Below are 122,977 nucleotides of genomic sequence, written 5' to 3' on the forward strand. Positions count from 1 at the left end.
AGGTCTCCTCTCAGACTTCAGTGCTCCAACCAAAAAATCCTGGTATATCATCATGTAACAGACTGTCTAACCCAGGCAGCATTCCGGTAAATCTCTGTTCAATCTCTAGTGCAGTCACATCCATCCTATAATTTGGTTACCAGAACTGCATGTAGTTCTCTTTTTGTGACTTAACCAGCATTTTAGATAATTCCAGCATAACCTCCTTGTTCTTTTATTCTATGCTTTCACTAATAAAGTCAAGTATTTTACAGGTCCTTGACAAGACCACACTTGGAGTATTGAGTGCAGTTTTGGTATCCCTATCTTAGGAATGTTTACCAAACAGATTTCTAGGATAGCAGGACTGATATATGAGGAGGCATTGGATCAGTTAGGACTATTGCCAGGGTTGGAGGGTTTGAGTTATATGGAAAGACTGTATAGGCTGGAGCTGTTTTCCCTGGAGCATCAGAAGCTGAGGGGTAACCTTATAGAAGTTTATAAAATCATGAGGGTGAATAAACAAAGTCTTTTCCTTGGGGTGTGGGAGTCCTAAACTAGAGGGTATAGGTTTAAGGTGAGATTTAAAAGGAACCGAATGGACAACTTTTTTTCATGCAGAGGGTGGTGCATGTATGGAATGAATTGCCAGAGGAAGTGGTGGAAGCTGGTACAATTTCAACAGTTAAAAAGCATCTGGATGGATACATGAATAGGAAGGATTTAGAGGGATAGGGGCCAAATGCTGGCAAATGGGACTAGATGAATTTAGGATATCAGCTCGGCATGGCAGAGTTGGACTGAAGTATTTGTTTTCATGCTGTACAGCTCTAGGACTGTATGACTCTACATTCACTGGAGGTTAGAAGAATGAGATGGATTTCATAGAAACCCATATTATTCTAATAGAACAAGATAGGGGAAATGCAGGAAGGATGTTACTGATAACTGGGGAACCAAGAGCTTGGGGTCACAGTCTAAGTGTATGGGATAAGTCACTTAGGACCGAAATGAGGAGAAAGGTCTTTGCCTCGATAATGCTGGGTAGGTGGAATTCACAACCACAGAAAATAATGTCGCCTAAAATATCAAATGTTGTTAAGAAGGAGTTAGATATACTTCTTAGAGCTAAAGGGATCAAAGATTATAGGGAGAAAGTAGGAACATGGTACTGAATTGAATGACTAGCCATAATCATGTTAAATGGTGGAGCAGGCTCATAGGACTGAATGGCCTACTCCTGCTACTACTTTCTATCTTTCTATTCCACATGCCTTCTTAACCAACATATTTACTTGCTGTGCTACCTTCAGGGATCAGTGATATGCACATTGAAATCCCTTACATCTTCAGTACTTTCCAGGGTTCTATCATTCACATTGTAATCGTACATCTCAAATGCCCTCCTCAAGTGCATTAACTCATATCATTCTGGGTTGAATTTCATCTGGCATTGCTCTGCCCATTGATACTGTTCTGCAGTTTACAGTTATTGTCCTCATTATTTATCACTAGTTTTTATGACATCTTCAAACTTCCTGATCAGACCCCTTACATTTAAGTCCAAATTATTGACGTATACTACAATAGCAACAGCCCCAGTACTGAGCACGGTGGCACCCCATTGGAAACAACCTTCCAATCATGGAAATATCAACTTTTGCTTCCTGCCACTCAACTAAGTTTGGATCTAACATTCCGGTTTGTCTTGGATTCCATGGAATCTCAGTTTCTTGACCATTCTGCTGTGAGGGACCTTATCAAAAGCCATGTAGAACATGACAAATGCATTATCCTCATCAATGTGCCTGTGTCCTCATAAATTTGTTCAAATTTGTCAAATATGATTTTTCCTTAACAATCTATGCTGACTATTCATGATTCATCTGTGTCTCTCCAAATGCAGATATCTTTCATCCCTCGGAGTTTTATTAACTTTTCCACCACCGGTGTAAGACTAACTGGCCTGTAATTTCCTGGTCTATCCCTTCCGCTCTTTTTAAATAATGGGACAACATTTACAGTCATCCAATTCAGGGTAGGGTGGACAGATTTTTTTTTTGGCTCTCAGGAAATCAAGAGTTATGGGGAGCAGATACAAAAATGGAGTTGAAGCCAAAGATCAGCCATGATTTTATTGAATGGTAGCTCAGTCTCAATGGGTCATACAGTCTCCTCCTGCACCTATTTCTTGTTTTCTTGTGATGTATCAAGAGAGTAACAGTAAAATTAAATAATGACAGATAATATTCACGACCAGGCTGACAGCTTTCAAAATTCGCATATGCATATAAGTTGTTTTAGTTGGAGTTTTAATAAACAAACATCATTTCAGTTTGGTTCCAATGAGACAATTAACTGACAGATCTTAACAATGAAAAAGCTGCAATGCCTGTTTTAGATAACCAGATTTAATCCAAATGTTGCAATTCAGACATTCCTTCTGATGCATGCCTGTTTTACATGTCTGTTTGATTTTCTTCCATCGGTGAAATCAGTGGTATTAGTGGTCAAGGAAATGTTTTGCAAATGAGCTTTTACAGGGTAAGTGGACCATCTGGTATTTTCCTCAGTCATGCAGACCACACAGGCCCTAGCTTCTAACCTCAAAATTAGCTCCATTTAATACATTTCAGCTTTAACTAGAGATGTTTAAAATATCAGTTCCCCACTGCTATCTAGTGACTCCCGACTGGAAAGCTTGTGCAAGTCAGATAAGAAAAAGAGTGTAATTTGTTGTCACACTTGCCCATTGCACGCCCAGGTAAATGAAAAGAATTATGCCAATTATTTCAAAAGGTGTTTGGTCAATCTTCCAGAAACTGCCAGATTTCAACAGAAATTGCAGAGATTCAATTTAAATAGCTGTTTACAAGTGATTGTTTATCCTGTCTCCTGGAACTGATTTCAATAATTGTCCACTCCTGACATTACTGACTGAACTGTGATTATTAGCTCTATCCCTCACTCCATTTTTGAACAAACATATAATGTTAGCAGTCATCCAATCCTCTAGCAACCCATCTGTATCCAATGAGATCTGGAAAATGATGATCACAACATCTGCTATTTCCTCCCTGCCTGCTTTTAACAGTCTACAGTATGTTTCAACCAACCCCAATGGTTTATTCAAGGCTACTAACCCTGAATATTTCCCCTCTCCCTTTGTTTATCAAATCAATATATCCATTCCTTAACTCGAATGCCTTCATTGTCTCCTTCATTGTGAATGCAATGTATTCATTAAAGATCATGTCCACACCTTCTGCCTCTACACATGGGATACCTTTATTTAAAATCTTTTATGAGTCTTTCTCTTTCCTTTGCTTATCAACTTATTCTTAATGAATTGAGAATTGAGTTTTGGGTTCTGCTTGCTTTCAATTGCCAATATTCTTTCCTGCCTCTCCCTCTATTTAACCTTTTGATTTTATCCCTGCACCTTCTACACTCCTTCAAGCTTTTGCAAGTGTTGACATAAGCATTCCTTTTCTGCCTTCTCTTATACTTTAAGCCACTTGACATCCAGGGATGCTTTAGATTTGGCTGTCCCACCCTTTCTCTTCCTGTGAACATGTTTACTCTGACCCTTTGAATCCTCTTTGAATTCATCCTATTGTCCAAACATTGATTTAACTACAAGTTGCTGTTTCCAGTTTACCTTTCCTTAATTACTCCTCGCTTTAGCAAAACAAAGGTGGGAAGAGAAATTGAGAGATCCAACAACATGCTGACTATCATGACATAAGGTTTGTTTCGTAACTACCAGGGCAAAGACTAAGGACCTTTTGCTCATAGGATGGTGACTCGCTTCCCAAGGATGACAATACATATGACTCATACATATAGAGTGGAGTTTTGAATAATTACCAGAACGACAATTGACATCCTTAGAACTGTATCCACTATGATACAGTGACTTCAGAAGAGAAGACAAAATCTTGCTGGGATAAACAAGCTCTCGAGATTTCAAAGTCTGCTGGAAAAAAATGAAACCAATGCAGCTAAATCAGCAGTCAGGTAATGAACAGAGCAGCTATTCACTCAGAGAAATAAGCTGTCAGCTCTCATCTGAAGAAGTCAGTCCCACACGCCTGTTAGTGAAGTGATGATGTCAGTTTAATTCCTTGATCCATTATCCACCAAAAAATTGATGTGTAGTTTCTGACAACTGCATGCAGCACGCCAAGCTTGAAGTCAAGATTCATCAATATTTCATCATGTTTTCTGTGCTAAAAAGTTATCAATGTCTGCCGAATTCTGCCGAACCACGTCTGCACAGAAAGTATTTTAAAAGTCAGTTTAACTTGTTGAAAAACATCAAAAATGCAGAAAAAAAAATCTCTTCAGGTTTGACATCAATATACTATAATACTAATGGTCAAATCAATCCTGTTGCAAGCTGTTGGCAATACATGTACTGTGATGTGCAGTTTCATTTTGTGTTTGCATTTTCTTAATACCTGTTTTGATATTCTTTTCCTTGGGAAATGTATGTGGAAGCCAGGTCAAAGAATGAGCAGGCTCATTTATGACAACATGAACATACAAACATACCATTAGAAATGGGTGATTTGGCCCCTTGAGCCTGTTCCATCATTTAATTAGATCATGGCTGAAAGTTTTTAAAATCCCACATACTCATCTGCACCTGATAACTTTTGTTCCTTTTGCCTAACATGAAGCATCGGAGGTTGAGGAGTGACCTTTTAAAGGTTTATAAGGTCATGAGGGCTATGGATAGGGTGAATAGAACAAAGTCTTTCTCCCAGGGTGGGGAGTCCAAAATTAAAGAACATAGGCTTAAGGTGAGAGAGGAAAAATATAAAAGAGACCTAAGGGAAAGGTTTTTCAGGCAGAGAGTGGTGCCTGTATGGAATGAGCTGCCAGAGGAAGTGATGGAGGCTGGACAATTACAACATTTTAAAGGTATCTGGATGGGTACATAGTTAGGAAGGATTTTGAGGAATTTTTATCGGCCAAATGCTGGTAAATGGGACTGGATTAATTTATGATATCTGGTTAACATAGACGAGTTGGACTGAAGAGTCTGTTTCTGTGCTGTACAACTCTATGACTCTAATCTATCTTCAACTCCCTTGAAGGATTCATTGACCCCACTTTCTAAGATAGCATTCCAAAGCTGCACAAACACTGAGAGAGAAGAAATCCTCATATCCATCTTAAAATTCTCTTCAATCTCTCATGGTTCAGTGAATAACATATTGTCATGAATGCAAAATTGTTTAGCTAATAGCAAACAGAATAGACTTTTCTTTTTGTCAAGACGCAATGAATGGCATGTCACAAGTATCGGCAATGGGGTCTCACTTTTTTACAATTTACCTAAATAACTTGGATGAAGGGACTGAAGGTATGGTTGCTAAATAATGCTGATGATGTAGATAAAAAATTATGTTGTGAAGAGGATGACAAGGAGGCCACAAAGATGTACAGATAGGCTTACATAAGTAAGTAAAGATCTGGGCATGAAATATAGTGTAGAAAATGTGAAATTATCAATTTTAGCAGGCAGAATAAAAGATGAATTTAATCTAAACAGTGAAAGATTGTAGAGCTGTCAGATGTAGAGGGATCTGGGGATCCTCGTCCATGATTCTCAAGAATTTTGGATGCTGGCTCAGCAAGTAATTCTGAAAGCTAATGGAATGCTATTGTTTATAGTTTCTGTTACACAGAGTCCTCGTAAAATTACATATGGAGTATCACCTGCAGTATTAGTTTTCCCAGACTGATACCTGGAATGGGTGGGTTATGTTACGAGGAAAAGTTGATCAGACTATGCTTGTAGATCCTGGAGTTTAGAAAATAAGATTCTGGATTAGTGGTGCTGGAAGGCACTGAGGAAGCAGATGTGGCTGTAGTAGCAAGCTTGTTTTTGGACATGGTTGAAGAGCTTCAGGGCATTGTAGTTTCTAAACTCTAATGAATATAATGCCAGGATCCTCAGCCATTCATCGTATATTAGGCCTACCATTCCAGGGATCATCAGTGTGAATCTCCACTGGACACACTCAAGTGCTAGTATTCCTGAGGTGTGGGGCCCAAAATTGGACACAGTATTTTAAATGGGGCCTAACTAGAGCTTTATAAAGTCTCAGTAGCACATTGCTGCTTTTATATTCCAACCCTCTTGAGATAAACGACAATATTACATTTGCTTTCTTAACCACGGACTCAACCTGCAAGTCAACATTTAGAGAATCCTTGACTAGCACTCCCAGATCCTTTTGTACGTTTGCTTAATGAATTTTCTCAACTGTTTAGAAAATAATCCATGCCTGTATTCTTTTTTCCAAAATGCAAGACCTCGCAACTGCTCACGTTGAAATTTATCATCCATTTCCTGGACCACTCTCCTAAACTGTCTAAGTCTTTCTGCAGCCTCCCCGCCTCCTCAGAACTACCTGCCTGTCTGCCTAACTTCATACCATCGGCAAACTTCACCAGGATACCCCTAGTCCCTTCATCCAGATCACTAATATATAAAGTAGACAGCTGCGGCCCCAACACTGAACCCTGTGAGACACCACTTGTCACTAGCAGCCATTCTGAAAAAGAACCTTTTATCAAAACTCTCTGCCTTCTGTCAGACAACCAATCCTCAGTCCATGCCAGTAGCTCACCTCGAACACCATGGGCCTTCACCTTACTCAGCAGCCTCCCGTGAGGCACCTTATCAATGGCCTTTTGGAAGTCTAGGTAGATAACATCCACTGGGTTTGCCTGGTTTAACCTACTTGTTACCTCTTCAAAGAAACCTAACAGGTTTGTCAGGCATGACCTCCCCTTACTAAATCCATGCTGACTTGTTCTAATCCGATACTGCACTTCCAAGCATTTAGGAATCTTATCCTTAACAATGGATTCTAGAAGTTTACCTACACCTGAGGTTAGGCTAACCAGCCTGTAATTTTCCATCTTCTTTCTTGATCCTTTCTTGACCAAGAGGGTTACAACAGCGAATTTCCAATCATCTGGGACTTTCTCTGACTCCAGTGATTTTTGAAAGATCACAACAAATGCCTGTGCTATTTCTTCAGCCACATCCCTCAGAACTCTAGGATGTAGCCCATCGGGGCCAGGAGATATATCAATTTTTAGACCTTTTAGCTTTTCTAGTGCTTTCTCTTTTGTAATGGCAGCCATACTCAACTCTGCCACCTGACTATCCTTAATTGTTGGGATATTACTCGTCTTCCACTGTGAAGACTGACACAAAGTATTTATTAAGTTCTTCAGCTATTTCCTTATCACTAGCCTTCCTGCCTCAATTTGGTGTGGCCCAATTTCTACTTTTGCCTCTTGTTTGTTTCTTATGTATTGAAAGAAACTTTTACTATCATTTCTAATATTACTGGCGAGCTTAGCTTCATATTTGATCCTCTCCTTCCTTATTTCTCTCTCTGTTATCCTCTCTTTGTTTTTGTAGCCTTCCCAATCTTCTGATTTCCTAGTGCTCTTGGCCACTTTATATGCTCTCTCTTTTTCTTTGATACATTTCCTGACTTTCTTTGTCAGCCATGGCTGTCTCGTCCCCTCCAGATAATCTTTCTTTTATTTGGGATGAACCGCTGCACTGTGTCCTCAATTACACGCAGAAACTCCTGCCATTATTGATCTACCGTCTTCCCCATTAGGCTCTGCTTCCAGTCGATGTTCGTCAGTTCCTCTCTCATGCCCCTGTAATTTAACACCATTACATCCGATTTTGCCTTCTCTCTTTCAGACTGCAGACTGAACTCTACCATATTATGATCACTGCCTCTGAAGTGTTCCCTTATTTTAAGATCTTTTATAAAGTCTGGCTTATTCCCTGAGGAACTTAACTTACAGATGGAGCCTGATGTAGTTTGCTTCTCTCCCAAATTACAGCTCAGATCTACTCCTTTACTGCCCAAGCATGACTATCTGTAACACAAACTGACTTTTTTCTAGCACTCTTTTCCCCAAGTCTAACCGCTTTTCCATCTCAGAGTTCAGCAACCCAATTTCCAATTTCCACAAACCTGTGCTGACACTTTTCAGCTGTTTACTGACTAGCTGTTCCTTCCTTAAAAATGAATGCACTGAAAATAGAAAAAAATTTTATTGCAGAATGCTCTCTTTTCCTTTCTACCTGGATTCTTTTCACTGTTGGTCTCTTGGTGCTGAGTGTCAGAGTGTCAGTGCTCACTGCAGCTACCATATTGTAATCATGATGGTAAGTTCTGAGTACACTCGCTAAAATGGTGCCACCAATCCTTCATCCAGTGTTAGTCCAGGGGCTTTTCAAGCACTGGAGAAAGATGAACCTCAAATAAGTTTTGGCAGAAGAGGCTCTTGTCCTTGATAGTAAAATTAGGTTTATTACATCTTAGTATCTACAGATGGGTTTCATTTTACTGATAGTAGATTGGGGGGAAGAGGTCATAACTGCCCAAGACTCCCCAATGCTCCACCCAGTGGCTGTGTTGCATATCAACGTATGCAGTGCTTCTTATGGATTAACCCTTTCTTATCCATTATCTTATACAACAGGTATAACATCTCAATTCTCACATCATTCCAGTAGTATTTTTTGGTTTTTCTAATGCCTCCATGTTCTTTTTATAACACGTGCAGCAGAACTATTCACAGTATTTCAATTCTGGGCTAACTGGTGCCCTATAAAAAGTCCTGTATTTAACTGGAATTAAACACAGTATTAACTATAGCCCCAAGTTGATGTCACCCAGAATTTGAAATTTTACTTCATGTTCTCCAAATCCAACTAATTTATGTAAATTGTGAACAATAGTGAACACGGCGTTAATCCTTTTTGAACACTATTTCTCATCATTTGCCATTTTACCATTAAGCCTTACTTTCAGTAATTGCCATGCAATGATTGTGAAGCTAAGAATTGTGCCTCCAGCTCAATGACAATCAGGCCCTAAGCCAAAACTCAGTACCTCTCATTCCAATGTATTCAGACACTGAAAATGATCAGTGAAAAACACTCCAAGTAATGAATGCATGAGAAATGTTTCTACAAAATTAGTGCAATTTTGCAGAAAATTGTTAGCAATTTCTAAAGAACAATATTGGTTTATTTTCCAAATCAACTTGTTCAGCGATGTTATTACACATTACTGGAGCAGGTGAGACTTGAACCCAGACCCTCTGGATCACACCAAGGACACTATGACTGCCCCACATGAAACACTACTGTAGAAAGAAGTGATTATACTTTCTGAATGGAATTTTTGGACCAAAATATTTAATTTGGTTTGATTCCTCATTGCTCTTCTGGGTCATTGTATCATTTGGTGCCTCACACTTGTTGTCAAGACACATGGTGCTCCAGATGTGAAAACTGATATGTGGTCATTGCAGGTTATAGTTACTGGTGTACCACACAGACAGAAATGTCCCCATCATTTCAACATATTTTGATCTTCACCAAATATTCTATGCTACTATTCAAATGTTTTTAATCATTGATCCTGAATGTACAGTATATTTATTATTGGAAACAAACAGCTTATTCTTATGTCCCCTCAATTTTCCACATTATTTCCCTGAAGGGCTGGTTATAGTTTCCCATCACTCATGTGAAATACAATACAATGAATAATTCAGTTGTGACTACAAGCATTATTGAACCTATTCACTTGATAGTCAAACTTTCCAGCAGGAGTCACTGGATAGCAATTATAAATTTTACTCTCCAGGGTTCATTTGTAATGCAGCAATTGTTAGTGCTCAAACCAATCAGAAATTTCAGAACTCAACACTTCTGAAAATCAAACCTACAACATTACTGGTTCCAAGTTTATATGAAGTCACTTAACGATTTTTACTTTATTCATTCATGAGTTATGAATGTCAACTAATGAGGCCTATATTTATTACCTATCTCTAAAGTGGAGGTGATGGGTTGCACACTGTTTGGGCTTAAGTCACCCAGATTTATACTTGATGAGGAATTCCAGGATTTTTGCTGATATATGGTTCTGAGGGAAACCTGCACATGGTGTTGTTCCTGTGCACCTCCTGTCCTTGTCTTTCTAGGTGGTTGAATCACAGGCTTGGAAGGTCAATTCAGACATTATGTGAACTCATTTGTGATAATGTCAAGTTATTGTATAAAACAAAACAGATATGTTTCAGATATCTTATCGGCATTGTGATGTAGTACAAAGCCAGTTTGGACTTTGTTGAGTGAACAAAGAAACCTTGAAGTGCAGGTTCATAGCTCCTTGACAGTAGAGTCGCAGTGGATAGGATAGTGAAGAAGGCATTGGCTATGCTTTCCTTTGTTGATCAGAGTATTGAGTACAGGGGTTGGAAGGTCATGTTGCGGCTGCACAGAACATTGGCTAGGCCACTGTTGGAATAATGCATGCAATTCTGATCTCCTTCCTATCAGAAAGATGTTGTGAAACTTGAAAGGGTTCAAAAAAGATTTACACAGATGTTGCCAGGGTTGGAGGATTTGTGCTATAGGGAGAGGTTCAACAGGCTGGGGCTGTTTTCCCTGGAGCTTCAGAGGCTGTGGGGTGACCTTATAGAGGTTTATAAAATCATGAGGGGCATGGATAGGATAAGTAGACACAGTCTTTTCCCTGGGGTGGGGGAGTCCAGAACTAGAGGGCATAGGTTTAGGGTGAGAGGGGAAAGATATAAAAAGGACCTAAGGGGAAACTTTTTCATGCAGAGGGTGGTACATGTGTGGAATGAGCTACGAGAGGAAGTGGTGGAGGCTAATACAATTGCAACATTTAAAAGGCATTTGGATGGGTATATGAATAGGAAGGGTTTGGAGGGAAATTGGCAGGGTGCTTGCAAGTGGGACTAGATTGATTTGAGCTATCTGGTCGGCATAAACGAGTTGGACCAAAGGGTCTGTTTCTGTGTTGTACATCTCTATGATTCTATGACTTTATGTACTGATTTCAGTGTCGCTTGCTAAGTAGTGATCCTATTGAAGGTTAAAAATCACGCAACGCCAGGTTATAGTCCAACACGTTTATTTGGAAGCACTAGCTTTCAGAGTACTGCTTTTTCATCAGGTGATTGTGGAGAATAAGATTGTAAGACACAGAATTTATAGCAAAAGTTTACAGTGTGATGCAACTGAAAGTTCAGGATAACAAAGAGAGAAGGTCAGGTCTGAAGTTGTCCATATTATTTTTGTAGGGCCTGAGCAGCTCCGGTTTAGCTTCCAAACCTATGCTTGAACTGGTTTATAGGAACAGCTACCCTCCTTCCAATTAGTCCAGTACTAAAATGGAAATTAAATAGATAAGATCCTGATTTACAATTTAAATGCACAGTGATTGTTTCATGTACAACTGGCAGTGAACTAACAACCACCATTGATGGGACCATGATCTTATGGTCTTCATCTACCTATTCCACCATGAGGCCAGTACTGCCCCTTCAAAGTCAAATTTGGCAAGTTATAATTTCAGTTACATCCCACTGTAAACTTTGTTATAAATTCTGTGTCTTACAATCTTATTCTCCACAATCACCGGATGAAGGAGCAGCGCTCCGAAAGCTAGTGCTTCCAAATAAACTTGTTGGACTATAACCTGGTTTTGTGTGATTTTTAACTTTGTAAACACCAGTCCAACATCAGCTTCTGCAAATCATGACTCCTATTGAAAGTATGTGTGTGTTTTGATGTCACTTCTAATATAGCATTGTGGACACTGATAATGCAATGTTTAACGATGTACATCTACTTAAAGTATTGAGTAATTATATTAGAGGTTTGGCATCACCCCATGAACTGTTCAGAAAAAACACAGATGTACAGGAAGAACACTGGAAGGGAGAAATACTAAAAGATTACTAAGAACATATTCAGTTTGAAACTTTGCTAATATTGATGAATGAAAGAATGCCTCGTTTTTAAAAAAAATATACAAACAGCACCCCCTAAAGGTCATACAGACTTCTATTTAAGCAACACAAAAGAAGCAATTTTAATTTGCCAAATTTGACTGTGAAGGGGTAGTACTAAAAATGTGTTGCTGGAAAAGCGCAGCAGGTCAGGCAGCATCCAAGGAGCAGGAGAATCGACGTTTCGGGCATGAGCCCTTCTTCAGGACTCATGCCCGAAACGTCAATTCTCCTGCTCCTTGGATGCTGCCTGACCTGCTGCGCTTTTCCAGCAACACATTTTCAGCTCTGGTCTCAAGCATCTGCAGTCCTCACTTTCTCCTCCAAGGGGTAGTACTAGCCTCAAGGTGGGATAGATAGACAAAGACCATAAGATCATGGTCCCATCAATGGTGATTGTGAGTTCACTGCCAGTTGTACATGGAACTATCACTCTGCATTTAAATTGTAAATCAGGATCTTATCTATTTAATTTCCACTTTAGTACTGGACTAATTGGAAGGGGGGGTAGCTGTTCCTATAAACCAGTTCAAGCGTAGGTTTGGAAGCTAATAGAGAGCTGCTCAGGCCCTACAAAAATAATATGGACAACTTCAGCCCTGACCTTCTTTCTTTGTAATCCTAAACTCTTCCCCTCCCATACTTACCTTGCTATCTAATATTGGGCTTCTGAGCCACCCAATATCACCTTTTATTTTGTGAGATATGAATGTTACTGGTAAGGTAAGCATTTCTTGTCCATTGAATTGCCTTTAACTGAATGACTGACTAGGCTATTTCAGAGGGAAGTTGAGGGTAAACCACATTCCTGTGATCTGCAGATACATGGCAGATTTTCCTGCTGAAGACATTAGTGAACCAGATGGATTTTTACAAGGAACAACAGTTTTATAGTCAGCATTACTAGGGCTAACCTTCAATTAGATTTATTAATTGAATTTAAATTGCAGCAGATGCAATGCTTGGATTTTGACAGTTTAGAATCTGCACTACTAGCCCAGCAATGTTGTCACTATCTCCCCCAATATTGGGCTGGTCTCTGACCCTGAATAGGGGGCAGCACATGCTCCATCCAAAATTGAACAGCTACATCACAGGGTTGTAATTTTCTACTTCTGTGTACAGTAAGCAATATTAAATTAGCCATTATTTACAAGCTGTTTTGAACTTGGACATTTTGTCATTTGGATTTGTAAATATTATGCAATATTTATTTATTGCATAAATATCAATGTCTGTGACACCTCTCATTTCCAGACTACAGGTTGACCAATTTTATGGCAGAAACAGGAACAATACAATTATTTAGGACAGAGAAGGGCCCAAAAGGAGTTATCACATATAGCCGTAAAAAGACTTATTATATTTGATGTTTTTAATATGTTTGTTTGATAAACTTGTCACTTTATTAATCTGTCTGATTTTATAGTCCTGCAGCTAGGATTAAAAGTTCAGAGCCTTATTCCTGGCTGCTTGCTTCTGGAATCACTGGAAACACTTGGGTATGTTTTGCCCCCTCATATTGTAAGATATAGTACATGCCTTTTTTCAGTCTACAGTAAATAATACAAGAAATAAACAAAATTTGCATCCATATCCAATAAATGTACATGCCTTTTTTTTTGGCGGACATGAATCATTTAGGAATATCTTCACAGGAGTTTAGAAGAATGAAGGGAAAATCTCCTAGAAACCTATAAAATTCTAACAGGACCAAATAGGGTCAATATAGGAAATGTTGCTGATAACTTGAGAGTTCAGACCAAGGGTCACAGTCGAAGGATACAGGATATGAAATGCCATCTAGGATTGAGATGAGGAGAAATTTTTTCACCTCATCATGTTGCGGCTCTACAGGACATTGATAAGGCCACTTTTGGCATACTGTATTCAGTTCTGGACTCACTGCTATAGGAGGGATGTTGTGAAACTTGAAAGCGTTCAGAAAAGATTTACAAGGATGTTGCCGGGACTGGAGGGTTTGAGCTACAGAGAGAGGCTGAATAAGCTGGGGCTGTTGTCCCTGGAGTGTCAGAGGCTGAGGGGTGACCTTATCGAAATTTATAAAATCAAGAGGGGCACGTGTAGGTTAAATAGCCAAGGTCTCTTCCCTGGAGTGGGTAAGTCCAAAACTACAAGACATAGTTTTAAGGTGAGAGGGGAAAGGTTTAAAAGGGATTTATGGGTCAAGGTTTTCATGAAGAGGGTGATGCATGTGTGGAATGAGCTGCCAGAGGAAGTAGTGGAGGCTGGTACATTTACAACATTTAAAAGGCATCTGGATGGGCACATGAATAGGAAGGGTTTAGAGAGATATAGGCCAAATGGTGGCAAATTGGAAAAGATTAATTTTGGATATTGGGTTGGCATGGACAAGTTGAATTGAAGGGTCTGTTTCCATGCTGTACAGCCCTATGACTCTATCTATGACTCAGTGAAGGAGTTAGATATAATTCTTGGGGCTAAAGTCTACGTGGTGAAAGCTGGAACAGGATACTGAATCGGTGAATCATTCATGATCACTTTGAATGAAAGAGTGGGCTCAAAAGGTTGAGTGACCTACTCCTGTTCTTATTTTCAATGTGCCAATGTATATTGCTCATATGTTACAATTTCTACGCGAAATTGATTACATTCCAAAAAATAGCATTTCTTTGGCTTCTTTGTCATATCGTTAAGATCATCAAAGGCATTGCACAGATGTAAATTCATCATTAAGCTAACTCAGCATCAAATAGAATTAGACTTGCACATATCAAGCCGGGGCGGTGGGGCGATTTGAGAAGTGAGTGAAACTGGTGGAGCACAAGCCTTGATAGGAGCTGGGTACAGTGGCAGAGTTAGAGTGAATGTGTGAGGTATCTGATAGAAGATAATGGCATTTATACTGGCAAAGCTGTCCCTTCAGTGCTTGAGATTCCTCCAGATGACCCAGGCAGCTTTAACCCAAATGGTAACCTAGGACCAGTTTGGCATGGTCTGCCATCACAGCCTCAAGTGCAGGAAGGAGGAGGGAGTCCCACCTGTGCACCATCACATTCAGTGGGGCTTCCTGGTCGCTGACCATGAAGTAGGGCTTCCCCCCTGTCCATTATGTCTGGAGCAAATGTCAGGAACTGTGGAGGGCGTCTGTTGTCTGACAGTGCTTGTTCAGGTGCACAATGGTTTTTAAAAATAGTGTCTGCACCAGGGTTGCCAGACAATTTCGGGATATCTGGTGAGTAGCAAGTTTTTCCAGGAACACTGCATGGTAAGATAGAGTGGAAATTGGTTGTTAAAAAGATATCTTCTTACAGAATGTGGCAGCAGCAAATCAGCCTGTAAATAGGCAATTAAGAAATACTCATCAACAGGAAATAAAATGAACATCTATAAAGTCCTTGTGGCTGTTGAACCAGTATACTTTCCATGGATATCATTGTTGCCACACAGTTTGCAACACCAGACTCTTGTCCTGTTATCCACAGGGGGTTGTGACCATCAATATCCTTTGAGATTCAACAGCATTACCTTAACATTCAATGGTACTCTATGGCAAATAATACAATACATGACCCCTTAAAGCCCTTCCACCTTCTGAAAGGGACAAGACAGGAGTTTGATGGAATATTCTCCATTTAACACTCAAGAAGCTCAATACTATTCAAGTCAAAGCAGTTTTATTGATTGGCCATCTATCCACCATCATAAACATACACCCCCTACCTTGGCTGGAATATATTCCAGATAATTCTGTTCTGAGGCAATATTTTGAGCAAAGACATCTCAAACTCACAGATTTAGTTGTACTAAAGTCCTCAACACTTGATATACTTCAGAGGCAAGACCAGGCTCACTTGAATGTCACAAAGTAACATGCCAGATTGTGGAATTGTATTCGATGGCCAGAGCTCTTCAAATAATTAGAAGACATAATATTCAATTGCATCATGTCTCCTATACACCAATAACAGTAAAGTGAAACGCTGATAGCATTATCATTTCTGTCCAGACCCGAGAACATCTCAGAATGAATCTTTTTGAGCTTAGAGGGAAAATGAAGAATACATTTTCACTGCAAATGGAATTCCAGATCTCATCATTTTGAACAATAGCCCACGCATTGCTAATGAATACTTCAAGATTTCACTGAATCTTCTTGGGTTGTCCATTCGACGAACTCACTGGGATACTCATGAGCTGATAGTGAGGCTGAAAGGAGTATGCAGACAATAAAGGCTTTATTTAAAAAGGAAAATGACATTAACCTGGCACTTCTAAGTAATTATGCCACCCCACTCCAGACTCTGTTCAAGTTTTTGATTGGAAGCTGCCTGCAGGCTTAATTCTCAACTCTTTTGCATTCACTTCGACCACATCACATAGCAGCAACATTAGGTAAAGTGAGGAAGAGGGAGGATGAGTACTGTTGCTGTTGAATGTAAAATTACAATAAATGCCAGAGAGTACACAAATTTTGGACCTTCAAGGTGAGCAGTCAAAATGGATTCATAATTAAAATCATCAATACCAGGTCCTGGAGAAAACACATCTGCAATCCAAGCTTTTGAAGACAAAAAATGGATTACTGCAAAGATATTCTAATCCAGCAGAGTCAGCATGGATTCATAAAGGGAATTTATATTTGAGGAAGTCTCGACCAGTGTAGACAGAGGGGAACCATTAGATGTGTTGCGTTTGGACTTCCAGATGGTATTCAACAAGGTTGTCTTGAGGAGATTCTTCAAGGAAGTAGCAGAATACGATGCTCCTGCTGGAGCTCCCCTGCTCTGCCTAATATTTTTCTTTCTTTTTCCTTTTTTTCCCTCTTTTTCCTTCTTCTCTCCCCTCACCTGAGGTGAATATGGATGTAGTGGCAAGCGCCTGCAGCAATTCCCTGGAGCAGCAAATTCCAAAACACTGCAACCAGAAAGGCCTGAAGCAGTGCGTTGGTTATGAGTGCTGGAACATTGCAAGCAGTGAGCCCTGGAGCAGGATGTGGGCTACAAGCCCTGGAACACTCCAAGCTGCAAGCCTACTGCGAGCAGCGAGCCCCGGAACAGTGTGATCAGTGGGTCCCGGACCAACGTGTGGGCTACAATTCCTGGTACACTGGGAGCAGTGAGCCCTGGAGCAGTGTGGGCTACAATTCCTGGTACACAGGGAGCAATGAGCCTGGAGCAGTGTGTGGGCTACAATTCCAGGTACACTGCAAGCTGTGAGCACTGGAACAGCATTTGGACAACAATTCCTGGTAAACTGAGAACAGTGAGCCCTGGAGCAGCGTGTGGGCTACAATTCTTGGTACAATGCGAGCAGTGAGCCCTGGTACAGTGCGTGGGCTACAATTCCTGGTACACTGCGAGCAGTGAGCTCTAATAAAGTACGTGGGCTACAATTCCTGGTACACTGAGAGCAGTGAGCCCTGGAGCAGTGTGTGGGCTACAATTCCAGGTACACTGTGAGCAGTGAGCCCTGGAGCAGTGTGTGGGCTACAATTCCTGGTACACTGCGAGCAGTGAGCACTGGAGCAGCATGTGGGCTACAATTCCTGATACTTTGCCAGCTGAGGGCACGGGAACAGCATTTGGGCTACACTTCCAGGTACACTGCGAGCAGTGAGCCCTGATAGAGTGCGTGGGCCACAAATCCTGGTACACTGAGAGCAGTGAGTACTGGAACAGTGTTTGGGCTACAATTCATGGTACAATATGAGCAGTGAGCCCTGGAGCAGTGTGTGGGCTACAATTCCTGGTACACTGAGAGCAGTGAGCCCTGGACCAGTGTGTGGGCTACAATTCCTGGTACACTGAGAACAGTGAGCCCTGGAACAGCGTGTGGGCTACAATTCCTGTTACTCTGCGAGTAGTGAGCCCTGGTGCAGCTTGTCGGCTACAATTCCTGGTACACTGTGAGCGGTGAGTCCTGGAGCAGTGTGTGGTCTACAATTCCTGGTACACTGCAAATTGTGAGAACTGGAACAGCATTTGGGCTACAATTCCTGGTACATTGGGAGCACTGATCCCTGAAACAGCGTGTGGGCTACAATTCCTGTTACACTGGGAGCAGTGAGCCCTGGAGCAGTGTGTGGGCTACAATTCCTGGTATACTGCAAGCAGTGAGCCCTCATATAGTGCGTGGGCTACAATTCCTGGTACACTGCGAGCAGTGAGCCCTGGAACAGCATGTGGGCTACAATTCCTGGTACACTGTGAGCAGTGAGCCCTGGAGCAGCATGTGGGCTACAATTCTTGGTACAATGTGAGAATTGAGCCCTTCAGCAGCGTATGGGCTACAATTCCTGGTATACTGCAAGCAGTGAGCCCTGGAGCACCGAGCCCTGGAGCAGCTTGTGGGCTACAATTCCTGGTACACTGACAACAGTGAGCCCTGATACAGTTCGTGGGCTACAATTCCTGGTCAACTGAGAACAGTTAGCCCTGGAGCAGGGTGTGGGCTACAATTCTTGGTACACTGCGAGCAGTGAGTCCTGGTACAGTGCGTGGGCTACAATTCCTGGTCAACTGAGAACAGTTAGCCCTGGAGCAGGGTGTGGGCTACAATTCTTGGTACACTGCGAGCAGTGAGCCCTGGTACAGTGCGTGGGCTACAATTCCTGGTACACTGTGAGTAGTGAGCCCTGGAGCAGCGTATGGGCTACAATTCCTGATACACTGCCAGCTGTGGGCATGGGAACAGCATTTGGTCGACAATTCCAGGTGCACTGTGATCAGTGAGCCCTGGAGCAGTGTGTTGGCTACAATTCCTGGTACACGATGAGCAGTTGAGCCCTGATACAGTGCGTGGGCCACAATTCCTGATACACTGAGAGCAGTGAGCACTGGAACAGTGCATGGGCTACAATTCCTGGTACACTGCTCGCAGTGAGCCCTGGAGCAGCTTGTGGGCTACAATTCCTGGTACACTGTGAGGAGTGAGCACTGGAAGAGTGGGTGGGCTACAATTCCTGTTAACACTGCGAGCAGTGAGCCCTGGTGCAGCTTATCAGCTACAATTCCTGGTACACTGCGAGCAGTGAGTCCTGGAGCAGTGTGTGGTCTACAATTCCTGGTACACTGCAAATTATGAGCACTGGAACAGCATTTGGGCGACAATTCCTGGTACACTGCAAGCAGTGAGCCTTGATACAGTGCGTGGGCTATAATTCCTGGTACACTGGGAGCAGTGAGCCCAGGGGCAGCGTGTGGGCTACAGTTCCTGGTACAGTGAGAGCAATGTGCCTGGAGCAGTATTTGGGCTACATTCCCTGGTACACTATGAGCAGTGAGCGTGGAGCAGCGTGTGGGCTACAATTCCTGTTATACTGTGAGCAGCGAGCCCTGGAGCAGTGTGTGGCCTACAATTCCTGGTATACTGCGAGCAGTGAGCCCTGATACATTACTTGGGCTACAATTCCTAGTACACTGCAAGCAGTGAGCCATGGAACAGTGTGTGGGTCTACAATTCCTGGTACACTGCGAGTATTGAGACCTGGAGCAGTGTGTGGGCTACAATTCCTGGTACACTGCGAGCATTGAGACCTGGAGCATCATGTCGTCTACAATTCCTGGTATACTGCGAGCAGTGAGCCCTGATACATTACTTGGGCTACAATTCCTAGTACATTGCAAGCAGTGAGCCATGGAACAGTGTGTGGGTCTAAAATTCCTGGTACACTGCGAGCATTGAGACCTGGAGCAGCGTGTGGGCTACAATTCCTGGTACACTGCGAGCAGTGAGCCCTGGAGCAGTGTGTGGGCTACAATTCTTGTTACACTGCGAGCATTGAGCCCTGGAGCAGTATGTGGGCTACAATTTTTGTTACACTGAGAGCATTGAGCCCTGGAGCAGCATGTGGGCTACAATTCCTGGTACACTGAGAGCAGTGAGCCCTTCAGCAGCGTATGGGCTACAATTCCTGGTATACTGGTAGCATTGAACTCTGGAACAATGCTTGGGCTACAATTCCTGGTACAATGTGAGCAGTGAGCCCTTCAGCAGCGTATGGGCTACAATTCCTGGTATATTGCAAGCAGTGAGCCCTGGAGCAGCTTATGGGCTACAATTCCCGGTACACTGACAACAGTGAGCTCTGGAACAGCATGTGGGCTACAATTCCTGGTACACTGACAACAGTGAGCTCTGATACAGTTCGTGGGCTACAACTTCTGGTCAACTGAGAACAGTTAGCCCTGGAACAGCGTATGGGCTACAATTCTAGGTACACTGTGAGCAGTGAGCCCTGGTACAGTGCGTGGGCTACAATTCCTGGTACTCTGCGAGTAGTGAGCACTGGAGCAGCGTGTGGGCTACAATTCCTGGTACACTGGGAGCAGTGAGCACTGGAGTAGTGTGTGGGCTACAAATCCTGGTACACTGCGAACATTGAGCCCTGGAACAGTGTGGGGGTACAATTCCTGATACACTAGCAGCTATGGGCACAGGAACAGGATTTGGGCTACAATTCCTGGTACACTGAGAGCAGTGATCCCTGGAGCAGTGTTTGGGCTACAATTCCTGGTACACTGAGAACCAGTGAGCCCTGGAACAGCGTGTGGGCTCCAATTCCTGGTACACTGTGAGCAGTGAGCCCTGGAACAGCATGTGGGCTACAATTCCTGGTACACTGTGAGCAGTGAGCCCTGGAGCAGCATGTGGGCTACAATTCTTGGTACAATGTGAGAATTGAGACCTTCAGCAGCGTATGGGCTACAATTCCTGGTATACTGCAAGCAGTGAGCCCTGGAGCAGCGAGCCCTGGAGCAGCTTGTGGGCTACAATTCCTGGTCAACTGAGAACAGTTAGCCCTGGAGCAGGGTGTGGGCTACAATTCTTGGTACACTGCGAGCAGTGAGTCCTGGTACAGTGCGTGGGCTACAATTCCTGGTCAACTGAGAACAGTTAGCCCTGGAGCAGGGTGTGGGCTACAATTCTTGGTACACTGCGAGCAGTGAGTCCTGGTACAGTGCGTGGGCTACAATTCCTGGTCAACTGAGAACAGTTAGCCCTGGAGCAGGGTGTGGGCTACAATTCTTGGTACACTGCGAGCAGTGAGCCCTGGTACAGTGCGTGGGCTACAATTCCTGGTACACTGTGAGTAGTGAGCCCTGGAGCAGCGTATGGGCTACAATTCCTGATACACTGCCAGCTGTGGGCATGGGAACAGCATTTGGTCGACAATTCCAGGTGCACTGTGATCAGTGAGCCCTGGAGCAGTGTGTTGGCTACAATTCCTGGTACACGATGAGCAGTTGAGCCCTGATACAGTGCGTGGGCCACAATTCCTGATACACTGAGAGCAGTGAGCACTGGAACAGTGCATGGGCTACAATTCCTGGTACACTGCTCGCAGTGAGCCCTGGAGCAGCTTGTGGGCTACAATTCCTGGTACACTGTGAGGAGTGAGCACTGGAAGAGTGGGTGGGCTACAATTCCTGTTAACACTGCGAGCAGTGAGCCCTGGTGCAGCTTATCAGCTACAATTCCTGGTACACTGCGAGCAGTGAGTCCTGGAGCAGTGTGTGGTCTACAATTCCTGGTACACTGCAAATTATGAGCACTGGAACAGCATTTGGGCGACAATTCCTGGTACACTGCAAGCAGTGAGCCTTGTTACAGTGCGTGGGCTATAATTCCTGGTACACTGGGAGCAGTGAGCCCAGGGGCAGCGTGTGGGCTACAGTTCCTGGTACAGTGAGAGCAATGTGCCTGGAGCAGTATTTGGGCTACATTCCCTGGTACACTATGAGCAGTGAGCGTGGAGCAGCGTGTGGGCTACAATTCCTGTTATACTGTGAGCAGCGAGCCCTGGAGCAGTGTGTGGCCTACAATTCCTGGTATACTGCGAGCAGTGAGCCCTGATACATTACTTGGGCTACAATTCCTAGTACACTGCAAGCAGTGAGCCATGGAACAGTGTGTGGGTCTACAATTCCTGGTACACTGCGAGTATTGAGACCTGGAGCAGTATGTGGGCTACAATTCCTGGTACACTGCGAGCATTGAGACCTGGAGCATCATGTCGTCTACAATTCCTGGTATACTGCGAGCAGTGAGCCCTGATACATTACTTGGGCTACAATTCCTAGTACATTGCAAGCAGTGAGCCATGGAACAGTGTGTGGGTCTAAAATTCCTGGTACACTGCGAGCATTGAGACCTGGAGCAGCGTGTGGGCTACAATTCCTGGTACACTGCGAGCAGTGAGCCCTGGAGCAGTGTGTGGGCTACAATTCTTGTTACACTGCGAGCATTGAGCCCTGGAGCAGCATGTGGGCTACAATTTTTGTTACACTGAGAGCATTGAGCCCTGGAGCAGCATGTGGGCTACAATTCCTGGTACACTGAGAGCAGTGAGCCCTTCAGCAGCGTATGGGCTACAATTCCTGGTATACTGGTAGCATTGAACTCTGGAACAATGCTTGGGCTACAATTCCTGGTACAATGTGAGCAGTGAGCCCTTCAGCAGCGTATGGGCTACAATTCCTGGTATACTGCAAGCAGTGAGCCCTGGAGCAGCTTATGGGCTACAATTCCTGGTACACTGACAACAGTGAGCTCTGGAACAGCATGTGGGCTACAATTCCTGGTACACTGACAACAGTGAGCCCTGATACAGTTCGTGGGCTACAACTTCTGGTCAACTGAGAACAGTTAGCCCTGGAGCAGCGTATGGGCTACAATTCTAGGTACACTGTGAGCAGTGAGCCCTGGTACAGTGCGTGGGCTACAATTCCTGGTACTCTGCGAGTAGTGAGCACTGGAGCAGCGTGTGGGCTACAATTCCTGGTACACTGGGAGCAGTGAGCACTGGAGCAGTGTGTGGGCTACAAATCCTGGTACACTGCGAACATTGAGCCCTGGAACAGTGTGGGGGTACAATTCCTGATACACTAGCAGCTATGGGCACAGGAACAGCATTTGGGCTACAATTCCTGGTACACTGAGAGCAGTGATCCCTGGAGCAGTGTTTGGGCTACAATTCCTGGTACACTGAGAACCAGTGAGCCCTGGAACAGCATGTGGGCTCCAATTCCTGGTACACTGTGAGCAGTGAGCCCTGGAACAGCATGTGGGCTACAATTCCTGGTACACTGTGAGCAGTGAGCCCTGGAGCAGCATGTGGGCTACAATTCTTGGTACAATGTGAGAATTGAGCCCTTCAGCAGCGTATGGGCTACAATTCCTGGTATACTGCAAGCAGTGAGCCCTGGAGCAGCGAGCCCTGGAGCAGCTTGTGGGCTACAATTCCTGGTACACTGACAACAGTGAGCCCTGATACAGTTCGTGGGCTACAATTCCTGGTCAACTGAGAACAGTTAGCCCTGGAGCAGGGTGTGGGCTACAATTCTTGGTACACTGCGAGCAGTGAGTCCTGGTACAGTGCGTGGGCTACAATTCCTGGTCAACTGAGAACAGTTAGCCCTGGAGCAGGGTGTGGGCTACAATTCTTGGTACACTGCGAGCAGTGAGCCCTGGTACAGTGCGTGGGCTACAATTCCTGGTACACTGTGAGTAGTGAGCCCTGGAGCAGCGTATGGGCTACAATTCCTGATACACTGCCAGCTGTGGGCATGGGAACAGCATTTGGTCGACAATTCCAGGTGCACTGTGATCAGTGAGCCCTGGAGCAGTGTGTTGGCTACAATTCCTGGTACACGATGAGCAGTTGAGCCCTGATACAGTGCGTGGGCCACAATTCCTGATACACTGAGAGCAGTGAGCACTGGAACAGTGCATGGGCTACAATTCCTGGTACACTGCTCGCAGTGAGCCCTGGAGCAGCTTGTGGGCTACAATTCCTGGTACACTGTGAGGAGTGAGCGCTGGAAGAGTGGGTGGGCTACAATTCCTGTTAACACTGCGAGCAGTGAGCCCTGGTGCAGCTTATCAGCTACAATTCCTGGTACACTGCGAGCAGTGAGTCCTGGAGCAGTGTGTGGTCTACAATTCCTGGTACACTGCAAATTATGAGCACTGGAACAGCATTTGGGCGACAATTCCTGGTACACTGCAAGCAGTGAGCCTTGATACAGTGCGTGGGCTATAATTCCTGGTACACTGGGAGCAGTGAGCCCAGGGGCAGCGTGTGGGCTACAGTTCCTGGTACAGTGAGAGCAATGTGCCTGGAGCAGTATTTGGGCTACATTCCCTGGTACACTATGAGCAGTGAGCGTGGAGCAGCGTGTGGGCTACAATTCCTGTTATACTGTGAGCAGCGAGCCCTGGAGCAGTGTGTGGCCTACAATTCCTGGTATACTGCGAGCAGTGAGCCCTGATACATTACTTGGGCTACAATTCCTAGTACACTGCAAGCAGTGAGCCATGGAACAGTGTGTGGGTCTACAATTCCTGGTACACTGCGAGTATTGAGACCTGGAGCAGTGTGTGGGCTACAATTCCTGGTACACTGCGAGCATTGAGACCTGGAGCATCATGTCGTCTACAATTCCTGGTATACTGCGAGCAGTGAGCCCTGATACATTACTTGGGCTACAATTCCTAGTACATTGCAAGCAGTGAGCCATGGAACAGTGTGTGGGTCTAAAATTCCTGGTACACTGCGAGCATTGAGACCTGGAGCAGCGTGTGGGCTACAATTCCTGGTACACTGCGAGCAGTGAGCCCTGGAGCAGTGTGTGGGCTACAATTCTTGTTACACTGCGAGCATTGAGCCCTGGAGCAGCATGTGGGCTACAATTTTTGTTACACTGAGAGCATTGAGCCCTGGAGCAGCATGTGGGCTACAATTCCTGGTACACTGAGAGCAGTGAGCCCTTCAGCAGCGTATGGGCTACAATTCCTGGTATACTGGTAGCATTGAACTCTGGAACAATGCTTGGGCTACAATTCCTGGTACAATGTGAGCAGTGAGCCCTTCAGCAGCGTATGGGCTACAATTCCTGGTATACTGCAAGCAGTGAGCCCTGGAGCAGCTTATGGGCTACAATTCCCGGTACACTGACAACAGTGAGCTCTGGAACAGCATGTGGGCTACAATTCCTGGTACACTGACAACAGTGAGCCCTGATACAGTTCGTGGGCTACAACTTCTGGTCAACTGAGAACAGTTAGCCCTGGAGCAGCGTATGGGCTACAATTCTAGGTACACTGTGAGCAGTGAGCCCTGGTACAGTGCGTGGGCTACAATTCCTGGTACTCTGCGAGTAGTGAGCACTGGAGCAGCGTGTGGGCTACAATTCCTGGTACACTGGGAGCAGTGAGCACTGGAGCAGTGTGTGGGCTACAAATCCTGGTACACTGCGAACATTGAGCCCTGGAACAGTGTGGGGGTACAATTCCTGATACACTAGCAGCTATGGGCACAGGAACAGCATTTGGGCTACAATTCCTGGTACACTGAGAGCAGTGATCCCTGGAGCAGTGTTTGGGCTACAATTCCTGGTACACTGAGAACCAGTGAGCCCTGGAACAGCGTGTGGGCTCCAATTCCTGGTACACTGTGAGCAGTGAGCACTGGAGCAGTATCTGGGCTACAATTCCTGGTACACTGAGAACAGTGAATCTGGAGTAGCGTGTGGGCTACAATTCCTGGTGCACTGTGCGGAGTGAGCCCTGGAGCTGCTTGTGGGCTACAATTCCTGGTGCACTGTGCGGAGTGAGCCCTGGAGCTGCTTGTGGGCTACAATTCCTGGTGCACTGTGCGGAGTGAGCCCTGGAGCTGCTTGTGGGCTACAATTCCTGGTGCACTGTGCGGAGTGAGCCCTGGAGCAGTGTGTGGGCTACAATTCTTGGTGCACTGCGAGCAGTGAGTCCTGGAGCAGCGTTTGGGCTACAATTCCTGGTACAATTCCTGATGCACTGTGAGCATTGAGCTCTGGAACAGCATGTGGACTGCAATTCCTGGTACGCTGTGAGCAGTGAGCACTAACGCAGTGTGTGGGCTACAATTCCTGGTACACTGTGTGCAATGAGCTCTGGAACAGTGCGTGGGCTACAATTCCTGGTGCACTGCGAGCAGTGAGCCTGGAGCAGCGTGTGGGCTACAATTCCTGGTGCACTGCGAGCAGTGAGCCTGGAGCAGCGCGTGGGCTACAATTCCTGGTACACTGCGAGCTGTGAGTCTGGATCAGCCTGTGGGCTACAATTCTTGGTACACTGCGAGCAGTGAGCCCTGTCGCCGCGTGTGGGCTATGAGCCGCTGCACACCATGTTGGATCAGTTGATCCACACCACAGGTCCACACTGACCCTCCAAAGATCTACCCACCCAGACCCATTCCCCTACACCTAACACTACGGGCAATTTAGTATGGTCAATTCACCTAACCTGCATATCTTTGGATTGTGGGAGGAAACTGGAGCACGCAGACATAGGGAGAATGTGCAAACTCCACACAGACAGTTGCCTGAGACAGAAATTGAACCCAGGTGCCTGGCGATTTGAGGCAGCCATGCTAACCACTGAGCCACTGTGCTGCCCCACGGTTTATGAATTGGAATAAAGGAAGTGAATGTATTGTAGCCAAATTTGCAGATGACACTAAAATAGGTGAAAAGTCTGATTTTGAGAAGGATACAAACAGTTTACAGAGAGATAGTCATAGGTTCAGTAAATGGGGAAATGGTTGGCAAATGGAGTATAATGTGGAAATATGCAAAGTTGTTCATTTTGGACCAGAGGACAAAAGAACAGAATATTTAAATGGAGAAAAACCGCTACAACACAAAGGGATTTGGGGTTACTTGTGCACGAAACACAGAAGGTCAGCACACAGGGTGCCAGCAGGCAATTAGGAAGGCTGATGGAATGTTGGATCTTATTTCAAGAGGGTTGGCATATGCGGAGGGAGGTTTTGCTGCAATTGTTGCTACAATTGCGGATGAGACTACGTCTGGAGGACTGTAAGTAGTTTTGGTTCCTTTTTTTAAGGAAAGATATTATTTAATTCGAAGAAGTTCAGATAAGGTTCACTAGGATGATCCCCAGTGTAGAGAGATTGTCTGATGAGCCAAGGCTAAACAGGTTCAGACTCTATTCACTGGAGTGTAAAACAATGAGAGATATTTTGCTTGAAATATGCAGGATTCCTCAGGAACTTGACAGAACAAAGGCTGATCAAATGTTTCCTCTCATTGGAGAGTATATGGCCAGAGGGCATTATTTCGGAATAAAGAGGCGCCAATTGAAGACTGAGGTGAGGAAAAATTTCTTCTCTGAGTATTGAGAATCTTTGGAACGGCTTGGATGCAAAGTTCTTGTATATATTTATGGCTGAGATAGGTAGATTCTTGATCAGTGGGGTAATCAAGGGTTGAGGGGAAAGGGTAGGAAATCAGATGTGAGTCATGTTGGATCAGCCATGATCCTACTGAATGGCAAAGTAGGCTTGAGAGGCTGAATAGGCTACTCCCGTTCCTATATCTTATGGTTTGATGGTCGAAAGAATCAGAGAAGTGCATTAGTTTCTACAATGAGGCAACTTTCCATAGCATTGACCAATTCATTAACACATCTAGAAGATAAGCTAAATGGTGAACAGGTATCACCTAATGATTTTCATTCTGCCCAACGGAATTCAAGAGAATGCTTGGAAAAATCAAATTCTAAATCTTTTCTGAGAGCTGAGAATACAATTGGCTATAATTGGTGAAACTGCCACGGTGTTTATCTCTGTGAACTAGAGATCAGCTTAGAGACTTGGTGGGACATGTATACTAAGAGCATAAAAACTTAAGAACTAGGAGCAAGAGTAGGTCATCTGGCCCTTTGAGCCCACTCTGTCATTCAATAAGATCATGGCTGATCTTTTTTAGCCTCAGCTCCACATACCCTCTCACAGTAACCCTTAATTCCTTTACTGTTCAAAAAACTATCTTAGCTTTAAACCATTCAATGAGGAAGCCTCAACTACTTCACTGGGCAGGGAATTCCTTAAATTCACAACCCTCTGGGTGAAGAAGTTCCTTCTCAATTCAGTCCTAAATCTGCTCCCCCTAATTTTGAGGCTGTGCCCTCTTGTCTTAGTTTCACCTGCCAGTGGAAACATCCTCTCTACTTCTATCTTATCTACTCTCTTCATAATTTCATATGTTTCTATAAAATCTCCCTCATTCTTCCAAATTCCATTGAATATAATCCCGGTCTACTTGGTCTCTCCTCATAAGCCAACCCCCTCAACTCTGGAAATAACCTAATGAACCTCGTGTGCACCCCATCTAGTGCCAGTACATCCTTTCTCAAGTAAAGATATGTAAATATTATGATGTGATGTAATGGATAGAATTAAAGACTAAAGGGAGGGGAGTGGAAAAGGTTGATGTCAATATGTAAATAAAATAGGTTACATCATCATTGGGAAGAGATGTATGATCATGTGGCTATGAGGAGATGGATCTCTCTTGCAGCCTTATGGCAGAAATGAAGTCTTGATCTGTCTATATTAGTATTTACTCCAGTTAAATGAAAAGATAATATTTCAACTCTTCTTCAAATGACTCCTGCAAATTTACCAAGCTGTCTCCTGGATCCAATCATAGTATGTAAGTGTCATTTGATAGCATTGTCAGTGACATCTTCAACTGCTTTGCTAATCAACAAGGTTAAACTGATGGGGCAATAGTTGACCAGATGAGATTTATTCTGTTTTCTGTGGACAGGACATATGTGTACAATTTCTATCTTGTTTGATAGATGGCAGTGTAGCTGAAATGGAACAGCTTGGCAGAGGGACAGCGAGTTCTGCCTGACAAGTTTTCCAAACTGCAGCTGAGATGTCAGTGCCTATAGCCTTTGCTGCACTTTGGTGTTTCCTTCTATTATGCGGAGTGAACTGAATTTGTTGAACAATCCTATGGTGGTGACTCAGGGAGAGGCTAAAGTGAATTGTCCAGTTTTCACTTCTGGTTGAGATAGTTCCAAATGTTGCAGCCTTGTCAACTGCACTTGCTATACAGTTCTATGTGCTGGGTTCTATCATTAATAAGGATGGGGATGTTAATAAAACCCCTTTTGTGCTCCCTTGTTATTTAGTTGTCAACCACCATTCATTACTGTTTGTGTCATAGATGCAGAAGCATAAAGAAAGATGTTTGAGAGACACAAGATTGTATCTGGTTCTTTTTGAGTAGGATGTTAAGGATCATTTGGCAAGGGCAGAAGAGGAACTGATAGAGAGAAACAAAACCCAGCAGGCTTACAATTTGTTCCTGTTCTGACAATTTGTCTGATCTCTGCACAGATGCTGAGTGTTTTAAACTGACTTTACGCACTGTTAGTATATCAATTAATGGACCAAATCCTTGGAGCAGTGGCAATCAGTTAGATTGCCATCCCTCCTTTTTGACTATCTTGCCCAGCAGATCTGCATTTATGGCCTGACCATCCAATTTAGTTCTTGAACAGAGAATCTCTGCAAATAAATCAGTTTTCTTGTTTCTTTTAAAGTCATAGAGTCATGGAGATGTACAGCACAGAAACAGACCCTTCGGTCCAAGTCGTCCATACTAACCAGATATCCCAACCCAATCTAGTTCCACCTGCCAGTACTCAGTCCATATCCCTCCAAACCCTTCCTATTCATATACTCATCCAGATGTCTTTTAAAAGTTGCAATCGTACTAGCATCCACCATTTTCTCTGGCAGCTCATTCCACACACGTACCACTCTCTGTGTGAAAAAGTTACCCATTAGGTCTCTTTTATATCTTTTTTCTCTCACCCTAAACCTATGTCCTCTAGTTCTGAACTCCCCCACCCCAGGGAAGAGACTTTGTCTACTTATCCTATCCATGCCCCTCATGACTTTATAAACCTCTATAAGGTCACCCCTCAGCCTGCGACGCTCCAGGGAAAACAGCCCCAGCCTATTCAACCTAAATCTCAAATGTTCCAACCCTGGCAACATCCTTGTAAATCTTTTCTGAACTCTTTCAAGTTTCATAACATCCTTCCAATAGGAAGGAGACCAGAATTGCACGCAATATTCCAAAAGTGGCCTAACCAATGTCCGGTACAGCCACAACATGACCTCCCAACTCCTGTACCCAATACTCTGACCAATAAAGGAATGCCTTCTTCACTATCCTATCTGCCTGGCACTCCACTTTCAAGGAACTATGAATCTGCACTCCAAGGTCTCTTTGTTCAGCAATACTTCCTAGGACCTTACCATTAAGTGTAGAAGTCCTGCTAAACTTTGTTTTCCTAAAATGCAGCACCTCACATTTATCTGAATTAAACTCCATCTGCCACTTATCGGCCCATTGGCCAATTTGATCAAGATCCTGTTGTGATCTGAGGTAACCTTCTTCACTGTCCACTACACCTCCAATTTTGGTGTCATCTGCAAACTTACTAACTGTATCTCTTATGCTCACAACCAAATTATTTATATAAATGATGAAATGTAGTGGACCCATCACTGATCCTTGTGGCCCTCCACTAGTCACAGGCTTCCAGTCTGAAAAACAACCCTCCACCACCACCCTCTGTCTTCTACATTTGAACCAGTTCTGTATCCAAGTGGCTAGTTCTCCCTGTATTCCATGAGATCTAATCTTGCTAACCAGTCTCCCATGGGGAACATTGTCAAATGCCTTACTGAAGTCCGTATAGATCATGTCCACCGCTATGCCCTCATTCATCCTCTTTGTACTTGTTCAAAAAACTCAATCAAGTTTGTGAGACATGATTTCCCATGCACAAAGTTATGTTGAGTATCCCTAATCAATCCTTGCCTTCAAAATACATGTACACCCTGTCCCTCAGGATTCCTCTAACAACTTGCTCACCACCAACGTCAGGTCCATTAGTCTATAGTTCCCTGGCTTGTCCTTACCACCCTTCTTAAACAGTGGCACCACATGAGCCAACCTCCATTCTTTTGGCATCTTCCCTTTTACTTTGTGTGTCTTTGTTTAGTGTTAGGTATTTAGAAGAGTAGATATTTTTATTTTCATTTGGAAATAATTTTTAACTTTGCATCTTTGCCCAATATGTTTGATTTTCACAATAAATCAATAATTTTGTTTATTAAGCAAACTTGGCTAATGGATCTGTTTTAATTGAAACTTAATGTAGATAGTGCATATTATTTTCCATGTGGATAACTAGGTAAAACATTTAAATTTGTTTTCTGACCTCTGGAGAAGTGGAAGTAAAGGGACACACTGCAGTCCTCCCATTTCAATGAAAACATAAAAGTGGAGGCTGTAATGGGCTAACTCAAAGCTGGAAATGTACAATTAGACTTTTCTGGAGAAGGAAGATCCTGAATGATTTATAAAGTTTAACCAAGGTTAGGCTAACAGGATTGACAGAAAATTTAGAATGAAAAGTACAAGCTAGGTAAACAGATATAATTGCAATAATAGCTTTGCATTCGACTTTGGAGAAGAACAGGGCCATCTAAAGCGTGAATTAATTGAGTTAGGTGGAATTCAGTTGCAGATTTAGCTTGAGTACCTAAAAAAAAGAGAAAACTTTCCAGAGAGATTAAAAAAAAGTGAATTTAAAGATTTAGACTTAGAATTGCAGATAGGGGAGAAGGAAAGTAAAGAGAATTGAGAAAAGAAAAAGAATAAAGGCAGGAGAAAGCAATGAATAAAGAATAGGAATACTGGTTAAGAAAGCTGGAAGAGAAAAAGTAGGGCACTTCCAGGAACCTTCTGATGGAAAGGACATGAATTCAACGAAGATCCGATAGAAAAATATTTAAATTTGAGCAAGCCCTTTGGAGATTCAATGAAAGGGCCCTAGAGGCGTTTTTCATTTATTTAAAATGTTAGTTTAATAGATAAACGGCTCAAAAGAAAACTGAATATTGCTTGTGCAAAACAGTCTAATGGGAAGCATTCATGAGTTTTATATCTTATTCCTGAAGACACTTCTACAGATTATGAGGTGGCGGAAAAATCTATTCTCAGTGCGTATGAGTTGCCCCTGATGCTTACAGGCAGAAATTTTGGAACCTCTGGAAACAAACAACCTAAACAGATCTATGTAGAATTTGAGACAGTAAAACAAAATAATGTTGAATGTTGACATTAAAGGTGGAGACTAAGTATGAGAACCTTATGGAAATAATTCTCCTGAAGGAATTTAAAATCTCACTCCTTCTTTCTATTAACACAGAAAGGTGGCAACAAGACGGGCAACTAAAATGACAAATAATTACAATCTTGTCCAGAGTCCAAACCCTTTCTCTGTCACCCCCAAAAATCCAACAAGGATGGAAGGTGAAAGGTTAAAAGGAAGGCATGTGGCAGGGGATGAGAGGAGACAGCTGGGAATGACCTGAGATCTCCTTCCCAGTCCAGTAAAAGAATATGCTGAGGCTGACAGTGATGTCCAAGAGCCGAAGTATTTCAATTGCCACCTTTGTGTAGATTTCCAGAAGTTGCTGGCTAGATGTTCCCACCTTGGGCAACTGTCTATGTGGAGTTTGCACATTCTCCCCAAGTCTACGTGGGTTTCCTCTGGGTGCTCTGGTTTCCTCCCACAATCTGAAGATGTGTAGGTCTGATGCATTGGCCGTGCTAACTTGCCCACAGCATTAGGTGCATTAGTCAGGGGTAAATATAGGGTAGGGGAATGGGTCTGGGTGGGTTACTCTTCAGAGGGTTGGTGTGGACTTGTTGGGCTGGAGGGTCTGTTTTCATGCTGTAGAGAATCTAATCTAACTTAAATCCCTGATTGTGTCTATGACAGACCAAGATGTAGCTCTGACTGCAGCTGAAGGCCAAGTACAAACATTGATAAGAGTGTTGGGGAGGTGAAACATATTTAAGAGCTGTGAGGAATTCTTGGCCAAAGGCAAGTTAACTCATTATTACACAAGTGAGGCAGGTAAACCTGTGGTTTTACGAAGGGATACTGGAGACACTCAAATTCTTCTGGTGAGGAAAGGCATAAGCCTGCCACTGGAATGCACGTTTGACTGACAAGGTTTTAGTAAATGGTATTGGCAGAGAGTATCTACATGTACTGGGGTTAGTTGGCTCTGTTGGCTGGTTTGTGATGTAGAAATAATGCCAACTGTGTGGGTTCAATTCCAGCACTGGCTGACGTTACCATGAAGGACTGTCCTTCTCTACTCACCTGAGGTGTGGTGACTCTCAGGTTAAACCACTGTCAGTTGTCCCTCTCTAATGAGACAGCAGTCCTATAGTCTGGGAAGACAATGATGACTTTATATGTGTAACTTTGTATTGTGTGCAATTAAAGTGTGACCTAAGATGTCAGACAGTAGGCTTAGATGTTGTTCATTGCTTGCCAGTAAACAGAGTGAAGGTAGTGGCTTTTCCAGTCATCATGGTGAGGCCAGTGAGAGAGAGTAGCATGGAAAAAGGTTTGAAGGACTTTTCATTCATGTGTAGTGATTCGAAAAATGGCTAAGCAGTTTCCATTCTCAGAGTTTGGACTCACACCACAAAATGATTTTGATATCTGAAACTATCATTAAGGATTTGGATAATCCAAAGGAAACATTCATAAAGTTTTCTCTGATTGAAGCCAGATCCAAAGTTAAGTACAGTAGTACAATGAGCTCAAACAAAAATAAAGAACAGGAGGTGCTGAAGAAATTCAGCAGGTCTGACAGCATCTGTGGAGAAGGAAACAGAGTTAATGTTTTGTGTTCACTATGAGTCTTCTTTGGTTCATGGATCACTGGACTATATGGGGTTATCAAAAGAATGATAAAGTAAATTATTTCATTGACACCTAGACCTCCAGAAAAAGAATTGCTTGTCACATCAATATGTTGAAAAATACCATCACTGGAGGAGGATAAAGAAGCACAGGCATGTCAGGAAGCAAGTGCAGTGCAGGATGAAACAGATAGGGAGAATGAAGCAGAACGAGGCCTAGATTATACCCAAATTGAATTCCATCTATCCACTTCGTGAACACTGAACAGAGGCTAGACATCTGCTTTCATATTTGGAGGCAGACAATAAGACCACTCACAAAATTTAAAAGAGTCCGTAGGACATTTCAGAATGTACAATCTTAGCTGTACATGATGTGAAGATAGGAGAATTCTCTCATATGATATTGTATCCTCATCACTTAGGTCCAGTGAAACAGGATTAAATGAAAACACAAATTCTATACATGGTGGAAAGCGACCTAATAAACCCAGCTGGAGACCTCACGTCATGTTAGTCCCTAAGCCTGATGATTCATCTGGATTCAGCACAGACGATAGAAAGGTCAATGCAATAACAAAAGCAGACTCTCCCTTTGAAGACTAATTTGGTAGGCTTGGCAGTGCCCTATTTATTACCAATATAGATTTGTTAAAGAGATATTGGCAGGTTTCTTTAACAATCTGAGCGAAAGAAATGTCAGACTTTGGCACTCCATACAGTCAACTGATCAGTAATAAACCTGCCTAAAGTGAGTTTGCAAAAGTGCAGGTAACCTACTTGGCACAAGGACAACTGTTGCCAAGAACAACAAAAGCAGTTACTCCAGTGTAGTTCTTTACCCTAAAACTAAATGATACATTCTGTTTTTTTTGGGGCGGGCGGGAATGTGGTGAGGTGTGTGCTTCCTACCACAGGTTTGTTTCTCCTTGTTCACTCAAAGTCACCTGCCTGGGCTCTATGACTAGCAGAGATCGAGTTTTTGTTTAAGCAGCTGTTTAGAGGGAGTTGAGTTCATGTGCAACTTGGTGAAGCACAAAAGCTTCCCAGCTAAGCTCTACTGTTTCAGAGAAAAACAAAATGTTTAACTGAGCTTGTTTCCACATTTCCTGAATGACTGAGTCTGCACGGATCCCAGCCACAAACATATGCCTGGTGATCATATGAAATAGGAACAGGAGGTCATTCTGTCTGCTCTGCCCTTCAACAGGATCATGATAGATATGACAGACCTCACCTCCACTTTACCCATAACTCTTGATTTCCCAACAAATCAAGAATCCATCTACTTCAGACTTAAATATACACAAGGACTCTGCGTCCACAGCTCTTTGTGACAAAGAATTCCAAAGACTCACAACCTTTTGAGAGAAGGAATTCCTCTTCATCTTAGTCATAATTTGGCATCCCTTAAATTGGTGACCTGACCAGCATATCAGAATACCATACTGACAGTCATTGTACATTCAACATTCAACACACACTGGCCCAATCTTTTCCCCCCCAAAGTGAATCTCTACAGAGAAACCCATTTTCATGTTTTCTTCAGCTGGTGTGAGAGTTGGGTATTTTGAAGGGTATATATCTATATTTTCATGTTTAACTTTGTGATAATTAGCTTTACATCTTTGCTGAAAAAATCTTGTTTTCATAATAAATCAATAATTTCATTGCTTATGAAGTAAGCCTCATTGATTAATCTTTTTATTCTAAACCTAGTAGAGAAAATGTGAATAATTGGTCATTTCAGGAACTGGGTAATACTTAAGTTGTACCTGTGGAGTATTGGGACTGTAGGGATATAGTGCAGCACCCAGATGGTGATAGGCTAGTCTGATGGTGGCAGATGGGGTTGTCCAGTGTTGGGGGGGGGGTTGGGTTGAATGTCAGGATCAGTGCTGGTGGGGGGTGGAGGAGGTTTGAATGTTAGAAAGCATGGGGGAGGTAATTGGGGACTGGTTGGTAATGAAAGCATGGTGTGGGGTGACATGGTGTGGGGTGATTGGCATCTGATGAGAAGAGTGATTGGAGTCCAGTGGGTAATTGAGATCTGGTTGGTGGTGGGGGGAGTGGGTGATTGTGATCTGGCTGGTGATGGGAATGGAGGAGAGTATAAGGATCCAGTTGATAATTGGGAGGTATAGGGGCCCAGTTGGTGATGGGAGGTTTTAGGGGTTTAATTGATAATGGGCAGGTGGAGTTTAGAGGTATCCAGTTGGTGCTGTGCTGTTAGAAGAATCCAGCTGGTGATGTTGGGGAGGGGTTTAGAGGAATCCAGATGGGTGATACAGGAGTCTGTATGGTGATGGAGGGGGAGGTGTTCAGAGGGATCAATTGGTGATGGGGGATAAAGGGGTGCAGTTGGTAATGGTGGGTGTGTGTGTTTAGAGGGATTGAGTTAGTAATGAGAGGATACAGGGGTGCAGTTAGTAATGTGGAGTCGAGGTGGTGGATGGGGCTGAAGGATGTAATTGGTGATGGGGACATATAGGAGCGCAGTTGGTGATGTGAGAGTTATTAGGGTCCAGTTGATGAAGTAGGTTATAGGGGTCCAGAAGGTGATGGATCATTTATGATGGGGACATATCGGGGTCCAGTTGGTGATGGGGTCTGGGATTTGAGGGATCCAGTTTGTGATGGGGTTTGGGGATTGAGCGATCCAGGTAGTACTGGGTGCATGTAGGGGTCCAGATGGTGATAGGGGAAGGGGGTTGGGTGTTATGAGTCCAGTTGTAATGTGGGGGTATAGAGATCCCGATGGTGATCGGGCCATTGTCTCTCCGGGGAAAAAGTCAGGACTGTCACTGTTCTGACACCGGAAAATCGGCGCTTAACGTCCAAAAAAGCAGCGAAGACAGACATTGACCGGGGCCTGGCTCTGACCGGGGGGGGCAGGCTAGGCCAAGCCGGGTCCTCGGCTCTCATTTCCGGCTCCACGCGCTGCCTCCTCCGGGTAAAGTTCCGGCGAGAGAAGCGGCTGGAGAAATGTCCCGGCAATTAACAGCGTAAGTGGCGGGCGTTGAGTGAGCGTTTTGTGTCCGGTTGGGCCTCAGGCCTCAGGCCCCAGGCCCCGGGCCCGGGTAATGCGGTTTCCCCACCCTCCCCGGAGCGGTCACGCGGACTGTAAATTTGATCAAAACATCCGATTTGGATTTTACAATATCCGAGCAACACAGTCACTGATGTAACCTGCTTTAATCGGATTTAACTCTGAAACATCAATATATTAGTGCCACTTTTTCCACTGTAATCTCTCCCGGGCCCAACAGCTGTGGTTCACTTTGGAAAGGAGAGCAGAAGAATAGAATATAGTTAAATGGAGAGAAACTGGAAGCCATAACACTGAAGGGACTTTGGGTGACTTGAGCACAGAAAGCTAGCACACAGCTGCACCTGGTACTCAGGAAGGTTTGATGGAATGTGACTGTTATTTCAAAGGGTTTGGTGTAAAAGTGTAGGGCACTCTTACTGTAACTGTACAAGGCAAAGTGAGGACTGCAGATGCTGGAGTCTAGATTAGAGTGGTGCTAGAAAAGCACAGCAGGGCATCTGAGGAGCAGGAAAATCGACGTTTCGGGCAAAATCCCTTCATCAGGACGATAACTGTATAAGGTCTTGTGTAGACTACATCTGGAGTACTGAGAGGAGTTTGAGTCCCCATATTTCAGGAGAATGTAATTTTGTTGGAGACAGTCAAAGAAGGTTCGCTGGGATGATCTCTGGTTTTGGAGGCATTGTCTTATGAGCAAAGATTAAACTGTTTGGGGCTGTACTCACTGGTATTTAGAATGATGAGATGTGATCTGATGGTAATATATAGAATTCTTAAGGGGACTGAGAGGATTTTCCACCTCACGGGAGAGTCTCAAACTAGAGGGAATAGTCTCAGAATTAAAGAGTCAAAAAGGTCAGGCAGCATCCGAGGAGCAGGAGAGCTAACATTTTGGGAATTAGCCCTTCATCAGGAATGGAAGAGGAAGGGGACTGAGAGATAAATGGGGAGGAGGGGTGGAAGGTAGCTGGGAAGGTGATACCTCTCGGCCTCCTTCCCCTCGCCCCATTGCTGATGAAGGGCTAATGGTCAAAATGTCGACTCTCTTGCTCCTCAGATGCTGATTGACCTGCTGTGCTTTTCCAGCATCACACTTTTCAACTCTGATCTCCAGCATCTAGTGTCCTCACTTTCTTTCTGAATTAAAGGGTGCCAGTTTAAGAGTGAGATATGCAATATCTTCTCTCTCTCTCTCTCTCATGGTTAAGAGTCTTTGGGACTCCTTGCCACAGAGAACTGTGGTGGCAGTCCATGTATATATTAATGGCTGAGACAGATTCTTGATTAGCGGGGAAATTAAGGGTTATGAGGAAAATGGATGTGAGGAATGTCAGATCAGCAATGATTCTAGTGAATCTTTTCACAGGATGTGAGCATCACTGGCTAGAGTAGCATTTATTGCCCAGAGGGCAGTTAAGAGCCAACCACATCACCTTGGGACTGCAGTCACATGTAGACCAGACCAGATGAAGATGGTAGATTTCCTTCCCTAAAGGACATTAGTGACATAGATGGGTTTTTCCTGACAATTGGCAATGATTTCATGGTCATTGTTAGACTCTGATTTCTTTGATTATTGGTGAATTCAAATCCTACCTGTTGCAATGGTGGGATTTGAACCCAGGTCCCTGGGTCATTACCTTGGTCTTTAGATTAACAGTTCAATGATAGTACCTCAAGTCCATTGTTCCCCAAATGGTGGAGCAGGCTTCAGGGGCAGAATGACTTACTCCTGTTGTATTTTTTTTACAGTATACAACCTGGATTTTAAAATTTATTTTGTGCAAAGTATTTCTGAGTGCATCCCTCACCCATGGGCATTTCTTTCAAAGTCTATTTGTTAAATGTAAACTCAAATTTTTTTTATTCCAGTTGTGACCTTTATATTTTGGACTACTGTTACAATTATATAATATACATTATATAATCCGTGATTATAGAGTTATACAGCATGGAATCAGAACTTTTGGCCCAACCAGTCCATTTATTACTATAATCCAAAACTAAATTAGTCCCACCTGTCTGTGTCAGAGATGTAGAACAGGACATCATTCAACCATTCGTGCTTGTGCTGGCTCGTTTAGCGTTTTCCAATTAATCAGATTGCCCTGCTTTCTTTCCCCTTGGCCTGTTTTGTTTTTCCCATCATTTATTTACCCAATTCCTTTTTCAGAAGTACCATTCGGTGTTTCAATTATTCTTTCAGGCAGTGCATCTCAGATCACAACTCTATGCAAAATAAAGATCTATCCATCTTTTTCTTTCAGTCTCCTTAAATATGTTTCCATTCTTTTTCATCCCTGTTTCATTGGAAACAGCTTCTACTTATCTAGACTTTAATAGCCATTCATGATTTTCCTGTACTTTTGATATCTCAGTTTAACCGTATCTGCTCTGAGAACCTCAGTTTCCCCCCCTATCTCATTACATAACTAAAGTACCATTCTAGTGAACAACTATTGTGACTTCTCTGAGGCTTTGATATCTGTTCTGAAGAATGGTGTCCTGAATTGAACACAGCATTCCAGCTAAGGCCTTACAATACAAGTTGGCAAACTTCCTTGTTTTTATATTCTGTTCCTCAACAAATAAAGACATGAGGATCTGAAACTCTGAATACAGTGTGAGATAACTAATTGTTGTCAGGAATAACCATTTAACACATGCTCTTACTGACTTAAGTGGCAACAAAATGGCTTCTGGATGCAAATAATATAACAAAATGGCTTCTAGGCTGCAAATTGACAATTCTGCTAAAAGCTGCATAAAATGGCTTTTAACCCTGTTATAGCTGCATTATAGACTAATCACAGTCTGCCTCAACAGAGATTAGCAGACAATGCTACCTTTACAGCATAGAAATAACTAGACTAGATAAGATGTTATTGGCCATCCGAACTGACTGTCAGATGCAGGTGCAAAAACTCGGTTAGTGAGGTAAGGGTGGCTTAAGTGTTGGAAAACAAAGTTGGTTCCCAGGAAACATTGTTTGGCCGAGTAGCTGTCAGTTAAGCTTATTTTGTAAGTTTATTGGTACTTGTCTGAATGTACAATACGTTTATAGCCTGTACCTTTCTTTACGAAAAGTATAAAATGTTTTAAGCCATGTGTGCAGCTCCTCCTGAGGAACACGGAAGTGTATAACCTCTGTGTTTCTGGATGATCTGTGGCCAGCCGTATGAAGAAAATAAGGTATAAAGTCTTAGAACCAGACTGATTGTACGTGCTTATTGACTGATCATGGAACCTTCCCCCCCCCCAAACACACACACACACACACACACACACACACACACACACACACGTGACTGCAGTTTGGCACGGATGGATTGTGTAAGAACCTTGAGTCCTCCACTATTGAGTTTAGAGGAATCGGCTAGCCAGACATGAGTATTTTATCCATTTGGTTTCCTCTCATTCAAGTCATGGTTGAGTCCAGCTCGAGAAGGATCGGCTTTGGTAAGAATGTCTTCAGAAAAGATTAAAGAGGGGTCGGGGACCACAGGGGGTCCAGATCTTCAGCCAAGGATGCTATATTTTAGCAAGCTTCTTAGCTTATCCTGTCATTTTCAAGGATTTGTGTACCTCTATACCCAGGCCTCTGCCTAAACATACATTAGGATTGTACCCTTTAGTTCATATTCTATTCTCATTCTTTTAACCAAAATGTATCATTTCCCAGTTCCCTGTTTTAAATTTCTTCTGTATTTTGTCTGCTCATTTCATCTGTTTGTGTCTTCCCAAAGTTTGTTTCATTCCTTCTTGTTGTTTATACTACTCAAAGTCTTGTATCATCTCCATATTTTGAAATTATACCCTGTAATGTCAGGTGCAGGTGATTAGTATATATTAAAAAGTGGCCATAACACTGAACCATGTGAAATACCATTGGAAACTTCTGTTGCATCTGAAAATTGCCACAATTTGGCAAATCCCTACAGTGTGGAAGCAGGCCCTTTCGGCCCACTAATACAACACCAACCATCTAGGCTTTAACAACTCCATGTGGGGCATAGATTTTATGCTAACTATCTTTATGATATTCCTCTTGCTATTGTCAACTTAATGCAACCATTGTTAATGTTGCATTGTAGGGGCTGTCCCCAAAGTGAGCTATGTTTTTAAAAAAAAGTGAAACTAATTTAAGATATGACTGTTAGAGTTCCCAGGAACTGAGGCTCGATTTAAAGGCAGACTTTTAATTTAAAAAAAGTATGTTTCTAGTCTTCAAAAAAAACCTTAGCACTTAATTTGTGCATTCAGTGGCTAATCATTTACAATGAATTGCATAGATCCTTATTGTGGACCAAAGTCTAAAATATTCTATAAACTAGCAGCTGATTTGTGAGCAATTAATTGCAGCATTTTCAGTGATCATTATAGAATATATATGGAAGGCATGTCAGAAGAAATTCATACCGGCAAGTAATGGCAGCAACTAGTTAATTCCTTTCACAAAGAAGCTACTATTTTATGTTTGTTATTGCTGATGAAATACACATTTTGTCGAAGCTTTTTATCTTGCCCTCATCAGGACAGTTCAGAAGAAATACTAATATGTAGGGAAGGCAGTATTTATGATGTATTCCTGATGAAGGGCTTTTGCCCGAAACGTCGATTTTCCTGCTCCTCGGATGCTGCCTGACCTGCTGTGCTTTTCCAGCACCACTCTAATCTAGAATCTGGTTTCCAGCATCTGCAGTCCTTGTTTTTACCTAAGACAGTATTTATACTGTATAAGAGCAGATTGCTGACTGCTTGGCAAGTGGATACCAATTCGTAAAGGTATTGCCATGGAAAATACACCTTTTAATAATGACTGATAATTAATGACCAAGCTTTGTTTGATTTTAAAATCAGCTGGGTTGGCCTGATTGGTCAAGGCATTGCCCTGAGAAATGAATCAGAGAATGGCTGTTCTCTATTTTGTCGATCTGAACAAGGCGCAGTATTTGTACGTGCCCTTTTATGTCTACAAAGAACAGGGCTCTGTGTATTAATGTGTGTAGCTTCCAGTATATTAGATATTATCATATTAGATTAGATATTATATTAGATATTAGTATATTATTCCTGTTGTGGGCGGCACAGTGGCACAGTGGTTAGCACTGCTGCCTTGCAGCACCAGAGACCCGGGTTCAATTCCCGCCTCAGGTGATTGACTATGTGGAGTTTGAACGTTCTCCCCGTGTCTGCGTGGGTTTCCTCCGGGTGCTCCGGTTTCCTCCCACAGTCCAAAGATGTGCAGGTCAGGTGAATTGGCCATGCTGAATTGCCCGTAATGTTAGGTAAGGGGTAAATGTAGGGGCATAGGTGGGTTGTGCTTTGGCGGGTCGGTGTGGACTTGTTGGGTCGAAGGGTTGTTTCCACACTGTAATCTAATCTAATATATGCAAGAATGCTTTTTAAGCCCATTTGACAATCCTAATTTGGTTGTCAGTGTGACTCTTCACATGCTCAGGATTATTTTGCAAATATTTTCCAATTGTGGAATCACATCTAATATTGAACATTGTGTTGAAATTTGCAAGTGTGGGTTGGTTGTGTATAGTTAGCACCTTGTTTCTTGTGAACAAGAGATATGCTTTTTGATATGATCCATCAGTTTTTGGGATGTGACGCCTATGTATTTAGCATTTTACTGTCACTGAAATAGATATACTGCATGACTCAGTTGTATGATAGGCAGAGTGTCTTTTTGACCTGATAGTAGCTTTCTGTTAGTGGCAAACTTGGCTTGTGTTGCTATAGTATAGTACCAGTGAGAAACATCTAATTCGATCTGTTGCTCAAACATTTTGAGATGCCTTATCCTACAGGGTAATCTGAGTTTGACAGCAATTTTCAGAACTCATTGTCATGGTCTTTGCCTTATTCATGAGAATGCGCTTATATGGCAAAAAAAAGAGATCTGATTGTGGTAGCTATTATCCCACAGGATGGCGTTTCAGGCTTGCACAATTAACTTGCAAGCTTAGCAGCTTAGGCAGTTGGGCTCCGGGCTAATGAAAGCAAGTATGCCTAGTGGATTGTGTTGCCATGGGATCCCTGCTGTGCCCAGCTCTCTCAATCATCTTCTCCATGGTATCCATGACCTTGATGGAATGACACTTCAGCTTCCTATTCTTCATATATTTCTGCTGTGCAGATGGTACATATATACTTGAATTTGCAGCTACATGTGATAATTTCCTTACATGTCTTAATGGGCATTCTGCACTCAAATTAATCTTTAAATGGAGCAGTTAATTGACCTCCCTTTCCTTGATATTCCAGTTAAGAAATCGGCTAGATGGTTCCTTACTACTGGTTTTCTGCTCCAAACTTACCACCACGAGTTAATGTACACTTTGAGATTTCTACACTGTCATGCACTGTAAAATTGGCCTTATTGCTAATCTTGGTAAATAAGATCCAAGCCATTTGTTCACTGCAAATTTAATCAAAGCTTGGCAGTTAATCCTCATCATCACTAACTCTATATTCTCTATGTGGTGTCTACCAAAGTTCACTCGCCAGCCAATTCCTCTCGTACATGTTTCTTTTTCCTTTGCATTGCTACTGTTTTTCAAATTGTCCTGATGAGTGCAGGATGAAAACATCAACTAAATATGTCTTTTTTTCAGGAATACTCAAATTGTGTATGACCAGATGACTATTTGTGTGTTTGTTATTTTGGAAAGGTTTTTTTTAATTGGGTGAAAAATAATTTTTAGTGATGTTTATTCTGTATTAATTGCTTCCTGCCTTAAATCTTACAGTTTCTCACTGAGTAATTAAACACAAAAATCATTCTTTCAACAGCAGATTGCAAAAGGTCAGAGCTGTACAGCATGGAAACAGACCCTTCGGTCCAATCCGTCCTTGCCGACTGGATATTCTAAATTAATTTAGTGCCATTTGGCCCATATCCCTGTAAATCCTTCCTATCATGTACCCATCAAGATGCCTTTTAAATGATGTAATTGTACCAGCCTCCACCAATTCCTTTGTCAGTTCATTCCATACATGCATCACCCTCTGTCTGAAAAAGTTGCCCCTTCGGTCCTTTTCAATTCTTTCCCCTCTCACCTCAAACCTATGCCATCTAGTTTTGTGCTCTGCTTCCCTGGGAAAAGGACCATTTGGGGGATAACCTGCAGTGAAACCATAAACATGAAAAGCCTGCTTAAAATAGCATACTGCATTGGAAACATTACTTGTAATAGATTGATTATGTTTGTAAATTTAATGAATTGAGAATAAACATATTGTTTATTAAAGTGTTTTTGCTTGTTACTAGTCCCAAATGGGTTGCTGGTTGGCTGTGTTCAAGGCTAAACATCAGCTTCATATTCCAAGAATACCTGACAAGACAGCAGAAAATGTGCACCTACAACAAAAGAAAACATCCTAATTGTATTCATGCTCAGAGAACATTATGGGCAGATCGCACCTGTCTCAGGAGACCAATTCTTAGGAAAGGAATTGCGTGGAAGAATGCACTTTGCTTACCTCTCTGTTTAACATACAGCAGTTTTATACGAACTTACCTTACAAAATCATATCCTGTTTTAAATGGAAGTATTCAGCCAATTCACCGACATGTTTTTGAATTTAACTTGCGCAACAGTATGGCCTGTGGTGAAAGGTAAGGTTTTGTTTTGTTACAGATGGGCTTTATTGGAAGTAGAAACAGTAGACTTGGTGAATCCACCACAACACTGAAACCATAAGGACCTTAAGATTATATGGTTATTTGAACAGTGGCAAATTAGCTGATCTTAAGTAAAGCAACAATGGCTGGACTATGCTTTGTTTTACAGTTTTAGAAAGCCACTTCTAATTTTTAGATATTTATTGCTGCCAGACATTTATTGTAAAGTAGGAAACCTTGCATTGCTGATTTTGTAGACACTTATATTTCATCTTAGAATTTATACAAATAACCACATCTATCAGTGCCTGTGCATTTTTACCTCAAATTTGGGCTTTCATCTTTCTAGCTTTCTCAATTTAAACAAAGTCACTGTGTGTAGGAAGAGCATAAGACCATAAGGTGGATGAGCAGAAGTAGGCCATTTAGCCTATTGAGTCTACTCTGCAAATCACTGAGATCATGGTTGATCTGATAACCCTCAACTCTACTTTCCCCTTTTTTTCCCCCATAACCCTTGATTCCCTTACTGATTAAAGATCTGAGACTTGAACATCCTTAATAACCCAACTGGAACAGCCATCTGTGATAGAGTTTGACAGATTCAGTAAGATCTGAGAATGACATATCACATCATCTTTATCTTAAATATGCAACCCTTTACTGTGAAGTTATGCTGGTCCCCAAAGGAAAACAACTTTTTCATATCTACCTTGTCAAGTCCCCTAAAAATATATTGTTTCAATAAGGTCACCTCTCATTCTTCTATATTCCAATAAGTACAGTCCCAGCCAACTTCTCCTCATATGACAGTCCGTTCACATCCTGTATCAACCTAGTGAACCTTCTCTGGTTTGCCTCCAATGCCTGCCAGAAGGCACCCAAAACTGTTCACTGTATTCCAGCTCTGATCTGACTAGTGCCTTGAATAGTTTTAACAAAACCTTCCTACTTTATACTCCATTCCCCTGTAAAACAAAGGCCTACATTCCATTTGCTTTGTCTATTACCCATTGAATTTGGATGTTATCTTTTTGTGATCCTTGGATGTGGACCCCCAAATCCTTTAGTTGTATCGCTTTCTGCAGTCTTTCTCCATTTCAATAATATTCAATTTCTCTCTTCTGTCTGACAAGTGCATAGCCTCATTTATCTACATTATCTTTTATCTGCCAAGTTTTTTGCCTATTTGCTTCATCTGTCTCTTCAGACTCTGTGTGTTCTTTACCATTTGCCCAGAATGAAGAAAATTAGCAAAGGACAAATCAGTCCATTTGATGTAAATATATAGATACTTGTGCAGTGAATATATTGTTTGTCAGTTTGGAAATTACTGTTCTAAATGGTAAAACGTTTTCTCAGTTTTTAAACTAACCAGTTAATTTTATAGTGTTGATCAGATGATGTAGTCTCTGCTGTCTTTGAATCTCCTGTTTGCTTTTCTTCTTCACTTTGCTATAATCATCTCTTTGTTCCTCCTTCTTTCAGATGGGAGTGAAGTAGAATTGTATGATGTGGCACTGAAAGGGACCTTGGTGGCTACAGGGCTCCATATGGATTTGGGATTTGTAAGAAAGATATGTTCAGTGGGTCTCTTTCAATCCCCTCTTCACCCCTCTCAAATAACTCACACTCCTCCCAACCTTCACATCAGTGCTCCCTACCCTTGTTCTTCCAATAACATATTATATTCGACTGTCTCATGATACCTTCAAAAGGTTCACATTGCGCTGTGGAAAATTGTGCACTTGCATACTTTGTGAAATGCCCTCCCAGTGAAAAAAAAAGGCGATGCCCAAATAAGTCCAATAAATATGAGCAAACAGGGCAGAATGATTTCATTCCTGAATGCCCGAAACGTCGATTCTCCTTCTCCTTTGATGCTGCCTGACCTGTTGCTCTTTTTCAGCAACACATTTTTAAGCTAAAGAATGATTTCACTATCAGTGCTGGCAGAGGTACTGCGCGTACATATTTTGCACCATAGTGAGAGTTTTTTCAGGATGTCAGCAGACATTCTTGATACATTTTGTCCCTCTACTACATCTTGTTGCCATCACCACCCCAACGTTTTCCTTTAAGTTACTTTTCAAGCTTATACTTTATCCAGCCTTTATCTAACTTCTTAAAGTTTATGGAACACAACACAAAAGCATGGCAGACATGTTTTTCGTCCTCAGAATAACATAACTTCTCTTCAAATAAAAATTACAGTAATAAAACTTGTCAAGTATCTCCTTTCTTCCTAATTTTAGATGTATGGATATTAAAGCTAAACAATCGTATACCAATTGTAGAATTCATTGAGAAGTACTGATTCATCCTTTGAAATTTGGTACATCTCACACTGCAAATGCATTTTCCAACTCAGCTAACAGAGCTCAGGATAAAAATATCAAATCCAAACCCTTGACTTTGGGAGAGGCAGTAAAAACTGGATTGAAGGCATTAAAAGATATTTAAAATAATTCAATAAATTAAATCTAACCATATAATAAAACCTGTAGTTTAAGATTTCATTTTGTTCAAACCCTCATGTTAAACCCTTAAATTTTTCAATTCCTGAATTAATGGCAGATGAATATAGATTGCACAAGCATATACACTACCATAAAATAACAAAGATTGTGACTCACAACATGACATCTCAAACATTTTATATTATGGATTATGGTACTATCTATCATTGATAGAAAATTAGCTACCAATGCATAAACATATAATAAATGCATCTTTAATTTAATTTAAAACTAATAGATAGGTATTTCAGACAAGTTATAACACAATTCTGAAGCAAGTGAGGTGTGAAGCAAGATCTTCTGGTCCAGATGAAAGGAAAATACCACTGAAATACAAGCCTCTTTAAACTAGTAGATATACTTTGACTCAATCACTCAGGCTTAATAAAATCAGGATCATATTCTTGATGACTTTAAAATTTACTCTTATCAGGGACACTGACATAGAAAATGTTAAAAATCACACAACACCAGGTTACAGTCCAGTAGATTTATTTGGAAGCATTAGCTTTTGGTGTGCTGCTCCTTCATCAGGTAGCTAGTGGAATAGGATCATAAGTCACAGATACATTCTATGTTCTATGATCCTACTCCATTAGCTATCTGACGAAGGAGCAGCACACCGAAAGCTAGTGCTTCCAAATAAACCTGTTGCACTATAATTTGGTGTTGTGATTTTTAACTTTATCCACCCCAGTCCAACACTGGCACCTCCACATCATCATAGAAAATGACAACCTTCCAAATTTAATTTTTAAATGTGATAATATTCTTATTGTATTAAATCTAGTTTATGAACTGAAGACTTCTGTGATCATGCAAAGAATAATATGTTTTCAGTTGATTTAGCCATTGAGACTATTTGAGGCCAAGTAGCATTTGTACTGAAATTATTCCAAACTTTTCAGGTAATATCGTCTGCACATTGGTGTAGACCATTTTCTTGTTAGGGAGGGATAATGTACAACACATAAGAGACAAACTACTCTAACAATTGTGATGTGATGATGTTCACAATGCTGTTTTTGATTATTTCTACTTCAGTGCAGTATATGTGGACCCACATGGGCCTTCCTTCCTTGTTTTGCCTTCCAAACAGTAGGGTAAGCTTTTAAATGTCATAACCTAAAAATGTTTTATTATTCTCATATTCCTCTTCCTCTTCAAGAAAAAGACGAAATCTTCTTTTGCCTTTGTCATTCACTGGTTAAGTTTTTAAATTTAATTTCAAGTTTTGAAAAAATTTAGACATGGACTATCGGTTGAAATGGCTCAAATTTACCTCTCCTCAAAAAGGATGACTTGAGCACCTACAAGATTTAGGTGATGTTTTTCTGCTTGCAGAAGGCAGGATTGGCTTTATCCTTCCTGTGTGATCAATCCATGCCCCCTGTGTCAAAACAAGTCTGGCTTCAAGTCAATGCACTAGTGCCAAAACATTCACGGGTCACCTAACTTGGTTGTACCCTTAGGAGTGGATAGCGAACATGGACTAGTTTTTACTTCTGTAGTCCAAGGGCTTTAAAGCCAGTAATAAGATCACCATATTTGGAGTAGGTGATGGAATCAAATCTGGGGCCATCAATGGAAGATTCTCAAGGCTGTAGGAAATGAAGACTCAAGTTTGTTGATTTATTTTCGCAAACAGTTTATATCCTTAAATCCATATCAGTTTTTCTCCTCTTTTCTCTCCTTTTTCTGAAGGTTCAATTCCAAGGTTGCCTGAAATATATTCCAGAATTTAAACCGTGAATGTTGGCAAGCTGTCTAAGTGGAGTGGCATAACAGTATAATTTTATTTGTTCCCAATATTCAGTAACTGCATTTAGAAAATGGATCAAAATCCACTGTGATCATTCTTTTTCCTGTCTCCAACTTGCTGCTGCATTCCCAGCTGCCCATCTCCCTTCTATTTTGTTTTTTAGCATCAAGTCTGATGTAAAGAGATTTTTGATTGAATTTCTGTATTATTAATGTTTCTGAAAAAAACAGGTATTTGGAACTGATGGAGCAGGTAACCAAGGGTGGAGGTGATAAAGCAATTTTGAGGCACACCCAGAGGAATAAAAAACTCCTGGTCCGAGACCGTTTACAATTACTTCTGGACAAAGGGGAGATCCTGGAGCTGTCTCCTTTTGCTGGCCTGGGAATGCCATATGGAGATATTCCTGCTGCAGGCTGCATAACTGGTATTAATATTCTGATCTACTTTATTTCAAAAAGAATATTGTAACTATCAGTCTGAAATCTCTTTTCCTGGAAGAAATTTTGTTCTGGGATTTTAAAACTTTATTTTCTCCACAAATATCATTTGGAGTTGCTGACTTCTGGCTTGGTCATAAATATTTTTCTGACATTATTTAGGATATCCAGCACTGAAATTTGCCATTTGAGAAATCCGCTGTTCCTATGCTCCATTTGAGCCTCCTCCCATCCTTGCCAGTTTAATTATATGTTTGTAATCATCTGTTTTCTTTGCTTTCATGCGCTTGTTGAGCTTCCCTTAAATGTACCTATGCTATTCATTGCAACCTGTTGTAGTGATTTCCATATTCTTATCTTTCAACATAAAGAGATGTCTTCTGAATTCTCTGTTGAATGTCTTGGTGACTGTCATATATTGATGATCTCTAGTTATGCTCTTCCCCACAAGAGAAATATTCTGTTATTTCTCTGTGTATTCTATCAAAAGTTTAATTATTTTCAATATCTTATTAGGTCAACCCTCTGCCTATTTTTTTTTAAACAGCAAGACCCAATCTGTCGCTCCTTTCCTGAAATACATACTTAGGCATTTCTGGTATAGAACATTACAGCGCAATACAGGCCCTTCGGCCCTCGATGTTTCCACAGGTCAGCGTAACAATCTGAAGCCTATATTTCCTACATTAATCCGTTTTCATCCATATATTTATCCAATGACCAATTTAATGCCCTTAAAGTTGGCGAGTCTACTAAAGTTGCAGGCAGTGCGTTCCATGCCTCTACTACTCTCTGAGTAAAGAAACTATCTCTGATGTCTGTCCTATACCTATTACTCCTCAATTTAAAGCTATGTCCCCTTGTGCTAGCCATCACGATCCAAGGAAAAAGGCTCTCACTGTCCGCCCTATCTAACCCTCTGATTATCTTGAATGTCTCAATCGAGTCACCTCTCATCCTTCTCTCTAATGAAAACAGCCTCCAGTCCATCAGCCTTTCTTCATAAGACCTTCCTTGCATACCAGGCAACATCCTAGTAAATAACGTCTGCACCCTTTCCAAAGCTTCCACATCCTTCCTATAATGTGGTGACCGGAACTGTACGCAATACTCCAAGTGCGCTCGCACCAGAGTTTTGTACAGCTGCAGCATGACCTTTTGGTCCCGAAACTCAATCCCACTACTAATAAACCACCTGACGAAGGAGCAGTGCTCCAAAAGCTAGTGCTTTCAATTAAACCTGTTGGACTATAACATGGTGTTGTGTGATTTCTAACTTTCTACCAATAAAAGCTAACATACCGCATGCCTTCTAAACAACCCTTTTACCCTGTGTGGTGACTTTCAGGGATCTGTGTACATGAACACCGAGGATTTCTCTGCTCATCTACACTCCTAAGAATCTTACCATTAGCTGAGTACTTTTTATTCCTGTTGCTCCTTCCAAAGTGAATCACGTCACACTTCTCCACATTAAACTCCATTTGCCACCTCTCAGTCCAGCTCTGCAGCTTATCTCTGTCCCTCTGTAACCTGCAATATCCTTCAGCACTATCCACAACTCCACCAATCTTAGCGTCATCCGCAAATTTACTAACCCATCCTTCTAAGCCCTCATCAATGTCTTTTATAAAAATGACAAAACAGCAGTGGACCCAAAACAGATCCTTCTGGTCTGGTACAGCACTAGTGACTGAACTCCAGGATGAACATTTCCCATCAACCACCATCCTCTGTCTTCTTTCAGCTAGCCAATTTCTGATCCAAACCACTAAATCGATTTTAATCCCATGCCTCCATATTTTGTGCAATAGCCTACTGTGGGGAAACTTATCAAACACCTTACTGAAATCCATATAAACCACATTAACAGCTTTACCCTCATCCACCCTTTTGGTCACCATCTCAAAGAACTCAAGGTTTGTGAGGCACAACTACCCTTCACAAAACCGTGTTGACAATCCCTAATCAACTTATTCCTTTAGATGATTATAAATCCTATCTCTTGTAACCTTTTCCAACACTGTACCCACTATCAAAGTAAGGCTCACTGGTCTACAATTACCAGGGTTGTCTCTACTCCCCTTCTTGAATAAGTGGACAACATTTACTTTCCTCCAGTCTTTTGGTACTATTTCTGTGGACAATGACAACATAAAGATCAAAGCCAAAGGCTCTGCAATCTCCTCCCTGGCTTCCCAGAGAATCGTAGTATAAATCCCATCTGGCCCAGGGGACTTCTCTATTTCCACATTTTCCAGAATTGCTAAAACCTCCTCCGTTTGAACCTCAATCCCATCTAGTCTAGTAGCCTGTACCTCCATATTCTCCTATACAACTTTGTCTTTTGCCAGTGAATACTGATGAAAAATATTGATTTGGTGCTTCCCCTATCTCCTTGGCCTCCATGCACAATTTCCCACTGCTTTCCTTGATTGGCCCTAATCTTTCTCTAGTCATTCATTTATTCCTGAGATACCTATAGAAAGCTTTACGGTTTTCCTTGATCCTATCCACCAACAACTTCTCATGTCCTCATCTGGTTGTTCTTAGCTCTCTCTTTCGGTCTTTCCTGGCTAACTTGTAACTCTCAAGCACCCTAACTGAGCCATCACATCTCACCATAAGCCTACTGCTTCCTCTTGATAAGAGATTCAACTTCTTTAGTAAACCACGGCTCCCTTGCTCGGACCACTTCCTCCCTGCCTGACAGGTACATACTTATCAAGGACATGCAGTTGCTGTTCCTTGAATAAGCTCCACATTTCAATTGTGCCCATCCCCTGCAGTTTCCTTCACCATCCTTAATCTTGCCAAATTGCATTATAATTGCCTTTCCCCCAGCAATAACGCTTACCCTGTGGTATATACCTATCCCTTTCCATTGCTGAAGTAAACACAACTGTATTGAGATTGCTATCACCAAAGTGCTCACCTACCTCCAAATCTAACACCTAGCCTTGTTCATTACCCAGTACCAAATCTAATGTGGCCTTGCCCCTTGTTGGCTTGTCTACATACTGTGTCAGGAAACCATCCTGCACACATTGGACAAAAACTGACCCATCTAAAGTACTTGAACTATAGTATTTCAATCAATATTTGGAAAGTTAAAGTCCCCCATAACAACTGCCTTGTTACTCTCACTCCTATCTAGAATTATCTTTGCTATCCTATCCTCTACATCTATGGAACTATTCGGAGGCCTTTAGAATACTCCCACCAGGGTGACCTCCCTTTCCTGTTTCTAACCTCAGCCCATACTACCTCAGTAGACGAGTCATCATCAAACGTCCTTTCTGCAACCGAAATACTGTCTTTGACTAACAGTGCCATACCATCCCCTCTTTTACAATTTTCTCTGTTCTTACTGAAACATCTAAATCCTGGAACCTGCAACAACCATTCCTGTCCCTGCTCTATACATGTCTCCAAAATGGCCACAACATCGAAGTTCCAGGTACCAACCCATGCTGCAAGTTCACCCACCTTATTCTGGATGTACCTGGCGTTGAAGTAGACACCCTTCAAACCACCTTCCTGCTTGCAGATGCACTCTTGCAACCTTGAAACCTAATTTCTGACATCACTACTCTCAACCTCCTGAACACTGAAACTACAATTTAGGTTCCCATCCCCTTGCTGAATTACTTTAAACTTTCCTGAAAAGCATTAGCAAATGGCCCCCCTAGGATATTAGGCCCCCTCTGGTTCAGGTGTAGACCATCCTGGTTGTAGAGGTCCCACCTACCCCAGAATGAGTCCCAATTATCCAGGTATCTGAAACCCTCCCTCTTGCACTATCCCTGTAGCCACGTGTTCAACTCCTCTCTCTCATTATTCCTCGCCTCGCTAGCAGGTGGCACAGGCCACAAACCAGAGATAACAACTTTTTTTTTTAGCTCTAAACTTCCATTCTAGCTCCCTGAATTTCTGCCTTAAATCCCCATCCCCATCCCTTTTCCTACCTATGTCGTTAGTGCCTATGTGGACCACGACTTGGGGCTGCTCCCCCTGCCTCTCAAGGATCTTGGAAACGTGATCCAAGACATCACAAACCCTGGCACCTGGGAGGCAACACACCAATGGTGAGTCTCTCTCGTTCCCACAGAACCTCCCATCTGTCCCCCTAACTATGGAGTCCCCAGTGACCAATGCTCTGCTCATCTACCCACTTCCCTTCTGTGCAACAGGGACCGACTCTGTGCTAGAGACCTGTACCCCATGGCCTACCCCTGGTAAGTCGACCCCTACAACAGTATCCAAAACGGTACATTTGTTATTGAGGGGAACGGCCATAGGGGTTCCCTGCACTGCCTGCTGGTTCCCTTTCCGTCCCTGCGTTTTTCTTGTACCTGAGGTGTGACTACCTCCCTGTAACTCCTCTCATTAACCCCTTTTCTTCCCGAATGGTCCAAAGTTCATCCAGATCCAGCTTCAGTTCCCTAATGTGGTTTTTGAGGACCTGGGGTTGGGTATACTTCCCATAGATGAAGTCAGCAGGGACACTAGTGGTGACCCTTACCTCCCACATTCTGCAGGTGGAACATTCAATTGTCCTAACTGCCATCCCCACTGTTCTAAACTCCCAAAGAGACTGTAGAAAAATAAAGAACCTTGTTTTTTGGTTAGAGGAGAAGGATGAGTAGGAAATACTATCTAAGTACTGTTTCAGGTAATGCAACCGTCCAAATATATTACTTCACTTACTCAGCAGTCCCCTGTCTGCTCCTGCTCAGCATGTGCTCTGCCTATTCACAAGGTAAGTTTTTAAATCAGTGATTCACCTCCCTGTCAACCCCCTGGTCGACACTCCTGCTCTTCCTGCTGCTGAAACAAAAATGGAGAGCCCCGACGTTCAAGGTAAGTTTTTAAATCGGTGATTCACATTCCCGTCAGCCCCCAGTCGACTCGCCCGCTCTTTTTGGTACCTTCTCCACTGCATCTGTATCATTTTATAAAGTGGAAACCAGAACTGTATGTAATGCTCTAACCAAGGTTTGATACAGGTTTAACATTTACTGCCTACTTTTCAGTGTTATTCCTTTTGCAATAAAGCATAGTGCTCTATTTTGATGTTATGACCTTGCTAACCTGCGCTGAAAATTTTATTAATTGATGCATTTGTGCTTCATTCCTCGACCCACCTTCTAATTAACTGACAAATTCTTCCTCCCCAAAATGTACTACCTCATTTATTTGTGTTAAACTTGCTTTGTCAATTTTTTTGCCTATTCTGCAAATTTATTCATCATAGGATCATACAATACAAGAGAAGACCTTCAGCCCCTCGAGTCTGCATCCACAAAAATGACTAAATCTACACTTGTCCCATTTTGCAATACTTGGCCCACAGCCAAATGTTATGATATTTCAAGTGTTCATCTAAAAGTTTCTTCCCTCAACTGCCCTCCTAAGCACTGCATTCCAGATTCCCACCATCTTCTGGGTGAAAAATCTTTTCCTCAAATCCCCTCGAAACCTCCTGCCTTTTACTTTAAAATTATATCCCCTTGTTATTGATCCTTCAACTAAGGGGAACAGCTCCTTTCTATCAACCCTGTTCATGCCCCTCATAACCTTATAATCCATCATCAGGCTCCCCCCTCAGCCTTTTCTGCTACACTATTAACGTGTCCTATTGACCGCAGGGATCTGTGGATCCCAAAGCACCCCAAGATCCCCTGTTTCTCTGAGTTTTCTAGTATTCTGCCATTCATTGAGTATTCTCTTGTCTTGTTACTTTTTCCAAAGTGCATTACGCTTATTAGGGTTAACTTACCTGCCACTGATCTGCCCATCTGACTATTTGTCTCTATCCTCCTGTAACCTGAGACTTTTTTCCTCAAACCAAACTTGATGTCATCTGCAAACTTTCTTATCATCCTCCTCACATTTCCTTCTATATCTTTTTATATATAAGACAAATAGTAAAGAGCCCAGCACTGATCCCTGTGGTATCCCCCTGGATACTGGACTCCAGTCACACAAACAGTGTTCTCCTACCACTCTGTGCCTACAATCACTGATCCAACTTTAGGTCCAACTAGCCAAGTTATCCTGGGTCCCATATGCATTTATCAGTATCATCAGTCATTGTCACATCATTATCAATGTGAGATGTTGTCCAAGGCTTTGGGGCAATCATATAAACTACATCAACTGCAGTACCCTCCTCTACACACGTGGTCACTTCCTCAAAAAATCAAATTTGTTAGGCATGACCTCCCTCTGACAAAGCCATTTAACTATTCGTGATCAAATCTTGCCTCTCCAAGTGGAAAGTAATTCTCTCCTTTGGAATTTTCAGCAATAGTTTTCCTGCCATTGATGTGAAAATTATTCGTGTTTAATTCTCTAGTTCATCTCTCCCACCCTTCTTGAAATGTGGAACCAGTCCTCTGGCACCTCCCCTCTGTCCAGAAAGGAATCAAAAATTTGAGTCAGAGCCTCCATCATCTCCCACAGCAGTCTGGGTACAACTCATTTGGACCTGGGGACTTTTCCATTTTCAAGCCTGCCAAAACCTCCAACACTTCCTCACCCCCTATACCAAACTGCTCAAGAACCTTACAGTCCCTGTTCCTGAATTCTGTACCTACATCCTCATCTGGAATGAGGTAGCTGTGAAGTTCTCATTTAATACCAAACCATTGTCCTCTGGCTTCATGCACAATCAAACACCCCATCTTCTCCACCACAAAGATCACTCACTTGCATCTCTGTTAGAGCATTCGTTGATGCCCCTGCATTGCTGCTGGAACTCTCATTTCTGCTCTTGTTCATTCCAGGTTCAGTTATGTTACTTTGGCAGGGGCTTCCCACTTGCACTCCCAGACCACCAATAGCCTCTCCCCACATCAGTAAATCCAACTCATTCAAAATCCTGCTCATTCATTACACATCATCCTTGCTGATTGAAATTGATTTTCAGTCTCCAATACCTGTAAGTTAAAATTCTTATCCTAAGTTTTAGTTCATTTCATGCTTTCAAACCTCACAAAAGTAACATTTCAATCCAAAAATCTTTGTAAACCCTTGAGTTTTTCCAACTCTCGTCTATTGTATAAAACCTCCTTTCTCTGACCTCACTATTGCTGAGTGCACTTTGATCTGCCTCACTGTTTTACTTTGTAAGGCCCAACTCTTTGGTCACATTTCTAGTCATTCATCCTAATGTTAAGGCTCTTTGTTGTATGATTACACCTTCTTAAACTTTACCATGTTAATGGCCTCATATGAAATTTTGTTCCTGTTAAGTCATGTAATTCAGCTATTGAGGACAATAAGTCGTAACGCTGTCATTTTGTCCTGCCTACTTTGCTGTTCTTGTTTATTACTGTGTAATAGTGTGTTTTTCTTGCAGTTCTGGCTTGAAGAGGTTATTGAGTCTTGATGGTGTAGTCATCGAGATGTATAGCACAGAAACAGACTCTTCGGTCCATCTCGTTGTTACCGACCAGATATCCTAAATAAATCCAGACCCATTTGTCGGCATTTGGTCCATATTCCTATAAACTCTTCCTACTCATATACCCACCCAGATGCCTTTTAAATGTTGTAATTGTATCAGTCTCTACCACTTCCTCGGGCACTTCATTCCACATATGCACCACCCTCTGCATGAAAAGTTGCTTACTAGGTCCCTTTGATTTCTTTTCCTCTCACCTTAAACCTATGCCCTCTAGTTTTGGACTTCCCCCACCCTGGGAAAAGACCTTCCCTTTTCACACTATCCATGCCTGTCTTGATTTTATAAACCTCCAAACAGTCACCCCTCAGCCTCAGATACTCCAGGGAAAGGGCCTATTCAGCCTCTCATTATAGCCCAAACCCTCCAACCCTGGCAACATCCTTGTAAACTTGAAAGGGCTCAGAAAAGATTTAACAACATGCTTCTTATAGCAATGAGGCCAGAATTGAATGCAGTATTCCAAAAGTGGCCGAACCAATGTCCTGTATAGCCACAACATGACTTCCCAACTCCTATACTCAATGCACTGACCACTAAAGGCAAGCATAGTAACTGCCTTCTTCACTACCATGTCTACTTGCAATTCCACTTTCAAGGAACTATGAATCAGCACTCCAAGGTCTCTTTGTTCTGCAGCACTCCCCAGGACTTTACCATTAAGTATATAATCCTGCTCTGATTTGCCCTACCAAAATGTTGCATCTCACATTTATCTAAATTAAAGTCCATCTGCCAGACCTTGGCCCATCTGATCAAGCCCTATTATATTCTGAGATAACCTTCTTCACTGTCCACAACACCATAATTTTAGTTTCATCTGCAAATTTACGAACCATACATGGTCTGAAGTCACACAACACCAGATTATAGTCCAACAGGTTTATTTGAAATCACAAGCTTTCGGAGCGCTGCTCCTTCATCAGATGAAGTGAAAAAAAACAGACAAGCACATAAATTATAGACAGAGATCAAGAGATGGTACAAATGGTGTGACTGAGTGTCGACAGGCCAAATAACAAGTCTCTGCAGGTGTCAAAAATGTCATATCTTGGGTTCTTGTCATACTACATGCTCTGTATTTATAAAATCTTCTTTACTGTCTTGTTTTGACACCATTACCTTGGTAACTTGTTATGATCTCTACCTTAATTAGTTTGAACAGTTTTGGATTACTTGATACTTTGGTTAGACTCTCAGCATGAGACTCCTATACCTATCATGTTTGTCCAAGCCATTTGTTTTGTCCCCAGCACTATTTTGTTTTTTAGCAATTATCTCTCTGCCTCAATTAATTGGATTATAGGTCATTTCTTCACTTGCTATTAAGCTGGTGACACTTTCCTCACCCAGTCTGACACTTTTGATCACCTGCAGAGACTTGTTATTCGCCTGTGATTTCAAATAAATATGTTGGGCTATAACCTGTTGTTGTGTGACATCTGACCTAGTCCTCCTGTCCAACACTGGCACCTCCCCATCATGACTCCACATACATACTGTATTCACATTAAACCATATAACTGACACAAAAGATGGACCCTGCACTGATTCCTATGGCACACCACTTGTCAGGGCTCCAGTCCAGAAAGCAACCCTCCATCACTGCCATCTGTCTCCTACCTTCTAGCTGAATTTGTATCCAAGTGGCTAGTTCTCCCTGCATTCCATGTGATCTAATCTTGTTAACTAGTCTACCATGCGGAACCTTGTCGAAGGTCTTACTGAAACCCGTTTGGACAACGTCTACCACTCTGCCTTCATCATTCCTCTTTGTCACTTCTTCAAAAAACTCAAATCAAGTTAGTCAGACAACTTTCCTATACACAAAGCCATGTTGACTATTCCTTGCCTTTGCAAATACATGTAGACCCTGACCCTCAGTTTTCCCTCCAACAACAACCCACCACTGATGTCAGGCTCACCGGTCTATAGTTCCCTGGCTTTTCCTTACTACCTTTCTTAAATAATGGCACATGCTAGCCAACCCCCAGTCTTCCGGCATCCCACTCATGGCTATGGATGATAAATATATCTCAGCAAGGCATCCAGCAATCATTTGCCTAGCTTCCCACAAAGTTCTCGGGTACACCTGATCTGGACCCAGCGATTCATTCACCCTTCTGCATTTTAATATGCCCATCACCACCTTCTCTGTAATATGGACACTTTTCAAGATATCTATTTAGTTCCCCAAATCCTCTAGCTTCCATATCCTTCTCCACAGTAAACACTGATGCAAAATACTCAGGATGTAGGTTTGCCTGCTGAGCTGGAATGTTCATTTTCAGACATTTTTCACCATACGAGGTAATATCTTCAGTGAGCCTCTGGCCAAAGCACTACTGATGTTTCCTGCTTTCTGTTTATATGTTTGGGTTTCTTTGGGTTGGTGATGTCATTTCCTATGGTGATGTTGTTTCCTGTACTTTTTCTCGGAGGGTGGTAAATGGGGTTCAAGTCAATGTGTTTGTTGATAGAGGTCCGGTTGGAATGCCATGCTTCTAGGAACTCTCGTGAGTGTCTCTGCTTGGCTTGTTCTAGGATGGATGGAAGTGGTGGCCTTCCTTATCTGGATGTAAAGATACTAGTGAGAGAGGGTCATGTCATTTTGTGGCAAGTTGATGTTTATGTATCCTAGTGGCTAGTTTTCTGTCTGTTTGTCCAATGCAGTGTTTGTTACAGTTCTTGCACAGTATTTTGTAAATGATATTTGTTTTGCTTTAAAACCGGAACTCTATCAACAAACACATTGACTTGGACCCCATTTACCATCCCCTGAGAAAAAGAACAGGTAATGACATCACCACAGGAAATGACAGCACCAACCCAAAGAAATCCAAACATTTCAATTGAAAGAGGAAACATCAGCAGTGCTTCGTCTGGAGGCTCACTGAGGATGTTACCTAGATGGTGATGAAACGTCTGAAAATTAACCTCCCAGCTCAGCTAGCAAATCTGCATCCAGAACCTCAACCTGAGCTTCAAATCTTCTCAGAACTTGTTTGCAAAATACTCAGTATCTCACCTGTCTCCCATGGTTCCAAGGCGGCCTTGCTGATCTTTAAGGAGCCTATTCGCTCCCTAGGTACCCATTTGCCCTTAACGTATTGGTAAAAATTCTTTGGATTCTCCTTAACCCTTTTTGCCAAAGCTATCTCTTGTCTCCTTTTTGCCCTCCTGATTTCCCTCTTAAGCATACTCCTACTATCCTTCTACACCTGTAGGGATTCACTCAACCCCCGCTGTCTATACTGACATATGCTTCCTTTTTGTTGACCACAACCTCAATTTCTCTAGTCATCCAACATTCTCTGTAAATACCAGCCTTGCCCTTCACCCTATTAGTGACATCATCTCCCTGGTATCTCATTATTTTATTTTTGAAGGCTTCCTACATGGCAGCCATCCCTTTACCTGAAATTATCTACCGCCAAACAACTTTTGAAAATTCTTGCTGAACACTGTCAAATATTAGAGCACTGAGTTTTAGATTAGGTCTATCCTTTTCCAGAACTATTTTAAAAGTAGTAGAATTATGATCGGTTACCCCGAAGTGCTCATCCACTGACGCCTTAGTCACTTGCCCTGATTTATTTCCCAAGAGTAGGTCAAGTTTTGCTCCTTCTGTTGTAGTTACATCCATATACTAAATAAGAACATTTTCCTATACACACTTAACAAATTCCTCACCATCTGATCCCTTAACACTATGGCAGTCCCAGTCTATGTTTGGAAAGTTAAAATCCCCCACCATGACCACCCTATTATTCTTACAGGTAACTGAGATCTCCTTACAAATTTGCTTCTCAATTTCACTGACTATTAGGGGGTCTATAGTACAATCCGAATAAGATGATCCTCCCTTTTTTATTTCTAAGCTCCCTCCAATAACTTCACTGGGTGTATTCCCTGGAATATCCTCCCTAAGTACAGTCATATTGTTATCGCTTATCAAAAATGCCACTCCCCCTCTTCTCATGCCACCCTTTCTATCCTTCCTATAATATTTGTATCCTGGAGCATTAAGCTGCCAGTCCTGTCCATCTCTGAGCCACATCCCTTTTGCAGTATGATATCCCAGTCCCATGTTCTCTACCATGCCCTGAATTCATCTACCTTACCTGTCAGGTCTCTTGCATTGAAATAAATAATTTAATTTATCAGTACTATCTCTTGCAAATCTCCCCACCATTACATTAGCCCCCTTCCAATTCAAGTGCAATCTGTCCTCCTTATACAGGTCACTTCTACCTGAGAAAAGATTCCAATGATCCATAAATGTGTATCCTTCTCCCCTGCACCAGCTCCTCAGCCACAATTCATCTGTTCTATCCTTCTATTACTACTCTCAATAGCACATGGCACCAGGAGTAATCCATATATTACTACCCTCGAGGACCTACCTTTTAACCTCCTGCTTAATGTCCTATATTCTTCCTATGTTGTTGGTTCCAATGTGTGCAACGACCTCCTGCTGGCTTCCCTCCCCTTTGAGAATATTCTGCACCTTCTCTGAGACATCCTTGATCCTGGCACCTGGGAGGCAACACACCATTACCTTGCAGTTGATGCAGAATCATTTTTAGATTCATGATCATAGTTCCACAAGAGTTAACTCAGTTGCAAAATAGATAATCTCAGTAACTCGTTCAAACAGTAAAATTAACAAACTTGTGGGTTTTTTTTGTAATCTGTAATCTAAAATGTAATGTCAAAATGTGGCAGTTAATTTGTGAGCAACAGGCTCCCAAAAACTTGTAAGTTACTGGGTGGTCTGTTTTTAGTGATGTTAGTTGAGAGATAAGTACTGGCCAAGACATCAAGGAAAAGTCCGTTGCTTTTCGAGGTAGAGCTATGGCATCATATGCATCCACCTGAAAAGGCAGATGGAGCTTCAGTTTAACTTCACATCCTAAAGATAACAAAGAATCTATTGCTAAATAAAATAAATAGAAAAAGAAATATCCAGAAGATAGTACCCTCGGTATTTAGTTTTGATAGGACATGTTAAAGGATGTTATATTTCTGATTTTTTACAACTATTTATATTTGATATAATAATGTATTAGAGAGTTTTGAGAAGATTTGCAGCTCAGGTTGAGGTTTTGGATGTAGGTTTGCTCGCTGAGCTGACAGGTTCATTTTCAGATGTTTTGTTACCCTACTAGATAACATCTTCAGTGGTCTTCATGCAAAGCAATGCTGAAAATGCTTCTAGGCATTCCAACCGGAACTCTATCAACAAACACGTTGAATTAAATCCTATCTACCACCCCCTGAGAAAAGGAACAGGAAGTGACTTCACCACAGGAAATAACATCACCAACCCAAAGAAACCCAAACATATAAATAGAAAGCAGGAATTTTCAGTATTTTCTCCAATGCCTTATTGGACATTGTTCACTATATTCTTTTTAACAGACTAACGGTCCCTTGTTCAGTTCCTGGTCTAATATTTTCTAATCAACCTGTTTAGGGATGTTATTATACATCTCCTGGACCAGGTGGGACTTGAACCCAGATAACTTGGCTCAGAGGTAGGGACACAATTACTGTGCCACAAGAACCCTCAGTTCCTGGTCTGTGCTGAGTTACCTAATCTCAGATAGACAAGCAGGAGGCTGGGAAAACATAGCAAGCCAGGCAGGATCAGAAGGCGGTGAAGTCAACGTTTCGGGTATAACCCCTCTTCAGGACTGGGGCTGGGGATAAGGGGAGCTGCAGATATCGAAGGATGGAGGGGTGGCTGGGTGGGGAAAGTTGAAACCAAGTAAAGAAGTATGGTCTGGTTGGTAGCTGGAAGGAAGAGTCGGTCAGAGGAATGCAAGGGAGGGGGCGGGACTGGAAAGGGAGTTAAGGGATGGAAAAAAGGTTATTTCAAATTGGAGAACTCCATATTGAGTCCTCCGGGCTATAGGCTGCCCATGCAGAAGTTGAGATCTTGTTCTTCCAATTTGCGGTCTGATTCACTGTGGCAATGGAATGGGCTGAGGATGGTCGTGTTGGAGAGGGAATGGGAAAAAGAATTAAAATGGGCGGTGACTGGGAGTCAGATGGGCCCTTGCGGGCCCGGCTGAGCTGCTTGGCGAAACGTGCCCTTAGTTTACGTTTGGTCTACCTGACATAGAGAAGACCACATCTGGAGCACCGGATACTGTAAACTAGGTTGGAGGAGAGACGGTGATTCTCTGACTCACCTGGAAGGAAATTTTGGAGCCCTGGATGGAGGTGAGCGGGGTGGTGTGCCAGCAGGTTTTGCATCTTTTCCCATTGTAGAGGAGATACCCAGGGCTTTGGGCGTGTTGTTTGGAGAGAGTGGTGCAAACCAAGGATTGGCGAAGGGATCAATCCTTGCGAAAGGCAAAGAGGAGTTGGAGGGGAAGATGCTGGGTGATGGAGGGTGAGGACAAGGGGGATCCTGTCTTTATTGCGTTTGGGGGGTGGATTTAGAGCAGTGGAGCAGGGAGTGGAGGAGTTATGGTGGAGGGCTGTCTGGATGACAGAGGGGAAAAAAGCACTTTGTTCAAAATAGGTGGACATCTGGGATGCTTGGGAGTGAAATTTTTCCTCGTCTGAGTGGGTGCAATGGAGGTGGAGAATTTGGGAAAACAGGATGGAGTTCTTGCAAGATACTGGGTAGGAGGTTCAGTCTAGGTAATTATGGGAGTCTGTGGGTTTAAAAATGTCCATCTGTATACTGTTGTCAGAGTTGGAAACAAAGAGGTCAAGAAAGGTGAGGGAGGTGTCTGAGGTAGACCATGTGAATTTAAGGGCAGGGTGGAAGTTGTGGGTGAAGTTTATGAACTGCTCCAGTTTAGCCTGGGTGCAGGATGCAGCACTGATGCACTCATTGATGTACCGACGGAAGAGTTGGGACAGAGTGCCTGTGTAGGTACTGAATAGGGACTGTTCAACGTATTTGACAAACAGGCAGGCGTGGCTAGGGCTCGTTCCAAGTGTCCGTGGCCAACCCCTAGATTCAGAGGAAATGGGAAGAGTTGAAGGAAAAGTTATTGAGGGTGAGGACTAATGTGGCGAGGAGGTGGAGCGTATTGGTGGAGGGGGACTGGATGGATCTGTTGGAGAGGAAGAAGTTGAGGGCCTGGAGTCCATCCTTGTGGGGTATGGACATATGTAAGGCTGATGAAGGGCTTTTGCCCGACACGTCGATTTCGCTGCTTGTTGGATGCTGCCTGAACTGCTGTGCTCTTCCAGCACCACTAATCCAGTATTTGGTTTTCAGCATCTGCAGTCATTGTTTTTACCCATATGTAAGGACATGTCCATAGTGAAGATAAAGCACTGGTGGCAGGGAAACTGGAAGTTATTGAAGAACTGGAGGGTGTGGTTAGTGTCATGGATGTAGGTGGGAAGTGTCTGGACCAAGCTGGGTGAGGATAGGGTCAAGATAGGAAGAAATGAGTTCGGTGGGGCAGGAGCATGCAGCAACGATGGGTTGGCCAGGGTAGTTAACTAATCTCGGGCAGGTGGTGATCAAGATAAGAACATAAAATGTAGGAGCGGTCAGATGGTCCCTTGAGGCTGCTCTACCATTTACTAAGATCATGGCTGAAGTTCTTATATTAGCTATTCTTTTTGCTCAAAAATCTATCACTATTATAGTCGGCCTTGCACTTTCAGTGTAAAAAGGGGACAAATAATCAACCATCCTGCTTCCATTTACTATCCAATGATGCCTGTAGCAAATATTTATGTATGGACACAGGACTATAATATTTTCTAATAATTATGAAACTTCTTACTTAGATAGTAATTTCATAGATGATAGTGAGAATACTACTTATTTTACCATGCTAAAAATGAAATATTTTAAAGCTCTAAATGTCAAGATAAAATTCAAACCAGAACAATAAACAACTACACAAATTGACAATTTCTGATGTAGCCAAATGAACTACAAAACATCCAATACCTTGTATATGCTTTGACAAAGTGCCAGATATTTTAAAATGAGAAATAATCTAGATTATAAGCAATATTTTAAACTACTGCTCCAAAGCAAATGAAGAGAAGAAACGAGTAACCAAATATGCTGAACTGAACAATAAATCAGGCTGATCCTAAAATCAAAGTCTAACAATTTAAAGAGAACAAACTCCTTAGTGTCCTTGCTAAGTTATGAATAATCAATGTCTATCAGAGTTGCCAGGAGAGAAGCTATTGTACTCAGTGCGAAATGATAAGTAAGTCTATGTCTCTAAAATAAAACATTTCTGGCTATTTAGCTTGTGAATGTCAAACTAAAAGAGCTACCCTCTTACTAAAACATATGCTACACATGTAGACAATGCCAGTTGTAACAATGTGAATGTTTAATTGAACTTTCATAATTCTGACCCCTGCAGTAGTGAGGTCAAACTTCAACATAAAATGATGCAACTTGCTTTGTTTGCAATTTTCTGATCTGAAATAATTGATTCATATTAAGTGAAACTAGTAGTTCGTCTAAAGGACTATTTAACATCATGTGAACTGGGGTAATAGGCAGCAGCAGACGATTGGAGGAGAAACTATTATACAATTTTTATTCTTGTTCATGCCCTTGTCATTTGTATTTGCGTCACTGAATTGCAAACAGTACAGCAAGCTTGATTTATTTTATTTTCTCTTAGTTTAGCCCAGGATCTCAATAGTTTAAATTATCAACCACATTAATTCTAAAGTAAATTTGCAATTATGATTGTGATTGAATGTCATCTTCTAATTATTTGTTATCTTTACATCATCTGTTTAGGAGTAGGAAAAGTCAGGGACGTTTGGTGTGTATTCATTGCTAATGATGCAACAATCAAAGGAGGGACAGCCTACCCAATCACAGTGAAGAAGCAGCTGAGAGCCCAGGCCATTGCAATTCAAAATGGACTGCCTTGTATTTACTTGGTGGATAGTGGGGGAGCATTTTTACCACTTCAGGTAACAATAGAATGCTTCACAGATAGGAGCCTTTACAAACCAGTCCAAAGATTATGATGATACCTCATGAACTTTACTGAATTTGCTAAAGTCTTGTTACTTCTTTGTGATATACTCTCAAGAACTAACTTCTTTATCACTGGCCTTACTATTTTGCTTGAGGTCATTGCACTACAGAGTACCAGGATGAGACAGGTCCTGTGCTACTTTGAGCAATTGTCAGGTGAGCATTAATCAGTTCCCCACAGTTAAGGGAAATAGTGCTAATGTTAGCAAAACGATGAGTGCATTGTGCATTGGAAAGACATTCTTGTAGAACTGATTAAATCTGCAGAACATGAAGTATGAATAGAGTGGAAGTAGCTCAGTTCGTAGTTGTAATCCTATCTTTTCCTTGATGACAGCTTAAGAACACAGACCAATGCTGACTTCTCACAATTTTATTTGTTTATTGAGATGACTATGCTCAAAAGGTGACAATGCCCATCATCAAACATTTAGTAATACTTCAGTGGAAGCATGCTAAAGCCAAATTGTACCTTTAAGTCTACAAAAAGAGAGGATCATGCAGACAATTAAGATTTAGACAGCTGTTGGCTGAGGATTTCTTTTTCTTGCATTTTCTCTTTGCTTCTTATATGTGTTTGTTTTTGAAGCAGTCTACACCCTTTGTTATTTTATTACACCAAATGCTGTGATCCTGGGTGAGCTTCTCCTATAACTTGGGCTCAATAGCTAATCTCTTAAGTACAGCCGTCAGAATGGACTTATAGAGCTTTCTTTGACCATCATGAGAGTGCACCCTTGATTCAACCTCTTCTGTTTGCATGACCAGCCCAATTCAATTGTGACTGTCTCAATATGTTTTGATGCTTGGTATGCCAACTCAGGTGAACACCCCAGTGTCTGGTGTATTGTCCTGCCACCCAGTCTTCAGAATCTTCTGGAAGACAGTTGAAGTGAATGTCATTGAGCTTCTTGATTGCTTTATCATTGGTGAATCAAGGTCTGTTGAGGATGTGGTCAAAGTGTTTTGATAAACATCTTGACATTTAGACTTTTTATGTGAACACGGTTGGCTTGACAGTGTGAAAATTGGTGGTGAATTAGTAAACTGGAGCTCAGAGGTACACTTCAAAATATTATAGAGATTTGTTCTAGTGTTAGTGATTGGCATTTGGGTGAAATTCACCTGCTTTCTGATTCAGTCAAGTGTGTTGTGTCTCTCTGAGCATACATTGAGCAGTCCTGGAAATATTTCAGGAAGCATCATGCTTGGACAGTGGTAACTTGTCATTGAGCAAAACCCTAAAGCGATGAAGTTTCTCTAGCAGTAACTCCTGGATGATCTCATTTTAGTTGCAGTTCTTTTTACACGGAAGATGGTAGGTGTCTGAAATGCTCTGCCTGGGTTGATGGTAGAAGTTAATACGATAGCAACGTTTAAAAAGCATTTAGACAGATTGATGAACAGCCAGGGGATAGAGGAATATGGATCATGTGTAGGCAAATGGGATTAGCATCATCATTGGCACAGACATGGTGGGTCAAAAGGCCTGTTCCTGGGCTGTACTGTTCTATGTTTGATGCAAAGTAATGTTAATGTTTTATGAGAGGATTGGATAGTAGTAGAGTACACCATCTTCCTGAGATTGTCTAATCTTGGAGGAGCAAATTACTGCAGATGCTGGAACCTGTAATGAAAACAAAAAAAAAATCCATGAAGAGAGAGCAAGCTAATGTTTCAAGTCTAGATGACTTTTCATCAGAGCAGTCATGTAGTGAGTGTCCATTTCAGTGCACACGGATGACTCTCAAGTTTCTCAGAGAGATTCTTTCATGATCGCCTACTTGACCCTTGAGACACTGAGATGCTTTTGGACCTTAGATTTGAAATATCATTGTGATGGTTGGTCTGTACATGGGTTTCATTGCAGACACATTCTTTCTGACCTTGTGCCTGTTGATGTCATTGTCAATTGGATGTCAATGCATGCGTAGGGTTGGAGGTGTATCCAAGATACTTTGTTGCAATTAAGGAGATGGAAAATTGTGTTACTATGAAGAAGCCATACTTAGTGCACATCTTCAGCAAGAGAAGACCATTGCTTTTTTTTTCCCTCCTAAGGTATTTACTTTGGTGATCTAATCAATGTTGAAATCTACAAAATGCTAAACTTGTTTAATTTTGCTGTTGTAACAATCAAAGAGTGGAGGTCTTCCAATAAATTTATCCTTAACTTTAAAGAGGTTGGCCATCGTAGGGTGTACACATTGATGAGACTTACCTGTCAGTTACCATGCAGGGGTGTTTGATTACCAGCAGACCGTCAGTTCACTGATAAGAAATATCATGACAGCCTATGCCAGCTTTCCTTTTCACATTCTTGTTGCCATTCTCCTTTTCACAGTCCACCCAAAAGAATGTAGAACTTGCACAAATTTCCTTAAGCTGGCTGTCCTCAGATGAATCTTAGTGAGGGTAGCAATTAGAACATTGTGCCTGGTCAGCTTTCTATCAATGAACAGTTATTCTTTCAGATCTGTTGAGCTGCTTACGCTGATGGGGTCCCTACCAGTTGTGGCCTCTTGGCTAGTGCAGGTAAAGTCTGGAATGTCTTTGTAATCCATTGTGAGTTTGATAATAAGATCACAACTGTGCATTGGAGTGCAGAGACTCAAATTGTACCTGTGCCTCTTTCAGGCAGACATATTTCCTGATAAGAACCATGGAGGTCGAATGTTCTACAATGAAGCAGTAATGTCGGCACTGGGCATTCCTCAGGTAACAGAAAATTCTTCTTGTTGTCCTTCTATTATGAACGTTAATGATCTGTGAATCTCAAATGCATTAGTGGGATAATGCACAGTAGTGATTCTTTTAACATCAGGTATTTACTCCAAAATAGGGGCCTGGAGATCCCTTGAAATTAGGCGTATGATAGAGCCAGAGAAATCTAAGCAGCCATTCAGGGACCTGGAGGCAGGGATTACTTTGTATCTTCATTACCCAAAAACGCAATTCCATACACTTACCTCTGCTGGGCAGTTGGCCTTTTCCATTGTGGATCTGTTGCCGAGCAGTAAACACCACATCTTCCTCTTAGCTCAATGTCACTATTACATTATGGCACCAATGACATGGTTAGACTATTATTTTTGTCTATTGAATAAGTTCTCCCATCTGTCTTTACAGGAACTTCGGACTAAATTTCTGCTATTAATGTTAGTGATGGGGAACAGACCAATAACCTAACTTTCAGGGTTGATCCTATTGTCTGATCTTTTCTAAGCATGGGTTGGGGCTAAAAGCTGAGGCTTTAAATTGGCATGAATTTGCTCCTTGGCAGGAGCACAAAGCAGATAATGACAAATTTCAGCCTACTTTACACCTGATTTTCTTTCCTGTAACTTTAATGGTAACTTTGTCAAATTGCTATTGGGATGTCACCTGTTTCTTCTGGAAATTGTGGAAGAAAGGATTCAGAAAAGCAGAAAATAATTGGGGATGAAATAAACCATTATTTTTGAAAAAATAAGAAGTCTTTATTTTCTGTATTAGCTAGTTCCTGAATGCACTGAACTCAGTGCTGAAATATCCACATTTCATTGTGTTTTAAAGGTAGCAGTTGTGTGTGGCTCATGCACTGCTGGTGGTGCATATATCCCAACAATGGCAGAAGAAACGGTGATGGTGGACAGGATTGGGACAATATTCCTTGCTGGACCCCCACTTGTTAAGGCAGCAACAGGGGAAGATGTTAGTCCTGAAGAACTGGGGGGTGCAAGTCTGCATGCAAAGTAAGTACTTGAAATGATCATAATTCGATGGGGATCATTATTCTCCGTGGCACAAAATTTATAAATATTTGTGTGTGCAGGCATTCTTGAAGAGTTTAGCTAATTGCTTTAATTGTTGAGTCAGGTATTCAGTATGCACTAGATTTTTATATTAGTCTATTGCCAAAATCATAAGATCAGGGGCAGGGATGGCCGAGAGGTGTTGTTACTGGGCCTTTAATCCAGAAACCCAGGTAATGATCTGGGTTTGAATCCTGCTACAACGGATGGTGGTATTTGGGTTCTGCAGCAAGAATTGAAGGATACAATTACAGGGACACAATAGCCTAGTGGTATTATCACTAGACTATTAATCCAGGGATCCAGGATTCAAATCCTGTCACAGCAGATAGTGAAATTTGAATTCAGTTTAAAAGTAAATCTGATGATAACCATGATTTAATTGTCGTGAAAAACCACCTGGTTCACTAATTCCTTTTAAAAGCAGTAGATTTAGCTCAGATGGTTAGACTGTGCTGTTACTAACACTAAGGTCATGGGTTCAGTTCCCACACTGACCAGGTGTGTTATTGGGGTTTGCAAGTTGTGGGTTCATACTTGCAGGTTGTGTGCTTTAGAACTGTGGATTCTGGGTAATCCAAGATGAAGAATGGGAAAAATTTCTGGCTGTAACAGCTGCTCCTTTTTTTTTGAGGTGCTGGACGTGATTTCCTCGAATTCCAGGAGCAGCAGTTACTGTTTTATATGCTGTTGCATTGTTTTGGAACTTTGGAAAAAGAAGTCAAAACAACATCCGTTTTAAAAGGGAGAAGAACAGACAAAGGAAGCGCATGGTGAGGTCATTGCAGGAGAGAGAGAGAGAAAAAAAACGAACCTGCACAGTTATGGGTATATGAATAGGAAGGGTTCAGAGGGATATGGGCCGGGTGCTGGCAGTTGGGACTATATTGGGTTGGGATATCTGGTCGGCATGGACAGGTTGGACCGAAGGGTCTGTTTCCATGCTGTACATCTCTATAACTCTGTGACTCTATAAGAAATGGAGCAGGAAGAGGCTCGATAAACCTGCTTCATTGATGATTGATCATGGACAGCTGTCTGTCCCCTATAACCTTTAGTTCTCTTGATGCGATGCCCACTACTCTCCAGGGAAGAGACAGCCAAAGACTGACACCCTCTGAGAGAAGAAATTGCCTTACCTCTGCAACTTAATTTCACAAATGGAGTATACTCCATCAGAAAATATGAGGTTGAACCCTTTGGCAGGAGGACTTTTATTTAAATGAAGAGAGAAACTGTGGAATACTGCAGTACAAAGGGATCTTGTCCTTGTACTTGAATGACAAAGTTTACTTGTAGGTATAACAAGTAATTAGGATTACAATTATAATGTTGGCCTTCATTGCAAGGGATATGAAATATGAAAGTAGAGAACACTTCTGTAGCTATAGAAGACCTTGCAAAGCCTCATGTTGGAGTCCCATGTACAGTTTTGGTCTCCTTACTTATGGAAGACATTCTTGCATTCGAAGCAGTTCAGAGCAGGTTCAGTCGACTAATTCCTATGATGAATTGCTTGTCTTATATGGAAAGATTGAGCAGGTTGGCTATTTCCTTTTTCGAGTTTAGTAGAATGAGAAGTGATCTTAACGTAAAAGATTCTGAGGGACCATATAACAAATTGACATGCAGACTCATAATTTCCAAAGAAATTAATAGGGTTATTTTGTGGGGACCTGCTGATTTCTCAGTTCAATCACCCTCACAAAATATTGTCTCAATTTTAATATGTGTTTGCAGCATCCTGAGGGCCAATGGTAATAAACCACATCCACCCAGCTTCAGTTCCTAGTCTGACACTCACTGTTAATGTTCACTCATGAAAAACAGCTGTGAATGAGGCTGAAGAAGGGAGGAGTTTGGAGTAAACAATAACGTATTTACCTGTACCTCCTTAAAAAAACAGATTGAAAATATTATTCAAATGACCAAATAATTGGGAGAAAGTATTATCCCCAGGTATTGGTTTTAATAATTAAATTAATTTTTAAAATCTTTTAGTCCTCTACTTTGAACACCATCTTCCATGCCACAGCAAACCCCCTTTGTGATTTGGTTAGGGCCTTTTTGATGCTATAGCAGAGTTAGAAATCTGATTGGAGAGGTTCAGACATGAAATTGCAGGAAAGAAAAAAGAAATAATACTCAGTATTTGAGATGATATTTTGTGAAGACAGATGTACCATTTGATGAATAGTTTGGTTAGGACAGTGATTTTGGTAATTCAGAAAGGTGAGTTCTACCTGAGAAGAGGGAAGCTTCTGAAATTCTGGATAGAATAGGGCAGGCTGGGAAGTTGGATGATTGAGAGTTGAAGGTGAATATAATCAAAGGGATAGAGATGAGTGTTATTGCTAAGAGAAGAATAGACAAGGCATGGAAAATGAGGGATGGGGTAACTTATTGTGAAAGTTTAGTTTCAAGAGTGTGTCGCTGGAAAAGTGCAGCAGGTCAGGCAGCATGTGAGGACCAGGAAAATCGACCATTTCAGGCAAAAGCCCTTCATCAGGAATGGACAAGTACCAAGACAAAAAAAAAAGTTTGGTTTTAATTGTGTGATAAAGATGTCGGTGAGGTCTTGAACATGTCGACAGTGGAGGTGGAAAAGCAAGGAAGTGATGTGTAAATGGATGGCTGACAGTGGAGAAAAGAGAAAAAGCAATCTTACACTATTATCAAAGATGAATCTGCAGTTGGTGTTTTTTTTTAGTCTGAAGAAATTGAGACCCATCAATAGAGGCTCTTTTTGAACCCAATTCTGTTACCTGAAATCTGATTATAAGGAAGAAGAGAAGGAACTAGCTGATTTCTTTAGGAGATAACTGATAAATGATTCAAACTTAGAACAAATTCCCTGATGGAGATGGATTACAAGCATACTTTATAAAAAAAAAGTTAGGAAAGAAGTACTTGAGGCTGTATTACATATATAAAAGATTAATTGGAAAAGACAATAGTGCTTGAGTTATCAGTCAATGTTATTCCTCTATTAAAAAGAAAATAGAACAAATCTGGTGAGTTTGTTAATGTTTATTTTTGGAAAGATAATGGAATCCTTACTCAAAGATATAATAGAAATATAATAGATAAAAAGAATAGTTAATATAATTTAAAAGGAAGATCATGCTTAATTAACCTGATTGAATTCAAAGAAGTAGCACAAGGTGCAGGTAAGACTGCTATTAAAGATCTAATATATTTCTATTTCGAAAAGTCTTCAGTAAGGTACCACACAGTGCGTACTCATGACAATTAAGGTTAGTACATTTGAAGTCAGGGTAGAAGTGACTAACAAGCCAGCTACAAACCAGTTAGACTAAATGGTACATACAGTGAAAATGTTTTCACTTGTAGGGATATCAGAAAGAAGAGCCATGTATGTAAGATCGTCTTGCGACCAGGTAAGAACAAATCAGATAGCTTTCCTCCTTATTTTTCTTCCTTGTTTGATTATAATAGGTGTGTTTAAAATTTGAACCAATGGTCTTTACAATGAATGTAAATAGTTAGCTCATTATATGCTAATTGTAAAGATGAGTCAGGCAGGTTCTTTGAGTTTTTAACAAAGTATGAGTTCAAATTTATTTCTCTGAAATCAACCTGGATAAAAACATCAAAAGGTTAAGAAAGTCCAAAATTGCAACACATGCACTTGACATTCACTAACATAATTACAGATTAAATGTAAACGTAAGTAAATTTGGCCAAATTATGCCCTGAGAAATAAAATAATGCTGTACTGTTCAGGCTTTTAGTTCCTCACTGAAATGGTCTATCAAAATGTAACCAGACTGTCACCTTTCCTTCTGCAAATGTTGTTGTACAAACTTTTACTCATAATCTTTTCCAGAAGAATCTCTGCCTGTTTGTAGCGATGTAGACATCAGGAAAGACTCAATAAATAAAATACTTAGCTGTTAGTTTGGAGGGAGAGATAGCAGCTTTACCTCACTGCTGTTATATTCTCTCCCAGTCCAGACTTCCATACATAACTTCATTGGTCATGTGACTTCTCCCTAACAGAGCTACAAAACTTCATTGTACATTCCAAAAAGTAGTTTTTGATAGTTCATGTCTGTATGTCTTCTTAACTATGGTTTCATGGTCACAGTAAATTGTCCAGTTACGCACTGAATCTCCATTACTTTTGAGGCAAGAAGTTGTTATCAGCATCACTTCAAGGTCTGTTGTTTCTGGCGATCTTCCTATGCTCTGTGTCACCATTAACTAGAATGTAGCCCAGAGTGATGCGACTGGCAGCCATTTTAATGTGAATTGGTGTCTTTTGTGTCAGTAAAATGCCTTTGTTTTTCAAAAGTCAGTCCAAAAACTCTGAATCCAGCCATTAAAATCTCAAGTTACTATTTTATGCTATATTACTATTGTGACAATACTGTGGAATTAAGATGTGTATTTTGTCCTTTTTTATGAAACGAGGCTGAGACAGAAGTACCAAGCCAGTAAAGTAAACAGCTTCTGAGGCCTTGGGTTTTGTTTTAAAGTTGGAACAATAGAAGCAGCATGAATGGTTGGAGTCAGGCTCACATGGAACCAGGGTTTTAGTTTCGCTTTCAGTAGTTGTTTGGGTTTTGAAGCTGCCATATGTGTTTCCCTTCTACAACAAAGTGCTTGAATTCTCTCTCCCTGTTAGAATTTTCTGTTGATGTTCTTTCCTCCTGGGCTGGAGAAACATTGAATCTGAGACAATCTATTTTACTGAATGTGTCTTCGCCAACAGTGTCTTTATGGGATGTTACTATACCGCAACAGTTGCTGTTTAGTAGTTAACTAATCTATTGTTCTGTTAGGTTTTCCAGTAAAGGTAAAGTTATATCAATTCTTTCTTTTGTTTGTATTTTAACTGTAGAGTAAGAATTATGTGTGTTTTGCTTAAAGTTAGGTAGTGTCCAGCCGAATTACATCAAGAACACAGCATCTTAATTTGCCTTTGAATAAGAAAAAGATAACTTGATGTATTTGAAGGGGGTTTAGTCCAGTCCATAACACTGCACTATATTTATATTAATATATTTTATACTGTGCTGCGGTCATGAATAAATCCAATAGGGAATTGAAGTTTCTTCACCTAGAGAATGGTTAGTATGAACAACATGCGACTACATGAAGTATTTGAGGAAACCAGTGCAAAAACATTTAAGGGCAAGCATGGACCTGTTGGACCAAATGACCTTTTTTTACTGTTACTCATTCATGGGATGCCAGCATTTATTGCCCAAGCCTAATTTGCCACAGGCAGTTAAGAGTCAACCACATTACTCTGGGGTCAGGCTAGACCAGATGAGGATGGCAATTTCCTTCCCTAGTTAGTGAACCAAATGGATTTTTCCGACAATCAACAATGGCTTCATGGTCATCATTAGACACTTTAATTCCATATTTTTGTTGACTTCAAATTCCATCATCTGCAGTGGTGGAATTTGAACCCAGGTCTCCAGAACATTTCCTAGATCTCTGAATTAACAGTCCAGCAATAATACCACTAAGCCGTTGCCTTATTTCATTGCTAGATATATCATTACTGTAGTATACAATGTATACTTTGTACCTTCCTATTCTCTTCATTTATAGCCTGTCTAGACTGTAACCATACTTTCTGAGTTTTCTCAGTTATCTCTGCTTTTTTAAACCTTTGAAGGACCAAACATAGTGATGTTTTAAATAAGTGTACTCCAGAGAATACTTGGTGTGGTGATCAGTAACTGGCTTACCATTCCTTTCATAACTTTTCAGCTCACCACTGTAGAGGTTAGGGTGAAGCAGTGCTCTAACTTACAATGTACAGATTTCTGTGACATGGTAGAGAAATGTGTTTTACAATCTATTCCTGCCTTTCCTACCAACAACTGGAAACCTCAACACCATGCTTTTGATGCAGGTACTTTGGATGCAGGAATTCTCTCTCCTGTTGCTCAACAGCCTTAAACTTATCATTCCACCTAGACTATTGTAAAACTGGTGATGTTTCTGTTTTTCAGGATTAGCGGATGCATTGATCATTTTGCAGCTACAGAGGAAGAAGCATATGAATGTGTCAGAAATATTATCGCTACTTTAAATCTTGATATTCCATCAAACAAGATATCTGACTTTGAAGAGCCTCGTTTTGCAGCTGAAGAACTGAATGGTCTTGCTCCAAGGGATTATGCACATACATTAAATGTTAAACTGGTTAGTTTTGAAATACCTGCAATTACTTAGTCATGTAAGTCTCGAAGCATCAGTGCAGTGTCTTCCCTTGCTTTTGTAGCATGCATGATATCTACTGAGACAGAAGCACTTGAATCTAGATTAGAGTGGTGCTGGAAAAGCTCAGCAGGTCAGGTAGCATCCGAGGAGCAGGAAAATTGACGTTTTGGGCAAAAGCCCCTCATCAGGAATGAGGCTTGCTGTGCTTTTCCAGCTCCACTCTAATCTAGACTCTGATCTCTAGCATCTGCAGTCCTCACTTTCGCCATAAGCACTTGAATGCTAGATTCAATGTCTGGTATGTACTAAGATGGTTAGATCAGGAGTTGGATCATTTTAATTAGCTTTGTCTTGGAAATGGAAAAAAAAAAATCAGCTTGAGTTTTTGCTCCTGATTGTTAGTAATTAGTGACACATTGCTGAAAAGTGCATGTGTAGCTGGTTCATGGGAACAGAATTGGGCATATGAGCAATACTTTCTCTTGTGACAAACGTTGACATGATGGAGGATATCCATAGGAGTTGTCCACCTGTAATTTCAGGAAGAGAGCAATAGAAATCCCTGAAAAATGGAGGACCTGAGGGAGAATCCCATGGATCTTCATGCCTAGAATCATCAACTTTAGGAGGGAAGGAGATAATGGTCTTCTGCCGGCTTGATTCAAAACACACATTGAGATGAATGAATTAATTAGTTCTAGAAGTTCTTTTTTCAAAAAGTAGTATTTTCAATACAAATGGGTACTGCTGTGGTCATAGTTCTTGCATTTTGATTGCACAAGCAGAAAGCTGGAACATCTTAACCAGGTAATTATGACTCTAATTGTTGCATCTCAATCTCCGAAATAAATTTAACAATTGACATGGTTCTTTACAGATCATTAGGATCTACTTGCAATTTTTTCCAAGTATGATCCCTTCTGAAGTTGTGCAGCGTTAAACTAGACTTTTCATATTCGTTTACAAGGAATACATCATCTCTGTGATTTGAAGTTTCCTTGGATTTCCAAATGTTTCACCTTGCCTCTCCACCAACTCATTATAGCCTTCATCTCCCTTCTCACACATGTTGCAGCTTCTTTCTTCCCTGATGTACATTTTGCATCCTCCTCCTCATCCTTCAGATCTGTTGTACTCTCCTCCCGTCCTTCCCACTTTGCAACTTCCTTCCACACTCCCACACCTCTTGCAGGCTTCCTTTGCCTGCATACTGAGGAGCTTCATTAACTCTCCCCAAGCCCTCTAGTGACAGGTCCCCCTGCCGGTCTGCACTCATCCATTCTAACACTGATGCCCTCACTCTGGACCCAGAGGATGGACCAGTTGAATTCAACAAAACACTGACCCATTTAAAGGCCCTCGTCCTGGTCAGTGGCGGCTCCCAACATCCAGACCTCATCCACCCCATGGTCATCTCCTCATATCCCCAAAGTTCCCAACTCTGCCACCACTCCACCCCGTTGACTCTGCCCTGGTACTCCTGTTCCTAACTCTCGCCTTTTATGCCACCTCCAGCATTAGCTTTCATCCCCACAACCTTTTCTGACTACTTGTAACAAGAGACACTTCCTTCCCTTCACCATTGCCTGAAGGAGTCAAGGAAGCAGGATTTTATGTAGCAATTGTGAGTTTAAATCAATCAATCATTGAACTTGACCTCTGGCATTCAGATTTGCTGGGAAGAGGCAGGCTGCTTGATGCTATGGATTTAACCCATTTACTGTACAAGACTTGTGTTTTAGACTTTTTTTAATATTAAGCAAGTTAAGTGAAGATTCTTAACATACATTGTGGAAAGAAATTGCTTACTGTTTTACTTATTGACAAGTGTACTGATTTTCTTTCATCTAGATAGTTTAAATTTCTGATAGACGTATATATGAAATAATACAAAATGTTATACATTAAAGCAGTGATGAAGTTTTACTTTTGAAATCCAAAAACAAAGCAGTCCCCAATGTGAGTAGCTGTGTCTACATTATGCAGAAAAGCATATGCAGAATCCTAGGGCTTGAACTGTATTGCTAGTCCAACCGTTCACTAAACAGCATTTCAGTAAGTCAAATTTTAGCCTGAATGCCATAATACATTGGAAGTTAAAAACAAGACTATGGAAAGTTTTATTTTAATCCAGCAATTTGGGTGCAAGAATGAGACACATTAAAAATCTCTTTAAAACTGTGGAGCTGACAAAATTAATCACGTATTGGCTGGCAGATCATGGAGTGTTGAAGGAATGATTTGGATGCGTGCATAAGAGGTCCAGTTGGTAAGTTTGGCAGGTGACACCAAAATTGGAGGTGTAGTGGACAGCGAAGAGGGTTACCTCAAATTGCAACAGGATCTGGACCAGATGGGCCAATGAGCTGAGAAGTGGCAGATGGAGTTTAATTCAGATATATGCGAGGTGCTGCATTTTGGGAAAGCAAATCTTAGCAGGACTTATACACTTACTTGATTTTACTTGCAGTCATTTAAATACCAAATATTCTATTTGCTCTTGTAAACATTTCCCTTCAATGTCTAAAATTTAACGTTATGCCTTTTCCGTTCTCCTGCATTAATTCAACCCATTCATAGAGTCATAGAGATGTACAACATGGAAACAGACCCTTCGGTCCAACCAGTCCATGCCGACCAGATATCCCAACCCAATCTCTTTGTCGAATAAAAAGACCTTGGAGTGCAGGTTCATAGCTCCTTGAAAGTGGAGTCACAGGTAGATAGGATAGTGAAGAAGGCGTTTGATATGCTATCCTTTATTGATCAGAGTATTGAGTACAGGAGTTGGGAGGTCATGTTGCGGCTGTACAGGACATTGGTTAGGCCACTGTTGGAATATTGCGTGCAATTCTGGTCTCCTTCCTATTGGAAAGATGTTGTGAAACTTGAAAGGGTTGAGAAAACATTTACAAGGATGTTGCCAGGGTTGGAGGAGTTGAGCTATAGGGAAAGTCTGAACAGGCTGGGGCTGTTTTCCCTGGAGCGTCAGAGGCTGAGGGGTGATCTTATAGAGGTTTACAAAATTATGAGGGGCATGGATAAGGTAAATAGGCAAAGTCTTTTCCCTGGGGTCGGGGGGTCCAGAACTAGAGGGCGTAGGTTTAGGGTGAGAGGGGAAAGATATAAAAGAGACCTAAGGGGCAACTTTTTCACACAGAGGGTGGTACGTGTATGGAATGAGCTGCCAGAGGATGTGGTGGAGGCTGGTACAATTACAACATTTAAGAGGCATCCGGTTGGGTATATGACTAGGAAGGGTTTGGAGGGATATGGGCCAGGTGCTAGCAGGTGGGACTAGATTGGGTTGGGATATCTGGTCGGCATGGATGAGTTGGACCGAAGGGTCTGTTTCCAAGTTGTACATCTCTGACTCTATGAATGGGTTAAATTAATGCAGGAGAACGGAAAAGGCATAACATTAAATCTTAGACAATGAAGGGAAATGTTTACAAGAGCAAATAGAATATTTGGTATTTAAATGACTGCAAGTAAAATCAAAAATGTATAAGTCATGATACAGGAGATAGGGACACAATAGGGAAATTGGATGAAAAAAAACACTGTTGAGCTGGTGTTAAGATATCTTTCAGCTTCTTCTGTCTTTTCCAGGAAGAGTCTTGATGTGCAGCAGTGACAGACATACAGTTCAAGAAACAATTGAGAGATGTTTTGAACGTTCTATTAGCTATCTATCATCATGGGCAGCTCATATACAGCTTAGAGGTGACGAGTAAACAACAGGAAGTCTTTGAGACCTGCCGGTGCTATGCACTCTGTAATGTAGAAGAGGAAAGCAGTTAACTTGAGGCTAGCCATAGGCAGAGCGTTGTGATGACAACAGCAGGTCATTTAGACAAATGTTAATGAAAGAGGTGTTGGTAAGAAAATTGGCAGTTCCTGCAGATAAGTCCTGGGCTTCCTCCACCGTCAGATTCTAGCCACCCGACGTGTGGAGGAAGAACACCTCATCTATTGCCTTGGGACCCTCCAACCACATGGGATCAATGTTGATTTCACCAGTTTCGTCTCCCCTCTCCCCCACCTTATCCCAGATCCATCCCTCCAACTCAGCACCGTTCTCTTGAACTGTCCTACCTGTCCATCATCTTTCCCGCCTATCCGCTCCACCCTCTGCTATGACCTATCACCTCCCATCTTCATCTACCTATCGTATTCCCAGCTACCTTCTCCTCTTGGGCTTATGCTCGGAACGTCGACTTTCCTGCTCCTCAGATACTGTCTGACCAGCTGTGCTTTTCCAGCACTATACTTTTTGATTCTGACGTCCAGCATCTGCAAACCTCACTTTCTCCCTGCAGAATATCTTCCCAAATCAATCTAATTCCCATCTCCTAATTTCTTCAGAAGGAGCTCCTCAAAGTCACCATTTCTCTGTGCAGTAATTAACTGTGAAGTCTACCAGCGGCCTATGAAATCCTTCACATTTTATCATGATTCTGACTTGTCATCCTGTACAACTTGCCCAAATGCACAATATTCCTGGAGGTGGGTTCCTAATCAAAAATCTCGAGAAATTTCTTTCGGAAGGCCTCTTACTCATGTCTGGATTCCAAACAGACAATCCTTTTGCCATTTGTACAAAGATTGAGCAGTTAGCACTGCTGCCTTACAGCTCCAAGGACCTGGGTTCGATTCCAGCCTTGGGTGACTATGTGGAATTTGCACATTCTTCCCGTGTCTGCGCAGGTTTCCTCCAAGTGCTCCAATTTCCTCCCACAGTCCAAAATGTGTATGTTATAGACAATATGTGCAGGAGTAGGCCATTCTGCCCTTTGAGCCAGCACCACCATTCATTATGATCATCGTTGATCATCCACAATCAGCATCATGTTCCTGCCTTATCCCCATAACCCTTGATTCCACTAACCTTAAGAGCTCTATCCAACTCTTTCTTGAAAGTATCCAGAGACTTAGCCTCCACAGCCTTCTGGGGCAGAGCATTCCATACACCCACCACTCTCTGGGTGAAGAAGTTTCTCCTCAACTCTGTTCTAAGTGACCTACCCCTTACTTTTAAACTGTGTCCTCTGGTTTGGGTCTCACCCATCAGCGGAAACATGCTTCCTGCCTCCAGAGTGTCCAATCCTTTAATAATCTTATACGTCTCCATCAGATCCCCTCTCAGCCTTCTAAACTCAAGCGTATACAAGCCCAGTCGCTCCAATCTTTCAGCGTAAGATAGTCCCACCATTCCAGGAATTGACCGTGGGAACATACGCTGCACTCCCTCAATAGCCAGAATGTCTTTCTTCAAATTTGGAGACCAAAACTGCACACAATATTCCAGGTGCGGTCTCACCAGGGCTCTGTACAGCTGCAGAAGGATCTCTTTGCTTCTATACTCAATTCCTCTTGTTATAAAGGCCAGCATGCTATTAGCTTTCTTCACTACCTGCTGTACCTACATGCTTGCTTTCATTGACTGATATACAAGAACACCTAGATCTCGTTTTACTGCCCCTTTACCTAACTTGATTCCATTTAGGTAGTAATCTGCCTTCCTGTTCTTGCCACCAAAGTGGATAACCACACATTTATCCACATTAAACTGCATCTGCCACGCATCCGTCCACTCACCTCGTCTGTCCAGGTCACCCTGTATTCTCCTAACATCCTCCTCACATTTCACCCTGCCACCCAGCTTTGTGTCATCAGCAAATTTGCTAATATTACTTTTAATATCTTCATCTATATCATTAATGTACATTGTAAAAAGCTGCGGTCCCAGCACTGATCCCTGCGGCACACCACTGGTCACCGCCTGCCATTCCGAAAGGGAGCCGTTTATCACTACTCTTTGTTTCCTGTCAGCCACCCAATTTTCAATCCATGTCAGTATTTTGCCCCTAATACCATGTTCCCTAATTTTGCTCACTAACCTCCTATGTGGGTCTTTATCATAGGCTTTCTGAAAGTCCAGGTACACTACATCCACTAGATCTCCCTTGTCCATCTTCAGAGTTACATCGTCAAAACATTCCAGAAGATTAGTCAGCATGATTTCCCCTTCATTACTCCATGCTGACTCTGACCTATCCTGTTGCTGCTATCCAGATGTGTCGTAATTTCGTCCTTTATAATTGACTCCAGCATTTCTCGCACCACTGAGGTCAGGTTAACTGGTCTATAATTCTCTGTTTTCTCTCTCCCTCCTTTCTTAAAAAGTGGGACAACATTAGCCACCCTCCAATCCACAGGAACTGATCCTGAATCTATAGAACATTGGAAAATGATCACCAATTCATCCATGATTTCTCGAGCCACCTCCTTCAGTACCCTGGGATGTAGACCATCAGGTCCCGGGGACTTATCAGCCTTCAGATCTAACAGTCTCTCCAACACCATTTCCTGCCTAATATAAATTCCCTTCAGTTCAGGTCCTTCAGCCACTATTACATCTGGGAGATTGCTCATGTCTTCCCCAGTGAACACAGATCTAAACTACCAATTCAACTCTTCTGCCATTTCTTTGTTCCCCGTAATAAATTCACCCATTTCTGCCTTCAAGGGCCCAATTTTAGTCTAAACCATTTTTTTTCTTTTTACATACCTAAAAAAGCCTTTACTATCCTCCTTTATATTTTTTGGCCAGTTTACCTCTGTACCTTATTTTTTCTTTGCGTATTTCCTTTTTAGTTATCCTCTGTTGTTCTTTAAAAGCTTCCCAGTCCTCCGATTTCCCACTCATCTTTGCTATGTTATACATTTTCCCCTTTGGTCTTTATATGGTCCTTAACTTCCCTCGTCAGCCACGGCCACCCCTGCCTCCTCTTAGGATCTTCCTTCCTTTTTGGAACGAACTGATCCTGCATCTTCTGCATTATACCCAGAAATACCTGCCATTGTTGTTCCACTGCCATCCCTGCTAGGGTATTGCACCATTAAACTTTGGCCAGCTCTTCCCTCATAGCTCCATAGTTCCCCTTATTCAGCTGAAATATTGTCACTTCCGATTCTACCGATCTCCCTTTCAAACTGCAGATTAAAGCTTATTGTATAGTAATCACTACCTCCTAATTGCTCCTTTACTTCGACGTCCCTGATCAAATCTGGTTCGTTGCACAACAACAGATCCAGAATTGCTTTCTCCCTGGTAGGCTCCAGCACAAGCTGTTCTAAGAATCCATCTCGGAGGCACTCCACAAACCCCCTTTCTTGGGGTGCAGTACCATCCTGATTCTCCCAGTCTACCTGCATGTTGAAATCCCCCATAACAACTGTACTAATATCTTTGCAACAGACCAATTTCAGCTCCTTATTCAACCTACACACTACATCCAGGCTACTGTTTGGGTGCCTGTAGATAACTCCCATTAGGGTCTTTCTACCCTTAGAATTTCTCAGCTCTATCCATACTGACTTTACATCCTCTGATTCTAGGTCCCCCGCGCAAGGGACTGAATATCATTCCTTACCAACAGGGCCACCCCACCCCCGCTGCCAGTCAGTCTGTCCTTACGATAGCACGTATAGCCTTGAATATTCATTTCCCAGGCCCTGCCCACTTGAAACCACGTCTCAGTTATCCCCACAATATCGTAACTGCCAATTTCCAAATGAGCCTCAAGATCATCCTCCTTATTTCTAATGCTTCGTGCATTCATATATAATATTTTAAATTTGTTACTCCCCTCACCCTTCCTATCGATCCCTATTTCACTTGACCTTACAGCATGATCCTTTTTTGAGTTTTCTGCTCCATTGATTCCATTGTCTTTCCTGACTTCTCTTGTTCTAAATTTCCCTTTAACTTCCTTCTGAAATTTCCAGTTTGCCCCCTCCCCCCCGCTATTTAGTTTATGCGCAGCTGTGTTGCAGTGGCAAATCTACCTGCCAGAAGGTGGATTGGCCATACTAAATTGCCCCGCAGTGTCCAGAGGTGTATAGGCCAGGTGGATTAGTCTACATATGGTAAATGTGAGGTTACGAGGATAGGGTGAGGGTCTGAATCTGGGTAGGATGCTCTTCAGAGGGTCAGTGCAGACTTGAAGGGCTAAATAGCCTCTTTCCACACTCTGGAGATTCGATGATTCTATAAGTTAATGCCCAAGAGGCCTATTGGAGAAAGCCAAGTCTTTTGTACGGATAAAACAGGGGTATTGGAGATGCGGAACTAGGTGTACAATTTGCAATCTTACTGTCAAAGCTGAGTAAACTCATAATTGAGAAGTCTGTTATCTAAGTGCTCATGTTCATGTGTGAGCCTAGCAATTGAGCGTTAGCAGTTTTTTAGACTGAGTTATCATAGCTCGTCAGTATCTGACGTCCAGAAATTCACATTTTCCTCAGCAGGGGTCAGTATTTTCTTTTTATCTCCTGTTTATTGTCAGAAGGTTTCTTGCTCACTGTCTGCGATAACCAGAATTACACGATCACGAATATAAATATACTCTCAGGTACATTTCATATTAATTTTTACATTGTATTTATAAAAGAAATGTTTTAGTGAAGGCACTAATTCAAATAGTATGGAGCATTACTGTGTGAAAATGGGTGGATTTTAATTCCGGATGCAGAAATTGCAGGCATTCCAGCACAACATGCAGTGGACAGTTAAGGCTGGCAGGCAGCAAAATCAGGAAGATGGATTCTATTTGTAAAGGCAGAGAGTTTACAGAGGTCTTGATCCCAAAGGTATTCTTTTTTGAGGTGAGAGGCGGGCATATGCTTCTGCTAATCTCAAAAAAATAATTCTTTGCTTTTCATTTTGGAGCCTCATATTCCATTAAATTTAAATGGATGAAAGATGCATAGCACATACCTTTCCCAGCTCTTGGTCAAAAATTCATCCAGATGAATGTGTTAATACAGTTATCCTCTAGAAATTGTAGGAGCTGTAATATTTTAGGCTGGTACCTCGGCTCACCAGTTGAATGTGCGAGTAAATGGACAGTGAGTATTGAACAGCAATTTTGATTCCTGTACCTGCTTTCACTCAATGAATCAACTTAAAATCGCATCCAGTCATTTCCTGCGTAAAAACAGGAAATGCTGGAGTAACTCAGCAGGTCTGACAGCATCTGTGGAGAGAGGGACAGAGTTAACACTTCAGAACTTTAGTTCTTGCACTTTCTTTTCTCTTGAACAAAACATTAATTTTCTAATAAGTTATGGATTTTTTTAATATCATTACTCTACCTTTAGTAAAAATCTACATGGGATGTTTGGAATCAGCTGCAGTCACAAACCTTTTATAGCTCCATTTTATTTCTGTTTATATATCTGGAATGTTCACTTTCCAGTGAATTTTAGTTTTACTTAGTGTCGCCACCTCCGCAACATATGCGAGTTGAGATGGCAAGGGGCTAATGGTCGTGAAGAATATCACAGCCTGTGTACATGTCACTGGCTATGATCAGGACTAGAAGTTAACAGTTGCTCTGTAAAGGTTAGCTCACTGTACAGTTGAAACAAGAGTTGCATGAATAGCACAAGAGTGGACTAAACCATTTCACTAAATATAGTCCAAGAAGCAAGCATTGTAGTATTCTGCTCAAGATACACAATCTGATTTTCAAGATCTTGTATAAACTTTTCCCATGCTGATATTTTGGTATAAGTGGATAAACTGAATATTATGTCTTAAGCATTGTGGACGTGCTCCATTTTGCCTCCATTTTTTTTTTACATCCTGCATCTAAAGATAATGAATATAATAGAACAATTTATTTTCCACTATTAATTTTGATTAGTTGAAACCTCATTTTTTTATACATCGAACATGTCTCTGAAGAATTAACTATTTATTTTAAAGTTATTTTAATATTTTATAGGTTCTGAGTCGTTTGACAGATGGAAGTAAGTTTCTGGAGTTCAAAGCATTATATGGAACCACGCTGGTAACTGGTTTCGCTCAGATTAAAGGGTGAGAAATGATAGATTTTATACTTTTAAAAGAAAGTGTAGAAGCTTAGTAGAATAGTTTGCATACGACATTGAAACTTGATAGACACTGACTTTTATTTTTAGTTATTTTCTTAACAGTAAGAGATGCATCTCGTATTGACCAGATATCTATGATTCAAGCTGACTATCTAATTAAATAATTTCTGTTCATTTAATGTTTACAGTTAGTACAGTTAATCTCAGCATCACTGGGCTACAGAAGAGGAGGGAAAAAAAATTCAGCCAGTGATTTCCACTTGAAAGTATCCACAGGCTTGTGTTCAGCACATTGTTTGCCCAAACAGTGACGTATGAAATGAGTATAAATCCTGGATTCGAAGAGGCACAGTCACTGCCTGAACTTAAACAGGAAATGACCACTTGTCGCATAATAACTACAGTTAATAAATAAGTAAGGAATTTGTTTCCTCATGGATGGAATTAGCTTCCCAGTGTAGTTTCAGCTGGTGTCCAGTAGAGCCTACTTTAATTCACTTGGATGTAACTGTGTCGGTCCCACCAATTCAGGGTTGCAGCCAAAATAAGACAACTGTGCACAACTCACTATGCCATTTCCACACCACTAGCTTATTTGCTGGGGACCTCTGCTGAACATCTTCTACTGGAACCTAAATCTGAATTAGACAGGAGCCTCATTACGATATGAAAATCAGAGTCTCTATCTGCGCCACTTAGAGGAACAGCTGGACAGAACATGTGCCATGCATACTCTACTCAGGTGAACCAAGTGGGAAGAGGAAAAAGATGATTTCCAGAAAATTTAAATAAATTCTTTTTTGTGGGGCCAGAAGGTGCTGGCCTGCCATAAGAAAGATGTTGGTGAATAACCCGCTTAGTATTTTTCCTCTCCATGATCAATCATGCCACTCCTGACTTACCTTTCTACTGTGCTGTTTATTCTGGGTGATTTGTTGTCGTAGCAGCTCAGATCTAGCAAGGAGTATTGGGGCATCAGTTTGGTGTCTGCAGTTCATTGGTGGCACAGTAATAAACTCTGACTGTTTAAAAGGACCAAGGTTGTTTTAGGCAACAGCTGGTGCGTGTTCTGTCTACCGACTAGAGTAAAAATCAATGTCAAGGTTTTCTCATGTCTTTTGCTTATCTGATCTACAGCTATTGGTCCTTCCTCACCTGTTGACAACAAATATCTTCTCTGCATCTTCTCTGTACTCAGCTGGAAGAAGCCATTAACAGTAGAGCAAATATGAGACTTTTTTTTTTCTTTTTAGTAGCAAAGGTCTAGTTTCCATCCACAGCTTAAGTATTGCTGCCACGTTTGAGGCACACCTTGTTGAAGAGTTGAATTGGTACTTCAGATCTGTGTTCACTGGGGAAGACACAAGCAATCTCCCTGAGGTAACAGTGGCTGAAGGACCTGAACTGAAGGGAATTTATATTTGCCAGGAATTGGTGTTGGAGAGACAGTTAGGTCTGAAGGTTGATAAGTCCCCGGGGTCTGATGGTCTATATCCCAGGGTGGCTCAAGAAATCGTGGATGCGTTGGTAATTATTTTCCAGAGTTCGATAGATTCAAGATCAGTTCCTGCAGATTGCAGGGTGGCTAATGTTGTCCCACTTTTTAAGAAAGGAGGGAGAGAGAAAGCAGGAAATTATAGACCAGTTAGTCTGACCTCAGTGGTGGGAAAGATGCTGGAGTCAATTATAAAGGATAAAATTACGATACATCTGGATAGTAGTAACAGGATAGGTCAGAGTCAGCATGGATTTATGAAGGGGAAAGCATGCTTGACTAATCTTCTGGAATTTTTTGAGGATGTAACTCTGAAGATGGACAAGGGAGATCCAGTGGATATAGTGTACCTGGACTTTCAGAAAGCCTTTGATAAAGTCCCACATAGGAGGTTAGTGAGCAAAATTAGGGTGCATGATACTGGGGGCAAAGTACTGGCTTGGATTGAAAATTGGTTGGCTGACAGGAAACAAAGAGTAATGATAAACGGCTCCCTTTCGGAATGGCAGGCGGTGACCAGTGGTGTGCCGCAGGGATCAGTGCTGGGACCGCAGCTTTTTACAATATATATTAATGATATAGAAGATGGTATTAATAGTAAGATTAGCAAATTTGCTGATGATACAAAGCTGGGTGGCAGGGTGAAATGTGAGGAGGATGTTAGGAGATTACAGGGTGTCCTGGACAGGTTAGGTGAGTGGACAGATGCATGGCAGATGCAGTTTAATGTGGATAAGTGTATGGTTATCCACTTTTGTGGCAAGAACAGGAAGGCAGATTACTACCTAAATGGAGTCAAGTTAGGTAAAGAGGCAGTACAGAGAGATCTGGGTGTTCTTGTAAACCAGTCAATGAAAGCAAGCATGCAGGTACAGTAGGTAGTGAAGAAAGCTAATAGCATGCTGGCCTTCATAACAAGAGGGATTGAGTATAGAAGCGAAGAGGTTCTTCTGCAGCTGTACAGGGCCCTGGTGAGACCGCACCTGGAATATTGTGCGCAGTTCTGGTCGCCAATTTGAGGAAAGACATTCTCACTATTGAGGGAGTACAGTGTAAGTTCACAAGGTCAATTCCTGGAATGGCGGGACTATCTTATGTTGAAAGATTGGAGTGACTGGGCTTGTATACCCTGGAGTTTAGAAGGCTGAGAGGCGATCTGATTGAGACATATAAGATTATTAAAGAATTGGACACTCTGGAGGCAGGAAACATGTTTCCACTGATGGGTGAGTCCCGAACCAGAGGACACAGCTTAAAAATAAGGGGCAGGCCATTTAGGACAGAGATGAGGAGAAACGTCTTCACCCAGAGAGTGGTGGCTGTGTGGAATGCTCTGCCCCAGAGGGCAGTGGAGGCCCAGTCTCCGGATTCGTTTAAGAAAGAGTTGGATAGAGCTCTCAAGGATTGTGGAATCAGAGGTTATGGAAATAAGGCAGGAACAGGATCCTGATTAAGGATGATCAGCCATGATCATATTGAATGGTGGTGCAGGCTCGAAGGGCAGAATGGCCTACTCCTGCACCTATTGTCTATTGTCACTTTTGGACAAGGTGAGGATGCAGGAAAATAATGTTATGGAAAAATCATTTTATTCTACCTCCTGATTTTTGTTGCAATTATTCATGTCTTTCTCTTTAACAAAATTAGTGTAGTCTCTGCTCCTTTGAACATTGAATCCTTTTTTTCTGTAACTTGAAATACACTAGATGCAGGGAGGTTGTTTTCCCTTGTTGGGAAGTCTAGAACCAGAGGACTGAGTCTCAATATACAGGGTCAGCCATTTAGAACTATGCCGAGGAAGCATTTATTCCACAGAAAGTAGATTAGATTAGATTAGATTACTTACAGTGTGGAAACAGGCCCTTCGGCCTAACAAGTGCACGCCGACCCTCCGAAGAGCAACCCACCCAGACCCATTCCCCTACATTTACCCCTTCGCCTAACACTACGCGCAATTTAGCATGGCCAATTCACCTAACCTGCACATCTTTAGACTGTGGGAGGAAACCCACGCAGACACGGGGAGAATGTGCAAACTCCACACAGACAGTTGCCCGAGGCGGGATCTGAACCCGGGTCTCTAGCGCTGTGAGGCAGCAGTGCTAACCACTAGTGTAGTGTAGCCTGTGTAGCGAACCTGTGGAATTCTCTACCACAGAAGGCTGTGGAAGCCAAGTCACTGAATATATTCAAGTAAGAGAAAAATGTATATATTTGAGTCATCAAGGGGTATGGAGAGAACAAGGGAATATGCCATTGAGATAGAGGATCAGCCATATCATATTGAGTGGCAGAGCAAGCTTGAAGGACCGAATAGCCTATCCCTCATAGTCTCTGTGTTTATCAGCATTCAGATAAATAGGGCAGGTGAATTTGTTACGGGAGCCATCAAAATAATGGTAAGATTCAAAGGAGCTGCTTGCACGAGCACTGGCTTTTCTGTCTTATGTGGGAGAGAAACAGCCTGTGACTGAAGGGGCAGCAAGAAGGTGAGAGGTCGTACTGTGAGCCAGACAAACTTGAGTTGTTGTGTTGGACTGGAATTGGGATACTGGAGGGTAGGGGAGGGGAAGGGAAGTGCAGTGAGTTGGGTGGAGAGAAAGGGAGTCTGTGAGAATTGTGTGAGGTGGGATATGGTTGGGAACGTGGAATGCCTTCCTTAAGGCTGCTTAAGTTCAGGTGCTAATACATGGGAGAAAATACACAGTATCAATGATTAAATTTAAATCTGAGATTGGGGATCCAATATATAGTAACTGCTCAGTGACAATTTTTTAACTTTGTGCACTTATAATGGTTATGTATTTCCTCTGACCTCGCTAGTCTTTGCAAAGCGTGTTTAGTGTGATGGCATTTTGTTTCTGGGTGTGTGGTGATTATTTTTAAAAAAATGATTGCTAATTAAGATGTGTTGTCTTGTACCAATTTAACTATTGCAGTGTCTCAGAAATTAATACACTTCTTGTCTATTATGGCTTTAAGTTTAAAAGCAGGTGATGATTTTGGATGAGATTGAAGAATTGTTCTAATACTGCCTCTGTGAGAGCTCACAAACCCCATATGTCAACATAGATGTTGGAGGTTTTGTTACTATGAATCTGCATGGCTTAGTAAATTAGTGTGAGTGAAAACTAAAAAGCAACGCACAAAAAATCACAAAATAGTCCTTGAAAACTTCTTAAGCCCATGAAATACACAATACTTCTTGAACTTCCTAATATCCTACTGTATTGAATTTAAGACTCATACTACCACTTTTATTTTGCCTAAAACTGGAATTCCTGACTTTGACGTTTTTTTAAGTCTCAGGCTTTTGAAACTCTGATTTGGTACCTCGTTATAACTTTTTAAAAAAAATCTTGTCTTTTTACAATGTTTTTCGACCAGCACTGTGGACCCTGGCCCTTCACCTTAATTTCTCAACAAATGAAAGCTTGTGTAATAATTTAGGATTGTGTTTGATAAGAGCAAAATGTTCCATAAGATAATGAACCTTTGATAATTAGTAGAGGATCTAATCTCCAGAATTAAACGCCAGACTTCATGAACCATGGTTAATTAGTTTAAACCGATTATAATTCCCTGGTTGCGTACAAAGTTAGATTGACAGAACTCCAAAATGGATTATTAGGACTAGGCTGAAACAAATATGTTTCTTCTAATGTGGTATTATTTTTTTCATTGTGGTGGCTTTTAACAGCAAAGCATAAAGCATATACAATGCTTGCTAGGGAAAACAAATTGCACTGGATAATGCTGATGTAATTCTTAGCACTGCCATTACCTAGTTGAAATTACTTTCTAGTGATTTCTCATCTTTATGGAAAGTATTCTTTAAAAGATTTTGATGGTGCAACTAATAACTGTGATTTGTCATAATTTTTAAATATTTGTCTTTGCAAATCCGACTTTTGAGACGATTTGTCACACTCAGGTTGAGGTTCAGGTTGTAGGTTTGCTCACTGAGCTGGTCGGTTTGTTCTCAGATGTTTTGTCACCATGGTCGATAACGTCATCAATGAGCCTCCGATAAAGTGCTGGTGTTCTGTCCCAATCTGTAAATTCTGTTAATTGAAGTGAATAGGGCTGTTACGTTGAAGGGGACCATGACGTTGTCCTCTTCTATCTTGGTGTCTTTGATGTTTAGGAAATCTTGGGTGGAGTGGATGGAGTGGAATGAGTCTTGGATTGTTCAAGTGGGTAATATCATTTCTGGTTATTTTTCTCAGAGGTTGGTAAATGGCGTTCAAATTGATGTGCTTATTGATGGAGTTCTGGTTTGAATGCCAGGAATTCCCATGCATGTCTCTGTTTAGCCTGTCCTAGAATGGATGTGTTATTCCAGTTGAAGTGGTGTCCTCCTTTATCTGTTTTTAAGGATACCAGTGATAGCTGGTCATGTCTTTTGGTGGCTAGTTGGTGCTCGTGTATCCTGGTGGCTATTTTGCTGCTTGCCTGTCCAATGTAGTGTTTGTTACAGTCCTTGCAGGGTATTTTGTATATGACATTCGATTTGCTGCTTGTTGATACAGGGTCCTTTAAGTTCATCAGTAGCTGTTTCAGTGTATTGGTAGGTTTGTGGGCTACCATGATACCAAGTGGTTGGAGTAGTCTGGTAGTCCTCTCCAAGATGTCTGTGATGTATGGTAGTGTGGCTAGAGTGTCTGGGCGTGTTGTGTCTGCTTGTTTGGGTTTGCTGTTTAAGAATCAGCAGATTGTGTTTATCGGGTACTCGCTGTATTAGTATTTTTCTTCAGCTGCTCATAGTTCCTGGGTGCTGTAGCGTGCTGTGGCCTGTTTAAATAATATCCTGATGCAGCTCCGTTTGTGGGTGTTGGAATGATTGCTCCTGTAGTTGAGTATCTGGTCAGTGTGTGTTGCTTTCCTGTAGACACTGGTCTGCAGTTCTCCTGGGACTTACCTTCCACTACGTATTCTAGGAAAGGGTGCCTGTTGTTCTCTTCCTCTTTGGTGAAATTTATGCCATAAGGATGTTGTAGGGTCCCACTAATTTGTTCCGTTTCATGATGACAAAGATGTCATCCACATAGTGGACCCAAAGTTTGGATTGAATCGTGGGGAGGACTGTTTGTTTTAGTCCCTGCATCGCTGCTTCTGCTAAGAATCCTGGTATTGGTGATCACATGAGCGTCCCATTGATTTAAAAAAATGTGATGCTGGAAAAGCGCAGCAGGTCAGGCAGCATCCAAGGAGCAGGGGAATCGACGTTTTGGGCATAAGCCCTTCTTCAGGAATGAGGAAGGTGTGCCAAGCAGGCTAAGATAAAAGGTAGGGAGGACGGACTTGGGGGAGGGGCATTGGGAATGCGATAGGTGGAAGGAGGTTAAGGTGAGGGTGATAGGCCAGAGAGGGGGTTGGGGCGGAGAGGTCGGGAAGAAGATTGCAGGTCAAGAAGGCGGTGCTGAGTCCGAGGGTTGGGACTGAGATAAGGTGGGGGGAGGGGAAATGAGGAAGCTGGAGAAATCTGCATTCATCCCTTGTGGTTGGAGGGTTCCTAGGCGGAAGATGAGGCGCTCTTCCTCCAGGCGTTGTGTTGCCATGGTCTGGCGATGGAGGAGGCCAAGGACCTGCTTGTCCTTGGTGGAGTGGGAGGGGACTTAAAGTGTTCAGCCACGGGGCGGTTGGTGCGGGTGTCCCAGAGGTGTTCTCTGAAACGTTCCGCAAGTAGGCGGCCTGTCTCCCCAATGTAGAGGAGGCCACATCAGGTGCAGTGGATGCAGTAAATGATGTGTGTGGAGGTGCAGATGAATTTGTGACGGATATGGAAGGATCCCTTGGGGCCTTGGAGGGAAGTGAGGGGGGAGGTGTGGGCGCAAGTTTTGTATTTCTTGCAGTTGCGGAGGAAGGTGCCGGGAGTATAGGTTGGGTTGATGGGGGGTGTGGACCTGATGAGGGAGTCACAGAGGGAGTGATCTTTCCGGAATGCTGATAGGGGAGGAGAGGGAAATATACCCTTGGTGGTGGGTCTGTTTGGAGGTGGCGGAAATGACGAAGGATGATACGATGTATCTGGAGGTTGGTGGGGTGGTAGGTGAGGACCAATTGGGTTCTGTCCTGGTGGCGATTGGAGGGGCGGGGTTCAAGGGCGGAGGAGTGGGAAATGGAGGAGTTGTGGTGGAGAGCATCGTCAACCACGTCTGAGGGGAAATTGCGGTCTTTGAAGAAGGAGGTCATCTGGGTTGTTTGGTATTGGAATTGGTCCTCCTGGGAGCAGATGCGGCGGAGGCGAAGGAATTGGGAATATGGGATGGCGTTTTTACAGGGGCCAGGGTGGGAGGAGGTGTAATCTAGGTAGCTGTGGGAGTCGGTCAGTTTGTAATAAATGTCCGTGTTGAGTCGGTCGCCCGAAGATAGAAACGGAGAGGTCGAGGAAGGGGAGGGAGGAGTCTGAGACGGTCCAGGTAAATTTGAGGTCGGGGTGGAAGGTGTTAGTAAAGTGGATGAACTGTTCAATCTCCTCGTGGGAGCACGAGGTAGCGCCGATACAGTCATCGATGTAGCGGAGGAAAAGGTGGGGTATAGTGCCAGTGTAGCTGCGGAAGATGGACTGTTCCACATATCCGATGAAGAGGCAGGCATAGCTGGGGCCCATGTGGGTGCTCATGGCTACTCCTTTGGTTTGGAGGAAGTGGGAGGATTGGAAAGAGAAGTTGTTCAGAGTGAGGACCAGTTCAGTCAGTAGAAGGAGGGTGTCAGTGGAAAGGTACTGGTTGGTACGGCAGGAAAGGAAGAAGCGGAGGGCTTTGAGTCCTTCGTGATGGGGGATGGAGGTGTATAGGGACTGGATGTCCATGGTGAAGATAAGGCAATGGGGGCCAGGGAAGCGAAAATCATGGAGGAGGTGGAGGGCGTGGGTGGTGTCCCGAACGTAGGTGGGAAGTTCTTGAACTAAGGGGGACAGGACTGTATCGAGGTATACAGAGATGTGTTTGGTGGGGCAGGAGCAGGCTGAGACAATGGGTCGGCTGGAGCAGTCTGGTTTGTGGATTTTGGGCAGGAGGTAGAAACGGGTGGTGCAGGGTTGTGGGACTATGAGGTTGGAGGCGGTGGATGGGAGATTCCCTGAGGTAATGAGGTGTGGGAGCTGGGGTCATGGTCAAGAGGGCTGTAGGAGGAGGTGTCCGCGAGCTGGTGTTTAGCCTCAGCGGTGTAAAGATCGGTGCACCAAACTACCACCGCGCCTCCCTTGTCTGCCGGTTTGATAGTGAGGTTGGGGTTGGAGCGGAGGGAGTGGAGGGCTGCACATTGCGAGGGTGAGAGGTTGGAATGAGTAAGAGGGGTGGACAGGTTGAGGCGGTTAATGTCGCGGCGGCAGTTGGCTATGAAGAGATCGAGGGCAGGTAAGAGGCCAGCACGGGGTGTCCAGGTGGATGGGGTGTGTTGGAGGCGGGAGAAGGGGTCGTCAGAGGGTGGACGAGAATCCTGGTTGAAGAAGTAGGCGTGGAGGTGAAGGCGGCGGAAGAATTGTTTGATGTCTCGCCGCATGTTGAACTCGTTAATCTGGGAGCGTAGGGGGATGAAGGTGAGGCCTCTGCTGAGGACTGATCTTTCATCCTCAGAGAGGGGGAGGTCTGGAGGGATGGTGAAAATACGGCAGGGCTGGAAGCTAGGACCTGATGTGGGACTGGAGCTGGGAGTGGGGGTGGGGTTAGGCATGTGGGTGGAGTTGGGTGTGGGGGCGGGGTTAGGCATGGGGATGGAGATCGGCGTGGAGGTGGAGATGCATGCGGCATGGTCGTTGTGCAGGTGAGTGATGTCACTGGGGGCGGAAGTAGATGCGGCGACGGCAACTCCAGGGGTGGACATGGTTGCGGCTATGGCAGAAACGGTGTTGTTCCCGGTGGCTGTTGACCCCGCGGAGGCCGTGAATCTTTTGGCGATGGTCTTCCTGGCGATCGTGGAGGCGGTTGTCTGGGTGGCGATCACGGAGGCTGCATGGTTGGTGGGGGCGGAAGTGACGTCATGGTTTGTGGCGGCGGTTGCTGCAGCGGCCGCGTGGGTAATGGTTCTGGAGGCTGATGGAAGATACTAGAACGGTTGAGGAATCCGGAGTGTGGGGCTATGTCCATTGAGTGTCCCATTGATCTGTTTGTAGGTCTTGTCGTTGAAGGTGAAGTGGATAGTAAGGCAAAGGTCTGTGAGCTTGAGGATGCTGTCCTTGCTGCTGGAGTTGGTGCTGTCTGGTTTGTGTCCTTAGTTTGTCTAGTAGTGCAGCCAGTGTTTCTTTGGCCACGCTGATGTTAATTGATGTGAATAGGGCCGTTATGTCGAAGGGGACCATGACGTTGTCTTCTTCTATCTTGGTGTCTTTGATGTTCAGGAAATCTTGGGTGGAGTCGATGGAGTGGAATGAGTCTTCCACTAGGCACAAAAGCTTTGTACACCAACGTGACTGACCAGGAATGGACAAAACACGTTAGAATGAGCCATCAGCATCAAACAACAGCAGACCAAAGCAAAATAAGAACTAGCCCTACAAGAAAAACTGGACAAGCTCACATTAAAGGAACAACAAAGACAATTCAGAAGCTTGGATTAAGAATTTGTTAGGCTGACCACGAACAGACACGGAAAAAGCCGCCCAAGTAAGAGGGATGAACTACAACTACAGAGATGCAGACAAAAAGGACTTCCTAGCAGCATTGGAATCTACCCTGAAAGACAATGGACTCACAGAAGAAACCCAGCGGACAATCAGGCAGACGGTAGCATCAACACTAATCAGGAAGAAAGAAGGGAACACCCTCAACACACAGGAAAGGAAAGCCCTAGAAGGACCAGGGCTACCAAAAGACATGACCAGCTATCACTAGTATCTTAACAAACAAAGAAGGACATCACTTCAACTGGGGCAACACATCCAACCTTGCACAGGCTAAACAGCGACATGCACGGGAATTCCTAGAGGCCTGGCATTCAAATCAGAACTCCATCAATAAGCACATCGATTTGGACTCAATTACCAACCTCTGAGGAAAAAGAACCGGAAATGATATCACCCACCTTAACAGACCAAGACACACACACAGAAAGTGGGACAGAACACCAGCACTTCAACGGAAGCTCACTGAAGATGTTACCCAGCCTAGTGACAAAACATCTGAAAATAAACCTATCAGCTCAGCGAGCAAACTTTACAAATATTTTCACACAGTGCTGTTGTCTCATCCCTTAAGCTGTTGACTTTCTGCTAATTTCATGATTGCATTCATGTGACTCTAGGCACATCATTTCTGTCAGGGGGAGAGTTGTGAATAGTAATATCACAGCTCAGTCCAATTTTATACTCATTCGTTGACTCCATATGTCCACTTTTAGCAAATCAAGAAACGTTGATCAGAAATGGGAGCATCAGCTAGTTACTTGCTGCCTAATTCATACCTTTAGTATTGCACAGTGAGACAATTTGAAAAGGCTGGGGTCAAACATGAGACTTTCCTTCCCTATATGGACCTGCCAATAGGGAAATGTGAGATCTGTAATCTTATTTTTTTATCAGGTAGTTGTCATTGCAGTTAAATCTGCATGTTAATTATGTATTTTAGATATCATATTGGTGAGCCAAACCAATATTCTTTTTATACAATACTTTTGTATAAAAATAATTACACTCAACAATATATCCAGGCTTGAGCTGCCAAGTGGCAAGTAAGATTCACGCCACATAAATACCAGGCAATAACAGTCTCCAATAAGAGACAATCGAACTTCCACCCCTTGAGATTCAAGAGTGTTACAATCACTGCATTCCCCACTATCAACATCCTATGGGTTACCATTGACCAGAAACTTAACTAGACTCCCCATATGAATACAGTGGCTACTTAGTGGTAATGTCACCCCCTGACTCCCCAAAGTCTGGCACCGTCTACATGGCACAAATCAAGAGTATGGTGCAATACTCACCACTTGACTGGATGAGTGCAACTCCAATAACACAAGAAACTTGACACAATCCAGTGAAAAACAGCCAATTTGATTGACACCACATCCACAAGCAGTTGCTCCTTCCGCCACCAATGCTCAGTAGCAAAATTGAAATCCAGTGATTCCTAGAAAATGAGGACAATAGTTGAGTGCAAGATGACATTTAGCATTCAATAACGTGATAGCTTGCCAAAATTCATCCATTTGCTTCATACTTGAAAAGAAGCCAATGATGTCAGCTGTTGTTTTGGGAATGGTAATCCTTTTGACCAAGAAACCAGGAGGCATACGGAGCACAATATACGTTTATTCCAAAAAAATTGTGGAATTTTAATTAATATAAAACTGTCAAAAAATTAGGAGATAATTACTTCCTAAAGACAGCTTCAAGATGTGAAAGGCATTACATAAATTCAAGTTATCGATTTCCAAATGTAAGACATTGCATTTGGCAAGATTACAAAACTACATAAGAGGAAAAATGCAAACATTTAGTGGCTAGACATTTCAGTTTCATTTTGGGATATTGTAAAGTCTATGGAAGGAAGCTGTGGAATGAATATGAATTTGAAAATACATCATACCTAGAATAAATTAAGCTCCCGGAGAGCTACATTATATAGTCTGATATTTAAAAGTCAAACTTGCTATGCCAGCTCATCACTCATAACCCTGCAGCAGGTGGTAGTGAGCTGCCCTTTTGAACTGCTGCACGTCTTGTGGTGTAGATGCATCCACGGTGCTATTGGGAAGAAAGGTACAAAAGTGTAATTCAGAGACAGTGAAGGAATGGCAAGGAATAGAGACCTAGATGGGAACTTACATTTGGTAAAACTCCCATACATCTCCTGTTCTTGTCCTTCTAGGTTGGTAGAGGTCACATGTTTGAAAGATACGTTAAAAGAGTTTTGGTGAATTACTGCAGTCTTGCAGCTCTTAAACACTGCTGCCTCTGTGTGTTGGTGGTGTGGGCATAAATGGTGAAATTGGTGGATGGGGTTGCTATACCTTGAATGCTGTTATGCTTCTTGACTGTTGTTGGACCAGCACTCAAAAAGTGAAGAATATTCCATCACACTCCAGACTGTGCCTTTAAAATAGTAAACAAGCTTTGAGGAAACAGATGGTGAGTTACTTGACTCTGACCTACACTTGTGTCTACAGTACTTATCAGGCTGACAGCTCAGTTTTTGGCTAATGGTAACCCTAGGATGTTAGTGTGGGGTTCAGTGATGGTGATGCCATTGAATGACAAGGGGCAATGGTTAGATACAGTCACTATCCTCAAAGCACGTGAAGAAAAATTAAATAGTGTTATTCACAATATTTTAATGAGTAAATAAGGGGAAATCATATCCAGTGACACAAGGATCAGTAACCTCAAGGCAGAAATTTAAGATTATTGTTGTAAGAACAGATATTTTTCTTTGTTCAAGGTGGGATGTGGATCTCTCCATCAGAAAGACTGATAGAAGCATAATCATAGCACCTTCAAAAGGAAATTGGAGAAATACTTGCATGGGAAAAGAGTAGCAGGCCAGTGGTGAAAGGGCAGCAGGTAGTACTAATTGGACAGCTATTTGATGAGCCAGCTCCAGCAGAATGGACCAAACAACAGCCTACTGTATGTAACATTCTATAATGCTATAATATAAGGATCAGGCAAGCAAATTAGACCTTGTAACTGGTTCTCCTAAAATCAGATAACCCATGATGGTCCTGGATTTCAGCTCAGTTTACGTCACTCCTTAAATGTTGATACAGCACTCTCTTTGAGAGTGTATGAACTAAAAAGGCAAAAATGCAAGAACCATATTTTGTGTAGATGAAACAGCACTCAAGTTATTTTGTAGGTGAAACGTTTGGTGTGCAACAGGCACGTTGCAGTTAAGTCTGCATTTTATGACTGAAGCTTTGCTTAATCGCTTTGGAATTTTATGTATTACTAGACATTAAATACAATGGTCCTACATTGTTTAGTAATAATGCGCTTTTGCTTAACTGTTTTACTGAGTGGATTAAGGTTATTATGAATACTATAATTAAAGTGAAGAGTTATATCATTTCAGTAAAGACTATTTACCATTGTCGAAGCATCAGCCTTGGCTCAGTGATATCACTCCCACCACTGAGTCAGAAGGTCGTATATTCCAATTACATTCTTGAATCCACATTGTAGGTTAACACTTCAATGTAGTGCTCACAACACTAATAGTCATTCATTCACCCGTTCATATTGTATTGTTCTCCCTTTAACTTTCACTTCCCCCATCTCTTGTTCAATCTTGGTTGGGTACAATTTATGGTTGGGATCAACTATACAGCACTTTGTACAGGTGGCTATGATTCAGTTATATGTATGACCTTATACCTGTTCTTGTTTGACATCCAAATGTATATTCTAGTCGGCAGCCACTGGAGAACATTCAGGACTGGGACCAATGATTGCTCTAATATTTTTGAAAGTGTATAAGTGACTTATTAAGTGCACATTCCCTTTAAATATTTATGTGTCAGTAATTTAAAGGTTCCAACAATTACATGGACTGTGTTGGGACGTGCAGTTTACTAGCTGCTGGTACAATGTTGAGGAAACATTGACAGAAACCCTGACTGACTGTTCTTTTCATGAACATAATAGTCCTGACGCCACTTGTAATAACTAGTCAGAGTAGCTTATTCATTAGAAATTAATAATGGAATCACACAATTCTTCTGTTTGCGCAACACAGTGCTTTACCAATAGGCCAGTGGTGGCATTTTCTTTGAGAATTACAAAACATCTAATTCGTTCTGAAGTCTGATGCAATGGTTTGCTACATGTCTTTTAATATCTTTTTGTACCCTTTATAAATCTAACATTTGTAGCTGCTTTTGCTACGGTTTAGCCAAAAATATTATCAGAATCCTATTTGAGGATCTGCCTTGGTTCTCCTCCAGATTGATATACAGTGATACCAATTAGAAAATATTTGTACAAGTACAAATTATACAATAAAGCAGGACACAGTTATAACATTTAAAAGACATTTGGATAAGTACACTGATTAGGGACGTGTACAAACAATAGCTACATGGGAGTTGCTACCACACATTAAATCATAGGTAAGAAAGGAAAAAAGGTACTGGGCCCACTTTTGCTTGTTACTTATGTCACTAACTTGGATGAGAAGATTGGAGGTATGGCTAGAAAGTTTGTGGTTGACACCAAAATTGATGGTATAGTGGACAGTGAAAAAGGTTACCGAAGATTACAAAGAGATCTTTATCTATTAGGTCAATGGGCTGAGGAGTGCCGCATGCTGTTTAATTTGGATATATGTGAGGCACTGCATTTTGGTAATACAAACAAGGGCAGGACTTATACAATTAATGGTCAGGCCGAGGTAGTTTTGTAGAACAGACAGACCTAGGGTTTCAGGTACATAATTCATTGAAATTTGCATCACAGGTAGACACGATGGTTAAGACGGTGTTTAGCATGCTTGCCTTCATTGCTCAGACCTTTAAGTATTGGAGTTGGGATGTCATTGTTAAGGTTGTACAGGATGTTGCTGAGGCCTATTCTGGAGTACTGTGTGCAGTTCTGGTTGACCTGCTATAGGAAGGATATTATTAAATCAGAGAAGATTTTACAGGATGTTGCTGGGAATGGAGTAGTTGAGTTATCAGGAGAGACCTGATAGGCTGGGATGTTTTTCACTGGAGCGTAGAAAGTGGACGGGTGACCTTACAGTGGTTTATAAAATCATGAGGAGCATAAGTTTAGGTGAATAGCAAGGGTCTTTTTCCTGGTGAAGTTCAAATCTAAGGGCCATATTTTTAAAGTAAGAGGAGAGAGTTTTAAAAAGAACACGGGTGGCAACTTTTTTTACACACAGAGTGGCAGTGGTGGATGTGGACACAGTTACAACATTTAAACGACATTTGGATGAGTACATGAACAGGAAAGATTTGGAGGACTATAGCAAGTGGGAATAGTTTGTTTTGGGAACATGGTCAGCGTTGACTGAGGGGTCTGTTTCCCTCCTGTATGACTCTATGATCCCTTCATGGTAAGTGGAGAGGCTATGAGAGAGTATTTAATAGGTGGCATGGTATCAGTCTAATATTGCATGTAAGTAAATATCAGTAATAGCTATCTATAAATAATCATTGAATATCTATTTTATGTAAATATGTCACTAAAATTAATTTAAATATTTTACTACTGTTATAAATGTTACTTCTCAGGCTGAGTACTCATATATGTTGTGATAGTAGGCTGTAAATATAATTGCTTTTTTTTATTTTTCAGTCATCTTGTTGGAATTGTGGCCAACAATGGAGAACTCACTCATAATGCTTCACTGAAAGGCAGTCATTTTGTGCAACTTTGTGACCAGAGAGACATTCCTATCATATTTCTTCAAAACACACGACCAAATGTTACCATGGCTGGAACATTATCTAAGGTAATACAGAGATGGTTTATGCAGCAGTATCATAGTTTGATGTTGTCACTGAATTGATTCTCAAATACAATCAGTTCTGCTATAATGTGAGTTTCTTCAACATGAATTGGCTTTAACGCTATTGAAGAATTTAGACCGTTATTTGTAGAATGTGAACATCCCTTATCTGTATTGGCTATAATGGCCCCATTTGGGATTGTTCCCCCATTAGTTTTAGCAGTGTGACTATTGCATAATTTTCTTGTAAAGTGAGATTGCACGAGAACGGAACTATTAAGTTATATCAGAACCGACTAATACGCTGCAGTGTACAATTTAACTCGAGAATCAAGAAGGTCCCAGATTATTCATTAATTTATATGACTGAGCTGATCTCAGCTAGAGTAGTATTGCCCTCTAGACTGGGTATGATTTTCATGACTGAATTGCTGTTCAGCAACAATTTCTGGAAATTGAATTAATGTAGGTGTCTGTGATTACCTCCAGATTTGTATGATCTGATAATCTTGACTATTTAAACTTTGCGTTGAACAGTAATCACTAGGGCAAAGTTTAAAAATGTGTAAGTGCATGTCAAACCATGAAACTCTAACATGAATCAGTACCAATATGGGGGGAAAATTGGGTTGGTGGAATGTGTTGTTGAGAACCATGTGTGTACACCCTTGAAAACCTAAAAGGAGCAATTTTCCTGCAAAATGAATTGCAAGCATGATGCCTTAATCTGTCAAGAGTTCAGAAATCAGATTTTTGTTGTCAAGATAACCCTTGTGATTAAATTCTCTGTATTTAGATGGCAAGTGTTTCAAATTCTCACCATCAGGTGACATCAAGCCTTATGGCATATGTTTGCACCTTGTTTAAATACACAGGCATCACTTCTTTTAACAGATTTGGACAGCCAGCACTTGTTAGCTTAGACATGGCATTAGCAGACATGGGGATTCAAGCATCTTCTGGCTTCTATTTATTGACAGGTAGGAAGATACAACTTATCGCACAGGGAAGGACAGAGAACTTGTGGCTGTAGGAATGAGTGAAAAGTACATGTAAAAGTCCTAATGAGTTTAGTGTTGTTGCTATCCAACGTAATATTGCACCACTGTCAGAGGTGCAGCTTCTGCCAGCAGCCTACACAGCAAACCCAAGTCAAAAGAGAGGAGTGTTTGTGGAATAAGGTGAACGTCAGTTTGTCAGGGAGGTTGGCCACAATTGGTTAGGAAATTGGTTTGACACAAATCTGGGGATTCCTGTTGTTGCAGTCTAGATTGGACCATGCTCAGACCCTGGAGGTTTGGTTGAAGCAGTTTATTTTATGCTATACTCAACAACCTTACTTGCTGATCCATTGGGGTGCTGTTGCATAATCCGTCCAAAGGATAGACCATGGTCGATTAGGATGGAGCACTGACTTGAGGTGGGTGGGGAAGGTGCAATAATCCAGGAGTCTTTCAAGAGGTTGGTCCTTGGGTTTGCCAAAGTTGTGGTCAGCTCAAATCTGGATATTAATTTGGGTTTGTGAAGGAATTGTCACAGTTATAAGAGGCAATTTCAGATAGTAGGCTGAAACCTATTAGTGACTTTGAGGAGACAACTTCAAGGCAAGTGATGGTTACTCTGGCCTCAGTGTGGGTAGGGTGCAATCCCAGCAACGGTTTAGAGACCTCCATGGTATTGGGCTTTGAGGGTAAAAGAGTACATGAATTTTAATGTAAAGTGGCTCATCTGAAGTGGTAACGAGGGTGTCATTGGTGCCACAGGGATGGCAGTGGAAATGGGGTCAAGAATCAGAGTCTGAAAGTCACTCACACAAAGTTGGAATCTCACCACATTAGTAAGAGTCAATTACATTATAAGGTCAGAAACTGGGACAAACTTCTTGCAAAATGGGAGGAGTTGGCTTTTCAAAGATGATACGTGAACCCTGAAGTGGACATTCTTGAAATAATCCAATTCAGACATGCAATCAATCGCCCGCTAATTGCCAAGTTGTGATGTATGAGTTCAACAATACTCAATGTAGCAAGGCACTGTCACAAGAGTCTGATTTCTCAATTAGCCAAGGCACACACTTCTAAGGGTATTGAAGCCTCCATGTTACAGCTGCCATTTTCTGCCAAACAACAGTAAGCTTGCTGTGCCATAGCAGAAGCAGAGTTGGGGAATGGGGCTGGAGTTTGTTGGGATGATCATGTTAGCTTTCTAATGCCAAGGCCAAATAGTGGTAATTGGCTGGTTACTACACATCTATCTGCTCGCAATCATCAGTAAAATGATTGAATGGTCATGAACAGTACTATTCAGCAGCACTTGCTTAGCAAAACCCTGCTCACTAATGTCCAGGTGAGTTCTGCCAGGGCTACTCATGGTTTGGTCTAAACATGGATAAAAGACCTGAAATGAAGAGAAAGGGTGAGACTAAATGCCTTTGACATCAAGCCTGCATTTGACCATCTGTGGCATCAAGAACCCCTTGCAAAATTAGAGTCAATGGGTATCGGAGAAAGCTCTGCACTGGTTGGAGTTATATCTTGCACAAAGCAAGATGGCTGTGGTTGTTGGAGGTCAGTTAACATGGTTGCAGGAAATCTCTGCAGGAGTTCTTCAGGGTAGTGTCCTAGGCCCAACTATCTTCAATTGCTTCATCAATGACTTTCCATCATAAAGTCAGACATGGGGAGACTCATCAATGATTGCACAATGTTCAGCACCATCCCAACTCCTCAGGTACTTAAGCAGTCCATGTTGAAATGCAACAAAACCTAAGTTTGGATTGACAAAATGGCAATCAACAATCATGCCACAGAACTGTTGGCCAGACCATTTCCAACAAGAGAGAATGTAACGATCATCCTTGCCATTCAATGGCACTACCATTACTGAGTCCCCCACTATCAACGTCTTGCAGTACTATTGAACTGGACTAGCTATATAAACACTGTGGCTACAAGAGGAGGTCAGAGTCTAGGAATCTTGCAACAATTGACTCATCTCCAAACTCCTAGAAACCAGTCTACCATTAACAAGACTCAAGACAGGGGTAAATTGGAATACTATTTGCCTGATGCATACAGCTCCAACAACACTCCAGAAACATGACACCAGCAGGACTGAGCGTCCTGTTTGATTGACTTCACACCCTCAAACATTCTCTCCCTCCATCACTCACTCACCGATACAGAAGTATTTGCCATCTATAAGAAGCATGACAGAAATTCAACAAAGCTCCATGTTCTAAACACATGACCACGATCACCTAGAAAGACAAGTACAGCAAACACACCTGCAAGTGACCCTCTGAGTTACTTATTAAATTGACTTGGAAATATGTTAATATATAAAATAAGGGCAGGAATAGGCCATTTGGTCCTTTTGAGCTTGCTCTGCCATTCATTATAATTATAGTTAATTATCCATCTCAATAGCCAGTTCCCACTTTTGCCCCATATTCTTCGATCCCTTTTAGCCCAGTGCTATATCCAAGTTCTTGAAATCATGCAATGTTTGGCCTCAACTGCTTTCTGTGGTAGTGAATTTCACAGAGTCACCACTTTCTGGGTGAATAAAGTTTTCCCCATCTCCGTCCTAAATGATTTACTCTGTATCCTTAGATTATGACCCTTGATTCTGGACATTCCCAGTTTATCAAGAACATTGTTCCTGCATCCACCATGTTTCATCCTGTTAGAATTTTATAAGTTTCTATGAAATCACCTATGTCATTCTTCTGAACATCAGCAAATGTAATCCTAACTAATTCAACCTTGCATACATCAGTCCTGCCATCCTAGGAATCAACCTGGTAAATCTTTGTTGCACTTTCTCTATAGCAAGAACATTGTTTCTCAGATAAGGAGACCAAAACTGTACAAAATATTACAGGTCATGTCTTACCAAGGCTCTGTATAGACATCCCTGCTCCTGTACTCAAATTCTCTAGCTATGCAGGCATCATTCCATTTGTCACCTTAACTGTCTGCTGCACCTGCATGCTTACTGTCACTGACTGGTTTACAGGGACATCAAAGTGTCATTGCACATTCCTTTTTCTATTCGGATAATAGCTATTCGGATAATAATCCACCTTGCAGGTTTTGCTCCCAAAGTAGATAGCTCTCAATTATACACATTATACTGCATCTGCCATGCAGTTTCTCACTCACTCAGCTTGACCAAATGACATTGAAGTATCTCTGCATCCTTCTCTCAATTCACCCTCCCACCCAGCTTTGTGTGATCTGCAAATTTGGAGATGTTAGATTTAGTTTCTTCATCCAAATCATTAATATTTATTGTAAGTAGCTCAGGCCCGAGCACCAATTCCTAATATACCTCACTAGTCACTGCCTGCCTTTTGGAAAAATGCCGTTTATTCGTACTCTTTTCTATTCCTCTCAACACTCTACCCCCCAAGTACCATGTGCTTTAATTAATCTCGCAATGTGGGACGTCGTGGAAAATTTTCTGAAAATCTAAATAAACCACATCCGCTAGCTCCCTCTCATCAACTCTGCAAGTCACATCCTCAAAGAATTCCAGTAGACTTATCAAGTGTGATTTCCCTTCCATAAATCTTTGCTGACTCTGTCCAATCCTGCTACCTTTTTCCAAGTGCTTTGCTATTAAATCTTCTATAACTTTTATAATCTTTTTCTCCACTACTGATGTCAGACTGTCTTGACCTTAATCCTGATTTTCTGTCTGCCTCTCTTCTTAAATAGAGGTGTTAGCTACCCTCCAATCTGTAGGAACTGTATCAGAGTCAATAGAATCTTGGAAGATGACCACCAATGTGTCCACTATTTCTAGTAACACTTCCTTAACTACTCTGGGATGTAGATGATCAATCCTAACAATTTCCTCAATACCATTTTCATACCTAATACTGATTTCCTTCAGGTCCTCCAACGTTTCTAGTATGTTATTTGTGTCCTCCTTTGTGAGTGCAGAACAAAAGTATATATTTATTTGGTCAACCATTTCTTTACTCCCCAATATAAATTCCTCTGTTTATGACTGTACGGTACTTACATTTGTCTTTTCCAATCTTTTTCTCTTTGCGTATCTCTAGAAACTTTTATCATCAGTTTTTTCGTTTCTTGCAAGCTTTTACTGTATTTTCCCTGAATTTCCCCTTCCTTGCTGAATTCTAAATTGCTCCTACTACTCAGGTGTAATGTATGCCTGTTCCTTGGATCTAATAGCTGTAGTGAGCATTGGTTTGGTCACCTTTCCCATTTTACTTTTGCATGAGGCAGGAATGAACAACTGATATAGTTCACCCGTGAACTCTCTGAGCGATTGCCATTGAGTTTTGCGGCCATCCATTTAGAATCCCCCAATCTATCATTGCGACTCATGCCTCATACCATCATACATCATTGAAACACCATTTCCTCTATTTAGATTCAGGACTATAGTCTCAGAGTCAACTCCATTATGTCCAGTTGATGATGAGTACTATGGTTGCTAATCTTCACAATGGGCTCAAGGGGCCTTGCACAACTAGATTACACAATAGCCAGCCTAGGATGACCTGTTCTCCTGTTGGTTCTTTAATGTATTAGTGCTGAAATCCATCCCATATACACTCTTGAAATATGTCTTCTGTGCCATCGTCACTAATTTAGTTTACCCAACCTACGTGCAGATTAAAGTAACCCAGTAATGTAACAGTTTTCCTTTGAAAATGACAGACATGTTCTGAAATATGTGGAAGATGAAAGTTGCCAAACTCTCAAAGGATCATAGGCTGTTCTCTCTAATCGGAGAGATGACTCTCTCTGGTGGTGAGTTGAACCTGCTGGTCACCATGCCTTAGGTATGGAAGCATCACGCATCACACACACGCACACAGACGCACACACACATTCTTTTCATGGTTGAAGAGACAACACATCTTTCAGTTGTTGGAACTTACGTCAGTCATATAGGTCCAAGAAGACTACAGCAGATGTTAGACCACAAAAGAGGATATTAGAAACAAAATTGCTGGGAAAACGCAGCAGGCCGTGCAAGATCAGTTCTGAAGAAGGGTCACTGGACCCTAAATATTAACTATGCTTTCTTTCCACAGATGCTGCCAGGCCTGTTAAGAATTTTCAGCAATTTCCAATTTTCAATCTGATTACCAGCATCCACAGTTCTTCTAGTTTTTGGTTTAAGAAGCTAGTAGGTCAGCTGTTCAAAAACCTTATAAGAGTGGTTGTTTTTAAGAAGTGTCCTAAAGGAGGGAAGAGAGGTGGAGGATGTAGGAAGGGAATTTCAGAACATGGAACTTATACAACTGATTGTATGGCCACCAGTGGTGGACCAATTATAGTTGAAAATGCACAAGAGGTTAGTATGAGAGGAATATAAATATCTTGGAGATCTGTGGCACTAAAGAAGTCTACAGAGATAAGGAGGGATTTGGAAATGAAGATGAGAATTTAAGGTAAGATGTTGTTTTGACTCAGGTCTAATGTATGTCAGGGAGCACCAGATTGCAGGAGAATGGGGTAGGCTGAGAGTTCAGGCAAGAGCATCAGACTTTGAAATAATCTTGGGTTTGTGGAGGATTGAATGAGGAAACCAGCCATGAGGACGTTAGGATAGTTGAGTCTGGAGGTAACAATGGCATGAATGAGAGTTTCAACAGCCTATGATCTGAGACAGTGTTGAGGATGAAAACAGATGGTTTTAGTTATGGCACAAATGTGATATTGGAAACTAATCTCAGATCATGTGGCACCATATTTCCAAATGGACTGACTTAATCTCAGACTGTTGGTAGGCAGAGATCTGGTATTGGTAGTTGGGGAATAGTGTTTGAAGAGAGACCAGAAAGGATGGCTTTAGCTTTTCCATAGTTAATTAGAGGAAATTTCTGTTCATCCTTTATGGATAATTTATCATTAACACGACAGTTAAGGGAGATGATTAAAAGATTGAGTGTGGTATCATCAGTGTGAATGTTACAACTAAAGCTTTGATCTTAGATGATGTCATTGAGGTACAGCTGGAGATGAGAAATAGGAGAGGACCTTGGATCAATCCTCTTTCAAATATTTATCATATTCTTTCTTGGCCCAGACAGAAGTTTAGTTAGTTGTTAGGTTTGGTGTAGGAGTAGCACTTCTTCAGCATTAAACCATGTCCTCCTGACAGTGAGAGATTGCATTCTCTTTGCAAGTGAAATGCATCACTGGTGTTGTTCACACATGCACTTTTAAGCAGGTATCACTATGGAGAAAATTTTAACTGGGAGTGGGGTTCCAGCAGACAGGGAAGGAACAAGTATCAAAATTACCTAAGGTCAGCAGTGAAATGAGCAACACTTGGCTGATGGTTGGGATCAGATATTTGGAGAGTCAAATCCACAAACTGGCACCAAAAGAGCTTTGTTAGTACATGCAGGGAGTAGGTTTCAGTGGGTCAGGCTGGAGAATACCAAGGCTGAGGAAACCCAAACCTTTCAGCTGTTCCTGCGCACACAATGAAATGGTCTCATTTAGTTCTGGAGCCATTTCTCACTGCCTTCACCTGGTAAGAAACCTGCAGAGGTTCCTTAACTAGGCCAGTTAAAAATTAGTCAAAGCCTAAAGTCTTTGGCAATTTATATGCTTGTTAAAAGGACTCTGAACTGACCCAACAGGTGCTTTTCTCTAAAGAGCAGATTAAAACCCAAGACTCCAGATTTGGCTAGAACATAAGTCAATAAGCGACACAGTGGCTCAGTGGTTTGTACTGCTGCCTCACAGTACTAGGGACCCATGTTCGATTCCCGCCTTGGGCAACTGTCTGTGTGGAGTTTGCACATTCTCCCCGTGTCTGCTTGGGTTTCTTCTGGGTGCTCCAAAGATGTGCTGGTCTGGTGAATTGGCCATGCTAAATTGTCCCATAGTGTTAGGTGCATTAGTCAGGGGTAAGTTTAGGGTAGGGGAATTGGTCTGGGTGGATTACTCTTCAGAGGGTCAGTGTAGACCTGTTGGGCCAAAGGGCCTGATTCCATACTGTAGGGAATCTAATCAAATCTGAGAGATCAATTGTGACTGTTTTTCCTGTTTCTGCAAGTGGCTGGGATTAAAATTGTCCCTTTGTGTTTCAATCAGGAATGGATATACTGGATGATTCTACTTGCCTCCTCAGTCCATGAAGATTTAGACCTAAAATTGCATTGAATACGCATGACTGTGAATTCTCTCATCTCATTACACAAGCAGATGAGAAGAACTGGGATTGCATGGCTTGAATGTTGCCACTGGATATAATGGGAACCTGCTTACCAGGGCATCCAGAAAATATGGTGCAAATCAAAGAGTCAATCACCCCATCAAGTTCAAGCATTTTACATGTTTCGTGTCCTGGAGATCTGTTTGGGATAGTAGGTTTGGGTTAGGGTTCCTTTGGTATAGTGGTACTTCTGGGCCAAGAGATGTAAGTTCAAATTGCACCTGCTCCTGGTTCTGAACAGGTTGTTCAGAAAATATCTAAAAACTCTTGTGTCCGATCTGTAAAAGCTGAAAGGCTGTTATCTTTTCTAATTCTTTTGAACATGTTTGAGACCAGTACTTTCTGAATCTGAGCCCACGGTCCTTTAAAACCTGGGCTAATTGTTCATCAGTGTTAGCGTTTAATATAAGGAATGTGAATGGCCATGTTTCAAGAATTAACTTGATAAAATCAGCACAGAAGGTGCTTTTGTGTGCCCAAATTTTCAAGACTTGTTTTCCTTTGAGTTGAGAGGTTATCTATTGGGGGTTTAAAAAACATTAATCCTTTTTAATGGTAATTAAAATGTATGTTCTTGGTGTTCATTCGGAAGTTCACAATAAAGAATAATCAATATTGAAAATACTGTTTCCTCTTTTAAACCTTCTCCTGATTCATGTGCATTATATAATTCAGCAAATCATCTTGTGGTTTTCTTTATAGGCTGAAGATGTTACCAACCAACTTAAGGCCCAGGGCACGATGATATCAGCTGTGGCATGTTCCACTGTTCCCAAGATAACCATTATAATTGGAGGCTGCTATGGTGGTGAAAGTTTTCCTATGGTACATTCTAGAAATGTCATTGTATGGCCCTTATACCATTGAAGATAATTGTGGTTTAAAAGTTTTCTAGGAGTTATATCTTGTGGAGAAAGCACAGGCAGAACATAGTCTAGTTAGTTTAATAATAATAATTCTATTCTGAGATTCAATTCCTGGTCTACACTCTGTTGGCTCCTCTTTGGGGATGATAGGGATAATTTAGTATCCTGAAGTTAGGAGGGTAAAGACAAGCCAAAGCTATTGTTCCTAACCTCTATTCAGTGCCTACTCATATATGTGCTCATATATGTCAGACAAAATATTTGGGCTTGCCTGTGATTCTTCTTTGTTTTGTTGGTTCAGTTCTAATCAAGGCAAGAACTGGGTTAAAAGTGATGGTGAGATGAGACTTCTGTCTACTGCTATTACCTCACTATAACTGACCTGTTTTTTTCTGGATCAGGAATCATCTGATACGCCAAAAAAGCTTTAGCAGGATCCTGCTAATGATACTGCATTGGGACTGTCACTTCTACACACAGAGAGTCAAGAAGTCATTTAAAGAGTGCAACAAAGCTCCAAAGAGGGGACGAGATGCTCACAGTGTGCAACTGACACTCAACTTTGCTTACTGACCCTAATACAAACCTACATCCAAAATAGAACAAGATGCTTATTCTTCTTTTTGCTGATTTTCTGCTTGTGGTCTTGGTGTCATTGAGCCTGTAAAACAGTGTCCAAGTAGGCTGTTTACCTGCCACACTGCCTCCAGTGAGTGTTCTTGACACCATAAGTTTCGGTTGTGACATTTTTAGAAATGCTTTTTCCCCATTTTCTCTCACATTTTATGGGCATCACTTAACTATTGTGCAATTAATTGAATTACCAACAATAAGTTGAGTGAGGAGAAAGGAGTTGATGCAGCAAATTAGAGTAATGTTGCCCTAAATCAATTACATGTGTGCAGTTCAATCTGGAAGTAGGATAGAAGTGGCAATATTGATATTGTAATATGAACAGTACTGTTGCAGCCTTAGACATAGGGTAATTTAAAAGGGCTTACTGATGACTTGTCCAATTCTGATTGGTAAATATATTTACAGAAAAATTTCCATGAAGATTTTTTTCTATATCTCACTGTTACCTCAACCAAACCAAGAGAAATGGTGTTAATAGTTTGTGCAAATTCTCTGGGAGTCTGCTGAAATTTGGGATAAATGTGTATAAAATCTTTAGGCCACTATTTTAATGCTGAAAATTTCACAAATATTATTGTACTTGTCTTGGGGTTCCATTTGATAAGAAAGTCCTTCTGTTCTATTTGTGGCCATGTAAATGAAAGTTAACAAATGGAAGATTATAATTAAGAAAGTAGTACAGGAGGGCACATTATTGGTTATTGCACATTATGTTCACTTGGATCTCTGTGGATAATGTTTAAGTGAAATTTACATATGTTTCAGTGCGGTAGATCATTTGATCCGAACTTCCTTTTTCTATGGCCCAATGCCAGGATTGGACTAGTTGGCCCAAGTTACTTCCGAGAGGTCCAGAAATCTGATGGTGAAATCCAAGATGAGACACAACTGAAGATCATGAAAGAAATGTTAGTATTGTCAGATCAGCCATGAGCTCCCAATAAATGGTGGAGCAGGCTTGGGCCAAACAGTCTATTCCTGTTCCTATTTCTTATGGTCTTAGTTTCAATAATAACTGTTGATTAGTAATTTCAGCACTAGACCTTTTATAGTTAATTTTAATCCTGTTTCCAGTCATTATCAATGTATGTCCATCCAGCACATCTGGCCTGATATAATCAAAATTAGGTATTATGTCCGATAATATGGTATATATTATCAGTATTGTGACCTCTGCTTTTTCTGATGTGCTTTAATAACTTGGCCTTCAGATTTCATGCATGATATTGAAATTTATAGAAGGTTTGAAACTTGTAAGTACAGTAAGTAAACTGTGAAGAAGATTGTACGAGTTTAAGATGACATGGGCAGGTTGGTGCAATGAATTGTGTAGAAAATTCTAAGTTGAAACATTTAGATCAAACTATTGAGATGGTTTTCCTTTGACCAAAGAATATAAAGAGGATATTTTATTCAATAATTTAAAATCATGACTGGGTTTAGGTAAAGTAATTAGAGATTGTTTCCAACAGTTGACAATAACCAGAAAGCACAGATTTAAGGTGATTGATAAAGAAAGCAGAGGCAACATGAAGAACTTCTCACACAGTGAGAATTTGGGATTTTGTATGTGCTGCTTACTAGGTTGATAGACAGATTAAATAACAGCATTTGAAAGGAAATTTGACACATTATTGAAGGAGAAATTATTGCAGCAATATGGTGAGGGGTTACAGAAATAGGAATGTACTGAAAAGGGACAGCAATCATTTCTTGGGCTGAATGACCTCCTGGATCTTGTACTTTTTTTTATGATTACTGTGCTCTTAAAGCCTCCTTTGGAGATCAGTTAGCACCATCCAAGTTGGGCATTAATCAAGAGGCCTGTGTATTATAGCTGTTCACTGGATAACTTCACTAAGTCATCAAGGGAACCTCATTTTATAATCTAAAGCTAAAATCAGGAGTTAATTGACCAGTTTAGCTGTTGATAAACTCTTTATCAATGTCAGATTTTTAAAAAATTCCTCTCAGTTTTGGTGGAACCTGAAAATGTATTGATGAATTAAAAATTTCAGCACCTTTTGTCATCAAAAACAGCATTACAGATTCCACAATTAGATGTAAACATGCTAGTCTTATAATTTTTAATTTGATCAACAAGTCTTAGTTTTATGCAAATAATCTTGAATTCTGAACTACATGAAACATCTGTTAATTGTAAATTGATAAAAAGGAGTGAGGTATAACCTTTTACTGTATTTACAGATTTTAGAAATAGTTCAACCGTCTATGAATATGATATTAATATATGTACTTTGCATTTGGTTCAAAGTAATGTAGAAAGTCTGATTTAAATGATTGTATGGTTTCACACCAAAACCATTTTTCTTTTTAGGCTGGAGAACGAGAGTTCTGCTTTTCACTCCTCTTCCAGAGTTTGGGATGATGGTATAATACTACCTAAAGACACTCGGATGGTAAATTCACATTTCAATTAGCTATAGTTTGTGCTGCATTTCCCTGGTTATGTTCTTATTTCATAATAGCCCCTCCTCATTCCTGAGTTTTTTCCCTTCTATTCCTGATACATTTTCACAAGTGCAAGAATTGTCTGCATATCTCACTCTAGAGGTCATTTATTACTTGTGACGTTTTTCAATTTGTAAAAGTAAAAGGCAGTTAGGGGTATATCGTCCTTTGTATGTAGCAATGATGAATTATTAACAAGCTATCTCAAAATCTATTTCTATGAGGCTTTATTAAGATAATGTCTGCGGAGATGTTTTCATTTGGAAACATGTTTTCTAAACTGTAAATCAAAATGAAAAATTTGATCCATATCACATATGTAGAAATATGCCTTGGTGAACTGGGGTAAATTTCTTACTTTGATTTCTTTTCAAAAAGAATGCAATGAAACATTTTTGAACATTTACTGACTTGGTTTCTCCCTGTCTTACTCTATTCTGAAGGCACTGACTAAAGGATTGGGTATGAGTCCATGGGTACTAACAGCTTCCAAGTTATTCATCTAGTAATGTTGTAGAACAGAGACACATAGGGGTTCAGGTACATAATTCTTTGGCGTTTGTGTCACATGTAAACAGGGTGGTTAAGAAGGCAATTAAGGTTATACAGAATGTTGGTGAGGCCTCTTCTGGAGTACTGTGTCCAATTCTGGTAGCCCTGTTATAGGAAAGATATTATTCAGCTGGAGAGAATTCCGAAGAAATTTACCAGAATGTTATCAGGAATGGAGAGTTTGAGTTATAAGGAGAAGCTGAATAGGATGAGACTTTTTCTCACTGGAGCGTAGGAAGTGGAGAGGTGACCTTATGGAGGTTTACAAGATCATGAGGGGCATAGATAAGATGAATGGCAGGTGTTCTTTCCCTAGGATGAAACATTTCAAGATGAGGGGGCATACTTTTAAGGTGAGAGGAGAAAGATTTAAAAACGACACATGGGACAACTTTTTTTTAACGCAGAATGGTTTGTGTGTGGAATGAACTTTCAGAGGATGTGGTGGATGAGGGTACAGTTACAACATGTAAAAAAAATTTTGATAAGTAAATTATTAAGAAATGTTTGGATGAGTATAGGCCAAATGCAGGCAGGTGGGGCTAGTTTAATTTGGGGTTCTGGTCAGCATGGACAGGTTGGACTGAAGGGTCTATTTCCGTGCTGTATGACTTTGGCAACTAATACCACTACAGTCAATGTCTCAGAGGATGGTAAGGTTGATCTCTCATTACAGAGAGATGACTGGTGGTGAGTTTAACCTGAGGGTCACCACAACTCAAGGTGACTGGTGAGGTCAGGACGGCAGGACTTTCATAGTGCCGTCAGGCAGTGTGGGAATTTGACCCACATTATTGGAGTCAATTTGCATCATAAACCAGCAGTTCAGCTAACTGAACTAACTGACTCCCTAGTTATTCAATTATGAGAAGTATGAAAGCTAAGTTTGATCTTCATGTAGTTACTAGCAGTCACCTCAGAAGTGGGACCATGATTAATTTTTCTCCCCTTCCTTATTCAGTAGCAGTGAGATCAGTTGCAGTAGTATTGCTATACCTCCATTTTGGTCAGCACCTCTCAAACAGAGTTTCAGGCTATTCAGATGTTCCAACATACAAGGCTGACATTATGGCTGTGTGATGTGGGTAACTACCTAAAGAGCCTTTGTTAAAAGTAAGTGACAGAACGCGGAGGTTTCCTTTGCTCCACTTGGGCTCCTGACTCCTGCCCTTTGTGAGTCCCTGCCTTCCTAGCCTCATGCTCAACTTGCTCAATGCTGTGCTCTCTATGTATTCCATCCTCTCTTGTATCCTGTCACTCTCCAGCTCGGTTTGTCTATTTGACTGTGCTGTGCTGTCTCTGTGATCCTGCTTTATTTCTGTTCCCCTAATGCTTTCCCCATTCTGTGCTGTCTCTATTTGTGCTAAAGATAGACATAAATTCGAGTGAGAAGCAGATACCCACAGACCTCATAGATCTCTAAGTTATTAATAGTTAACTTCATAATACAAAAATGTTGCAAAATGAAGTCTTTTATAATTATAATTTAGTTTCATGTGTTACTGTTTCATTTGGAAAGGGTTCCTTTAATCAAAAAAAGTTTTGAGCCCATGATTTAGTTGAGCAATCTGCATTTGGAACAAACATTAACTTAGACCATAAGACCATAAGACATAGGAGTGGAAGTAAGGCCATTCGGCCCATCGAGTCCACTCCGCCATTCAATCATGGCTGATGCGCATTTCAGCTCCACTTACCAGCGTTCTCCCCGTAGCCCTTAATTCCTCTAGACAACAAGAATCTATCAATCTCGGCCTTGAAGACATTTAGCGTCCCGGCTTCCACTGCACTCCGTGGCAATGAATTCCACAGGCCCACCACTCTCTGGCTGAAGAAATGTCTCCGCATTTCTGTTCTGAAATGACCCCCTCTAATTCTAAGGCTGTGTCCACGGGTCCTAGTCTCCTCGTCTAACAGAAACAATTTCCTAGCATCCACCTTTTCCAAGCCATGTATTATTTTGTACGTCTCTATTAAGTCTCCCCTTAATCTTCTAAACTCCAACGAATACAATCCCAGTATCCTCAGCCGTTCCTCATATGCTAGACCTGTCATTCCAGGGATCATCCGTGTGAATCTCCGCTGGACACGTTCCAGTGCCAGTATGTCCTTCCTGAGGTGTGGGGACCAAAACTGGACACAGTACTCCAAATGGGGCCTAACCAGAGCTTTATACAGTCTTAGTAGTACATCTCTGCTTTTATATTCCAACCCTCTTGAGATAAGAGACAACATTGCATTCGCTTTCTTAATCACGGACTCAACCTGCATGTTTACCTTTAGAGAATCCTCGACTAGCACTCCCAGATCCCTTTGTGCTTTGGCTTTATTAATTTTCTCACCATTTAGAAAGTAGTCCATGCTTTTATTCTTTTTGCCAAAGTGCAAGACCTCGCACTTGCTCACGTTAAATTCCATCAGCCATTTCCTGGACCACTCTCCCAACCTGTCTAGATCCTTCTGTAGCCTCCCCACTTCCTCAGTACTACCTGCCTGTCCACCTAACTTCGTATCATCGGCAAACTTCGCTAGAATGCCCCCGGTTCCCTCATCCAAATCATTAATATATAATGCGAACAGCTGTGGCCCCAGCACCGAACCCTGCGGGACACCGCTCGTCACCAGCTGCCATTCTGAAAAAGAACCTTTTATCCCAACTCTCTGCCTTCTGTTAGACAGCCAATCCTCAATCCATCCCAGCAGCTCACCTCGAACACCATGGGCCCTCACCTTGCTCAGCAGCCTCCCGTGTGGCACCTTATCAAAGGCCTTTTGAAAGTCTAGATAGACCACATCCACTGGGTTTCCCTTGTCTAACCTACTTGTTACCTCTTCAAAAAATTCCAACAGGTTTGTCAGGCATGACCTCCCTTTACTAAATCCATGTTGACTTGTTCGAATCAGACTCTGCTCTTCCAAGAATTTAGAAACCTCATCCTTAATGATGGATTCTAGAATTTTACCAACAACCGAGGTTAAGCTGATTGGCCTATAATTTTCCATCTTTTGCCTTGATCCTTTCTTGAACAAGGGGGTTACAACAGCCATCTTCCAATCATCCGGGACCTTTCCTGACTCCAGTGACTCTTGAAAGATCTCAACCAATGCCTCTGCTATTTCCTCAGCCACCTCTCTCAGAACTCTAGGGTGTATCCCATCGGGGCCAGGAGATTTATCAATTTTAAGACTTTTTAGAGGAACTTGATTCTTACAGGGCTGTCTGACTTAGTACTACCCAGAATGTGCCACTTTATTAAGCATTGATTAAGGGTCCTACTTCATTCATGTTCCTAAAATGCAAGGTAAATTACAATTTTCAAAACTGGGATCAAATACATAGAAAGTGTTCCTTGACTTTGATTTTTCTTTCCTCTTGTTATGACTAACTCTTATTATCTTTCCACAGCTATATTTCTTTCACATTTGAATTCCAAATATGCATAAGAGCCTACTTTAATTGTTCTTCTGCCTTCACTGGTATGATAGCTGCCCTCTTAGTCTCAATTTTGAAAGTTGTAAGTTTAAAAACAGTTGATGATTGACTGATCTGGCAACTGTGTACCTTCTCTTTCTCCACGGTCAAATTGTTTAGTACTCCAGTACTATCATCGAGAGCAGAAACAACAGCAAATTTCTTATCTCCATCATAAATTGTTTCATCTTTCTTCGTTCATAATCTGTGTCCACCTGGAACTCCACATGTAAAGAACTCTGTGACTTTTTTTATTGTTAAAATAAGATTCATTTGCAAAGTTGCCTCTTCTGAACCTCTTTCAACTCTTGCTTCTAAAATAAACCTTTTTTGAATTGACCATTATATTAGTTCTGGCCTGCCAGATATTTTGAGTATTGTCTTCCGTTGTCCTCTATTTCTAGTCAAACCTGTTCTCCTTTTCCTATTACCAAGAAGAGATGCAATGATCTGGAAGCTGCATTCTGTTGGACTTGTCAGTGCTTTGGTGATGTTTCAAAGGTTCCCAATCATCATTTAGGGTTTTTATAAATATATTAAGGACAAAAGGGTAACTCGGGAGAGAATAGGACCTCTCAAAGATCAAAGCTGAAAATGTGTTGCTGGAAAAGCGCAGCAGGTCAGGCAGCATCCAAGGAGCAGGAGAATCGACGTTTTGGGCATGAGTCCTTTTTCAGGAAGGACTGCTGCGCTTTTCCAGCAACACATTTTCAGCTCTAATCTCCAGCATCTGCAGTCCTCACTTTCTCCGCTCAAACATCAGCAAGGCGGCTTTTGTGTGGAGCCACAGAAAATGGGGGAGATACTAAATGAGTATTTTGCATCAGTATTTACTGTGGAAAAGGATATGGAAGATATAGACTGTAGAAAAATTGATGGTGACATCTTGTAAAATGTCCAGATTACAAAGGAGGATGTGCTGGATGTCTTGAAATGGTTAAAGGTGGATAAATCCCCAGGACCTGATCAGGTGTACCCGAGAACTCTGTGGGAAGCTAGAGAAGTGATTGCTGGGCCTCTTGCTGAGATATTTGTATCATCAATAGTCACAGGTGAGGTGCTGGAAGACTGGAGGTTGGCAAACGTGGTGCCACTGTTTAAGAAGGGCGGTAAAGACAAGCCAGGGAACTATAGACCGGTGAGCCTGACCTCAGTGGTGGGCAAGTTGTTGGAGGGAATCCTGAGGGACAGGATATACATGTATTTGGAAAGGCAAGGACTGATTCGGGGTAGTCAACATGGCTTTGTGCTTGGGAAATTATATCTCACAAACTTGATTGAATTTTTTGATGAAATAACAAAGAAGATTGATGAGGGCAGAGCAGTAGATGTGATCTATATGGACTTCAGGAAGGCGTTCGACAAGGTTCCCCATGGGAGACTGATTAGCAAGGTTAGATCTCATGGAATACAAGGCGAACTAGCCATTTGGATACAGAACTGGCTCAAAGGGTGGTGGCGGAGGGCTGTTTTTCAGGCTGGAGGCCTGTGACCAGTGGAGTGCCACAAGAATTGGTGCTGGCCCTCTACTTCTTGTCATTTACACATGATTTGGATGCGAGCATAAGAGGTAGGAAGTTTGCAGATGACACCAAAATTGGAGGTGCAGTGGAGAGCGAAGAGGGTTACCTCAGATTACAACAGGATCTGGACCAGATGGGCCAATGGGCTGAGAGTTGGCAGATGGAGCTTAATTCAGATAAATGCGAGGTGCTGCATTTTGGGAAAGCAAATCTTAGAAGGACTTATACACTTAATGGTAAGGTCCTAGGGACTGTTGCTGAACTAAGAGACCTTGGAGTGCAGGTTCATAGCTCCTTGAAAGTGGAGTCGCAGGTAGATAGGATAGTGAAGAAGGCGTTTGGTATACTTTCCTTTATTGGTCAGAGTATTGAGTACAGGAGTTGGGAGGTCATGTTGCGGCTGTACAGGACATTGGTTAGGCCACTGTTGGAATATTGCGTGCAATTCTGGTCTCCTTCCTATCGGAAAGATATTGTGAAAGTTGAAAGAGTTCAGAAAAGATTTACAAGGATGTTGCCAGGGTTGGTGGATTTGAGCTATAGGGAAAGGCTGAACAGGCTGGGGCTGTTTTCCCTGGAGCGTCGGATGCTGAGGGGTGACCTTATAGAGGTTTACAAAATTATGAAGAGCATGGATAGGATAAATAGACCAAGTCTTTTCTCTGGGGTTGGGGAGTCCAGAACTAGAGGGCATAGGTTTAGGGTGAGAGGGGAAAGATATAAAAGAGACCCAAGGGGCGACTTTTTCACGCAGAGGGTGGTACATGTATGGAATGAGCTGCCAGAGGATGTGGTGGAGGCTGGTACAAATTGCAACATTTAAGAGGCATTTGGATAGGTATATGAATAGGAAGGGTTTGGAGGGATATGGGCCGGGTGCTGGCAGGTGGGACTAGATTGGGTTGGGATATCTGGTTGGCATGGACGGGTTGGACCGAAGGGTCTATTTCCTTGCAGTATATCTCTATGACTCTATGAGCTAACCAGTGCTAGTTCTATAGTTTAGGATTTACTTTCTGAATGCCTGTAGATTGAAAAACAGCTATTTGACATGTTGTGCATTTCCAGTTTTTTTCATTATAGCTCTAGCTAAATAGAACAACTGCACACATTTCCAAGTCAGAATATTTTGAAAAAAAATCTTACTGCAAAGTTTGGACTTCAATTACAGACACTGGTTTGAAAAGTATAAGTTGTTAACTGAATAACCAAATGCAAGGTTTCAAAACATGTAGAAATGTGCTTGTGAACTTGAATCTAACTGTGAAATGTCTCTGATTACAGGTAATAGGTCAGTGTCTAAATATCATCAAACAGAAACCGCGATTGCATTCACAACCAGAAAAACATGCTGTCCTGAGAATGTAAACTTGGAGAATGGCACATTTCACCAACTCAATGATTAAAGATAAGCAGCTGCTGTAACGAAAAGCAGCACAGGCTAAAATATTATTTATAGTGATTAAGTATTGCAGAGCATGCTCAAAGAACCAATCAAGCTAATATGCTCTTAAAGAGGCTAATTAAAAATAAACATTATCTTGATCCTACAGTGTTCCTGTTTGTTTATTGCAAAAGGTGTGCCTGGCTTACAGCAGCAACCTAAGTACTTAGTATCCCAAACCATTCAAGGTTTCAGTGTTGGGAATGGAGTAATTTTCATATTAATATAAACACCATCATGTCAGGTAGAACGCAACTGCTTTCAGCTGCAAATCATGTGCAATAGCAATGTGTACTAATTCTAACCTCAAAAGAACAGCTTCTGCACAGTGTGGTCTCAATGAAGTGACCATTGCTCACCAGCCTGTTAGGAGTTCAAACCCTAGCATTGACCAACATCTTTGTATCCTCTTCGGCCACAGGTGAGGTCCCAGAGGACTGGAGAATAGCCAATGTTGTCCCATTGTTTAAGAAGAGTAACAGGATAATCCTGGAATTTACAAGCCTGTGAGCCTCATGTCAGTGGTAGGTAAATTATTGGAAAAGATCCTCAGGAGCAAGATCTATACGCATTTAGAAGCAAATGGATTTATTAGTGACAGACATCATGGTTTTGTGCAGGGGAGATAATGCCTCAGTAACATGATCAAGCTTTTTACGACAGTGATGACAATGGTTGAGGGAAAAGTAGTTGATATCTAAATGGACTTCAGTAAAGCCTTTGACAAGGTCCCTCATGGCAGACTGGGTGAAATCATATTGTATCAGGGGTGAGCTGGCAAGATGGATACAGAGGGTAACGGTGGAAGGATACTGTTTGGAATGGTGGATTGTGACTGGTGTTCCACAGGGATCAGCTGGGACTTCTGCTGTTCGTGATCTACGTAAATGATTTGGAGGAAAATTTAGCTGGTCAATTAGTAAGTTTGCAGATGATGTAAGGATTGGTGGAGTTGTGGATAGAGTGGAGGATTGTCCAAGGATACAACAGGATATAGATTAGTTGGAGGCATGGGCAGAAAAATGGCAGAGGGATTTTAATCTGGACAAATGTGACATGATTTGGAAGGTCAAGCACAGGTGGAAATTATAGAGTGAATGGTAGAACCCTTAGGAATATTGATAAGCAAAAGGATCTGGTGTGCATGTCTACGGATCACTGAAGGTCAAAGCACAAGTAGATAAAGTTGTAACAAAGGTTCATGCTATGCTTGCCTTCATTGGGAGGCGCATTGAGTATAAGGATAGACAAGTTATGCTGAAGCTTTATAGAACTTCAGTTAGGCCACACTTGGAATATTGTGTACAGTTCTGGTCACCACATTCCCAGAAGGATGTCGATGCTTTGGAAAGGGTACAGAAAAGGTTTACTAGGATGTTGCCTGGTATGGGGAATTTAGCGATGAAGAAAGGTTGGATAGCAGGTTGAGGGATGACCTGTTGGAAGTATATAAGATTGTGAATGACATGTATAGAGTGGAGGCTTTTTCCCAGGGTGGAAGGGTCAGTTACTGGGGGACACATGTTCAAAGTGCAGGAGGGAGGTGATTTTTTAAAAGAGATGTGCGAGGCAAGTTTTTCACATCCTGCCAGAGGTGGTGGAAGCAGACAATAGCAGCATTCAGGAAGCACCTGGATGAATACATGAATAGGAAGGGGATATAGGGATACGGATCCTGTAAGTGAAGACCGTTTTAATATGGAAGGGCAAAATGTGTTGGCACAGGCTTGGAGGGCCAAAGGGCCTGTTCCTGTGCTGTATAGTTGTTTTTCTTTGTACCAACAATGAAAGGTCAGTGAAGTAACCCCTGTCCGTAAGTTATCAGTCTGAATGTCTTCAACGTTTTGCCAAATATTTCTCATTTGTTTATTAACTTAATGATTTATAAAGATGCTGCAAACTTGACAGATTCTAAAATGAAAAAAAATTGATGTCACCTTTTCAGTAAGATGTTTTCCACCTATTCAGGGATAGAGTTGAACTAAACCAACTTTTTCCAATGCAAAAGGTGAAAAGTTGTCCTGGAGTATTTACAATTAAGTTATTTCTTCCGTTATCTCATAATGCACAGCTTCACAAGTGAACAGCTTTTGATTGGAGGAGCAGCTCTTTGCAATATCTTCAGTTACACTTCCCTACATTGCAAACAATGTTTGGTGGACCACAAAGGATCCCTCAACATATGGGTCATCTGTTAGACAAATCTAGAATACAGATTTTTTTTTTCTGGACAGTGTAGTTTAATCTACAATTCTACTCCCATAATTTACAGAACAACCTTGATTATCGGAACGAGACGGGCGTGGAGTATTTTGTTCGGATTGTTTGGAGCACAGATTGTTCAGATAACTGATAATGTTTTTGTGGGACCTTCAGATCTTGTTTGAATAATCCGAAATTCAGATAATTGACGCACGGATAACCGAGGTTGTTCTGTACTGGTTATTCTGTAATTTAGAGCATTATAAAATACAATTATTACATCATATATTCTCTTTTGCCCTCTCTTTGCCCCTTCCCTGAAGGTATTGCTGTCTAGGGGCAACAAATATACAACTACTGCCAGGAGCCTATTCTTGCATAGAACTGAATTAGAAAATAAACAACAAACTTGGACTGTATCACATCTCCATTGAATGTTCA

General features: G+C 41.8%; 1 protein-coding gene across 4 annotated transcripts; it reads left to right on the forward strand.

The window, feature by feature from the left end:
- Window positions 1-36,238: 36,238 nt before the first annotated feature.
- LOC140479840 (biotin-dependent 3-methylcrotonyl-coenzyme A carboxylase beta1 subunit) lies at window positions 36,239-120,440 on the forward strand. 4 transcript variants are annotated; one of them, XM_072574134.1, is made up of 13 exons: window positions 36,239-36,472; window positions 43,802-44,149; window positions 48,667-48,863; window positions 65,106-65,284; window positions 67,989-68,069; window positions 68,907-69,085; window positions 75,142-75,334; window positions 85,150-85,241; window positions 100,999-101,155; window positions 110,072-110,194; window positions 111,637-111,779; window positions 113,210-113,291; window positions 120,175-120,440. In XM_072574134.1, exons 1-13 carry the CDS (start codon window positions 36,453-36,455, stop codon window positions 120,256-120,258), a joined length of 1,878 nt encoding a protein of 625 aa, XP_072430235.1. In that variant the 5' UTR covers window positions 36,239-36,452; the 3' UTR covers window positions 120,259-120,440. The 4 variants fall into 4 exon arrangements, 2 of the variants coding, with proteins under 2 accessions (XP_072430235.1, XP_072430234.1); XM_072574133.1 differs by lacking the exon at window positions 36,239-36,472 and adding an exon at window positions 42,601-42,670; XR_011961134.1 differs by lacking the exons at window positions 36,239-36,472; window positions 113,210-113,291; window positions 120,175-120,440 and adding exons at window positions 42,597-42,670; window positions 110,637-110,944 and having other exon boundaries at window positions 111,637-111,753.
- The last annotated feature ends 2,537 nt before the right edge of the window (window positions 120,441-122,977 follow it).

The sequence above is a fragment of the Chiloscyllium punctatum genome, chromosome 7 (genome assembly GCF_047496795.1).
Source record: "Chiloscyllium punctatum isolate Juve2018m chromosome 7, sChiPun1.3, whole genome shotgun sequence".
NCBI lineage: Eukaryota > Metazoa > Chordata > Chondrichthyes > Orectolobiformes > Hemiscylliidae > Chiloscyllium > Chiloscyllium punctatum.

Excerpts from the sequence above, each read along its gene's own strand:
- LOC140479840 (XM_072574133.1), top strand. The coding sequence starts at position 42,624 with ATGACACTTCAGCTTCCTATTCTTCATATATTTCTGCTGTGCAGATG. Across the intron at positions 42,671-43,801 it reads ATATTTCTGCTGTGCAGATG|TCCCAAATGGGTTGCTGGTT; the intron begins GTACATATATAC and ends GCTTGTTACTAG. Across the intron at positions 113,292-120,174 it reads TACCTAAAGACACTCGGATG|GTAATAGGTCAGTGTCTAAA; the intron begins GTAAATTCACAT and ends CTCTGATTACAG.